This window comes from Ranitomeya imitator, chromosome 2 (assembly GCF_032444005.1).
Source record: "Ranitomeya imitator isolate aRanImi1 chromosome 2, aRanImi1.pri, whole genome shotgun sequence".
Lineage (NCBI taxonomy): Eukaryota > Metazoa > Chordata > Amphibia > Anura > Dendrobatidae > Ranitomeya > Ranitomeya imitator.
In genome coordinates, this window is record NC_091283.1 from 794,955,632 (window position 1) to 795,077,527 (window position 121,896).

The following is a 121,896-nucleotide window of genomic DNA, read 5'->3' on the forward strand; positions in this document are numbered from 1 at the left end:
CAACAGATGGAACCATAGGTGCCACGTATCTCCGCAACAACGACCTATGGAATACATTATGTATGGAAAAGGAGTCCGGGAGGGTCAGACGAAAGGACACAGGATTGAGAATCTCAGAAATCCTATACGGACCAATAAAACGAGGTTTAAATTTAGGAGAGGAAACCTTCATAGGAATATGACGAGAAGATAACCAAACCAGATCCCCAACACGAAGTCGGGGACCCACACGGCGTCTGCGATTAGCGAAAAGTTGAGCCTTCTCCTGGGACAAGGTCAAATTGTCCACTACCTGAGTCCAGATCTGCTGCAACCTGTCCACCACAGAATCCACACCAGGACAGTCCGAAGACTCAACCTGTCCTGAAGAGAAACGAGGATGGAACCCAGAATTGCAGAAAAATGGAGAGACCAAGGTAGCCGAGCTGGCCCGATTATTAAGGGCGAACTCAGCCAACGGCAAAAAGGACACCCAATCATCCTGGTCTGCAGAAACAAAACATCTCAGATATGTTTCCAAGGTCTGATTGGTTCGTTCGGTCTGGCCATTAGTCTGAGGATGGAAAGCCGAGGAAAAAGATAGGTCAATGCCCATCCTTCCACAAAAGGCTCGCCAGAACCTTGAAACAAACTGGGAACCTCTGTCAGAAACAATATTCTCAGGAATGCCATGCAAACGAACCACATGCTGGAAGAACAAAGGCACCAAATCAGAGGAGGAAGGCAATTTAACCAAGGGCACCAGATGGACCATTTTAGAAAAGCGATCACAGACCACCCAAATGACTGACATCTTTTGAGAAACGGGAAGGTCAGAAATGAAATCCATCGAAATATGTGTCCAAGGCCTCTTCGGGACCGGCAAGGGCAAAAGCAACCCACTGGCACATGAACAGCAGGGCTTAGCCCTAGCACAAATCCCACAGGACTGCACAAAAGTACGTACATCCCGTGACAGAGATGGCCACCAGAAGGATCTAGCCACTAACTCTCTGGTACCAAAGATTCCTGGATGACCAGCCAACACCGAACAATGAAGTTCAGAGATAACTTTACTAGTCCACCTATCAGGGACGAACAGTTTCTCGGCCGGACAACGATCAGGTTTATTAGCCTGAAATTTTTGCAACACTCGCCGCAAATCAGGGGAGATGGCAGACACAATGACTCCTTCCTTGAGGATACTCGCCGGCTCAGATAAACCCGGAGAGTCGGGCACAAAACTCCTAGACAGAGCATCCGCCTTCACATTTTTAGAGCCCGGAAGGTACGAAATCACAAAATCGAAGCGAGCAAAAAATAACGACCAACGGGCCTGTCTAGGATTCAAGCGCTTGGCAGACTCGAGATAAGTAAGGTTCTTATGATCAGTCAATACCACCACGCGATGCTTAGCTCCTTCAAGCCAATGACGCCACTCCTCGAATGCCCACTTCATGGCCAGCAACTCTCGGTTGCCCACATCATAATTACGCTCAGCAGCAGAAAACTTCCTGGAAAAGAACGCACATGGTTTCAACACTGAGCAACCAGAACCTCTCTGTGACAAAACCGCCCCTGCTCCAATCTCAGAAGCATCAACCTCGACCTGGAACGGAAGAGAAACATCTGGTTGACACAACACAGGGGCAGAACAAAAACGACGCTTCAATTCCTGAAAAGCTTCCACAGCAGCAGAAGACCAATTAACCAAATCAGCACCCTTCTTGGTCAAATCGGTCAATGGTTTGGCAATGCTAGAAAAATTACAGATGAAGCGACGATAAAAATTAGCAAAGCCCAGGAACTTTTGCAGACTTTTCAGAGATGTCGGCTGAGTCCAATCCTGGATGGCTTGGACCTTAACCGGATCCATCTCGATAGTAGAAGGGGAAAAGATGAACCCCAAAAATGAAACTTTCTGCACACCGAAGAGACACTTAGATCCCTTCACGAACAAAGAATTAGCACGCAGGACCTGGAAAACCATTCTGACCTGCTTCACATGAGACTCCCAATCATCTGAGAAGATCAAAATGTCATCCAAGTAAACAATCAGGAATTTATCCAGATACTCACGGAAGATGTCATGCATAAAAGACTGAAAAACAGATGGAGCATTGGCAAGTCCGAACGGCATCACTAGATACTCAAAATGACCCTCGGGCGTATTAAATGCCGTTTTCCATTCATCTCCTTGCCTGATTCTCACCAGATTATACGCACCACGAAGATCTATCTTAGTGAACCAACTAGCCCCCTTAATCCGAGCAAACAAGTCAGATAACAATGGCAAGGGATACTGAAACTTAACAGTGATCTTATTAAGAAGGCGGTAATCAATACACGGTCTCAGCGAACCATCCTTCTTGGCTACAAAAAAGAACCCTGCTCCCAGTGGTGATGACGATGGGCGAATATGTCCCTTCTCCAGGGATTCCTTCACATAACTGCGCATAGCGGTGTGTTCAGGCACGGATAAATTAAATAAACGACCTTTAGGGAATTTACTACCAGGAATCAAATTGATAGCACAATCACAATCCCTATGCGGAGGTAGGGCATCGGACTTGGGCTCTTCAAATACATCCTGATAATCAGACAAGAACTCTGGAACCTCAGAAGGAGTGGATGACGAAATAGACAAAAATGGAACATCACCATGTACCCCCTGACAACCCCAGCTGGATACCGACATAGAGTTCCAATCCAATACTGGATTATGGGTTTGTAGCCATGGCAACCCCAACACGACCACATCATGCAGATTATGTAGCACCAGAAAGCGAATAACTTCCTGATGTGCAGGAGCCATGCACATGGTCAGCTGGGCCCAGTACTGAGGTTTATTCTTGGCCAAAGGTGTAGCATCAATTCCTCTCAACGGAATAGGACACCGCAAAGGCTCCAAGAAAAACCCACAACGTTTAGCATAATCCAAATCCATCAGATTCAGGGCAGCGCCTGAATCCACAAACGCCATGACAGAATACGATGACAAAGAGCATAACAAGGTAATGGACAGAAGGAATTTGGATTGTACAGTACCAATGACGGCAGACCTATCGAACCGCTTAGTGCGCTTAGGACAATCAGAAATAGCATGAGTGGAATCACCACAGTAGAAACACAGACCATTCAGACGTCTGTGTTCTTGCCGTTCAACTCTGGTCATAGTCCTATCGCACTGCATAGGCTCAGGTTTAATCTCAGACAATACCGCCAGATGGTGCACAGATTTACGCTCGCGCAAGCGACGACCGATCTGAATGGCCAAAGACATAGACTCATTCAAACCAGCAGTCATAGGAAAACCCACCATGACATCCTTAAGAGCCTCAGAGAGACCCTTTCTGAACAAAGCTGCCAGCGCAGATTCATTCCACAGAGTGAGTACTGACCACTTCCTAAATTTCTGACAATATACTTCTATATCATCCTGACCCTGGCACAAAGCCAGCAAATTTTTCTCAGCCTGATCCACTGAATTAGGCTCATCGTACAGCAATCCGAGCGCCAGGAAAAACGCATGCAGGGTCTCCTGGCGCAAAAGAAAATGCCCAGTCCTGAGGGTCGCCGCGCAAAAAAGAAATAATAATCAAAACCTGTTGAACTGAATTACCAGAAGAATGAGGTTTCAAGGCCAGAAATAGCTTACAATTATTTTTGAAGCTCAGAAACTTAGTTCTATCACCAAAAAACAAATCAGGAATAGGAATTCTTGGTTCTAGCATAGATTTCTGATCAATTGTATCTTGAATCTTTTGTACATTTATAACGAGATTATCCATTGAAGAGCACAGAGCCTGAATATCCATGTCCACAGCTGTGTCCTGAAGCACCCTAATGTCTAGGGGAAAAAAAGACTGAACACAGAGCTGAGAAAAAAAAATGATGTCAGAACTTCTTTTTTCCTTCTATTGAGAATCATTAGTTTTGGCTCCTTGTACTGTTATGAAGGCAATCCAGTAACACCGTGTGCCAGTAATCAGAGCACATACAGTGATCTGACAAAAAACCCAAAACAATAGAACGAGCTCTGAGACGTGGAATCTCTGTAGACCGCAATACCTGAACCTATCCTACACACAACTAAAGGCGGCTGTGGATTGCGCCTGACACTACCTATGCAACTCGGCACAGCCTGAGGAACTGACTAGCCTGAAGATAGAAATACAAGCCTGACTTGCCTCAGAGAAATACCCCAAAGGAAAAGGCAGCCCCCCACATATAATGACTGTTAGCAAGATGAAAAGACAAAACGTAGGGATGAAATAGATTCAGCAAAGTGAGGCCCGATATTCTAGATAGAGCGAGGATAGCAAAGAGAACTTTGCAGTCTACAAAAAACCCTAAAGCAAAAAACCACACAAAGGGGGCAAAAAGACCCACCGTGCCGAACTAACGGCACGGCGGTACACCCTTTGCGTCTCAGAGCTTCCAGCAAAAATGAATAGACAAGCTGGACAGAAAAAACAGCAACAAAAGCAAAGAAGCACTTATCTAAGCAGAGCAGCAGGCCACAGGAAAGATCCAGAAGCTCAGATCCAACACTGGAACATTGACAAGGAGCAAGGAAGACAGAATCAGGTGGAGTTAAATAACAAGGCAGCCAACGAGCTCACCAGAACACCTGAGGGAGGAAGCCCAGAAGCTGCAGTACCACTTGTGACCACAGGAGTGAATTCAGCCACAGAATTCACAACAACTGACCTCACAGTCGCTCCGCAGCAGCGCGGCTCTGCCTCCAGGGTAAATGCTAGACTGTATGGGCTCCCTCCAGGTATGATGTCATTTTCGGGAGCCTGTCATACTGGGGGGCATGTTCTGACTTAGCAAAGGCAGAAAGAGAAGCTGCCATCTTCAGTAGTGAGCCTGCTAGACTGTATTGGCTGCAGTCAGGACATGGAAGGAGCCCATACAGTCTAGGCTCAACCAAAGATGGAGGGAGTAGAAGCTGCACAGCTGTCAAGGTAAGATGGCCGTGCTCAGCTCCGGGAAAGCTCCCGGGCCCAAGTGCGGACGTGTGCACCGTAGTGCTCACCACTTTGCTGCACGATGAACAGTAGCACATAAGTGGGACCCCGGACCTGTGGGCCCCTCTGTGTACTGCTGTTCACTGGGCCCCATACAGCAGTAAGGCCAGGATTCCCGATGGGATGCAATATCACTCAACATGGGACATCGGTCTTGATGTTACAAGGCTGCAAATGCAATGATTTATAAGTAGCCTGCGGACAATGCTGGATTGATGTAAATCCTTAGCTGTAATCTTGCAAATATTTGCTTACGGTACTTTTAGTAACTCAATGGCTGCACTATAATAACACCTGGTAGTTCAGGCATCTATTCATGGGACAGCAACTCAGTGCCTCAAAGCCGCAAACATGGTCAAAAGGTTCAGTAGTCGTTCAGACAAAACACAATAAAAGGTATGAAATGTGATCTCCATGAAATGACATGGTGGCAGACGGGTGGTTTTTAGCATCTCAGGAAAGGCTGACGTCCTAGGAATCTCATTCATAGCTAAGCTTACAGTGTGGTGTGCAAAATGTGTTATTCAACGGCTGCTATGTGGGTGTAAGATGCCACATTAACGATGGAAGTCAGATGAGAATTTCTCATGGTGATAAAACCATGTGTTACATGTGTGGAATACAGAAGAGCATCTTTTAACACACAGCACATCGGCCCATGAAGCGAATTGACTACAGCAGCAGAATTCCACACAAGTTCCTCTAAGATCAAAAAAAGGAGTGCTGTGCGCAGTTACACAAGACATTGAAAGGACAAAGAAAGACTTACAATCTGTCAAACTGTATGACTTATTACAGATTCACTGGGCACAGGTCTGTTGATGATTGAATGTTTATGTCAGCACAATCTGTCCGTAGGATCAACCCTCCTAAGCCGTCTATATGAACATGTAGGCCATAGAAAGTTGAATAAAATGATATCTCGATAGCTGCGATCCGATGTCTTAGTCCATAGATATCCACATTTTTCTTAATATGCAAATGAGATGTTAAGATCCATGGGCCGGACAACTGCCTCCAGAGCTTATTTTGAATGAAAAGGGGGCGTTACCAGTGTGAGACATGTAATGACTGACAGCCTGCTCTCCTGATCTACATGTCTCACACTAGTAACTCCTCTTTTCATCTAAAATGAGCTTTGGAGGCAGATTCTCTGGGAGATCTATATCCAGCCCATTCTTAACAGCTCATTTTACATATTAAGAAAACACGAGTTTCTCTGGACTTAGGCAAGGTTCACACTGCGTTACAGCAGCCCGTTCAACACATAAACTGGCTGCAGTAACGCAAGTGCCGACTTTGGTACATCACTAGGGCAGATAGAGCTCTATCTGCGCTAGCAGTGACGGACCCGGAAACGCTGCAGCCCGCGTCTCTGGGTCCGTCACTCAATGACGGCACATTCCTAGCGCACGCTGTGGGCGTGCGCTAGCGATGCGCCCAACATTGCAGTCAATGGCGGCCGTCTAACAGACTGCCTGGACGCAATGTGAACCCGGCCTAAAGGTAATATTGTTTTTCAGCTTCTTATGACCTACAATGGGGAAAATAAGTATTATTTGATACACTACCGATTTTGCAAGTTTTTCCACCTACAAAATGGAGAGGTCTGTAATTTTTATCATAGGAAGCTACACTTCAACTGTGAGACAGAATGTAAAACTAAAAAAAAAGAAAATCACATTGTGTATTTTTAAATGATTACATTGCATTGTATTGCGCAAAATAAGTATTTGTTCACCTATCAATCAGCAAGAATTCTGTCTCTCACAGACCTGTTAGTTTTTCTTTAATTAGCCCTCCTACTATGCAGTTGGAGCTTGCGATTGAGTAGATTAATCCCTGCACTGCTAGAAGAAACCTGCACCATTTAAGGCCAGTCTCACACGTCCAGATAATTCCGGTACTGGAATTATCCATGTCCGTGCGTTTATGTGTCACATCAGTGTGGCACACGTGCGGCATCCGTGTGCCGCCCGTGTGCCGACTGAGGACCACACACACCGTGCAGGAGACAGCACTAGAGATAAGCGCTGTCCCCTGCATCTGGTGCTGAAGCCGCCATTCATTTCTTCTCTCCAGCATCGTTCGCTGGAGAGAAGATATGAAAAATCTTCTTTTTTTTTTTTTTTGGGTGGTTTAAAAAAAAGATCCCAGTCCCCAACCCCCCTCTCCGCTCCCCACCCCCCGCTGTTAATAAAATACTTACCCGGCTCACTCGCTGCTTCCTGTCCTCGCCGCAGCTTCTCCTGTATGAGCGGTCACGTGGTGCCGCCTATTGCAGTGATGAATATGCGGCTCCACCTCCCATAGGGGACCGGTACGGTCCGTGTGTAATCTGTATTTTTCTCACCCCCATAGACTTTCATTAGCGTATTTTTGTAGGAATACGCTGATAATCGCAGCATGCTGAGATTTTCTCAGCCCGTAAAATACAGCCAAGAAATATACGGCTGATGGGAGCTGCTCCATAGAGAAACATTGCTCCGTGTGCAATACGTTGCTTTTGCGCCTCTCCCTCTTCCTTATTTCTAGTGTGACCCCGGCCTTACACTTACCCCCTCAAACCATCACCAGAGTATAAAACACATAAATGTGGTACAAGGCACTTAGGGCTACGTTCTCAAGTGTCATTTCCACTGTGGATCTTCTACAACAGAGATGTTGCATCAATATTAGCAATAATAAATTACAAAGGGTGGAATTTGCACCTTTATCCACAGCATAAATTGATGTACAGCAGATCTCAATCCAACAGATCCTGTCAATTTATTCTGTGGCTATATTTCACAGCATGGCATTCAGTTTCTCAACATCTCATGCACTACTTAGGCATGGTATAGGTATGTGCACACAGAGGGTTTTTTAGGGGTCCTTTGGAGTAAGTCTAAAAGAGTTCTGAAAAATTGCTCAAAGAATGCTTGAAAGACTCTTCCCATTAAAGGGACTCTGTCACCTGAATTTGGCAGGCTATGTAAATGCCCTGTGTCCGGTCTGATGGGCGGTGTTTCTACGATTTTCCTCCACCCCATCATTCCCCACTGTCTGCAATATTTTCCGGAATTGGAGTAGGTGTCCTCCATAGCTCGCGCGCATGCAGTGCAATCTTGTCTCGCGTACGCGCAGTATGCTTTGCCCATCTGCGGGCAAAGCCGAAAAGCATTACTGTGCGTGCACCGGCGCACTATGTCAGAATTATATCTCTGTGTTCCTGAACATATTACTACATTAGTAATGAGTAGTAATGCTTTTCGGCTTTGCCCGCAGATGGACAAAGAATACTGCGCGTGTGTGAGACAAGATTGCATTGCGCACGCGCAAACTATGGAGGACGCCTACTCCAATTCCGGAAAATATTGCGGGTTTTGAAGAAATGAAAGTACATGCCACTCTTTTAAAGCACCTCCTGATGAAAAATGAAGCAAACAAAACAGTGCAAAAAAAAAAAAAACACTCCGGGAAAAAAAAACTCTCAAAAAATAACTGAAAAACTCTTTAATTCCATCTCAGGAAATGAGAAATGCCTCCAAAAACTCCCCCCAAAAAGAGTGGTTTCCACTTGATAACTTGTTTTTTTTTTTTTTTTACTGCATCAAAACCCCTGTGTATAAACCCTAATACGGTTTTATGGAAAGAATAGACAGAGGAAAATCCGCTGCATTTTCTCTACTTGGTAATGTGGCCTAAGGCTGGTTTCACACTTCTTGATCGGCCATGTGTTCCGATGCCAGAATAATTCCTAAGCTACAGAGAAATAGCTAGGGGTACCTGCTTACTTGGTTTTTATACCTTTAGAAAATCGCCAGTCCGACATAGAAACGCGTTGGTAAAAGAGCAAAACGGTTTTGTAATCCCAAGGCTCTTCAATCGTGCAGCACAGCCCGCCTAAACGTGCCAGCTTCCATTTTTGCCATTCTACCTCTGGAAGAACCATTTCTCCGAGCCACAGGACAGCAGCAGCTGCTTTCCACGCCTTTATAGGAACCACGGCCCCGATCCTCTGTGTACCATACGTCTACACCAGAAGTCACTGCTAACACGAACGTCCTTGTTTATTGACCTGGTAGTCTCTCTTAGCTCTGGTCACGCATTCTGGTTATTATTTGTTTCTTCACTCGTGTCTGGTCCCTCAGTTCTTCACTCAGGTTTGGTCACTCAATATGGCGACCATAAGCCAACCTCTTGGCACCAAGCGTCTGTCCTGCTACAGTTTCAGATAACGACGCCTCCCCTTCACTGTTCTCCTGGACCTTTTAGGCTATGTGCACATATTGAGTATCTGATTGCAGAAATTTCTGCAACGTTTCTGCATGTCTAGGAATTTGTTGGCAGCAAAAACATGAGCATTTTTGTGCAGCAATTAATACATTTTGGAGTTAAAGATATTTGAAAAAAGGAAAAAAAAAGTTTGTGGTATAATTTCCTTGTTCAACACCTTCTTTTCCCTGCATATTTGCCCCGTCCCAGGCAAAAAATACCATCCCTCAGATGTCCCAGAAATGGCACTTAAAATTTTAAGCAACAATTCTGGCACTTAGCCCTTGATCTTCCCCATGGCCTGGTGCAGTGGCATCGGGAAAATGGGATTAGGGGTTATTGTCAGCAGCTGTCAGTAATCAAGAGGTGTCAGCTAGACACCCTCATTACTAAACCTGTAAGTAAAGAGCTAAATAAACACAAACACCGAGAATATAGAATAGTAGCATGCTGCGATTGTCCTCGTATCTCGGACGAGACTTGCTAATGCAAGTCAATGGGTGCAGGAAAAAAAAAGAAAAATTGCATGTTACTTGGACCATGCGAGGGCCGTCCGATTATTTTCACACTCATGTCCTTGAAAATCCGACATTTCTTCTGCTGCATACCGTAAAATCAAAGCATGACCTGACAAAATAGAATAGATAGAGAATAGATACACACAGAATAGATAGATATAAAGATGCCAGTGACATATGTAATTAGTACAGTGCTTGCACAGCTTACTGTACATGTATTTAATAAATTATTATTTTTCTGAAAAAAAAAATGGAGTAGACTCCCACATAATGTTCATAACCAGCAGAGGGAAAGCAGAAAGCTGGGGACAGATGTTTATAACCTGGGAAGGGGGTAATACCCATGGAGCTTCCCAGGCTATTAATATCAGCTCACAGCTGTATACTTAGCCTTTCTTGGTTATTAAAATGGTTGACCCCCCCCCAAAAATGAGGTAGGGTCCCCCTATATTAAATAAGCAGCAAAGGCTATCCAGACAGCTGCTGGCTGATATTAATAACCTAGGAAGGGGCCATGGATATTGGACCCATCCCTGACTAAATACATCAGCTCTAAGCCACACCAGAAAAGGCACATCCATAAGTTGTGCCAATTCTGGCAAATAGCCTCACTCTTCCCACTTGCCTTGGTGTTGTGGCAAGTGAGCTGATAGTTGGGGAGTTGATGTCACCTTTGTATTGTCATATGAAATCAAGCTCAGAGGATAGTAATGGATTGGCATCTATAAGATGCCCCCATTACTAACCCCATAGTGATATTATAAAAAAACACACACCAAGAATAAAGTCCTTTATTTGAAATAATGACACAGACTCCTTTATTGAATCTAAATTAAACCACACTTACGTCGTTGCCCAGTCCACTGAAGCCAACGTCTCCTGTAAATTAATTAAAACAATAAACAACAATATTCCTCACCTGTCCGAAGTAAAGAGATAATCCATAATGTCCCACAAAGATCCTGATGACTTTGAGAGCAGTCACTGATGTGACTACACTCAAGAATAGCTGGCTACACACTGACAGGAGCGTGTGATCACTCCTGCAGTGTGTGCTGAGCTGCAGTGAGAAAGTTCACCAGAGTTCATGAGCTGATGAGCCCCGGTGATCTCACGGCAGCTCTACTTCGTGAGAACTTTTTCACCGCATTAAACGCTCCTGTCAGTGTGTCGCTGGCTGCGGGGGTAGATCAGTCGCATCAGCTGATGTGACTGCTCTACAAGTGATCCAAGATATCGTGGGACATTATCGATTACGACGGATAGGTGAGGGATATGGTGGTTTATTATTTTTTCTCTTTTCCAGGTGACATGGGCATCAGGGATTAGATGTTAAGATGAGTATATAATGTTTTTGTATTTTTTTACAGGAGACAAAGGGCTTCAGGGATAGGCGTAAGGTGAGTATATACTATGTTTTTTACTTTTATGTCAATATTTATTTGTTTATTTTAAGTTTGTTTTTTACTTTGAACACAGGCTGTTGACTATGCCCATCAGCCACCGCCTGCTCCCGCTGTAATCCGTGACAGAAGGCGTTAAACGATGGGAGTAATTGTCTCTCATCAGCCGACGCTGGTGACATGTGGTACGCTTTTTACCGCAGGTCACAGTCACATCTATGGGGTCACGATGACATCTGATAGCATGACCCTGCAGTGTTCTGACCGTTGGTAATGATTTACCGGCGGTAACAATAATGTCGATCAGAACCGCTGAGCCGGTGTTTCTCACACTGTCACACAGATGACAGTGTGGGAAACACCATAGAAAGTCCGCAAAAACGCAAGCAAAAACTCAGCAAATCTGCAAACATTTTTATACCTGATTTTTGCTGCGTATTTGACTGATTCAATTGAAGTCAATGGGTGAAATATATTGCAAAAACTCACAAAGAATTGACATGCTGTGGATTTAAAAGCAGCACAAATCCAGAAAGGAAATGTCATGATCCAGTTCGGGGTTTGTTTTCTGCTATCATTTCCCTGGACTGGTCATGCGGGGGTTAATCCCCTCGGCCTCATTTTGGAGCTGGCTGGGCTTTTTAAGTCCTCTGCAGTCTGCTGGCCAGTGTCAGTGATAGATCATGCTTCCAGGCTAGAGCTGCTGACCCGTATACCATGGTGATCCTTCTGCCTCTGACTTCCCATATTTGTATTAGACCCGTTCTCTATCCCTGATTTAGCGTTCGTCTGGTTGTTTCCCTACAGTGTATGACTCGGCCTGATCTCTGAACCCCGCCTCTTGTTTTCCGTCTCTGATACCACGTTCCCCAACCGGCTTTGACTCTCTGGCTTGTAGACCGAATTCGTCCTACGTCTCACATTTTGGATACCGCTCTCCCATTTGGCTTTGACTTCTGGATTGTTTCTGACTACGTGCATGGTTGTTACTTCTGGTACTTCTGCTACTGACAGGTTCTGACTCAGCTCTTCTGACCACTCTTTCGTTACCTGTGAGTCTGTGACACCTGTGCAGCTGCTCAGTGTTACTGCGTGAGTGTGCGGTCCCTCTTCCCTTGCCAGCACCCAATGGTGGAGGTTGCGCTACACTGCACTGCAGTTGCATCACAGGAAAATGACTGATCATGTGCACAGCACTTCAGCATTCTCATTTACTTTGCTGGCATAAGGAATACCTAGCATTTTTGGGCCAATTCCATGCAGAAAAAAAGCCGCAAAAAACCCAGAGTGTACACACAGCCTTATAATTATAAACTGTCCCGCAGCTGTCACCTGACCTGATGTCTCCTGTAAACTCTTCTCCTCAGGAATCAGGCGCTTCCTTATGTAGTTACTGCTGATACAATCTTTCCCACTTTCTCTTGTCCTACAATCTTTGGCCAGCAGATGGCAGCCCTGACTTGCGGACATACTGTGTATATTAACTCTGGAAATTTCCCCTTTGTCCATCTCCTTACACAACAATGGAGGGTAACACACCCTAATCATACTGAGCATAGGAGAACTTCAGAAGATGACCTGCAACTAAAATTAAATCTATATACAAAAACCAAGGACGATATTACCGCTATACAGTGACATAGTGGAAGATACCAATCCTGCAGGACATACAAGTGGTTACAGTACACATATACATAGTGACTTACAGCTGACATTCTTTCTGACGAAGTCGTTCATTTTTCCTGTCTTTTCCATCTGGCTGAGACCTCCATGACGACTTTTTCCAGCCAGGACTCGGCTACAGAGAATACAACTAAGACACATTTCACTTCTCATATTCCAGGAATCACCATCTATCCCCAACCTGCACAAACTCCTCATCCTACTGGTACCCCAATACTGAGCCGCTGCTGGCGTATGTGTCCCTATTACTGCCCCTGATACCCCAATACTGAGCCACTGCTGCCGTATGTGTCCCTATTACTGCCCCCGATACCCCAATACTGAGCCGCTGCTGCCGTATGTGACCCTATTACTGCCCCTGATACCCCAATTCTGATCCACTGCTGCCGTATGTGTCCCTATTACTGCCCCTGATACCCCAATACTGAGCCGCTGCTGTATGTGTCCCTATTACTGCACCTGATACCCCAATACTGAGCCACTGCTGCCGTATGTGTCCCTATTACTGCCCCTGATACCCCAATACTGAGCCACTGCTGCCGTATGTGTCCCTATTACTGCACCTGATACCCCAATACTGAGCCGCTGCTGCCGTTTGTGTCCCTATTACTGCACCTGATACCCCAATACTGAGCCACTGCTGCCGTATGTGTCCCTATAACTACCCCTGATACCCCAATACTGAGCCGCTGCTTCCTTATGTGTCCCTATTACTGCCCCTGATACCCCAATACTGAGCCACTGCTGCCGTATGTGTCCCTATTACTGCCCCTGATACCCCAATACTGAGCCGCTGCAGCCGTATGTGTCCCTATTTCTGCCTCTGATACCCCAATACTGAGCCGCTGCTGCCGTATATGTCCCTATTACTACACCTGATACCCCAATACTGAGCCACTGCTGCCGTATGTGTCCCTATTACTGCCCCTGATACCCCAATACTGAGCCGCTGCTGCCGTATGTGTCCCTATTACTGCACCTGATACCCCAATACTGAGCCACTGCTGCCGTATGTGTCCCTATTACTGCACCTGATACCCCAATACTGAGCCACTGCTGCTGTATGTGACCCTATTACTGCCCCTGATACCCCAATACTGAGCCGCTGCTGCCATATGTGTCCCTATTACTGCACCTGATACCCCAATACTGAGCCACTGCTGCTGTATGTGTCCCTATTATTGCCCCTGATACTCCAATACTGAGCCACTGCTGCCGTATGTGTCCCTATTACTGCCCCTGATACTCCAATACTGAGCCACTGCTGCCGTATGTGTCCCTATTACTGCCCCTGATACTCCAATACTGAGCCGCTGCTGCCGTATGTGTCCCTATTACTGCACCTGATACCCCAATACTGAGCCGCTGCTGCCATATGTGACCCTATTGCTGCCCCTGATACCCCAATACTGAGCCGCTGCTGCAGTATGTGTCCCTATTACTGCACCTGATACCCCAATACTGAGCCGCTGCTGCCATATGTGACCCTATTGCTGCCCCTGATACCCCAATACTGAGCTGCTGCTGCCGTATGTGTCCCTATTACTGCCCCTGATGCCCCAATACTGAGGCACTGCTGCCGTATGTGTCCCTATTACTGCACCTGATACCCCAATACTGAGCCACTGCTGCCATATGTGTCCCTATTACTGCACCTGATACCCCAATACTGAGCCACTGCTGCCGTATGTGTCCCTATTACTGCCCCTGATGCCCCAATACTGAGCCGCTGCTGTATGTGTCCCTATTACTGCCCCTGATACACCAATACTGAGCCGCTGGTGCCGTATGTGTCCCTATTACTGCACCTGATACCCCAATACTGAGGCACTGCTGCCGTATGTGTCCCTATTACTGCCCCTGATGCCCCAATACTGAGCTGCTGCTGCCGTATGTGTCCCTATTACTGCACCTGATATGTGTCACGTAAACAAGGCTTCTCTTAGGGCACCGTCACACAGTGGCATTTTGATCGCTACGACGGCACGATCCGTGACGCTCCAGCATCGTAACAATATCGCTCCAGCGTCGTAGACTGCTGTCACACTTTGCAATGTACGACGCTGGAGCGATAATTTCATGACGTATGTGCGATGTAGAAGATGTTGGTTACTATGCGCACATCGTATACAATATCGTGCACACCTTTGTTACACCATGCGATCATGCCGCCACAGCGGGACACTAGACGACGAAAGAAAGTTTCAAACGATCTGCTACGACGTATGATTCTCAGCGGGGTCCCTGATCGCAGGAGCGTGTCAGACACAGCGAGATCGCTGGAACGTCACGGATATATCGCTGGAACGTCACAAATCGTGCCGTCGTAGCGATCAAAATTGCACTGTGTGACGGTACCCTTACTCTCCAATACAATAATACCCCCTACTGTGACCCTTAACACCGTAAAATGCCTCCCTGGTGTCCTCTACTTTCCCCTTAGAAAATAATAATGCCCTGTGGAAGTGTTATAGCAAACAGTGCCCACATTTTGCCCCTTAGAAAGTAATAATACCCCTTTCGAACCTTTGATGGTCACAAAACCCTGAGTGTCCCTATAACAATAATGATTTCTAAGTGCCCACTTAAAATGTATTAATGTCCTCGAAGTCCTTCCATTTACAGTAATAATGTCCCCTCAGTACTCTCATGTACAGCTCCCCTATACACATTAAGATATGCCATAGCTCCTTATATACAACATGATGGCCCCCAACAGCTCACAATATACAGTATAATAGCACCACAGCTCCCAATGTACACTATGATGGCCCTACATCTCCGTCTATACAGTATGATGCCTATCACAGCTCTTTATATACAGAATGATTCAGCCACAGCTCCCTATATACAGTATGATGTTCCCCACAGCTCCCTGTGTACAATATGATTTCCCCACAGTGTCACTTTATACAGTATGATTGCCCATACCTCCCTATATACAGTATGATGTCCCCATAGCTCCCCTTTATACGGTATCAGGTCCTACAGCTCTCTACAGTATGATGCCCCCACAACTCCCTATATACAGTATAATGCCCCTCGCACTGTATGATGCCCCACAAGTACTATTAAAATAAAAATAAACATCATATACCTACCTAACCTCGGAGACTGGTTAGTTTTCCGGCACATAGCAGCACAGCGTGAGTGAACCAACAGAGTAAAGTCATTGTGCTGGGGCATGCACAGGAAGTCATATCTCCCTCCATTACATTTCAGTTGAAATGTATCGGTGTGTCGTGCACAATTATGCAGTTAAAGAATGGTGGTCACTCCCGGTGGCCCTCCATATGAGGACGGCAACTCCCTCTGCCCCGCCAGTAGCTACACTACTTCTCAGATAGTTTCCCTAAGGCCAGGGTTCACACTTGAGAGTGTGATGCGCGAGTCTCACGCATCAAGTCCTGGCGCTGCCGCCGGCACTCGGGACCGGAGTGTGCGGCTGCATGTATTTTGCCTGGACTTGATGCGAGAGACTTGCATGAGTTTCTCGCATGACACTGGCAAGTGTGACCTCGGCCTTAGGAAATAGTCACACTGAGTTGTTTTGATGAGTTTTTTGAGCAAAAAACTATTGGAAACTTTCCAATTGTATGTGCACATGACGTCTCTCTCCGGCGAACTCCAAGTAGAAAAAAAGTGTCTAAAAAGTGCTGCAAAAAATAATAAAAATGTAAAAACGACCACAAAAACCCTGCCAGACCTGCTTCAGGAAAAAAGACGCCGGCTTGTTCTTGAAGTTGTTTTGTGAAAGAATACTCCGGTGGCTCCACCGTCAGATTAAAGAGAATGTATGCACATAGCACAAGGCAGTTAGGCTGCTTTCACACATCAGGTTTTTGCCGCCAGGCTGAATCCGGCAAATTTTGAAAAAATATATGAATGGCGGCTTCAGCACCACGTGGGGGGGGGGGAGGGACAGTGCTTATCTCTAACGCTGTCTCCTGCACGGTGCGTCTTGTACCCAGTCGGCACACGGGCGGCACATGTGTGCCGCACGTGTGCCACACTGATGTGCCACAGAAACGCATGGGCACACGGACACGGATAATTCCGGTACCGATTTTTCCGGTACCGGAATTATCTGGACGTGTGGGACTGCCCTTAGGTGTTATGAGCTAATGCAAAACTTCTATATCACTGTTGTTAACTTTAGCTGCTTATCTTAGCAAAAAATGATGATATAAAGCTAGTATATAATTAAGTCTACTTTTCTGCATCATTAAACGAGATATGTTCCGCTCACTATAGCCTGTATTTCTGGATAAGACCCAGGTATATCTGCAGGGCTATTTACCTAAGAGTTCTAGCCAAGGCCAAGAAAACACAAGCCAGGAGGGAAATGAAAAGGTTGTGTTATGTATTCTCCAAGGGTTCAAACTTCTCCTGCTTCATTTTAATTTGCTGAGCTGGCCCAATCATGGGGAGCAGGCTGCAGAGCGAGGGGTCAGGGACAGACTGCTATGTATAGTAGAGTGCAGAAACAGTAAACAATAGCAATAAGGGTATGTGCACACGTAGAATGATCCTCTGCGGATTTTTCTGCAGCGGATTTTAGAAATCCGCAGGGCAAAAACACCACATTTTTCCTGCGGATTTACCGCGGTTTTTGTGCGGATTCCGCTGCGGTTTTACACCTGCGGTTTTCTATAATGGAGCAGGTGTAAAACCGCTGCGGATTCCGCACAAACAATTGACATGCTGCGGAATGTAAACCGCTGCGTTTCCGTGCGTTTTTTTCCGCAGCATGGGCACAGCGTTTTCGGTTTCCCATAGGTTTACATTGCACTGTAAACTCATGGGAAACTGCTGCAGATCCGCAGCAAAATCCGCATCGTGTGCACATAGCCTAAGAGGACCTTGATGCTGAAGCACAGAGGCTTAGTGGCTGCAATGAGCGATGTGACTGGATGGAGTTTATATGTTCCCCCCATATTTGTGACGGTTATTTCCAGGCATTTAGATTTTGTCCTACCCTCTAAAATCACACTGAGGTTTATTGGCCACCTATAAATGCTTCCTAGTATATGTCTGATGTAATGAAATTAGATTGTGATGACGCTGCACGGCACTGTGGAATATGTCAGTGCTATATAGACAGGAGGAAATAATTATCTTTACTGTACTGAGGGATGTACATAGACATCATGGGAACAAAATTAAAAAGACTTATCTGATTCCCACACAGTATATGTTCCCCTAATTAAGTCGTTAGTGTTCTCACTCATCCACTACAATACCCCTTTCATGGCACCCATTGAGTATGTGGCACCCAAAATTGCCCCCACACAGTGTAATGACCCCAAAGCACCCCCAACACAGTATGCTGTCCCTACATTCCTCCACCCATGCACTTTTTGGTTGTCATTTCACCGTCTCCACAAATATGAATGGGAACACACAAGTGCCCAGCCAAGACTTACCGGGCCCGTCTAGGCTAGGGATGGGTTTAAATTTGGTGCTTTGCACTGATCTGCAACTATCATTGCACCCAACAAGGACATAGGCATTTATACAAAGGGATTTTAGAGTTCACTTGCTCTTCACACTCATATTTGAACATGGTATTTTCATGGTTGCAGTTTTTAACCTGTGAGTGTAATCTAAAATAGGTCCTAAAAATTGTAAATGTAAACTATTGATGTGTCCCCGTCTTGGAGTCAATGAAGTCTTTAGAGATAACATTTACTATCAGTAGAGTAATGTAAGTCGAAACACCCACCATGGGTGAAAGGCTACCTTCCCACTGAGTTCCGGAGTGCCCACTTGACATATGCCCTGTGAACATATGCAGCGTGTAACCATTCCAGCAGTGTCGGTACTCTCATTCCCAGGACTCAATTGAAGTTATGTCACTAGCGTCACTGTCCGCGCCTTCAGACAAGTCAGACATCAATAGGAAGTTCTGACTTCCTGTTGATGTTCAATATGTCCGAAGGCATCCGGAGGTGAGTCTGAAGGCATCTGGAGGTGAGTCTGAAGGCATCTGGAGATGAGTCTGAAAGCATCTGGAGGTGAGTCTGAAGGCATCTGGAGGTGAGTCTGAAGGCATCTGGAGGTGAGTCTGAAGGCATCTGGAGGTGAGTCTGAAGGCATCGGGAGGTGAGTCTGAAGGCATCTGGAGATGAGTCTGAAGGCATCGGGAGGTGAGTCTGAAGGCATCGGGAGGTGAGTCTGAAGGCATCGGGAGGTGAGTCTGAAGGCATCTGGAGGTGAGTCTGAAGGCATCTGGAGGTGAGTCTGAAGGCATCTGGAGGTGAGTCTGAAGGCATCTGGAGGTGAGTCATAAGGCATCTGGAGATGAGTCTGAAGGCATCGGGAGGTGAGTCTGAAGGCATCGGGAGGTGAGTCTGAAGGCATCGGGAGGTGAGTCCGAAGGCATTGGGAGGTGAGTCTGAAGGCATCCGGAGGTGAGTATAGGTGTTTTTAATTTAATGGGGCCAAGCTTGAGGAATGAGAAGTGGTTCTCAAAGAAGTGAGCATACCCTTTAAGACTGGTGTACATAGCGGCAGTCTAATCAGGTCCAATGGCTATTAAATTAAAAAAGGAAAAGGAAATTAGATGGTTTCTTTCTCACTTTATATTTGTTTGCTATCTTGGGTATTGTTATATAGTAACAAACATGCCAACAAGCAAATAAGGGTATGTGCAGACGTTCAGTAATTGGCAGCGCTTTGGATGCAGCACATGTCAATGCGGATTCACCGCGTCCAATACATGGTACGAGTGAAATTGATCTTGAGGAGACTTGCTTCTTCGCCAGATAAATAGACCTGCTGCGGTCTGGAAAGACGCCGCATGTCCGTCTCCGCAGGGAGCTGAAGGCGTCGGTGCACGCATAGTGGACATGGGATTCATCCACTATATGGGCGGCACGGTGGCGCAGTGGTTAGCACAGCAGCCTTGCAGCGCTGGAGTCCTGGGCTCGAACCCCACCTTGGACAACATCTGCAAAGAGTTTGTATGTTCTCTCCGTGTTTGCGTGGGTTTCCTCCGGGTTCTCCGGTTTCCTCCCACATTCTAAAGACATGCTGATAGGGAAATTAGATTGTGAGCCCCATCGGGGACAGTGATGATAATGTGTACAAAAAATGTAAAGCGCTGCGGAATATGTTAGCGCTATATAAAAATAAAGATTATTATTATTATTATACAGTAACATCTGGACGCTGCGCAAGTACGCAGCATTCAACCTGCGGCGTTTACTGCCCGTGTGCACATACCCTAATCCTAATCTGTGTCTAAAGTTGTATTAACACCTGTGTTAACGGCTCCATCACAGATCCTGTCAAATTTCCAGGAAACATGTTAGCTATTTTTCCTGGTAAAGTGACTAACCTTAGTCAAATATTTTGGTCAGTATTTCATCAGCGTTCATAATTTATAAGCTAACAAAAAGGAGCAGCTCCAAAACACAGTTTTTCTTTCTAGAGTTCCCTCGTTTTGCCTTATAAATACTGATGAAACGCTGGACAGGAAAATCTGATGTAATAATAATAATAATAATAATTTTTATTTATATAGCGCCAACATATTCTGCAGCACTTTACATTATAGAGGGGACTTGTACAGACAGACTGATGTGTGAATAAGGTCTGACAATGAGATAAGCCTCACGTTCTTATGTGGCGCTCATGGTTCGTTCAGATGCCATAACTAACATTACTATCAGAGCCGCGCAGAGATCACAAAGTACAGCACAGCATATTGGGTGGGGATGATACATTTCTACAGTGATCAAAGTATATTTCGGACAGATGTCCAGAGCCGCTGTAATGTGGTGTTGCTTTGAGATAAGAGACGAACAGGATGAGAAACAGGGATGGGTTTGATCACTTGTACGCATTTTTTTTTTTTCCAGAAAATTCAACATTTTTGATGAATAGTGGACATATCATGGCTATGTTTTGTACTGAGAGGTGATAGAACTGCCGTAGAGGTGCCTCAGCCATCTGCTGTACCTCTGTAGACCTCCAAATTTCATAATAAGGAATACAGAGGATTTTTTTCAATTAGATTTCATGCTGTTTTTGGTGAGAGCGGGATTTGGCTCCATTATTGTGGCATAATACTGTCTGCAGTACAGTTTATAAATTAGCTCTGCGATGAACCAATGAGAACTATGTTGTTGTCCATAAACACTCACGTAGGAGGTACGCTTCCTAACACTTTCTCTCTGTGCAAATTTCCTTTGCCACCAAAAACTTGCAGAAAAAAAACATAACTTCCAATACAATTCCTGTAGACTACATTTATGCTATATTTGTGGTTGTGTTACGGCCCTTAAAGGGGTTGTCCACTTCAGCAGTTAAGAAGGGGTTGTACAGAAGTAGAAAACTCCTTTAAATCAGGGTATCATGCACAGTGTGGGAAGACTAAGTGCAACACGAAGGGAAGAGGGGAAGGAAGCCCAGACACTAGGGAAGGGATGAGTGGAGACACCTAGGCAGATCTGATAACACCCTACCTGCCCTACCATCCCTAAATTGGTTCCTCACCAATCGCCGAGCAGGAACTTAAGCCATTATATTTCCCTAGAGCTAGGCCCTGGATAAGGAGGAGGAGGGGATGAGCAATGGTCAATCCCCACTGTAAACTAAAGACCAAAAAGTAGACAGACAAGGGGAATGAACTTAGTTCGAGCAGACTCAGAGAGGCAACACCAAATAGCTTCAGAGAGGAAGTTAGCCGACTGCTATAGCTCCAAGACTTCACAAGGGAAAAATGTGAATATCACCGGCAACACTCAGCAGTAGACTGAGGATATAAAAAACCCCAGGTCCAAGTGTGCCAACTAGAGCTGGAGGGAGGTTGCCGCTGGGTCCAAGAGTCAGAATGATTAAGGAGGCGCTTTGTAATGCCAAATGCAGAGACCTTCTGCAGCCAGATGCAGAGCGACAGTCTGTTGCATCTGACACTCCCGTGACACAGGGCTCGCCTCAAGATCTAATGACCCAAATTACAGACAATTTGTCACCAGGTTCTTTCTGCCTCATCTGAGAAGCAGCAGAGACACCAGTACCAGAGTTGGGTCACTTGTTGGGCTTATTGCTGTAATTTTGATAAATCGCTGTTTACCTGTAGTAGCTCTGCAAGTCTTCTCAATCATGGGCTCCTGCTATGTAGTGTTTGATATCCATAAGCTCTGGCTACCCCGACCCTTCAAATTGGCAGCTTTCTACCGATGCAGGGCGTGTACAGAAATCTATGTGGTGAAACAGAGCGCATCAGTGAGAAGACTAGCAGAGGGTGCAGCAGATAAAACAGATATATCAAAAGCGCAGCAAGAAGACCAATAAGTGACATACAGTGCCTTGCAAAAGTATTCGGCCCCCTTGAACTTTTCAACCTTTTCCCACATACCATGCTTCAAACATAAAGATACCAAATGTAAATTTTTGGTGAAGAATCAACAAGTGGAATACAATTGTGAAGCTGAACAAAAGTTATTGGTTATTTTAAATTTTTGTGGAAATTCAAAAACTGAATCAGAGCACCACATGAAGACCCCCACAGGCTGCCCCAGAGCACGAGCACCACATGAAGATCCCCACAGGCTGCCCCAGAGCACGAGCATATCATTAACTGAAAATGAAGATTACACAACAACCATAAGACAGATTTCATCACCAGGTATCATTGTAATCAGTATAACGGCGCCGACCTGACACTGTGTGTAGGTTACTGTGCACAATCCTGCTGGCAGGTTCTCTTTAACTTTTCACAATAACAGTAATTTTGACCAGGGGTGCCCAAACTTTTACATGCCACTGTATTTGAACCTAGAAGCAGAATACTAGGCATGGAGAACCAGTGAAGAAATTCTTCTGACAAAATTGGTGAGGAGACGCCGGCGCCACTAGAGCGACTGCGCAGCTGAATCAGGAAAACAACTGCCTGCGTTTTTGTGAATTGGAGTTGCCGTGGGAAAATTCAAAATCTGTAAAAGAGACGGCATGGCACATGGCCTTAACAAAATCAAGGCAAGAGTCATTTTGCTGAGTTTTTGGAGTGGAAGCTGAGCAGAAAACTTCCAAAATTCCTTCTCGCAAACTCTAGTTTCGGCTCAGTTTCCACTAGAAGAATTCAGCAAAAACGATCAGAACGAACATACCCAAAAGTTAATGTACATGCGGCATCTTTTTCAGATGGAATCCGCCTGCAACATGCCTGAAACAGCGCCAGAAAAACGATACATGCATGCTGCATTGTTTGTCTTTTTTCAACCATTTCAGGCAATTTTTTTTAATGATCTAAATAAGATATAACTTGCGAGTGGCCTCTTGGCAGAAGCTGCCTGAAGTATGACCATGCAACTTTTTTTTTTAGCCGATTCACGGTTTTCAAACCCTGAAGTGGTTAAAAGAAGTAAAAAAAACTTAAAGGGGTTATCCAGGACTTATTTTTATTTTCCCTATGGGGCTAAGCACCTATTGGCAGGTAGTTGTTAAATTTCTGCCCTGCAAACATCTTTCCCGTCTCGGAGTGGTCATGGACCGCTCCTGCCGGCGATTCTCCTGCTTCCTTTGACATCACGTCGACAGAGCAGCTCCTTCTCTTCCACTCTGCTCTGTCGATGAGACGCCATTATTGTATACGCTGGTAGATTGACAGCCGCCTCCCTGCTTCGATAGGATGAGCCGGCTGTCAATTAACGCCCCGTCGGCAGAGCAGATTGGAAGAGAAGGAGCTGCTCTGACACAAGAGGCAGGAGAATTGCTGGCAGGAGCGGTCGGTGATTGCTCCGCAGGGCAGCCCTGAGGTGGTTTTGCAATGCATTTCAGGAAGAATCCGCCTAAGGCCAGGTTCACATTGCATCAATGGCAATGCGCTGACGGCATCCGTTACACAGCGGCACTAACGCAATGTAACGGATGCTTCAGCGCACCCATTGATGGCCATTATGTAGTGCATCGCTAGCGCATATCATAAACGGCATGCGTTAGCGATGTGCCGTCATTCTGTGACGGACCTCGGACGTGGGCTGCAGCGTTTCCGGGTCCGTCACCGCTACGCAGATGCTATCGCATTAAGCGATCTTGGAAAAGGCACTAGCGTTGGCGCATGCGTTGAACGGACTGCACCAATGGACTGCGAACCCTGCCCAAGAGCTGTTGTATTGTGCGCACACACCCCAAGAGGTTTTGCAGCTTTTTCACGGGTGACATGCTCCGTCATTCCCACGGGGTGGATTTAATAACCTATTCAGGAATGAAAAAAAAGTTAAAAAAATTAATAAGAAGAGCTTTTGAAGCAGATTTGGAGGATTTTGTAGCAAATCCGCTCCAAAAATCTCCTCAAAACTCCGGTGTGAATAAGCCTGTGTTTGCTGTTCCGTGCACTTTTCTGGCTGCTTTATGTCACTGATGTGTCCTGCTGCTCCCTGCACCGAGGACTACACTGCAGTGTGACGTGTCTCGTGTCTTTCTCAGTTTTGCTTTCCCCGCTGGAGAGAGGGGGGCGGCTCCGGGGTTCGCGCCACTGACGTCTCCCGGTGACGCTCCCTATAGAAGGTGAAAGGCGCCTCACTGCGCCTCACTGCGAGTTGGAACTTTCTCTCCGCTCCCTAAGTACAGGGTGCAACGCATGCGCATTGTACTGGTAGCAGTTCGCTGCCTCTCTTGACAGGAAAGGAAGGAGGTGAGTGACGGGTACCGGGAGTCGGGCTGCGCGGGCACCGAGGAGCCGGGGTGTGGGGGGTATGAACCGGGTAATTAGTGGCGCTGACGTGTCCGTGTAAAGTCCGGAGCATCAGACATCTGGATGGTATACAGCGGCACACAAGGTATCCCCGCCTTATAGTGGATGGAGGTCTGCACACACAGTATACAGCACGGGTGTATACAGAGGAGGGCGCCTGTATATATATATAACACCAGTATACAGCACGGGTGTATACAGAGGAGGGTGCCTGTGTATATATATATAACACTAGTATACAGCACGGGTGTATACAGAGGAGGGCGCCTGTATATATATATATATATATATATAACACTAGTATACAGCACGGGTGTATACAGAGGAGGGCGCCTGTGTATATATATATAACACTAGTATACAGCACGGGTGTATACAGAGGAGGGTGCCTGTGTATATATATATATAACACTAGTATACAGCACGGGTGTATACAGAGGAGGGCGCCTGTGTATATATATATAACACTAGTATACAGCACGGGTGTATACAGAGGAGGGTGCCTGTGTATATATATATAACACTAGTATACAGCACGGGTGTATACAGAGGAGGGCGCCTGTATATATATATATATATATATATATATAACACTAGTATACAGCACGGGTGTATACAGAGGAGGGCGCCTGTGTATATATAACACCAGTGTATACAGAGGAGGGCGCCTGTGTATATATATAACACCAGTATATACAGAGGAGGGCACTAGTGTATACAGAGGAGGGCGCCTGTGTATATATAACACCAGTATGTACAGAGGGCACCAGTGTATACAGAGGAGGGCGCCTGTGTATATATAACACCAGTATGTACAGAGGGCACCAGTGTATACAGAGGAGGGCGCCTGTGTATATATAACACTAGTGTATACAGAGGAGGGCGCCTGTGTATATATAACACCAGTATGTACAGAGGGCACCAGTGTATACAGAGGAGGGCGCCTGTGTATATATAACACTAGTGTATACAGAGGAGGGCGCCTGTGTATATATAACACCAGTGTATACAGAAGAGGGCGCCTGTGTATATATAACACCAGTATGTACAGAGGGCACCAGTGTATACAGAGGAGGGCGCCTGTGTATATATAACACCAGTATGTACAGAGGGCACCAGTGTATACAGAGGAGGGCGCCTGTGTATATATAACACTAGTGTATACAGAGGAGGGCGCCTGTGTATATATAACACCAGTGTATACAGAGGAGGGCGCCTGTGTATATATAACACCAGTATGTACAGAGGGCACCAGTGTATACAGAGGAGGGCGCCTGTGTATATATAACATTAGTGTATACAGAGGAGGGCGCCTGTGTATATATAACACTAGTGTATACAGAGGAGGGCGCCTGTGTATATATAACACTAGTGTATACAGAGGAGGGCGCCTGTGTATATATAACACTAGTGTATACAGAGGAGGGCGCCTGTGTATATATAACACTAGTGTATACAGAGGAGGGCGCCTGTGTATATATAACACTAGTGTATACAGAGGAGGGCACCTGTGTATATATAACACCAGTATATACAGAGGAGGGCGCCTGTGTATATATAACACCAGTATATACAGAGGAGGGCACCAGTGTATACAGAGGAGGGCGCCTGTGTATATATAACACTAGTGTATACAGAGGAGGGCGCCTGTGTATATATAACACTAGTGTATACAGAGGAGGGCGCCTGTGTATATATAACACTAGTGTATACAGAGGAGGGCACCTGTGTATATATAACACCAGTATATACAGAGGAGGGCGCCTGTGTATATATAACACCAGTATATACAGAGGAGGGCACCAGTGTATACAGAGGAGGGCGCCTGTGTATATATAACACTAGTGTATACAGAGGAGGGCGCCTGTGTATATATAACACTAGTGTATACAGAGGAGGGCGCCTGTGTATATATAACACTAGTGTATACAGAGGAGGGCGCCTGTGTATATATAACACTAGTGTATACAGAGGAGGGCACCTGTGTATATATAACACCAGTATATACAGAGGAGGGCGCCTGTGTATATATAACACCAGTATATACAGAGGAGGGCACCAGTGTATACAGAGGAGGGCGCCTGTGTATATATAACACTAGTGTATACAGAGGAGGGCGCCTGTGTATATATAACACTAGTGTATACAGAGGAGGGCGCCTGTGTATATATAACACTAGTGTATACAGAGGAGGGCGCCTGTGTATATATAACACTAGTGTATACAGAGGAGGGCACCTGTGTATATATAACACCAGTATATACAGAGGAGGGCGCCTGTGTATATATAACACCAGTATATACAGAGGAGGGCACCAGTGTATACAGAGGAGGGCGCCTGTGTATATATAACACTAGTGTATACAGAGGAGGGCGCCTGTGTATATATAACACCAGTGTATACAGAGGAGGGCGCCTGTGTATATATAACACCAGTATGTACAGAGGGCACCAGTGTATACAGAGGGCGCCTGTGTATATATAACACTAGTGTATACAGAGGAGGGCGCCTGTGTATATATAACACTAGTGTATACAGAGGAGGGCACCTGTGTATATATAACACCAGTATATACAGAGGAGGGCACCAGTGTATACAGAGGAGGGCGCCTGTGTATATATAACACTAGTGTATACAGAGGAGGGTGCCTGTGTATATATAACACTAGTGTATACAGAGGAGGGCGCCTGTGTATATATAACACCAGTATATACAGAGGAGGGCACCAGTGTATACAGAGGAGGGCGCCTGTGTATATATAACACCAGTGTATACAGAGGAGGGCGCCTGTGTATATATAACACCAGAGTATACAGAGGAGGGCGCCTGTGTATATATAACACCAGTGTATACAGAGGAGGGCGCCTGTGTATATATAACACCAGTGTATACAGAGGAGGGCGCCTGTGTATATATAACACCAGTGTATACAGAGGAGGGCGCCTGTGTATATATAACACCAGAGTATACAGAGGAGGGCGCCTGTGTATATATAACACCAGAGTATACAGAGGAGGGCGCCTGTGTATATATAACACCAGTGTATACAGAGGAGGGCGCCTGTGTATATATAACACCAGTGTATATAGAGGAGGGCGCCTGTGTATATATAGCACCAGTATACAGTATATAGCATCAGTCCCGTGTATACAGAGGAGGGCACCAGTATATACACTGCTCAAAAAAATAAAGGGAACACTAAAATCCCACATCCTAGATAACACTGAGTGAAATATTCCAGTTGTATATCTTTATTCATTACATAGTGGAATGTGTTGAGAACAATAAAAACAAAAAATGATCAACGTAAATCGCAACTAATATCCCACGGAGGTCTGGAGTTGGAATGATGCTCAAAATCATAGTGGAAAATGAAGCTTCAGGCTAATCCAACTTCAGTGGAAATGCCTCAAGAAAAGAAAATGATGCTCAGTAATGTGTGTGGCCTCCATGTGCCTGTATGACCTCCCTACATCCTCTTGGCATGCTCCTGATGAGGCGGCGGATGGTCTCCTGAGGGATCTTTTCCCAGACCTGGACTAAAGCATCTGCCAACTCATGGACAGTCTGTGGTGCAACATGACGTTGATGGATGGTGCAAGACATGATGTCTCATGGGAACGGGTGGGCCAGTCCATAGCTTCAATGCCTTCATCTTGCAGGAACTGCTGACACACTCCAGCCACATGAGGTCTGGCATTGTCCTGCATTAGGAGGAACCCAGGGCCAACTGCACCAACATATGGTCTCACAAGGGGTCTCATCTTGGTACGTAATGGCAGTCAGGCTACCTCTGGCGAGGACATGGAGGGCTGTGCGGCCTTCCAAAGAATTGTCATCTCAGACCATTACTGACCCACTGCCAGACCGGTCATGCTGAAGGATGTTGCAGGCAGCAGATCGCTCTCTACGGCGTCTCCAGACTCTGTCACATGCTCAGTGTGAACTTTTTCATCTGTGAAGAGCACAGGGTGCCAGTGGCGAATTTGCCAATCCTGGTGTTCTGTGGAAAATGCCAAGCGTCCTGCACTGTTAGGCTGTGAGCACAACCCCCATCTGTGGACGTCGGGCACTCAGACCATCCTCATGGAGTCAGTTTCTAACCATTTGTGCAGACACATGCACATTTGTGGCCTGCTGGAGGTCATTTTGCAGGGATCTGGCAGTGCTCCTCCTGTTCCTCCTTGCGCAAAGGCTGAGGTACCGGTCCTGCTGCTTGGTTGTTGCCCTCCTGCGACCCCCTCCACCCTCCACGTCTCCTGGTGTACTGGCCTGTCTCCTGGTAGCGCCTCCAGCCTTTGGACACTATGCTGACAGACACAGCAAAACTTCTTACCACAGCTCGCATTGATGTGCCATCCTGCATGAGCTGCACTACCTGAGCCACTTGTGTGAGTTGTAGAGTCCGTCTCATGCTACCACGAGTGTGAAAGCACAACCAACATTCAAAAGTGACCAAAACATCAGCCAGAAAGCATTGGTACTGAGATGTGGTCTGTAGTCCCCACCTGCAGAACCACTCCTTTATTGAGTGTGTCTTGATAATTGCCAATCATTTCCATCTGTTGTCTATTCCATTTGCCCAACAGCATGTGAAATTGATTGTCAAACAGTGTTGCTTCCTAAGTGGACGGTTTGATTTCACAGAAGTTGGATTTACTTGGCGTTATATTGTGTTGTTTGTGTTCCCTTTATTTTTTTTGAGCAGTGTATATAACACCAGTGTATACAGAGGAGGGCGCCAGTATATACAGTGCCTTGCGACAGTATTCGGCCCCCTGGAACTTTTCAACCTTTTCCACCTTTTCCCACATATCATGCTTCAAACATAAAGATACCAAATGTAAATTTTTGGTGAAGAATCAACAACAAGTGGAACACAATTGTGAAGTTGAACAACATTTATTGGTTATTTTAAATGTTTGTGGAAATTCAAAGACTGAAAAGTGGGGCGTGCAATATTATTCGGCCCCTTTAGGGTTTGTGCACACTGCGGATTTTGCTACGGATCCGCAGCGGTTTTGACACTGCAGATTCGCAACTGTTTTCCATGAGTTTACAGTACCATGTAAACCTATGGAAAACAAAATCCGCAGTGCACATGCTGCGGAAAAAAAACCGCTCGGAAACGCTGCGTTGTTTATTCCGCAGCATGTCAATTCTTTGTGCGTTATCTGCTGCGGTTTACACCTACTCCATAATAGGAATCCGCAGGTGGAATGCGCACAAAAGCTGCAAAAAAATCACGGTAAATCCACTTTTATTCCGCAGGTAATCTGCAGTGTGGTTTACCTGCAGATTTACAAAAACAGGGGTGGAAAAATCCGCAGAGATCTCACCTACGTGTGCACATACCCTTACTTTCAGTGCAGCAAACTCACTCCAGAAGTTCATTGTGGATCTCTGAATGATCCAATGTTGTCCTAAATGCCTAATGATAAATATAATCCATTTGTGTGTAATCAAGTCTTCGTGTAAATGCACCTGCTCTGTGATAGTCTTAGAGTTCTGTTTGAAGCACAAGGAGCATCACTAATAATAATAATAATAATAATCTTTATTTATATAGCGCCAAAATATTTTGCAGCGCTTTACAGTTTTAACAGTTTCAAACACAACAGTCATAAGTAACAATACAGTAATACAGCAAAATAAGACGACCCTGGTCGTGAGAGCTTACAATCTACAATGAGGTGGGGAGATACAAAGCACAGGTGTTTAGTTACAATGATGTATTTACAATGATGGTCCAGCCATCTTCAGGGGGTGGGGGATAGATGGGGATAGTGAATGGGCTACACACACACACTGACTTTGATTAGTGTACGTGATAGGCCGCTCTGAACAAATGTGTTTTGAGCGAGCGCCTAAAACTATGCAAATTGTCGATGGTCCTAATATCTTGGGGTAGAGCATTCCAGAGGATTGGCGCAGCGCAGGAGAAGTCTTGGAGTCGGGAGTGGGAGGTACGGATTAGTGCAAACGTTAGTCGAAAGTCATTTGCAGAGCGCAGAGGTCGGTTAGGCCGATAGACAGAAATGAGGGAGGAGATGTATGGGGGTGCCGCACTGTGGAGAGCTTTGTGGGTGAGAACAAGTACTTTGAATTGTATCCTGTAATGAATGGGCAGCCAGTGCAATGACTGGCATAGAGTGGACGCGACCAAATACCGATTAGCCAGATGGACGACCCTGGCTGCTGCATTATGGATGGACTGGAGAGGGGAAAGTCGAGTGAGGGGGAGGCCAATTAATAGAGCGTTACAGTAGTCCAGGCGGGAGTGGATCAGGGCGACTGAGAGTTTTTGTTGTTTCCATGGTGAGAAAAGGGCGGATTCTAGAGATGTTGTTTAGGCGGCATGAGGGGGCAAGAGATTGTATATGGGAGGTGAAGGAGACATCGGAGTCAAACATAACACCCAGACAGAGCGCCTGCTGCCGGGGTGTTATTATGGTGCCTCACACAGAGAGGGAAATGTCAGATTTAGGGAGGTTAGTAGATGGCGGGAGCAGAAGAAGTTCAGTTTTGGAGAGGTTGAGTTTCAGACAGAGAGCGGACATGATGTTGGAGACTGCAGTCAGTGGCGTTCTGTAGTACAGCGGGGGTAAGGTCAGGGGAGGATGTGTATAGTTGTGTGTCATCAGCATAAAGATGGTACTGAAAGCCAAATCTGCTGATGGTCGGTCCAATTGGGGCCATGTAGAGGGGAAGAGAAGGGGGCCAAGAACTGAGCCCTGAGGTACCCCGACAGTGAGAGGAAGAGGAGATGAAGTGGAGCCAGAGAACAGAACACTGAAGGAGCGGTCAGAAAGATAGGAGGAGAACCGGGAGAGAACAGTGTCCTTAAGGCCTAGTGACTGGAGCCTAGAGAGTAGGAGAGGATGGTCAACAGTGTCGAAAGCTGCAGAAAGCAGTGGCGATAAAGACCAAGGAACACAACACGCAGGTCCGTGATACTGTTGTGGAGAAGTTTAACCCCTTCACGACCTTGCCCTTTTCCGTTTTTGCTTTCTCGTTTTTCACTCCCCTCCTTCCCAGAGCAATAACTTTTTTATTTTTCCATCAATATGGCCATGTGAGGGCTTGTTTTTTGTGAGACAAGTTGCCCTTTTCAAGGACATCATTGGTGTTTTTGAATATCCATATTGAATCAGGAGCCCCATATAATGCTCCATACAGTTCATGATGGCCCCATAAGACGCTCCATACAAAATACGCCCCATATAATGCCCCATACAGTTTATGATGGGCCCCATAAGATGCTACATACAGACATTTGCCCATATAAGGCTCCACAAATGCTGATTATGGCCCCATAAGATGCTCCATACAGACATTTACCCCATATGCTGTTGCTGCGATTAAAAAAAAAACAAAAAAAAAAACTCACCTCTCAGGACCCCGGCACTTGCTATATTCACCTGCTCCGCGTTCCACCAAGGATCGCCGCTGTGTCTTCCCTGTCCTCTGCACTGACTTTTCAGGTAGAGGGCGGCACGCACACTAATCACGTCACTTCGCCCTCTGACCTGAGCGTCACTGCAGACGACTGGGAAGATGCGGCGGCCGGTGGTGTAACGGGGAGCAGGTGAATATCGCGCACTGCGTTATACTCACCTGCTCCTGGCGCAGTGTCCCTGGTTCTCCGGCGCTGGCAGCTTCTTCCTGTAGTGAGCGGTCACATGGTACCGCTCATTACAGTAATGAATATGCAGCTCCACCCCTATGGGAGCGGAGTCGAGTCCATATTCATTACTGTGATGAGCGGTACCATGTGACCGCTCACTACAGGAAGAAGCGCTGGGACACCGCGCCAGGAGCAGGTGAGTATTATTACACATCTGCCGCTCCCCCTCCCCTGCCGACTCCTGGGTATGACTCAAGTATAAGCCGAGAGGGGCAATTTCCGCCATAAAAAAAAAATGGGCTGACATTCTCGGCTTATACTTGAGTATATACGGTAATTTTGATTTATATTGAACGTTTTTGTTTTTTTTTGTTCTCCACGCATTCCAAAATGTAATGAATAAAGATTTGCAACTGGAATATTTAATTAAGTGATATCTAGGATGTGATATTTTAGTGTTCCCTTTAAATTTTTCTGAGCAGTGTATAATATATTATCAATGTTATACACGGCTCCAAAAATACTTTTTTTGGGGTCTTTTTTTAGAATAGTGGAAAAATATACAGTATATCTATAGCCATTATTGCTATACCCTATTATTGTAGAATAGGGTATCTCAGACTACTGAACAAAATAAAAAGATTACTATGTCAAACCATACTATTGAAAAACAAAAAACAGACGGCACTAGTGTCATCTCATGTGGTCTCCTTTTTATCTGGTTTCACACTGCAGTTTGCAGAGAGCCCCGATTCAGCAAACAGTTTTTGTTGTAACACTGTTTTTATGCCACAAAAGAATGAATGTCTTTGTACTGTGTGGGTCATTGGATATAAAAATGTTGTCCTCATTGGTTGGTACCATCTTTTCAGTTAGCCATTAAAAGGAAGCAAATTGCAAGCTTTCAAGGCTACTCCGGTCACTTCATCAGGCAGAGAATAACAAAATCTGAAGTGACATTTATGCACAATAGAACACCGGAATAGCAGTAACGTCACTTGTCTTACGGTAATTACAATGTACAGACTCCTTGCAGATGTTGTCCTTGGTAGGATGTGAACCCAGGACCCCAGCACTGTAGAGTAGCAGTGCTAACCACTGAGCCACCTTGATGCCCATCTCTCACCTCCTGCTGCAGATATGAACAATACTGTAAGAAAACTGGATGACTCTGGCTTATAACTGCAATCACGCAGGTTTTCCAGAAACTGCTGAACACGAGTCGGTAAACTCGCCATCAGGGGCTTATCTACAGCATTCTGTAATGCTGTAGATAAGCCCCTGATGTAACCTGAAAGATAAGGAGAAACAACTTATATTATACTCACCCAGGGGCGGTCCAGTGTGGTCCTGTTCATCTCGGGTCTAGCACCTCCCATCTTCATGCGATTACATCCTCTTCCTTGCTTCCGGTGCAGGCGTACTGATTTGCCCTGTTGAGAGTAGAGCAAAGTACTGCAGTGCGCAGACGCTGAGCCTCTCTGACCTTTCCCGGTGCCTGCGCACTGCAGTACTTTACGCTGCTCTCAACAGAGCAAATCAGTACGCCTGTGCAGGAGCCGCGACAGAAGCTAGGAAGAGGATGTCATCGCATGAAGATGGGAGGCGCCTGACCTGCAACGCCCATCGGACCGCCCCTGGGTGAGTATAATATAACTTGTTTTTCTTATCTTTCAGATTACATGGGGGGGGGATCTACAGAATTACAGATGGCGGTGGCCACAGTTTATAGCGGCAAAATGAGGTGACAGATTCCCTTTAATGGCCATCTGAGACCCTCTGCTCCCCTGGTTACCGTACAGTGGTGTTGGTGATTGTTTTACACGGATGTTGACAGGATTGTGCTGATATCAGCACTCCGGAGAAATGAGCTAATTGCACTTGGTTCCGCCTTTCTCATTTTTATGCCCTATGTGACTCTCCTGCTGGGGTTTATGATGCCAGAATCCCCTGGTGAGATTAACTGTGCTAACCAGCCTCATACAGATGATGGTGGGGCTTGTCATTCCTTGTCTAGCACAATTTGGGGTTGGCATTGCCTTCTGCTCCAGGTGGATGACCCTCTTGATGTTTTCTATATGCCAGAAGGTGGGGAGGTCCGATGTTCCTGCTGTGGCCAGCTGATAACTGCAGGCAATTACATCCCTACATCAGTGTAATTACCGTACATGGTGATCGCTATCTCTGTGTTTTAATCCATTTCTGCTGTTAACTGTTTCGCATCCAGTTACTTCCCATATCTGAATACATTTGCCTTTATCATGCGTTGCTGCTCATATTAGCCATTTAGGGTGAGTTTTTGCTGCTTTTTTTTTTTTTTTTTTTTTACAGCAGCAAAACCTGATCTTCTTGGCAGGAAAGCTGCATCAAAAACGCAGGCTTAGGTGCGTATTTGCTGTGTTTTTTTGTTGCGTATTTGCTGCGGTTTTTTTTTTCTTTGTCCATGCTAACGTCCTCGCATTTTCAGCAGCAAAAAACGTAGCAAATGATACCTGTGTTTTTGCTGCGGTTTTTTTTCAACACCCATTCAAGTCAGTGAGTGAAGAAACGCAGCAAAAACGCTGAAAGTGACATGCTCTATGTCCAAAAAACGCACCAAAGCCCAAAATACTGATCAAACAAAAAAACCATTGTGTGTGCATGAGATTTCTGAAGTCTCATAGGCTTTGCTGGTACTGTAAAAAGCAGCTGAAAATTAGCATAAAAAACACAGCAAAAAAACGCCCAGTGTGAATTTACCCTTATTGTTCACTTTATATAATCCAATAATCTGGATGATCACCAGTTCAGGGCTGACACGTCTGGAGTAATAACCATTTTGTACTGGTTCTATTGCCCACTTTCTCCATGTAGCTACAGAAGTGCTTCAGCTAAGATTGCCATCCAGGGGTCTTTGGCCACCTTAAATTTCCCCCACATGACTGTAGTGACAGGCAAACACAGACAGGAGAAAACCTCCATTGTGTTTATCCCTCTAGAAGGAACGGCATTGCTGCACCTTATTGACCCATTGCATTTCTGCATTACATGAGAAAGGAAGAAAGACTTGAGGATCTACTGAAAGGAAACCTAATTTTTGTGCACAGTGGTATATACCGTATGTCTGTCAGTACTGGGAACCATTGATTTCATTCTTTGCAGAGCCCCAGGCCTGGCGGGTATCTGTAAGGTAATCATTACCTCATCACACTAAATGCTTGGACCTGACCTGACCTACCTGTGTTCAGGTGACAGGTCTACTCAGGTATGTAGGAGGATTTTATTATGCACAGATAAGATCTGCAGGAGGTGCGGCGTTGGCACCCTGACTCGGAAGGTGCATTCACTAACCTTAGAACAGCTGTCCTATATGAAACCATCCAACCTGTGACCCCCACTAATGAGGTCATGTGGGGAGGGAAGAGCAAAAATCCATTGCTAAGTCATGAGAACAACCTTCAGTCACCCGCATCAGTCATGCTTTGGCTTTAAGCTGTACCTATGTTGTCCCTTCTCTGTTTTCCTGCACAATCCTTGAATCTTGCATGCATCTTTCCATTCTCCATGGCTGAGTGGTCTGTTTAGCTGATTGTGCATGAAATAGTGAAGAGCTCTCTGCTGCAGTTTAAATGGACTCTGTCCTTATAGAATGACTGTCCAAACTAAGTCCCGCCGCTCATTGCACCCTTGGTGAGGCCAATCCTTTATATACACCTTCCCGCTTGCTTGTTTTCTCTCAATCAGCCCCCCATCATCTCTGACAGCTATGGCTTCATAAAGCCAGAAAAGGGCAGAGATGGATGGAAAAGCTGCAAGGGGGGGGGAAGATGTATTTAAATGAGTGACTATGCCACGGAACACCAAGCGCCTGTACTTGGTTTGAACAGTCTGACACTGTCCCTTTAAAGCTCCAGCATGTACTGCTTGTGAGCACAGCCTATAGACTAGGATTACACTGCATCACTAATGATCGGTCACAGGTCCAAAACCTTTCCTTCAACTACATTAGAGCTTTTGTCTGTGAGGTCACAGGTCGCATGACATTCACTTGTTCCATGTGGCAATACCCATCAGTATTAGTATAAGTATCACCATGACTCTCTTTTGATAATCATCAGATGCAATTTCGCAGTGTGACACTGTAATCTTCAGTATCTGTACTGATATGCAAATGAGGCTTTAGGCCCATGGTAGATCTGAAGCCTATGCCACACCAGCTCTACTCCCCGCTGCCTCCTGCAATATTTATTAGTATTTCAGCACCATCACATTACACCTATCAGGGATTTCTACAAGATTTTGGATGTGTCAGTAGTAATTTTTGTACCTATTCTGCCAAAAGAGCATTTGTGAGGTCAGACACAGATGTTGGATTTCTGGCCGCAGCTCACAGTCTGTTCTAATTCATCCCAAATGTGTTCAATGTCTGGGATGTGAGTCAGTACAGTGAATGGATCTGCTGTATTCCTCTTCATACCCAGTTCACATCCGGCCTCTCTTGGCGCTTGTAGCAGCCGATCGGGGGTAATACCAGGTGTCAGTCTCACAGATCCAACGACCTGTAAGAAATTAAATCCATCTTACTATGGATGGCATCTTGGGTGTGTTTGGCGAAGCGTGTTCTATTTTGTGGTATTTATGACCTATACCGAGGATAGGTTATCAATATGTTAAGGCCGAAAACCATTGTAAGTTTCTAATGGGTGATAATCTAAAAAAATAAATAAATAAATTAAAAAAAAAAAAAAAAAAAAAAAAAAAAAAAAAAAAATATATATATATATATATATATATATATATATATATATATATATATATATATATATATATATATATATTTTTTTTTAGATTATCACCCATTAGAAACTTACAATGGTTTTTTTTTATTTATACTTCCCAGTGACGTAGTATACAGCACGGAGCCACGTAGTATATTCCCCAGCCACGTAGTATATTGCACAGCGAAGTAGTATACAGCACAGAGCCACGTAGTATATTGCGTAGCCAGGTTTGTCACAGGTTAAAAAATAAACATATACTCACCTTTCCGAGGGCCCCAGGGTTGGTATCAGCGCAGGACCTGTGATGACGTCGGGGTCACATGACCGTGACGTCATGGCAGGTCTTTGTAGCGCAGGGTCTGTGATGACGTCGGGGTCACATGTCCGTGACGTCATGGCAGGTCTTTGTCGCGCAGGGCCTGTGGTGACGTCGCGGTCATGACCGTGACGTCATGGCAGGTCCTTCTGCCACCGGAACCTGCAACGGAGGATGGCGGCCGGCAACGGAGGGTGAGTATAGCAGGTTTTTTTTTTATTATTATTTTTAACATTACATTTTTTACTATTGATGCCACATAGGCAGCGTCAATAGTAAAAAGTTGGGGACACACAGGGTTAATAGCGGCGGTAATGGAGTGCGTTACCCGCGGCATAACGCGGTCCGTTAACGCCGGCATTAACGACATAACCTGTGTTAGCGGTGACCGGAGGGGAGTATGCGGGCGACAGGCACTGACTGTGGGGAGTAAGGAGCGGCCATTTTCTTCTGGACTGTGCCCGTCGCTGATTGGTCGCGGCAGCCATGACAGGCAGCTGCCGAGACCAATCAGTGAATGAATATCCATGACAGAAGGACAGAAAGATGGAAGTGACCCTTAGACAATTATATAGTGTGTGTGTGTATATGTATATGTATTTATCTATATATATATATATAATTGTCTAAGGGTTTTTCCGTCTGTCTGTCTTTCTGTCTGTCTGTCCTGGAAATCCCACGTCTCTGATTGGTCGAGGCCGCCAGGCACAGCGACGATGATGTCATAAAGGACGTAGAAATCCCACGTTTCTGATTCAGCCACGGGCACAGTATCTAGAATACCCGATGCGTTAGAATCGGGCCACAATCTAGTATATATATATAATTATATATAATTATTTTTTTTTTTTTTTTTTTTCTGTTATCTGCTTGTTTAATGCCACTCTGCAGGGGAGGAGATACTACGGATGACCTAAAGGCCCCTTCACATTAAGCGACGCTGCAGCGATACCGACAACGATCCGGATCGCTGCAGCGTCGCTGTTTGGTCGCTGGAGAGCTGTCACACAGACAGCTCTCCAGCGACCAACGATGCCGGTAACCAGGGTAAACATCGGGTAACTAAGCGCAGGAGCACAGCGCTGGAGGACAGACAGCGGTAGGTAAGTATGTAGTGTTTGTTTTTTTACTTTTAGGATGGTAACCAGGGTAAACATCGGGTTACTAAGCGCGGCCCTGCGCTTAGTTACGCGATGTTTACCCTGGTTACCAGTGAAGACATCGCTGGATCGGTGTCACACACGCCGATCCAGCGATGTCCACGGGAGATCCAGCGACGAAATAAAGTTCTGGACTTTCTTCAGCGACCAACGATCTCCCAGCAGGGGCCTGATCGTTGGTCGCTGTCACACATAACGATTTTATTAACGATATCGTTGCTACGTCACAAAAAGCAACGATATCGTTAACAATATCGTTATGTGTGAAGGTACCTTTAGACACTTCCGTGAAGATTGTACACCCATCAGACACTTAACAATTAATTAGCATCTGACAGATTAGACAATGTCTCAGGCCCTGCTGCTTGGATAAATGCAACAAACTTGGAGATGGTTGCATTTATTCCCCCTAAATGCTTTGTGATGTGTATCGGTATGTAATCTGGCAGTTTCCTTTAGTGGATTACTACGGAAAGTCCCAGAGTCTCCAAATCCACGTGTGTATTACCAGAAACATGAGCGGGGAAGAGAGCAGTTGTCAAAAAATATAATTCACCATATCTGAGGGTAGGAGTGTAATTGAGGGTCACGACAACTCTCCTATCGCCCAGAATCACACGGGAAAATGGCAAAAATGGCCAGTGCATCCCCATCCAATGTGATTGTGATCCCCATATTCCCCTTTATTTTCCCTATGAGAAGTGGCTGCTGTGATGTTGTGTAAGGACAGGCCGGGAATGTGATAGGTGACCTTCATTTGTTCTGATCCCATATGGCTTCATTCATCTATTCATGAATTGGCGGGGACGCAGCAGATTGTCTTTCTGCACCATGTGTATTTAAGAACAGACTTTTGCATTACCCTTTAACCCTAACTGCTCTTGGTAAATATGCAAACCTCCCCCTGAGTGATTACACATGTACGATTTGTAGAAAAGCTCTTTTTTATTTTTAAGCCTGAGCCTTTAATGGTCGCGATTCTGTCAATGAATTGCAGGGGCTGTTATCTGCGAGTGCTGCCGCACCAAAATATGGGTGAAGCTAAAAGGGAGCTAAGAATGGGATTAATACGCTTTACCATAAAACGTGCTTAAATTCTGTAACACGCTCATGCGGGGACCATAATGTGTTCTGGAGTGTGCTGTTTAGGTCACTTGTGTCCATCTGCCGGGTCTGCAAGCACTGTGCATCATACAGGCAGCTTCATTGGTGTATGCCACTGTCTATAAATCACCTTTTGCTGAATCTATATGATTTATAAATGATATTTTATGAGTCAAATACTATCTTCATGGTTGCTCTATTTGGTAACTTGACCTCTTTAATGCTGGGTTTTCATGTGACATTTGACTGGTAGTAGTAGTAGCAGGCCATCTGGGTGAGACTCGCTTTGTGGATTTGCACCAAGTAAAGGTGAAGCACATGCGTTTTATGTTCTTCTTTTAGATTTGCGGGGATTTTTTTTCTTGCATGGCACATTACTGCTCTGCCAGCGCACTTGAAAACCAAGCCTAAGGCCCAGGTTAGGTGACCATGTTTTCAGTCTATGTGCGCAACAGCTTAAAGGGAACCTGTCACCCCAAAAATCGCGGGTGAGGTAAGCCCACCGGCATCAGGGGCTTATTTGCAGCATTCTGTAATGCTGTAGATAAGCCCCCGATGTTACCTGAAAAAGGAGAAAAAGATGTTATATTATACTCACCCAGGGACGGTCCCGCTGCTGGTCAGGTCGGATGGGTGTCTCCGGTCCGCTGCGGCGCCTCCCATCTTCATTCCAAGACGTCCTCTTCTGATCTTCAGCTACGGCTCCGGTGCAGGCATACTTTGCTCTGCCCTCTTGAGGGCAGAGGATAGTACTGCAGTGCGCAGGCGCCGGAAAGGTCAGAGGCCCGGCGCCTGCGCACTGCAGTACTATCCTCTGCCCTCAACAGGGCAGAGCAAAGTACGCCTGCGCCGGAGCCGTGGCTGAAGATCAGAAGAGGACGTCTTGTAATGAAGATGGGAGGCGCCGGAGTGGACCAGAGACGCCCATCCGACCTGACCAGCAGCAGGACCGCCCCTGGGTGAGTATAATATAACGTCTTTTTCTCCTCTTTCAGGTAACATCGGGGCTTATCTACAGCATTCCAGAATGCTGCAGATAAGCCCTGATGCTGGTGGGCTTACCTCACCCGCGATTTTCGGGGTGACAGGTTCCCTTTAAAGACCAATGTTGGTCAATGTGCAAGGACAAATGATTTTCTACGCTCAGTCTTGAACAAAAAGAACTTACCGTAGATATTGCTTGTTTTATAGCTAGCACGAATGTGAACCAGCGCACAGAGCCACAGACATGACTGGGCTGAAAATGCCTATCGTATGGGCACATTTTTGCCTGTATTAAGACCTCAGGACTTGGCCCTACAGGTGTGATGTCCACAATTAAAAACATCACAACTACGATTCTGCTAGTTCGGGTCATTGGACTCGTAGTCCAAAAAAAGAAAAGTTCCAAAAACGCCACTAAGTGCTGAAAGGCCCTAACTGTTAATTTATATTGCAAAATTATTTTGTCACACACATCTTCTTCAGTGTTGTGATTTTCTATTTTTCGGATTCAGGTTTTCAAAAACGCCAGGTGTGTGTGTGGGTTGGGGGGGGGGGTCCATATACCGTAATTTATTTGAATAATTTCCTGATGGTAAATATTGCAAACTAGGCACTATGTGATCAAAACACTCCAAAAAAAAAAGCTTCAGGAAAAACTTTCAGAACAGTTCAAAAGGTCTTCAAAACTGATTCAGGAAGCGAAAAATTCCCCAAAGAAGGAATGTTTCCTGGAGCGCCTTCCACTATATCGCCTGAACTTTTTCACTTCCACAACTAAAACTCTATATGCTGCCCACCATGCCTTCTATTGATGTCCCACCTGAAGTGTGAAGTCATTGCTAGCTGGGCCAAAGGAGAAGAGACCATGACAAGGCCCTGCTGTAGCAATTCAGACGTAGCTATTGGGCCATGTTCACACGTTCAGTATGTGTAAGCCAAAATCAGGAGTGGGTGATAAATACAGAAGTGGTGACGTGTTCCTATTATACTTTTCCTCTGCGTGGTGGGAGCAATGCTATCAAGCAGTATGTCCTCCTATCTGGACACTGTGTTCATTTTCTGCACAAATCACTTTACCAAAGGGACCACTATGACCCCCATGAGCTAAGTGTCATGATCTGTCTATATGCAGTATAATAAGGGATTTATTCCTAATGAACATAAGCAGTCTGTGCTCCTGATGAGCCTCTATTGAGGGGAAATGCATTGACTATGCTATGTACATTAGTTTTCAGATTTTTGGCAACATACTGCATATACTTTTTGTGAGTTCCTGGTATCTAGTACTAATCTTTTTAATCCATTACATTGTCGTTAGTATGGGTTTAAATGGATTTTTTCCGCATTATGTTTAATGATTTAACACTTTCATGGCAATTTATTCTTTTGGCTGTAACTAACTTGTAGTAATATTGCTGACCATGTTCTTACACTGTTTGTCTGGGATCACTATCTGTGGCAAACTAGTACATTCCAATATAGTATGTTTTTCCTGTGCGCTGGTTTTGGATTTGGACAGTTTCTTCTGGCCCTAAGGTTCTTGTTAGGCTGTGTTCACACGTTGCGTTTTTGCTGCATTATTTTTTTTTTTATGCAAATTTTAAGCTGCGTTTTACAATACCAGCAAAGTCTGAGACTTCAGAAATCTCATGCACACACACTGGTTTATTTTCCTGACTGATTTGGAAAACTGCTGTTTTTGCAACCTGCAGCATGTCACTTCTTCTTGCAGTGTTTTTACACCCATAGAAAAGAGAGTAAGTGCAAAAATGCAGCAAAAAACACAGATAACAGATTTTGCTGATTTTTAATGCAAAAACCTAAGGAAGTTTAACCCCTTCCTGACCTGTGACACAGCGTATGCATCATGAAAGTCGGTGCCAATCCGACCTGTGACGCATATTCTGTGTCACAATGATCGCGCTCCTGCAGATCGGGTGAAAGGGTTAAACTCCCATTTCAGCCGACCTACAGGGACAGGGGGAGTGGTACTTCAGCCCAGGGGGGGTGGCTTCGCCCCCCCTCCCCCCATGGCTACGATTTCTGATTGGCTGTTGAAAGTGAAACGGTCAATCGGAGCAATCGTTATATTTCACCAGGGTGGATAAAAATCAATGTTTTTTAAAAAAAAAAAAAAAATCGGATTTTTTTAATTTAAATCGGATTTTTTTTTTATTTAAATCGGATTTTTTTCAATAAACTGCTTTTTGAGGAAAATATTTTACCATCCAAAGGTTCTTCCATCATGAGATAAAGCTGAGTTGTTTAACTCAGTGGAATAAAGGCTGTATATGTGTAACATTCACAATGCCATGCTCTTCCAGAGGTTTCTGTAGGATTAGTGGGCAGTTTCTCTCCTATATTATCACAGACGCTCGCTTTACTTATGCAGTTCTCAAAACTGAATTTGACTCCGCAGAGGTTCCAGCCTCTTCTTCACGGCAAAAATGTTACAACATGAACAGAGTTGAGAAAAAGACCTTAATCCTATTGTTCTACAAACCTATGAATACAGAATCAACCCCTTCAGTGCCAAGTCCAAGAAGTTAGACAATATGTTATTATGATATTATTATAATATGAGTCATCTTCATCACCGCACTTCTCATGATGTTGCCTCATTCGCGCCACCAGGCCTTGCATCTCTTTGTTGCATCGTTTGCATTTTGCACGCATGCCTGCCTTACCGATAGGCGAAGGAGCTTCATTAAAATATTCCCAAACTGGGCCTCTTTTACGGCCTGCTGCCATTATAAGGAAAGAATGTAATAAACCTCAGATCGTACACACAAACAGATCCAGACTTGTCTGTCTTTGGCTATGCTGCAGTATTGTGCTCAAAGTTTCACTTTCATTTTCTTGTCTGCTTGCCCTTCCTCCTCCTCACACTTAGATTCACATTCTTCTTGTGTTGTGCAGATCTATTCCACTCCAAACAATCAGAAACATATTGTCTAATTTCTTGGACTTGGCACTGAAGGGGTTGATTCTGTATTCATAGGTTTGTAGAACAATAGGATTAAGGTCTTTTTCTCAACTCTGTTCATGTTGTAACATTTTTGCCATGAAGAAGAGGCTGGGACCTCTGGGGAGTCAAATTCAGTTAGGTAGAAACTTTGATTTAAATCAAGCCTTACTGACTAGTGATTTAAATCGTGATTTAAATCAGTTAGATTTAAATCAAATCCACCCTGTATTTCACCAACGAAAATTGGTGAAATATTACAATCCAGCCATGGCCGATGCTGCAATATCATTGGCCATGGCTGGAGCCCACGATCGTCCCACCGCCACCGATCTCCTCCCCTCCATCCTGTCCTGTACTGTGCTCCGGTGTCCATCTGTCTTCTCCATGGGCGCTGCCATCTTCCAAAATGGCAGGCACATGCGCAGTGCGCCCGCCGAATCGGCCGGCAAATTCATTCCAGGTAGGTTTTATCACAGTGATCAAAATAAAAAAATAGTAAATTCACCCCCCCTTTATCACCCCCATAGGTAGCGACAATAATAAAAATAAAGAAAATATATCTACTTTTATTTTTCCACTAGGGTTAGGGTTAGAACTAGGGTTAGGGTTGCATTTAGGGTTAGAATGAGGGTTAGGGTTAGAATTAGGCTATGTGCACATGGTGCGGATTTGGCAGTGGATTGGTCGCTGCAGATTCGTAGCAGTTTTCCATCATGTTTACAGTACCATGTAAACCTATGGAAAACCAAATCCGCCGTGCACATGGTGCAGAAAATACCGCGTAGAAACGCTGCGTTGTATTCTCCGCAGCATGTCAATTCTTTGTGCGCATTCCACAACGTTTTACACCTATTCCTCAATAGGAATCCGCAGGTGAAATCTGCACAAAAAACACTGGAAATCCACGGTAAAATGCAGTGCCTTTTACCTGCGGATTTTTTTTTCTGCTGAAAAATCCTCACACGAATCTGCAATGTGTTCACATAGCCTTAGGGTTAGGGTTGGAATTAGTTAGGGTTGGAATTAGGGTTAAGATAAGTCTTGTGGTTAGGGTTATGGTTAGGTTTAGGGGTGTGTTGGGATTTGGGTTGGGGTGTGTTGGGGTTAGGGTTGTGATTAGGGTTATGGCTAGAGTTGGAATTAGGGTTAGGGGTGTGTTGGAGTTAGAATTGAGGGGTTTCCACTGTTTAGGCACATCAGGGGTCTCCAAACGCAACATGGGGCCACCATTGATTCCAGCCAATCTTGCGTTCAAAAAGTCAAATGGTGCTCCCTCCCTTCCGAGCCCCGACGTGCACCCAAACAGTGGTTTACCCAAACATATGGGGCATAAGCGTACTCAGGAAAAATTGCACAACAACTTTGGGGGTCTAATTTCTCATGTTACCCTTGAGTAAATAAAAAATGGGGGCTAAAAAATTATTTTTGTGAGGGGAAAAAATGAATTTTTATTTTCACAGCTCTGCGTTATAAAATTCTGTGAAACACTTGGGCGTTCAAAGTGCTCACCACACATCTAGATAAGTTCCTTGGGGGTCTAGTTTCCAAAATGGGGTCACTTGTGGGGGATCTCCAATGTTTAGGCTCACAGGGGCTCTCCAAACGCGACATGGTGTCCGCTAAAGATTGGAGCCAATTTTTCATTGAAAAAGTCAAATGGCGCTCCTTCCCTTCAGAGCCCTGTCGTGCGCCTAAACAGTGGTTCCCTCCCACATATGGGGTATCGGCGTACTCAGGACAAATTGTACAACAACTTTCGTGGTTCAGTTTCTCCTTTTACCATTGGGAAAATAAAAAAAATTGTTGCTAAAAGATCATTTTTGTGACTAAAAAGTTAAATGTTCATTTTTTCCTTTCATGTTGCTTCTGCTGCTGTGAAGCACCTGAGGGGTTAATAAACTTCTTGAATGTGTTTTTGAGTACCTTGAGGGGTGCAGTTTTTAGAATGGTGTCACTTTTGGGTATTTTGAGCCATATAGACCCCTCAAACTGACTTCAAATGTGAGGTGGTCCCTAAAAAAAAAAAAAAAGGTTTTGTAAATTTTGTTGTAAAAATGAGAAATCGCTGGTCAAATTTTAACCCTTATAACTTCCTAGCAAAGAAAAATTTGGTTTCCAAAATTGTGCAGATGTAAAGTATACATGTGGGAAATGTTATTTATTAACTATTTTGTGTCACATAACTCTCTGGTTTAACAGAATAAAAATTCAAAATTTGAAATTTTCAAAATTTTAGCCAAATTTCCATTTTTTTTCACAAACAAACGCAAAAATTATCGACCTAAATTTACCACTAACATGAAGCCCAATATGTCATCAAAAATCATTCTCAGAATCGCTATGATCCATTGAAGGGTTCCTGAGTTATTACCTCATAAAGAAACACTGGTCAGAATTGCAAAAAATGGTCAAGTCATTAAGGTCAAAATAGGCTTGGTCATGAAGGGTTAATTGTGCTTTTTTTTGGGGGGGCCCTAAACTTTATCAACAGGCACAAGAGACAACAATAATGCAGCAAAACCTGCTTTTTGTAAGCAGCTTCTTTACTACCCAGAGAGCAGGTTTTGCCTGTGGTGTTAAACAAAGCCAAAACACAATGTGTGAACATAGCCTTACTACAGTGTAGAGAAACCGTGTATTATTAACTGTATCAGGTTTTGGGTTGTGTTAATACTACAATAAGATAACTCGATAAGAGGTTTTGATCAATACCAATAAAGTCAAGTTTTAGGTATGTATATTCTGTGAATTCATATACTTTTGCTCTGATTATTACACTCCTGGTTTTGGCTTACAAATACTGATGTAAAATGCTGAACATATGAACGTGGTGTTAAAGGGTCACCAGGTTTGCCCCATATGAGCCCACAGCCAGCACCTTTCAGCTGTCATATACATAATACTAATATGCTGTGTATATGTCCCCAATCCAGCCTGCAACAAAAGGAAAACTCCTTTTATTTTACGAACCTGAGGGGGTGGTCGGGTCCGAGAGGTGTCTCTTATCCTGGTCGGGCGCCTCCTTTCTTTCGATGCCATCCGCCTTCTGTACTTCATGTGGATGGCGAGTGCTGCGTCATCCACACAGACTCCCCGGCATTGCGCTCCAGGGCTGACCAGGGCAGATAAAAGTACTGCAGTGCGTGTGCGCCGGGATAGGTCAAAGAGTCCTGGCGCATGCGCCCTGCTGTACTTTACTCTGCTCTAGGCATGGCAAGGCAGTACACCTGCGCAGGAGTGTATCGCCGGGGAAAATACGCAGCACTCGCCATCCACATGTAGCACAGAAGTTGGACGGCATCGAAAGAAGGGAGGCTCTTGACCAGGACCAGCAACACCCCTTGGACACCTGACAGCACCCCAGGGGTGCATAATAAAAGGTGTTTTTTGAATTGGGGACATACACACACAACAGTGAGGACTGAAAGGTGGTGGCCATATGTCGTATGGGGCAAACCTGGTGACAGGTTCCCTTTAAGAGGGGCACACAGCATTTTAAACTGGTCTCTAAAAGCTATGAGCCTTTATCGCATCCTAGCCATGATTTTAAAGTGAACCTATGACCAGTTTTTGCTATTATTTCATTCCTATTGCTGTCCTGAATGTCATGTCTTTTTTTTTCTGCGATATGTTTCCAGTTATGTTATTTATATATTTTATTTTCCTTACAAGTGGGCAGTGTTCACAGTATTCTCTGGGTGCTTGTCTTTAGACTGCTCTGAATAATTACCCTCTGAGCACTTCATCCTTGGTAAAGACTGTCAACACTTATTAGGCCATGTCTCTGAAACCGTATTGTGGAAATAAACAAAACTGAATACTTGGGAGCAGCAGGAATAAAATAAAAGCGTTATCTTTCCATTCTTCACTTGGTGACGGATCCTCTTTAATAACCACAACTTTGATGACAAGTTTCCTTTAAAACTCCCCCCCCCCCCCCAATGCTTCAGCTGTCTGAAACATCAGTCACCTGTTAACACAAGGGGAATGTAGCAGCTCTTTGGTTTCTGCCCTGTTAGGTATTCAGTTGCATTGCCCCCACATTAGACCATTGATGTAGTGATGAAGCTCGGCCCAACCGTACTATAGGCATTTGTTGCAGTGTGACTTCAGTTCAGCGCGTCTGCCAAACCTTCTGCTTTCCTCTAGTGATGGTGCTGGGGGTTATAGGTGCATTCAATAACGCCTACTGACTGCGTAATTAGTCAGTCTTCAGTATTAAATATACCGCTGACCGTGCTTTCATTCTGTAATGGATACCTGTTAATTAGTCTTGGCAGTGGCAAATGTCAAATCATTTATACTAATGAAATTTTGAGCAAGGGTAAAAGGGCAACCTGACTCGGTCGCTGGCAGTAAAATGTCTGTTTAACGCACTTCCTCCTGTCAACCAAGGAACACACTCGTCTTCTGGAGTGTGGGAGATATGTTACCATGGGGCAGTATTATGGCCATTATTATAGGGATGGTACCCACTGCTTTGTGGGATCCTCCAGCCATGGCTATAGTCACTTCTAGTTTTGTCTGGGTCAAAGATCAGTTCCGCCTGCTGTAAAGGTGAAGTGTGGATGGAGTTCTTCATGGAGGACTGACCAGGTTTGCATACAGCCTCTAGACATGAGATTATTATTATTTTTTATTTTTTTAACTGGTCAGTGGTATTCTCAGTCTGTTTTGACGGGGACACATGCCTCCAATTACAGCTTGTGACGCCAGCCTCCTCTTCTCAGATAAATTGCCAAATTTTAGTTTTTTCTTCTGAAATTGCATTGTAATGCAGTGTGAGAGCACAGTCCCACACTTTTTTGGTTCTAATTCATTCATTCATTTATTCAGCTTAATAACTGGACTAATGTGTGTGTTTTTTTTTTTTTTTTTTTCAAACAATATTCTTTTTATTTCTGGGATTTTAGCAATTTTTGGGAGGGAAACCTAGTTCTGAATACAGTGAGTAGTAGATACCGTCATCTGTATTTTTTGGGCAGTCAGAGCTATAGTAAACTAACCACCTTCTTCATAGTCTGCAGTGCTGTTGGGACTTATTATACAATTAGCCAATAAGTGGTGACCCAACGAGAAGTATAATATGATATAGCAGTTAGTGCCATATCACAGTTGGGACCTATTTGATTTTGGGACATCATTCCTTAAAGGCAAACATACACATGACCTTAATATTGGCCAATCTAATGTGTATTGAGGACTCCAAATTCTCCCCTGAAAGGTGATGTGGGGAAAAGGCTAAATTCAAGTATCTGTGAAACACGGTCAGAGTAAGAACTGTGATGACCGTACCAGACCCGTGTCAGGAAACATGAGGCCTTTCTGGATACCGCGCTCCATGTTCTGCCAAAAGAAAGATTGAGCATATTTGATTTCAACTCTATCCCTTTGTTCCCTAGAAATAAGTTTCCCCTTCGGCTTGTGCCACTCTCATCATTGAAAGCACATGTACTCTTAGCCGAACTATGAGTGCATTTGGAGAGGAGGAGGGGTAATCGCCGTTGGCCAAGCGAGCTTTTCAGCTGATGGCGATGGCTAACTAAGGTGTATGGGCACCTTCACACTGTTCTTCCTAAGTAACTAGTTAGTTGAAAAGAATTGGACACATCAGAGTGCTTTTCATTCACCATAATTTGTCCACCTTGCTTTCCCACATTGACCTTCTTTAAAGGGACTCTGTCACCTGAATTTGGCGGGCTATGTAAATGCCCTGTGTCCGGTCCAATGGGCGGTGTTTCCTCTTCTTTCATTCACCCCTTCCTTTCCCGCTGGCCGCAATATTTTCTTGAATGTCAGTAGGTTTCCTCCGTAGTTAACGCATGCGCAGTGCATGTTGCCTTGCGCACGCGTGAGCTACGGAGGAAACCTACTGACATTCAAGAAAATATTGCGGCCAGCGGGAAAGGAAGGGGTGAATGAAAGAAGAGGAACCACCGCTAATTGGATCGGACACAGGGCATTTACATAGCCCGCCAAATTCAGGTGACTGAGTCCCTTTAACCCCTTCCCGACCTTTGACGCATACGCTGCGTCATGAAAGTCGGTGCCATTCCGACCCATGACGCAGCATATGCGTCATGGAAAGATCGCGTCCCTGCAGATCGGGTGAAAGGGTTAACTCCCATTTCACCCGATCTGCAGGGACAGGGGGAGTGGTAGTTTAGCCCAGGGGGGGTGGCTTCACCCCCTCGTGGCTAAGATCGCTCTGATTGGCAGTTTCACTTTCAACAGCCAATCAGAGCGATTTGTAATATTTCACCTAAAAAAAAATGGTGAAATATTACAATCCAGCCATGGCCGATGCTGCAATATCATCGGCCATGGCTGGACACACTAATGTGCACCCACCCCACCCCACCCCACCGATCGCCCCCCGATCTGTGGTCCGCTCCCCTCGGTCCTGTGCTCCGCTCCCCCGTCCTCCTGCCCGCTCCCCCCGTGCTCCAATCACACCCCCCGCACTCCGATCCCCCCCCCGCACAGCGATTTTCCCCCCCCGTGCTCCGATCCACCCGCCCGCACAGCGATCCCATACTCCGTGCTCCAATCCACCCGCCCCCGTGTTCCGATCCACCCCCCCGTGCTCCGACGCCCCCCCCGTGCCCTGATCTCCCCCCCCCCCTTATACTTACCTGGCCTCCCGGGGACCGTCCGACTTCTTTCCTGGGCGCCGCCATCTTCCAAAATGGCGGGCGCATGTGCAGATTCGTTCCAGAGTGAATTTTGATCACTGAGATAGGTTATATCTCAGTGATCAAAATAAAAAAAAAAGTAAATGACCCCCCCCCCCCCCCCCCCCCTTTGTCACCCCCATAGGTAGGGACAAAAAAAAAAAAATATATATATATTTTTTTCCACTAAGGTTTGGGTAAGAACTAGGGTTAGGGTTAGGGGTAGGGTTAGGGTTTCGGTATGTGCACACGTATTCTGGTCCTCTGCGGATTTTTCCGCTGCGGATTTGATAAATCCGCAGTGCTAAACCGCTGCGGATTTATGGCGGATTTACCATGTTTTTTCTGCGCATTTCAATGCGGTTTTACAACAGCGATTTTCTATTTGAGCAGTTGTAAAACCGCTGCGGAATCCGCAGAAAGAAGTGACATGCTGCGGAATGTAAACCGCTGCGTTTCCGTGCAGTTTTTCTGCAGCATGTGTACAGCGATTTTTGTTTTCCATAGGTTTGCATTGAACTGTAAACTCATGGGAAACTGCTGCGGATCCGCAGCATTTTCCGCAGCGTGTGCACATACCTTTAGAATTAGGCTATGTGCACACGGTGCGGATTGGCTGCTGCGGATCCGCAGCAGTGTTCCATCAGGTTTACAGTACCATGTAAACATATGGAAAGCCAAATCCGCTGTGCCCATGGTGCAGAAAATACCGCACGGAAACGCTGCGTTGTATTTTCCGCAGCATGTCAATTCTTTGTGCGGATTCCGCAGCGTTTTACACCTGTTCCTCAATAGGAATCCGCAGGTGAAATCCGGACAAAAAACACTGGAAATCCGTGGTAAATCCGCAGGTAAAACGCAGTGCCTTTTACCCGCGGATTTTTCAAAAATGGTGCTGAAAAATCTCACACGAATCCGCAACGTGGGCACATAGCCTTAGGGTTAGGGTTGGAATTAGGGTTGTGGTTAGGGGTGTGTTGGGGTTACGGGTGTGTTGGGGTTAGGGTTGTGATTAGGGTTACGGCTACAGTTGGGATAAGGGTTAGGGGTGTGTTGGAGTTAGAATTGAGGGGTTTCCACTGTTTAGGCACATCAGGGGGTCTCCAAACGCAACATGGCGCCACCATTGATTCCAGCCAATCTTGTATTCAAAAAGTCAAATGGTGCTCCCTCACTTCCGAGCCCCGACGTGCACCCAAACAGTGGTTTACCCCCATATATAGGGTACCAGCATACTCAGGACAAACTGCGCAACAATTACTGGGGTCCAATTTCTCCTGTTACCCTTGTGAAAATAAAGAAATGCTTGCTAAAACATCATTTTTGAGGAAAGAAAAATGATTTTTTATTTTCACGGCTCTGTGTTGTAAACGTCTGTGAAGCACTTGGGGGTTCAAAGTGCTCACCACACATCTAGATAAGTTCCTTTCGGGGTCTAGTTTCCAAAATGGGGTCACTTGTGGGGGGTTTCTACTGTTTAGGCACATCAGGAGCTCTGCAAACGCAACGTGACGCCCGCAGAGCATTCCATCAAAGTCTGCATTTCAAAACGTCACTACTTCAATTCCGAGCCCCGGCATGTGCCCAAACAGTAGTTTACCCCCACATATGGGGTATCACCGTACTCAGGAGAAACTGGACAACAAATATTGGGGTCAAATTTCTCCTGTTACCCTTGGGAAAATTAAAAAATTCTGGGCTAAATAATTATTTTTGAGGAAAGAAAACGTATTTATTATTTTCACGGCTCTGCATTATAAACTTCTGTGAAGCACTTGGGGGTTCAAATTCTCACCACACATCTAGATAAGTTCCTTTCGGGGTCTAGTTTCCAAAATGGGGTCACTTGTGGGGGAGCTCCAATGCATAGGCACACAGGGGCTCTCCAAACGCGACATGGTGTCCGCTAACAATTGGAGCTAATTTTCCATTCAAAAAGTCAAATGGCGCTCCTTCCCTTCCTAGCCTTACCATGTGCCCAAACAGTGGTTTACCTCCACATATGAGGTATCGGCGTACTCAGGAGAAATTGCCCAACACATTTTAGGATCCATTTTATCCTGTTGCCCATGTGAAAATGAAAAAATTGAGGCTAAAAGAATTTTTTTGTGAAAAAAAAAGTACTTTTTCATTTTTACGGATCAATTTGTGAAGCACCTGGGGGTTCAAAGTGCTCACTATGCATCTAGATAAGTTCCTTGGGGCGTCTAGTTTCCAAAATGGGGTCACTTGTGGGGGAGCTCCAATTTTTAGGCACACGGGGGCTCTCCAAACGTGACATGGTGTCTGCTAAAGAGTGGAGCCAATTTTTGATTCAAAAAGTCAAATGGCGCTCCTTGCCTTCCAAGCCCTGCCGTGCGCCCAAACAGTAGTTTACCCCCACATATGAGGTATCAGCGTACTCAGGACAAATTGGACAACAACTTTCGTGGTTCAGTTTCTCCTTTTACCATTGGGAAAATAAAAAAATTGTTGCTAAAAGATAATTTTTGTGACTAAAAAGTTAAATGTTCATTTTTTCCTTCCATGTTGCTTCTGCTGCTGTGAAGCACCTGAAGGGTTAATAAACTTCTTGAATGTGGTTTTGAGTACCTTGAGGGGTGCAGTTTTTAGAATGGTGTCACTTTTGGGTATTTTCAGCCATATAGACCCCTCAAACTGACTTCAAATGTGAGGTGGTCCCTAAAAAAAAATGGTTTTGTAAATTTCGTTGTAAAAATGACAAATCGCTGGTCAAATTTTAACCCTTATAACTTCCTAACAAAAAAAAATTTTGTTTCCAAAATTGTGCTGATGTAAAGTAAACATGTGGGAAATGTTATTTATTAACTATTTTGTGTCACATAACTCTCTGGTTTAACAGAATAAAAATTCAAAATGTGAAAATTGCGAAATTTTCAAAATTTTCGCCAAATTTCCGTTTTTATCACAAATAACCGCAGAATTTATTGACCTAAATTTACCACTAACATGAAGCCCAATATCTCACGAAAAAACAATCTCAGAACCGCTAGGATCCGTTGAAGCGTTCCTGAGTTATTACCTCATAAAGGGACACTGGTCAGAATTGCAAAAAACGGCAAGGTCTTTAAGGTCAAAATAGGCTGGGTCATGAAGGGGTTAAAATAGATTTAGGCACCAGTCTGGACTATGACTTGGATGAACAGCAAATTGTCCAACAGCCAATGTGTACCGTAATTGTCTATTTCTGGACAATTAAACTGATTGATCCAGTGACCATGGAAGGGTCATAGCAGCCGCATCCTCTTCGATCAGTCCAAATAAACCCTTTTTCAAGTGACCCCCGTGTAATGACTGGTTCCTTTTAAAGTGGGGTGCTAAGGGTACTCTACATAGCAGTGCAGGATGGACGTGAATATGATGTGAAATATTACAAGTGATCGAAATGTGCTGTCATTCCTGCGGCGCCTGTGATTTAAGGACACCTATAGTCATGGACATTTAGAGGAATTTGCTTCCAGCAGATAACCTCAGCAATAAAGAGATTTGTGGTTTGTGGATGCAGAGTAACACAAAAGCTCTTAAACCTTACGCAAAGCTCCTGCCACAACATCAAGTTATTTTCTGAGGCTTAAGCAGAACAAGCTTATAACATTGGAGCGAATCCAGTGCTTGTGTGCACGGATGTGAAGCTACAGGGCACGATACATTGTATAGAAATACGCATCCCAAGGCTCTGCAACATATCTGATACTTTTCTGATCTGTTGACTGTGTGTATCATTGAAGTTTTGTATATTTGCATTTTTTTTTTTTTTTTTATAAACCTGCTTCATATTTGTGCCTGTAGAAGACAGCATGGCTGTCATTGGAATAATAACCTTCGGATACTGCATGGTTGATATGCACAATACATAGGAGTAGAAGCTCGATTATCTGCTTGTGTAATCATTTGAACGATTCGATCATAACCCACGAACAGCAAAACGATTACAGACAAGTGTTTATACAGAATGAGAATCGGATGTGAAATGGTTGAATAGCGAGCCTTACTTCGTGCGCTGTGTTCACAGATAATCGGAAGTGTTTTTGTGTTAAACATTCAGATCCCATAGGTGATACTACCATATTTTATACAAATACATGAAGTTATAAAGTATTATACAGACCTTTCCGTTGTCGGCGTACAAACAGAACGTAATTAAATTGGCAATTAGAATTTTCGATATAATTTCACATATTTTTTATAAACAGTAACATGCGCAATAATGATTAACAATATGACATGAATGTCTTTGTTGCAATGCTTCAACTGCTACTGAACAATCGCTTCGGAATGCGACCAACCGATCACCGACAGCCATACATATTTACGTCTTGAATTTCCACTCCAACTTTTTGCTGGTGTAGTCACTAAACACGGTCTCCATTTACATTATAGAATTCTTGAAAGATGCAGTATTTTTTTCCCCCCCTCATAAACTACCGTATATTTTTGCACAATGAATAATCATTTTTGTATACATTGTTCAACCACTCAACCCATTCATTATGAAAAGTGAAAAGATGGTTCATTAACATTAGAATATGAAGGATTATCGGCCAGTGCAAGTGCGCCTTAAAGAAGCACTCCTCCCATCAAAATTGTTACCCTATTAATATACTGCAATCACATTATATAGCACTGTGTACTTACAATTGCTCATTTTATCCTTCTACCCAGCTAATTCTTCTCTTTTCCATTAGGTCTATGACATCACGTGATTAAAACCTGACTAGCTGAATCCTTCTAAGCTCTATGCAGGAGGTCAATTTTCCTGCAAAAGACATTGGCGGGGTCAATAGTGAAGAGGGGAATTATAAATGCAGGGAAAAGAGACTTCCTGTTTCTATATGCAGCAGACAAGAGAAGAATTAGCTGTGTAGAAAGGCAAAATGAGCAATTTTAAGTACACAGTTCTATATGATATGATTGCAATGTATTAAGAGGATACAAACTTTGATGGGAATGCCTCTTTAAGGATATATCACTGCAGTAAGTGCACAGATTTGCTTTTCAGGTACGTTTTTTAATCAGCTAATTGCCACATGCTGTGCGACTAATGGTGGCTGCAGATAGTTGCTGCAACTGCAAAAAAAAAAAATTGGATTACTAACAGGATTTGCATCATCGTAGTGATTTAGGATAGAAAAGGTGTGACAAACACCCTATAGGGACCTATTCGGTATCTCATTTATAATAGCTATCAATCAGCTTGAGTTGAGAGCAGCAACAAAGGACACCTCTATCTGGAAAACGATCTCCTCTATAGGGATTGCCTATTGATTACAATGGGCACCATGTAATTCTTCCTTTACCCAGTGGGGGTGCTGTGGAAGAATTTATCACTTGTCGGACTCTCCTGCTGATTTCATCTGCTCTTTGGGAGTCCCAGCGGCAGGACCATCCCTGATCTTATACCCCAAATAAAAAAAGACAGCACTCGTCGTCCACATGAAGCACAATTGGCAAAACCCTTTTAAGCAACAATGACAGATTAACATTAAAAAAATATATATTTATTTAACAATTTTTGTCTTAAGCGTAATGTTTAAAAGAAAATATGAAACTTTTACATAGCATTTACCACTTGGTACACGGTCATGAAATGGTCAACCAATAAAGAATTTTCAAGTAGGGAAAGAATGTTACAAATCATCCTGGTAAGCAGAAAGATTAAAAACCTCACTAGAAGATTATTGATTTATACAATGCGTTTTATTGTGTTATAGCACAGGAATAATTACTTTGGTTGGAAATAAAGTTCCATTGTAAGTGTCATGTTTGGCGACACACAGGTCCCTAAATACGTGTAACGTATACTTTTATACTTACCACAATTTACGTAATGAGGCGCATGGTTTATTGAGGGGTGATAAGTGTAATTCTGGGCATTCAATTATGAAAGGAGTATTTCAGTCCTGGAAAGTGATGTCTAACGCTAATACCTGGCATCAGACCCAAACCTCACGACGGGATTGTCAGTAACGTAAATGAAGGCGACGTAGCTTCTGTGGTGCTTGTTATGCACAGCAGCTCTTCTGATCGTGTGCTGCGCTGCGTTATAGCTTTCTATTGTGAATTTCTGTAGTAGGAAACCCATAGAGGTGCATAGGGTGTTCCGTGCCTTCAATTTTATACAAAACTGTGTGTATATGTATGTATATCTGTGTATGCATGTATAAAAATACGTGTGTGTGTATATACATATTGTGACCTGTAGGATCACTACTTCCAACAGGTGGCGCTATAGAGTTCAAGTCCTCTTTTTCTCTGAAGAGGCAATTTGCATATTACATTTCCCAGAGGAGCATTGCACGGCGAATAAGCCTCCTTACCCTGACAAGCCAGAGATGGTATGTCACTCTCCATAAGGAGAAACGATACCCCTTAGACCCCAGTCCAGGGCCTCTCACCTAGCCAAATCCGTTCTCGTGCTTCGCACTGACGAGGGCCAACAGCCCGAAACACCGTGTCTGCGAATTGAGATACTGATTTAGCTTTTATCCTAAGTCCTATTGCACGACTCGTTAAAGGGTTGATTGTGACTTGTAGGATCGCTACTTCCAACAGGTGGCGCTATAGAGTTTGTCCTCTTTTTTTTCTCTTAAGAGGCAATTTGCATATGTATTTACATAATAAATTTATTCTGCCTCCTATGACTTATATGCTCATGTAGACAGCTTAGGCGGGCTGATCCTACTGACAGATTAAAAAAATAAAAATAAAATGTAAAATTGATATCTATTATTTACTTTAAAAAAAAACACATTTTTTTAGGAGATCTAGGCTCAACCCTCCTACTCCGTCTACATGGGCATATAGGTCATAGGAGGCTGAGTAACATGATGACTTGATGTCTGCGATCCTATGTCTTATTCCACAGAAAGACACATTTTTCTTTTGGGAAACTGTCAGATCCTCCATGCCATTTACCTGTTTATGAGCAAATTCCCTGCCTAACCTGCCCTGTACAACGTTATTGTGGGAAAACAAGGTATAAAAAAAAACATTTATAATGTCTTCATTTGCTATGCTAACAAGGGCTTTGATTAGTCGATGGAGTGTCAGTTGCCCCAGAGTAGTCGGCCCTCTTTCCGTGTTATCACGCCATCTTCTGGACATGCACAGTGCGCCTCTTGAAGGCGACATGCATACACCTGGCTTGAGAGATGCAGTGACGCTGTCAGAATGAGCGGTGCATGCGTGAGATTTGCATGAGTGGCGTTGACGCCGCTCTTGCAAATTATCATGCCCCCGGGGGCGTGATAACATGGAAGGAGAGCTGACTAGTCTGCGGCAACTAATGCCCCATCGACTAGTCAAAGCCTTTATTAGCATAGCAAACGGGGACATTATAAATGCTTTTTTTAATAGCTTGTTTTCACTCAGTAACGTTACACAGGGCTGGTTAGGCAGGGAATTTGCTTATACTTAGGTGAATGCTGCTAAGTTGGGGGGCATAGGGGACCGGACAGGTGCCATTTAATATGTAAATGAGTTAAGATACTTGGGCCGGACATGGATCTCCCTGAGAATCTGCCTCCAGAGCACATTATAATTGAAAGGGGGTGTTACCAGTGTGAGACATGTAATGACTGACAGTCTTCTGCTCTCCTGATCTACATGTCTCACTCTGGTAAATTCTCATTTCATTTAGAATAATCTCTGGAGGCAGATTCTCGGGGAGATCAATGTCCGGCCCATAGTGCTAAATAGCTCATTAATTGAGGAGAAAAAATATTGTAGAGAAATCAACAAAACAACGGATTGCAGATATCAAGGTATCATCATTTTATTCAGCTTCCTATGACCTACATGGCCATATAGACTGCTTAGGAGGGGGCGAGCCTACTGACTGATTCCCTTTTAAATTGATTGTTTTACAGTCTTAGACTTCATGCACACAGCAGTATCATGTGGAGGAGGCTGTACAGTGCGTTGTAGAGTTCTTTGCGGCTCCTTAGTAGAAAAGTCTTCATATGTAGCCAGAAGTTATTTATATAGTTCAATGGTTGTTTTATGGACGCCCAATTATTGAAGAATTAGAAACCGTGAATTCCTCCGTGTACACCATAGGGCATCATACGAAGGCCTTACAGTTTTGTTACTATGAAGCTGGAGGGGACTTCGTACTAACTTACAATCTCCTAATATACACAAATTATTTTTAAAGCACCATTGATGACAGGTAAAACGAGTTTACATACAAAATACATATATAATGCTCAAAAAAAATAAAAATAAAGGATCACTAAAGTACCACATCCTTGATATCACTGAATGAAATATCCCTGTTGTAAAACTTTATTAATTACATAGTGGAATGTGTTGAGAACAAAACGTAAAAATGATCAATGTAAATCAAACTTAATATCCCATGGAGGTCTGGATTTGGAATGATAATCAAAGTGGAAAATCAAATTACAGGTTAATCCAACTTCAGTGGAAATGCATCAAGACAAGAAAATGATGCTCAATAGTGTGTGTGGTCTCCATGTGCCTGTATGACCTCCCATGAGTTTTGGGCATGCTTCTGATAAGGTGACTGATGTTCTGAGGGATCTCCTCCCAGACCTGGATTAAAGCATCAGTCAACTCCTGGACAGTCTCTGGTGCAACATGACCTTGGTGGATGGAACAGAGACATGATATCCCAGATGTGCTCAATTGGATTCAGGTCTGGGGAATGGGCGGTCCAGTCCATAGCATCAATGCCTTCATCATGCAAGAAGTGCTGATACACTTCAGCTACATGAGGTCTAACATGTTCATGCATCAGAAGGAACCCAGGTCCCACTGTACCTGCATATGGCATCACAATCAGTCTGAGGATCTCATCCCATTACCTAATGGCAGTCAGGTTACCTCTGGCGAGCACATGGAGGGCTGTGCAACCCTCCAAAGGAATGTTTCCCCACACTATTACTAACCCACTGCCATACAAATCATGCTGGAGGATGTTGCAGGCATCAGAACATTCTCCATGATGTCTCCAGACTCTGTCACTTCTGTCACATGTGCTCAGTGTGAACCTGCTCTCACCCGTGAAGAGCACAGGGCACCAATGTTGAATCTGCTAATCTTGGTGGTCTCTGGCAAATGCCTATTGTCCTGAACGGTGTTGGCTGTAAGCACAACACCCACTTGTGGATGTTGGGCCTTCATACCACCCTTATGGAGTCGGTTTCTGACAATTTGAGCAGACACGTGGATGTTAGTAGCCTACTCGAGGTCATTTTGCAGGGCTCTGGCACTGCTCCTCCTGTTTCACCTTGCACAAAGGAGGTAGCTATCCTGCTGCAGGGTTGTTGCCCTCCTATGGATCCCTCTACGTCTCCTGGTATTACTGGCCTATCTCCTGGTATCTGCTGCATGCTCTGGACACACCTACCCTTCTTGCCACAGCTCACATTGATGTGCCATCCTGGATTAGCTACATGCTACTGTGCTATACCTCTAGGGGTTAGAGCAATGACAAAGTGCAAAAGTGACCAAAATATCCAAAAAGGATGAGAACGGAGAAATGGTCTGTGATCACCTCCTGCAGAACCACTCCTCCTTTATAGGAGGTGTCTTGCTAATTGCCTATTATTTCTACCTGTTGTCTGTTCCACTTGCACAACAGCAGGAGAAATTGATTCCCAATCGGCGATTCTTCATAGCTGGACAGGTTGGTTTCACAGAAGTGTGATTGACTTTGAGTTGCATTGTGCTGTTTGTGTTCCCTTTTTTTTTTTTTTTTTTTTTATTGAGCAGTATATAAGGTCAGGGCTACATGACAGACTAGACAAAGTGATCTCTGCAGAGCTGACGGTGGTGATGGCAGCGAATGTGAGTGATTTATGTACCGGTATGTTTGTCTTTAGAGCAGTCTTGGATGTATCTTGACTTTACAATATGCTGTCTATGGATACCTAGAAAAGTGCAAGTGCAATAAATCACTGGATGGGTAACATTTATGGGGAACCTTCAGGACTTCATTCAGTGTTTTGTTTACTAGTTAGTGTGGCATTTCATCTGTTATTCATAGTTTTTTCTTATAGTTGCTTAGGAAGGATTTATTCACACTCCTGTACTATGAGAAACATAATATTTAGATGCAGGATAGGAAACCAGCAGGATGAAGGAGCTATAACATTTGCAAAAGCTTTCAAAAAAGTTTTCCTGCTTTCCCAAACTTTTTGAATGAAAAATCTCCCTTGGTACAAGTGTAATAGAAGATAGGGACTTCTAATACTTGAAATACTGTACTTGCTGGAATCTGCAACAATGACAACCTGTGAGTTGTATAGATACAGTATATTACTCACAGATTTGTTGCAGCTTTATCTCCTGCTAATTCATATCACTGGGATTTTAGAAATCCATGTGTAAGCAAACTCCTTCAGAATTATGACTTTGGGTCTCCCCGCACTAATTCTGTTCATCAGCCTGCCTGTAATCTGTGCCCACCAGACGAGAAAAAATCTTCCTCTGCTGAGATAATCTTATAAATGTGCCCCTGCTGTGTACTGTGTAATGGCTGCGTCTGACCGTACAGGGACATGGTCTGATCATACCCCAGCTCCTGAGCAGGGGTGGGGAGGAAAAAGGTATTCAGATATTACCGCAGTGTTCCCGAACTCCGGTCCTCAAAAGCCACCAACAGGTCAAGTTTTCAGGAATACCTTAGTATTGCTCAGGTGATAATTGCATCACCTGCACAGGTAAGCTTTCCATCACCTGTGCAATACTAAGGAAATCCTGAAAACATGACCTGTTGGTGGCTCTTGAGGACCGGAGTTGGGGAACACTGTATTAGGCTACGTTCACATTTGCGTCTTTGGACGCAGCGTCGCCGCAACGCACGACGGATGTGAAACGCACGCAAAAACGCATTGTTTTGTGACGCATGCGTCCATTTTTGGCTTGATTTTGGATGCAAAAAAAATGTAACTTGCTGCGTCCTCTGCGCCCTAACGCTTGCGCCAAAAATGACGCATGCGTCACAAAACGCAAGACAACGCATGTCCATGCGCCCCCATGTTAAATATAGGGGCGCATGACGCATGCGTCGCTAGGCCTCGTCGAACCTGCGCCCGACGCAACGCAAATGTGAACGTAGCCTTACCGCATGGTATCGCAACCAATTCTTTTGTCAGGTAAAACATTTAATTGCCTGTTTTTTTTAAAGCAATGTTTTATCGCAAAGAAAGAATCGGCTGTAATCCCATGTCGTGCTATCTGTATACTCTCCATTGTGTCCTCCCCTGCCCAGGAGCTGTGGTATGATCAGACCATGTTCCTGCATGGTCAGACACAGACATTACACAGTACACAGCAGGGGCACATTTATAAGATTATCTCAGCACAAGGACATTTTTTTTTTTCTTAAACACCTCCAATTGTGTAAATTACAGAGCATGGCATTTGGGATATGTTCTGCATTTGTTAGACTGGTAGGTGCATCAGTGTCACTTTTACCTTTTAGTGTGGGGGATGAGGGCAGCAAGGCCATGCTTTCCTACAGGTTCTGAATATAAGGACAGGTACACTTTAAGAGGACGTTCTGAATTATTTCAGGAGGAAGAAAAGTATTTACTAAAATAGAGCTGTCAGGAAAGCTGACACGTCCTCGTTCAAGTACCTCTGTCTTGACTTTGCTTGACCTTTTCGCGTTGGAGAGGCAGTAATGAAGCCAAACAATAGGTGGCTTTTTTTTTTCCGAGACATTAACACGTCTTCTATTTTTAATGTAATATCGATATGGTTACTAAATGCTTCTATTTTAAATGCTCGGCGGGTCTCCCTGCCAGATCCCAATTTAAACGCCTCATTTTCAGCATTGGTGCCAGCGGGGGAATGACAGGTGTCCTTTATTTTCATAAATAGCCGGTAAGAAAGAGCCGCCACTCTCCTAACAACAACATTGCCACTTGGATTATCAAGATGATGAGACGCAGCTATTCAGTGAGTGTAAATCATCTCTGCGCTCGCCGTTCGGCCGGCCGTGTACTCTCTAGTTCTGCCGCACGCACGGATTTATTAGGGTTCATAGCAAAAATAGATTGTCAATGAGGGAAGAAGCTTCGTATTACAGCGCTCGCGGCCGTTCCCATTGACTGCTTGCCCAGTCGGGTAGGAAACGTCTGTGTTTATGATTTGTGCCGTTTCCATCACTTCAGGCTGTCACTTTAAGGCTGCCATCACACTAGCAGTATTTGGTCAGTATTTTACATCGGTATTTCTCAGCCAAAACCAGGAGTGGGTGATAAATACAGAAGTGGTGCATATGTTTCTATTATACTTTTCCTCTAATTGTTCCACTCCTGGTTTTGGCTACAAATACTGATGTAAAATACTGACCAAATACTGCTAGTGTGACGGCGGCCTAAGAGAGTAACTTTTTTTTTTCACTTTTTATAATTAGTTCTGTTTTTGATCAGTGCTATATTTCATTCATGAGTGATATTATGCCCATTTTACTGCTGCTAAAATGAGTAAACAAAATTTAGGATTGTGACATTTTTGTGTTTTTAAAGGGGTTTTTCACCAGCTTTTATTTCTTTTTAATTATTGCATAGTCACTGAGCTCAGTTGCCTCGTGCTATGTTCATTCTATGACCGCTGAGCCCAGTAACTGGCTGCCGTGGTCACGTGGAGTAGCCGCATATGTGCGTGTCCTAATAAACGTCTAGGAGAAATACATTATTATGTGGGTTACTCAGGCCTGTTGTGGTTAATGTTTTTGCAATCAAAATACGGTACTTGTTACTGTTTCCTTTTTAAAAGCTTCATCCCAATCACCATTGATTTTGCAGCTCCTCTGTGTCCCTCCTCCCCACTGCTCAGTTCTCACCCTGCTCAGTACAAGCTGCTGCTACCTGACTTGGACTCATTAATTCTCACACTCTGTAGCTATATTCTTAAACTGCTCATTTTAACGTCATACTTGTTTCCTTTAATAACTCTTGTGTAATCAACTTATAGGGATCCACAGATTTATAGGAGTTTTTCCCTTTTTGAACAGATCATCGGTCTAAGATCTGTGGGGTCTGGTACCAGTCACCTCCACTCCAATTGAAGAGAATAGTAGCTGATCTGCAGTAGCCGCTAAGCTGTCTGGAGCTGTGGTGTTCCTCTGTGTACACAGTTTGCATTCGGCTGCCACTGGAGCTGATGACGGCTGACCAGTGGGGATGCCGAGTGTCAGATCCCCACCAATCTTGTATTGATTTCCTATCCTAAGAATAGATTATTATTTTAAAAGTAGTAGACAATCCCTCTTTAGGACTCACAACAAAGCATTCCGCTGGTAAAAAAAAATTGAGGTGGACTTGGATTTGGGCTTTTATTTGTATGTAGAGATGTTCCATAACGCGGACACATGCCCTAATATGAGGCTTTCATATTGGGCTAACTTTAATGGAAAACCGCTCGACTGTAAGGCTGTGTTCCCACCATGAGCGTATCTGATTCTGCATATTTTGCTGCCTCTCAAAAACAGCATCTTCTTACAAAAAATCTCATGGCCACTTGTGTGTTTTTTTTTTTTTGTGTTAATTTTTATTTTAGAAACTTTACTCAGCGTAAACTGACCTGCAGTGTTTATTTCAGAACTGCAGCATGACAATTTCTTTTGCAGGTACGCAGAGTTTTTCCGTGCGGATTTTCTCATAGACTTGCGGAAAATCCACAAGTAAAAATCATACATGTGTTTTTAGTGCGGAACGATCTGGAGAAGATCTGTATGGAGGAGTGGGCCGAAATCCCTGCAGCAGTATGTGCAAAGTCGCTGGAGAGCTGTCACACAGACCGCTCTCCAGCGACCAACGATGCCGGTAACCAGGGTAAACATCGGGTAACTAAGCGCAGGGCCACGCTTAGTTACCCGATGTTTACCCTGGTTACCATCCTAAAAGTAAAAAAAACAAACGCTACATACTTACCTACAGCCGTCTGTCCTCCAGCGCTGTGCTCTGCACTCCTCCTGTACTGTCTGTGTGAGCACAGCGGCCGGAAAGCAGAGCGGTGACGTCACCGCTCTGCTTTCCGGCTGACCGACACTCACAGCCAGTACAGGAGGAGTGCAGAGCACGGCGCTGGAGGACAGACGGCTGTAGGTAAGTATGTACTGTTTCTTTTTTTTTTTTACTTTTAGGATGGTAACCAGGGTAAACATCGGGTTACTAAGCGCGGCCCTGCGCTTAGTTACCCGATGTTTACCCTGGTTACCAGTGAAGACATCGCTTGATCGGTGTCACACACGCCGATCCAGCGATGTCCGTGACGAAATAAAGTTCTGGACTTTATTCAGAGACCAACGATCTCCCAGCAGGGGCCTGATCGTTGGTCGCTGTCACACAGAACGATTTCATTAAAGATATCGTTGCTACGTCACAAAAAGCAACGATATCGTTAACAATATCGTTATGTGTGAAGGTACCTTTAGTCAAGAACTACAGGAAACGTCTGACCTCTGTAATTGCAAAGGGTTTTTGTACCATATATTAGGTTTTTTTTTTCTATTGAATCAAGTGCTTATTTCATGCATTGAATTGGAACTTAATTATGTAAAAATATACGGTACTTAATTTCCCCATTGAAGGTTGTGATTGAAGGAAACCCATAATCCGTAATGAGGGAAAATGTTGGGTTTCGTTTTGGCCTGCGGTTCAGACAGCGTGTGAATGTTAGGTTGCCTTTTAATGATCTTATCCACAGCATCATCTCATGACATGTCATAAAAATCAGGGTCTGATTGGGGTTTCTGGCCACTTCTCAAAGAATGGGGTTCACCACATCCTCAAAGTCAAAGTTCTAATTCAGCCAAACACATGGTATTACAGTATGATGTTTTACGATCAGCCTTATATTGATTGATGGTTTGGCTGAGTATAGCAGCAAAATATGCCAAGTAGAATGTCCGCCAGTAAGTGTTGGCTAAATGATATGTCCATGCTTGAAGTGATTAGAGCCTTATTATTACTATAGGATTACTTATTGTTACACATACAGGCGTTGCACGTGGTTCGTGGACTCACTGTGCCATGGACCTTGACCCACCCTGGAGGGGCATAACTAAGCAGCTACCTTGGTGTTCACTGGAGCCTCTAGTGGTGAGGTCAGGCTTGTGCAGCATGTAGCTGCCAGGTACCACTCCAGGTCGGCATCCTGCAGTAGCAGCTGACTGCAAGGGTCTAAGCCTTTAATCCAGACTCCTGGACAGGGCAGGACATCCTCTTGGGACAGATTCAGACTGTACAGACAGAATGGTCACTTGGGTCAGGTTCAGACACAAAGGTCTCGGGTGACAGTTTTAGTACAGCAGATGTGGCCATCTGGTACAGATACCGCGGATGTGGTTTCAGGATGTGAACAAGAAACAAGATCAACCTATACTGGACTAATGGGAGTGGTTAGGGTGCCTTTTCTGCAAGATGCCTCCCAACTATTGGCTGGGGGAGACGCCTTGCAGGTGATTACAGTAACAAAATGCCTCCCAACTGGAAGCATTTTACCATATGTGCTCTGCCACTTTAAGAACAGGGGATCGCACATATTAGACGCTCCGCTGGGAACTGCGACCCACAGACCAGGAAACAGGAGCACAACTGAGACCACGCCAGGGTTGTTAGTAAAGCTACTTTCACACTGGCGTTTTTTTTTAATACGTCGCAATGCGTCGTTTAGGGGAAAAAACGCATCCTGCAAAGTTGTTTGCAGGATGCGTTTTTGCCCCATAGAGTAACATTACCGACGCATTGCGACGTATTGACACGTCGCAACCGTCGTGCGACGGTTGCGCCATGTTGTGGCGGACCGCCGGGAGCAAAAAACGTTAAATGTAACGTTTTTTGCTGTCGACGGACCGCTTTTACCGGGCCCCCACCTCCCTGCATCTCACAATGGGGCAGCGGATGTGCCGGAGAAATGCATCCGCTGCACCCGTTGTGCAGCGCATCCAACGCTGGCGTCGAAATCTCGGCCCGACGCACTGCAACGGGCCGAATCCGACGCTAGTGTGAAAGTAGCCTAAGCCGGCGTCCCTGCATGGAGGTAGATGGGGACACCAGGCCGTAGCGCTGCACTTACGTTATTTCCATGGTATACATTTTGTGAATTATTTTTGAAAGCTTTCCACATAGTAAACTTTCCAGCATCAAAACATAACATTGTGAAAAAAAAAAAAAATATTATTGATTTTAGGACAATCATAGGTCTGGTAGTCAAGTAGGCTGAGGAGCAAATATTAATTTTACAATTGAGACCAATTTTACGGTTCGTTGATGTCGGAGTTTGTGAATGCTATTGCTTTGAAGGTGACATTTTAGGTATTGATCCTATTTGACAAAATTTACTAAAAGTTACTTTTTTGTGTATTTTGTTTCACAGTATCGAGGATCCGGCTTAAAAATGACAACCTCATGGAGCGATCGCTTGCAGAATGCGGCAGACCTTCCCGCCAACATGGATGGCCATGCAATGAAAAAATATCGCAGGGAAGCTTATCACAGGTGAGCTGGGGACTTTCGTGTCTTCACCGCCCCATCCGACTTTTTTTTTTTAAAGCACAAATACACTGAAGTGCCCTTTGGTGGAGAATTTGGTGACTTCAGTTGTCACAAATGTTTGCATTATCCAAATCTAACCAGCTTTTTCTAAATTTCGTGCTGAGGTGGGGCGCCTGCAGTTTGCATCCTCTGCAGCTAATCTTCGTTGTGGTGGGTGATTTCTTTCGGTAATGCTTAACCAAGGTTGACAACTTGATTATTTATTTTTATTTTTTCTGGGTAGCTTATCAAAAAACCACAGATGGACAACTTTTTTTTTTTTTTTGTGTGGACACAATGAAAACTGTAATAAATCATTAGAGGTTGTCCAGTACTTTTTCATTGATGACCTGTCCTTAGGATAGGTTGTCAATGTCTGATCGGTTGGGGGGCACACCCGCCCATCAGCTGTTCTCGTTGGCAGCGGCGGCCGACCGGAACTGCTCGATTGCGGAGCTACTCCATCTTCTGGTATTGGCCGCGTCAGGGTACTGCTCATCCGCTTCAAATCAATAGGAGGCGCACATGCAGTACTCGGACCGATTGGACACTGATGATCTGTCCTAAGATAATCCTGGACAATATCAGGAAACTATAGGAGTTTCTGGTTGTGTCTTTATCACACAGTCCCTCTGGATTAATGTTCTTACTCATTTCTTAGGCTCGAGCAATTCTGAAATTTACAAGTTGTCTCTACATGGACTTTAAAATTGGATTGAGCCTGGGGCTTAATTGATCAAGGTGTTAACCACCATCCTGGTACAGATGTGTTTTTATACGTTTGGTGCCTTTAATGTGCATTAAAACCTGCCCACACATGTACCAGGAAGCTGCAGAAGAAGCAGGCCACTTACTTTTGTAATTACTCATTATATTTGTGCAATTGACAGCTTCATAATAATGAAGCAGTAGAGTAATTAACCAATTCCTCATCTCAACAACATGGAGAAGCCACATACAGCAGCCTGTATTCTGATGTGTGGTTGCACACACAAGCTCCTGGTGACATGGACTTGGTTTTTCCATTCTATTGGAAAGACTGATTTCAGTAAGACGTAATTCAGCCCGACCGTGTGGGTCTGAAGAAGGAAGTTATTGTTTTTTTAGGCTGGAGATGCTGGGACCCTGATAGTTTCTACATGGGAAAAGTGATTAATGAGGTCCTCAGGAATTTTGCCTAAAAAACAAATTATATATATATATATATATTTTTTTTTTTTGTACTGTGGGATGGATAATGGTACGTTTTGGATTTTGATGTTATGCAAAATAATCAAAGATTCAAAGTAATGACAAGAATTGAGAAAAAAATAGACCTGATATTATTCATTGTTCTCCGGCACTGCACCGTCAATGTCTTTGGGCTTCTTTTTGTTTCTCAGCTCATTCTATATACCAGCTGCAGTACCAGACATGGCCCTTACAAACTGGGGCGCTGTTTCTGGAGAAATAAAATGCAGGGCAACTTCTTTAATTCACATTAGTTCCTGATGACATGGACTTGGCTTTCCCACCCATTGATCAGAACACATTTAAAAAGGCTGATTTTTAGGAAGGCCACATTCAGCCCACTATAGTTTTGGTCCATGTGCCGTTGTAGTCAGCAATTGACCCACAGTATTTGTATCTTTCCTCAGCATGCAAATGAATTGTGGTGATTGAGCGTTGGGTGTCCAGAATACTGTCATATGACATACACACAGGCAATGCTACAGAGAGGCATAATGCAGTGCAAGATGTCAGTTTTCACAGTATGTATGTTTGTTGTATGTTTCTGTGTATGCATGTGTAATATATATATATATATATATATATATATATATATATATATATATATATATATATATATATATATATATATATATATATATACATATACACACACACGCATATATACACACACACACACACACACACACACACACACACACACACACACACACACACACACACACACACGTATTACTATGAATTAACACATGTGGAATTATATACTTAACAAAAAAGTGTGAAACTACTGAAAATATGTCTTACATTCTGGGTTCTTCAAAGTAGCCACCTTTTGCTTTGATGACTGCTTTGCACTCTCTTGGCATTCTCTTGATGAGCTTCAAGAGGTAGTCACCGGGAATGGTCTTCCAACAATCTTGAAGGAGTTCCCAGAGATGCTTAGCACTTGTTGGCCCTTTTGCCTTCACTCTGCGGTCCAGCTCACCCCAAACCATCTCGATTGGGTTCATGTCTGGTGACTGTGGAGGCCAAGTCTTCTGCGGTAGCACCCCATCAGTCTCAAATAGTGGTCAAATAGCCCTTACTCAGCCTGGATGTGTGTTTGGCGTCATTGTCCTGTTGAAAATAAATGATGGTCCAACTAAACGCAAACCGGATGGAATAGCATGCCGCTGCAAGATGCTGTGGTAGCCATGCTGGTTCAGTATGCCTTCAATTTTGAATAAATCCCAACAGTGTCACCACCAAAGCACCCCCACACCATCACACCTCCTCCTCCATGCTTCACTGTGGGAACCAAGCATGTAGAGTCCATCCGTTCACCTTTTCTGCGTCGCACAAAGACACGGTGGTTGGAACCGAAGATCTCAAATTTGGACTCCTCAAACCAAAGCACAGATTTTCACTGGTCTAATGTCCATTCCTTGTGTTCTTTAGCCCATACAAGTTTCTTCTGCTTGTTGCCTGTCCTTAGCAGTGGTTTCCTAGCAGCTATTTTACCATGAAGGCCTGCTGCACAAAGTCTCCTCTTAACAGTTGTTGTAGAGATGTGTCTCCTGCTAGAACTCTGTGTGGCATTGACCTGGTCTCTAATCTGAGCTGCTGTTAACCTGCGATTTCTGAGGCTGGTGACTCGGTTAAACTTATCCTCAGAAGCAGAGGTGACTCTTGGTCTTCCTTTACTGGGGCGGTCCTCATGTGAGCCAGTTTCTTTGTAGCGCTTGATGGGTTTTGCCACTGCACTTGGGGACACTTTCAAAGTTTTCCCAATTTTTCGGACTGACTGACCTTCATTTCTTAAAGTAATGATGGCCACTCGTTTTTCTTCACTTAGAATTTGTATTATGGCAAGAAAAAAGCAGCTAACAGTCTATTCAGTAGGACTATCAGCTGTGTATCCACCAGACTTCTGCACAACACAACTGATGGTCCCAACCCCATTTATAAGGCAAGAAATCCCACTTCTTAAACCTGACAGGGCACACCTGTGAAGTGAAAACTATTCCCGGTGACTACCTCATGAAGCTCATCAAGAGAATGCCAAGAGTGTGCAAAGCAGTCATCAAAGCAAAAGGTGGCTACTTTGAAGAACCTAGAATATAAGACATACCGTATATACTCGAGTATAAGCCGACCCGAGTATAAGCTGCCCCCCCCCCCCCTAATTTTGCCACAGAAAACTGGGAAAACTTATTGACTCGAGTATAAGCCTAGGGTGGAAAATGCAGCAGCTACCGGTGAATTTCAAAAATAAAAATAGATGCTCCATACCGTTCATTATGTCCCCATAGATGCTCCACATAAAGCTGCCCCATATACAATGCTCTACACCGTTCAGTATGGCCCCATAGATGCTCCACATAAAGCTGTGCCATATATAATGCTCTGCACCGTTCATTATGGCCCCATAGATGCTCCACATAAAGCTGTGCCATATATAATGCTCTGCACCGTTCATTATGGCCCCATAGATGCTCCACATAAAGCTGTGCCATATATAATGCTCTGCACCGTTCATTATGGCCCCATAGATGCTCCACATAAAGCTGTGCCATATATAATGCTCTGCACCGTTCATTATGGCCCCATAGATGCTCCACATAAAGCTGCCCCATATACAATGCTCTACACCATTCATTATGGCCCCATAGATGCTCCACATAAAGCTGCCCCATATACAATGCTCTGCACCGTTCATTATGGCCCCATAGATGCTCCACATAAAGCTGGGCCATATATAATGCTCTGCACCGTTCATTATGGCCCCATAGATGCTCCACATAAAGCTGCCCCATATACAATGCTCTGCACCGTTCATTATGGCCCCATAGATGCTCCACATAAAGCTGCCCCATATAGAATGCTCTGCACCGTTCATTATTGCCCCATAGATGCTCCATATAAAACTGTGCCATATAGAATGCTCTGCACCATTCTTTATGGCCCCATATAAATCTGTGCAATATATAATGCTGCTGCAATAAAAAAAAAAAAAACACATACTCACCTCTCTTGCTTGCAGCTCCTCAGCGTCCCGTCTCGGCGTCTCTCTGCACTGACTGTTCAGGCAGAGGGCGGCGCGCACACTAGTACGTCATCGCTCCCTCTGACCTGAACAGTCAGAGCAAGAGGACGTGGAAGACGGCGCGGCGCCCGGCGTGTGGAACACGGACAGGTAACTATGAGATACTTACCTGCTCCCAGCGTCCCTGGCTCCTTCCCCCGGACAGCTGGTCTCCGGGTGCCGCAGCCTCTTCCTCTGTCAGCGGTCACCGTTACCGCTCATTAGAGAAATGAATATGCGGCTCCACCCCTATGGGAGTGGAGTCCATATTTGTAACTTTAATGAGCGATGCCACGTGACCGCTGAACAGGGGAAGAGCTGCGGCACCGAAGACCGTGGGACGGCAGGGGGAGCCGCCGGGACTAGGTGAGTATGCGACACGCTCTCTCCCCCTCACCTGCCGACCCCACCGCCGACCGTGACTCGAGTATAAGCCGAGAGGGGCACTTTCAGCCCAAAAATTTGGGCTGAAAATCTCCGCTTATACTCGAGTATATACGGTAATTTGAGTAGTTTCACACTTGTTTAAGTTTGTAATTCCACATGTGTTAATTCATAGTTTTGATGCCTTTAGTGTGAAAATACAGAAAAATCTTTAAATGAGAAGGTGTGTCCAAACGTTTGGTGTGTGTGTGTATGCATATATGTGTATATATATATATATATATATATATATATATATATATATATATATATATATATATTATAAAATTTATATTACACTTTGATTACGTTTTATTAGAGCAAATATATGTATGTGTTGCGACTTCCTGTAAATGAAACACTTGGTCATAGAACACCCAGGATTATTATTATTTTTATTTATTTTATTTTTTTTACAGCTAATTTGCTGTACTATAGATGTCACTGTGGCAATCCCGATGATATTTGTTTTTGGAAATTGCTATTTCGGCAGGTTCCTAGTACAATGGCGGCTGCATTTCATACAGTGCATTTAGTTATTCACCGTTCAGAGTAGCCGTTTCTCTAATTACCTGGTAATGTAGCTTTCAGCGTCGGGTAGATTCTCGTGCCCTTATGTCACTCAATAAAAAACCTTGTTATCCACGGAGAGTGTGCCGGGAGTGACCTAAACAACAACACACACGTTTCGTGAGTAATACTGACGTTTTATTAATAGGAGGCTGAATCGCTCCGCCCGCATTTTGGCCTGTAAAAGGTATTGTTTGTCCGTCATGTGTATCAGTCATAACTGTATGGAAGACGTTCACTTAGGGATTTGTTCTGTTTGATGTACAAGTGGCATTAATCTAGCTAAGGAGACAGGACAATAACTGAGTCTTTCCAACCAATTGGATAGAGTCCAATATGGAGCTGTTCCGGCCGCCCTCCATGTACGTGGACTGCGGGGATCTAGATGCAGCTCACAGGTATCGTGTCCTAAAATTCTATTTTACTAGCACACCTAGAACCTGATCTGTCAATAAGATGGGACTAATTTATACTAATGATTAATGGTCTATATGCACCAAATGTTTGACTCCCGATCCTTCCACATAGGTTCTTGGTGTTTAGTCTGATTTTCGTGCCCATGAGGTCCCTGTATTGTATGACTCCTGGCCCGAGTCTCGTGTAATAACATGACTGGCGTTATTGACTTCCTCTTATGATTGTTATCTTCTTGTTTAACCCCTTAATGACCGCCAATACGTCTTTTAACTGACCTGAGATATAAGAGAATATCCTCCCCATACAGATGACAATCCAGCATCTGTTGGTTGTACACTATAGCTGACAACTTGCTGTACCAGCCACGATCAGTGTTTGCACCATCTAAATCTGTTTAACCCCTTAGATGCTGCTGTCAATAGTGACTACATCATTATAAATGGTTAACAGAGTGTGGGGGCTTCTTCTTTGTCCCAATTGGTGCCCTCAGATCATGATTTTGTTGTCCTGATGTTTGCCATGGCAATTCATGACCAAATAGCGGCCTTAGAGTCTGACGGCTGTAGTAATCTGTTTAGAAGTTAGCAACATTTAGGTGGTAAAAATACACATTTTCATTTCTGTCATACCACTTTGCATTAATTCCTGTAAAGCACCTGAAGGGTTAATAAACTACCTGACAGCAGTTTTCAATATGTTTAGGGGTGCTGTTTTTAAAATGGTATCACGTTTGGGGGTTTCCCAATATATGGGACCCCTAAAGTCACTTCAAACATGGGTAAGTCCCTAAAAAAATAAATTTTGTAAATTTCTTTGAAAAAATGAAAAATTGCTGCTACATTTTTAAACCTCCTAAAATGCTAGCAAAATAAAATAACATTTTACAAATTGTCCTGATGTAAAGCAGACATGTGGGAAATGTTATTTATTAATGGTTTGCTGTTGTATGACTATCTGGTTTAAAGGGATAATCATTCAAATTTAGAAAATTGCTAATTTTTTAACATTTTTCTCAAATTTTTGATATTTTTTATAAATAAACACAAAAAATGTTGAACTAAATGTACCATTATCATAAAGTATAATGTGTCACGAAAAAACAATCTCAAAATCACTGGGATTTGTTGAAGCGTTGCAGAGTTATTACCACATAAAGTGACACTGGTCAGATTTCAAAAATTTGGCTCGGTCACTAAGGGGTTAAGTGAAAAAGTGAAAATATTTTTTCAGAACTTATTTTTCGTGCTTTTATATTCCGAAAAGTTTTTTCTAGCTATGACTCCCTTTTCCCAAACACTAGATACTGCCAATTTTAATGAAAAAACAGAAACGCCGTTCTGTAGAATTGATTGATTTGTGATCTGCCTTTCTGGTAGTTTTTTGCTTGAGATGATTTGTTTCTTTGTGGTTTTAGCTGCCAGCAAATCTAGAAATATTTGGCCCCAGTCAGACTGACAACATATTACATTATTTCTTTGGTGTTGGTCTGTGCTACACTTACATGTGAAAAAGGAATCTTGCTGATTATGTATGGTGTGTTTTTTTTTTTTTTTTTTTCTTTTTTTTAGGGGTCTCATTACTTACTTAAAATAAAGTGTTTTTCTCATGTTAGTCACTCATCCCCCTATGATTTATCGATCACTGGCTTTCCAATTGCAGAGACCCCAGGCGATCCCTAGAAATTGATCTGGCCTCAACAGAGCCCCATCCTGAATGGCAGGGAAGTCTGCATGCTCCATTCCACTATGGGACTGCTGGTTTAGCACTGTACTCTGCCTTCTCCGTCAGTCCTATGGACCATTAATGGAGCCAAGGTCCCCATTGAGATAGTACTTTGCAGAACCCTCTTACCAAGTTGAAGAGCCCTGTTCTTGGGATCGATAAGGGGGCCTGGCAGTTGGACCCCCAGCCATCCAGGGACTTATACTATGGGCAGAAGATAATCAAATATCCCCTTCCCTCTATGTCCAGCCAAATAGAACATTCATGTTTATGGCGGTGTCTGGGATAAACTCTTTGGTTGTAAGGCCATCAACCACCTTTCCATCTTTTGTAATTTTGGGCAACCTCTTTAATACCTCGTTTGCCGTGTTTCTAGCACTGTGTTGCCATGCCAACTGAAGCATCATACATCTCTTGATCCAGTTCCAAACTCTAAAGACTCATACGAGAAGGAAATCGTACATGCACGAGACTGGACCGACAGGTTCTTAGAAAATAAGAATTCTTAAAACCCTGACCTAAAGAATACCGAGAAGCCGATTCACAGGGTGTTGCCATACTATAGAAATAACCCCATATGTTTAAATGGCTCGTGCTTGTAATTACCATGTGCTGGAATGCCCGTGTGTTGTGACTGATGTCGGAAATCTTTTGTGCAGGAACATTTCTTACTTGACAATCAAGAATGTGTTTTTCAAAACAGATCTAGGTGACACCTATGGTGAATCATGTCTTTTCCATCATTCATTATTCCGATCATCGAGGTTCGTTATTACTTGATCCTACTGAATTTCAGACTGTGGGTGCAGCTACTGCAGCTGGAGCGATGCGGCCATTTACTGCCGTTACACAGCGCCCTCCTTGTTCCCATGGCTGTATCTGGTAGTGCAAGTTGGCCCCATTTAAAAGCTGCAGTACCATACATAGCTGAGAGGGGTACAGCATTGAATGTTGAAAAACTTAAAATTATTTTCAACTGAAACTTTAGGTTATTCCCTATCCACAGGATATGTGATGACTTGCTGATCGCTGGGGATTAGTGATGAGCGAGTACACTCGTTGCTCGGGTTTTCCAGAGCACGCTCGAGTGGTCTCCCAGTATTTGTGACTGCTCGGAGATTTAGTTTTCCTTGCCTCAGCTGCATGATTTACAGCTGATAGCCAGCTTGATTACATGTGGGGATTCCCTAGCAACCAGGCAACCCCCACATGTAGTCAGGCTGGCTAGTAGCTGTAAATTATGCAGCTGTGTCAACAAAAACTAAATCTCTGAGCAGTCACAAATACTTGGAGATCACACTCGCTCATCACTACTGGGGATATGTCTTCTGCAACCATTGTGATCCTGAGATCAAGGCTCTGTAAACCAAGAAATTTGCTTTCCTGGGCCACCATCTTCTATGGATTGGCGGCGCACATGCTTGATCTGCACTCTATTCATTTGCTATGGGACTGGTACAAATGACCAAGCACTGAATAAATTATACCTTTTTAATATTTTGGGACTATCACTTTTTCCTGCTTTATGAATTGGTTTAGCATGCTGCATCATCAATCTCATGGTTGAAGAGTTAAGCCCTAGGAGGCAATGCTCCCTTAAGACGGGTTATCTAGTGGACGGGAAATTTCAGCCATTTTTGGTTTGTCGAGATGGAACAAGGAATTTCAGATTAAAGTGGGTAAATGTTAAAATTAGAGCTGTGGGGTGGACATAAGTATCACTTTGTCATAAATTATTTTATTTATTTTTTTTTATAACCAGTCTAAGCTTTTTGAATTTGACTCAAAACCAAACTATTGACACGTGACTATAGGGAACCCCAACATCTTTCTCTCCCCAATGTCTTAGCTGTGCCTGAGAAGCTAAGATCTAGTGGTTGTTTTCGTTCAGTCCTCGCGTGGTTCAGCTGGTTGAGGTGTGCCTGCCTGTATCATGGAAGGTGAAAAGTGGTTTTATTGAGTCTGCAGGATCTTATTAGTCATACAGTTGTGGCCAAAAGTATTGACACCCCTGCAATTCTGTCAGATAATGCTCAGTTTCTTCCTGAAAATGATTGCAATCACAAATTCTTTGGTATTATTATCTTCATTTAATTTGTCTTAAATGAAAAAACACAAAAGAGAATGAAGCAAAAAGCAAAAAACATTGATCATTTCACGCAAAACTCCAAAAATGGGCCAGGCAAAAGTATTGGCACCCTCAGCCTAATACTTGGTTGCACAAACTTTTCGCTAATTACAAGTTTGGTTTTCTACCGACCTAAACTAGTTTTAAAGGATCCTGTCGCGTTGTATATGCAGTCCAATCTGGAGAACCCGGTACAGCGCAGGAGGAGCCGAGCAGAATGATACACAATATTCTGGGTAAAGATTCTTCAGTAGATAAATTGTATTTTGCTCATTTTAGGATTAGGAGTCCAGTGGGTGGTCCTATTTAAATTGTTACTGACTAGAACCGCCTACTGGACTCCTACCCAGGGATTTACATGAATAAGATGCAATATTCTATTTCTTCTTAAATGCAACTTGTCAGTTGCTATAGCGATGACTTCATGAAATGTGTAAATGGTCCACTCCTGCATACGTCACGCTGTCGTGTGTACTGACGGTCCCTGGGTTGCTGTATAACCGCTCGGTGACATAAGTAATATTGTGCTCACAAATACCCATTAGATTTAGCATATTCTGTGTTTCTGTAAAGTACAAAGCTGAAATAAATTTGTGCCCATTTTTAAGTCTGTTATTTGCAAACATGAACCAATCATGAAGTCGTGATTTTATAGCATTTCTTGTGGAAGGCTTTTCTTTGGGTCGATCCCTCCGAGTTTTGGTTACTGGGGGATGTAGGACTCCAGGGCATCGCTATTTACTGTACATTCCTCAATACTTATTAAAGGAGCCACGTCACTTTAAGGGGTTGTCCACTTTAGAAAATCATTTTTCATGTACCCTATTGGGGAATTGAGTAAAGAAAATGGGGTGCTCTGTTCAGGATTATCTCTAGGTTGTGAGTAGTTAAAAAATCATCTCCTGCTCTGAAGGACTGTCCTATCCTGTATTAAGCAGACAACCCGTGATATGGATGGACCTTATGTAATTTTTTTTTACCTTGTGGAAGTGCTACCGAGAAATTGAATGCCCGACCAATATCTGAAATTTAAAGGGCAGATGTGCTGAGTTTAATCTCATGAGTGAGTACAGTGTTGTATGTATCCGTATACTGCCCACCGCGCGCTTCTTAGAGAAACTCTGCACTATTGCCATTTGGTTTGAATGATTAGTGAGGGTCTCAAGCCGCACTCTACTAAACGGTTGCTTTACATTGTTTAAAGAGTTTAGTTATTCTCTAACCTGCTCTGAATGCTGCTTTTTTAATAATTTGTTTAAAAAGCAATCAGACCCTTATGAAGTTGATTTCAAAAGTATTCCCCTTCCTAGGCATTTTTCACGTTTTGCTGCCTCACAACCTGTAATTTCACTTTTTATTTTTGAGGATTTGCATCAGTTCATGTAAAGATACTAAAGGACTATGAACATTTGTTGCTTGCTTCACAATAAAAAGAAAACCAAATAGGACAAAATAACTGAAAACTTCAGTGTGCATAACTATTCACCGCCCTAACAGTACTTTGTACTGTTGCTGCAAGTTGCTTTGGATAAGTCTCTGTGCGTTTTCCACATCTTGCCACTAGGATTTTTGCCCATTCCTCAATGCAAAACTGCTGCAGTTCCTTCCAGGTGGATGGTTTCCTGTGGTGAACAGCAATCTTCAAGTCTGACCACATATTCTCAATTGGATTAAGGTCTGGGCTTTAACTAGAACACTGCAGAACATTTACATGTTTCCCCTTAAACCACTCGAGTGTTTCTACAGTAGTATGCTTTGGGTCATTGGGATGGAGGTTCACCTTCTAACAAAACAATCTCAGATCACTGATGAACTGAAACAGATTTTGCTCAAGAATATTCCTGAATTTTGCAAGATCCATCTTCCCCTCAACTTAAACCATTTTCCCTATCCGTGCTGCCGAAAAACATTGCCACAGCATGATGCTGCCACCACCATATTTCACTGTGGGCATGGTGTTCTTGGGGTGATGAGCTGTGTTGGTTTGGTGTCAGGCATAGCGTTTACTTAGGTGGCCAAAAAGTTCAATTTTGATCTCCTCTGACCACAGCACCTTCCTTCACACATTTGGGAATCTCCCACATGACTTAATGGCAAACTCAAAACGAGCCTTACAATTCTTGTGCATAAGCAAGAGTTTTGGATTTGGTGGTGACCTGGGGGATCATCAGAGATTGGGTTTATTTTTATTTTTTTAATAACCGAACTCTGACTTGTACTTCTCAACAGCTTTCTCCCTGACTTGTTTGGAGATCTCCTTGGTCTTCATGATGTTGTTTGGGGTTAGTGGTGTGTGTGTATATATATATATCTATATTATACATACACACACACACACACACACACACACACACACACACACACACACACACACACACACACACGTTTTCTGAAAGGCCACAGAGGCTGCAACACCATTAAGCTAGAGGCACCACTAACCCCAAACAACATTATGAAGGAGATCTCCAAACAAGTCAGGGAGAAAGCTGTTGAGAAGTACAAGTCAGAGTTCGGTTATTAAAAAAAATTAAAATAAACCCAATCTCTGATGATCCCCCAGGTTCACATATATATGTATATATGTATATATGTGTATGTGTATATATATATATATATATATATATATATATGTGTGTATATATATATATATATATATATGTGTGTGTGTATATATATATATATATATATATATATATATATATATATATATATATATATATATATATATATATACACATACATATATATATATATATATATATATATATATATATATATATATATATATATATATATATATATATATATATATATATATATTACACACACTATGTGACGCTTAGATTTACACACAGGTGGACTTCCTTTCACTAAGCATCTGATTTATGAATATAATTGTTTGCACCAGAAATTAGGAGCTTTATGGCAAGAGGTGAAGACATATACATATGTAAATTTTTAGTAATTTTATCCCATAAATTTCATTTATACCTATATTCTTCTCACTTCACTTTACCAATGTAGACGATTTAGTGCTGATGCATCACACACAAATTGGATTAAAAAAATATTTAAACACAGGTAGTAATGTAACACAAAAGCTAAAAAGCCAATGGGGAGGAGGTGGAATACTTTGCACTTTGCAAGCCACTGTATGTACCCCAGTATACAACTAATCTTTTACATGGCTTCACTGATTGGGGGGGGGAGTGTGGGGGGGGGGAACACAGTCGAGGTATAAGAAAAAAATGTATATTTGTTATCGCTGTAATCGTGCAGAGCTGGTCGTTTTTACATTACATTGAATAACAAAACAAAGCAAAATGCAGAATTGTATTGCTTTTTTACCCTCCTTTTTTACCCTCTTTTTTTTTTTTTTTTTTTTAATGCAGTAAAATGAATGGTCAAAATTTCAACGCGTCACTCAACAGACAAGCCCTTACATGACTTTGTTGATGGGGTTAAAACAAAAATAAAAGCTAACTCTTGGAGGAAAAAAAAAATAAAGCCCAAAAAGTAAAAGGCCCTCTAATACTGGTTGTTCACCTGACTTGTGAATTTCCCCTACAACTGCCCTGTCGCCTTTCCCCTTCCTCCTTAGAAAAAGTCTGCAGTGTTTCCTGGGAATAAAATGAAGGGCACTGTCGTTCTTGCATCATGTCGCACCTATTTACTCCGTGTGCCAAGCATTCTTCTCATATCTATTACAAAGCAAGTGGCTGCTCTCATGGAAAGATGCTGCATTCCCTGAGGTCATTAAAGCCATTCTGATCTAATCATAAATCCTCTTCTGTGTCCTCGTGAGGATGAAATATTTCTCTATATGTTTTGTTTTTGTTTTTTTTTTTTTCTCTTCAAAACCAAAGCTTTTCTTTCTCTTTTTTTATCGGTTTAATTGAAAGCTTTTATGTATCTTCTTATTGACAGGTGAGGAATATTGTGGTTTATTTTATTTTTGTTGCAGGAGACATTGGCGTCAGTGGATTAGGCGTTCGGTGAGTATGGTTTAATTACGATTCAATAAAGGAGTTTGTGTCATTATTTCATATAAAGGACTTTATTCTGGGTGCCTGTGTTTTTATACAATATCACTATGGGGTTACTAATGGACAGGTGTCTTATAGACGCCACTACATTACTAACCTGTGGGCTTGATGTCACCTGACAACACAAAGGTGACATGAACCCCACAAATATGAACCCCACTTGCCACCGCTACAGGGCAAGTGGGAAGAGCGAGGCTAAGCGCCAGATTTGGCACATCTTATAGATGTGCCTTTTCTGGGACGGGTGAGAGCTGATGGTTTTTAGTCTGGGAAAGGCCAATATCCATGCAGCTGTCTGCCTAGCCCAGGGGTCCCCATCCTGTAGCTCGGGAGCCACATGTGGCTCGCGGTCCCATGAATTGTGGCTCGCGGCTGTCTGTCAGCTTAGTGCATTATCTCCAGGTCTAGCAAAGAGGTATGAAGAGCACATCTGAAAATGGTGAATTTTGTGAGCCTCTCTGCACAGAAGAGCAGATCTGGATACACATATACTGGTCTTAGGGATTTTGAGATAATTTAAGTATGGTACGCTGGAGACGAGATGACAAAACCTGAGGTTTTTGAAGTTGGATGTGACAGTCTTGGGAGTGCTTTATAGTAGAATACTGAATGGGGGGTATTGGTGGAACCCCTGGATCTTAATATAGTGCTTTGGGGTGATTTTTGTGGAAAAGCTTTGGTTACCATTATGTCTGTAATGGGGGCTTTGGTTGCCACTATTGTGAGGGGGCTCTGAGCTGAATGTGGCTCGTGACCCTCTCTCAATGCTGGATGTGGCTCGTGACCCTCTCTGAGTTGAATGTGGCTCTCAAGATCAGAAACGTTGGGGACCTCTGGCCTAGCCTATACTGCAGCTGTCTGCCTAGCATTTGCTGGTTAGATTTTATTAGGGGACACTGTCAATTTTTTTTTCTGGGGTCCCCCTGTAAACTAGCCAGTAAAGGCAAAGCAAACAGCTGTGAACTGATATAGCCTGAGAACCTTTATGGCTATTGGCTTCTTCCCAGAATATTAACATCAGCTTTCCCTCTGCTGGTTATTAAAATGTATGCAGGAGCCCACACAATTTTTTTTTTTTCTTTAAAAATCAACAGTTGCTGTTTGGCTACAGCCTATGTACGTTTGTTCTGTTAACGCACCTACATAGGCTGGTGACTGTATGTGTGTGTTTGTTTGTGCTTACTTATTGGCTTAGTAATGAGGGTGTTGGGTTGACAGCTTTTCATCACTAGGGCTAGGTGTCAATGATAGCTGCTGACACCAAGCCTTAATCCCATTACCCTGACGCCACTGCATCAGCATATGAAAGGTGGTGTTGAACCAAAAAATTACACACAAATCTTTTTTTTTTCTTCTTTATTTAGCTAAAAAAAAAATTCATTGCTGTACAAAAACGCATGCAAAAAATGCATACAAAGATGCACCAAAAATGCGTTTTTTTGCTGCATCGGTTTTCCTGCCTTGAGATGCAGAAATCTTGCAGACATTTCTGCTAGCAAGTACTCAACTTGCGCACATAGCCTAATAATGTAGTTGCCCGCTTTTGAACTGACTCTAACTTCTGAATATCCATTTTAAAATGTGGAGCCCAAAACGTGATCCCATATTGTAGATGTGGCCTCACCAGTGATTTATAAAAGTGTAACCATACGTTAGGGTCTTGAGATTTTATCCTTTTATACATCCTAAAATCTTGTTTGCTTTTGCGACTGCTGCCTGACATTGAGTACTGCTGCTCAGCTTACTTGTAACCAGAATACCCAAGTACTTTTCCTGTTCTGTAGTCCCGAGTATGCTCCCATTTAATGTATATGCAGCTATAGGATTACTGTCCTAGGTGCATTACTCCACACTTATCTACAATGAATCTCATTTGCCACGTGTTTGTCCATTCAGTCATCTTATTCAGATCGTTTTTCAATATTGTAATGTCAAGGTCGGATTTTAATATCCCACATAGTTTGGTATCGTCAAGCAAAGACTGACACTTTACTCTCAATCCCATCCACAAGGTCATTTAATAAAGAGGTTAAAAAGAATCGGTCCTGGCACAGATCCCTGTAGTACCCTACTGCTGACTATATCCCATTTAGAAAATGTACCATTTACAACAATTCTTAGTTTCCGGTCTTCCTGCCTTTTAGCCAGTTCCTTACCCATCTACATATAGTTTCTCCCCAATTCCTGCTTCTAGAGCTTCTGTATAAGCTGGTTTATACTCGAGTATATACGGTAGTTATATAAGGTGGCAAACTGTGAGTTTTGCCTTGTTGAAAGATCCCTGGAGCAGTCAGTCAGTTGGTGAACATGGGTAAAAAGTGCTTGTTTAATATCTCAGCCTTTTCTTTGTCCTCTATAATTACGGTATCTTGTTTTTATCATCTTATGGGGCCGATACCATCTTTTTTTTTTTTTTTTTCTTTTTTGGGATTTATGTTAATGTCGCTGGCAGTTTGTATTTCAGTAGCTAACTTTTTTGCTAGCTTGATTTTTATTTTTTTTATATTATTTATTGAGATCTTTATACTCCTGAAATGCTAGTCCTATATTCCCTGCCTTTCAGATTTTGAATATCTGGAGATCACAATGTTTTCTTCTCTAGTTTCAAATGAGTACATTTGCATGTATAAAGACTTCAGTTTAGGGTCCTAAAGATAGGTTGGGTTTAATTCAGGTATGATTTATTGTATCTTAAAAATTCATCATAAAACTATAACCGTGAACTGATATAATCTAGTTTGTACTCTGTGTAGTGTTTTTATAATTTAGAGATTTAAGTCAGTCTATAGCTTACACAGATTTTGTTACTTTCCTGTCTTGAAATCAAATGAATTGTAGCAAATTCTGAAGATCTTTTTCCTATGACTTCATGTGCTGCATAAGTTTCATTGCCAGCTTAGTTCATTTTGTGATCATTTGTGGACACTTTTTTTTTTTTTTTTTCTTCCCTTGAGCATTCTTTTTAATTCTCCGCTGCAGTTCTGCACTAAATCTGCATCTCCTGGCAGAATCTGCAGGTGCGTTTTTGATGCGTTTTTTAAGCACAAATCTGCACAAAAAACGCATCAAAAACGCATCAAAAACGCACCTGCAGATTTCTATTATGGAGGGGTGCAGAAACGCTGCAGAACTGCACAAAAGAAGTGACAGGCACTTCTTTGAAATCTGCAGCGTTTCTGCGCAGATTTTTCTGCACCATGTGCACAGCTTTTTTTTTTTCACATTGATTTACATTGTACTGTGATCACAGTGCAGTTCTGCAGCGTTTCTGCTGCAGAAAAATCTGCTGCAGTTCTGCACTAAATCTGCATCGTGTGCACATACCCTAATTGTCTTCTAAAGTGATGGTATATCACAAGGATGGGTCCAACACAAGCTCTCCTTTATTAACGTGATCTAGGGGGGAAAAACAGAGGGTAGGAAGTTGGACCCCCGTCAATCAAAATGTCATGGCATATCGGCGTTTGTAAGATGTCCAAAAAAAATTTGAAGAGCAATTTTTATTAAATGCAATACATTTATGCAGTTATGTTTTACTTAAATAGCTAGTTCCTAATGGACTAGTAGACTCTGTTATATCTCAGAATTTACATAAATCTTGGCTATATTTAAGATTTTATGCAGATAACACTACAAAAAGATAATGCTCTGGGGACTAATGGGTTAAAATGACAATTAGCCATTTCACCCATAACCACCTTTTTAAAGTGGTTGTCCATTACCTTAACATTAACCTATCCTTGATGTTTGATCAGTGGGTATGCAACAATCGTCACTTTTTCCGCGCGGACGGAAGTGCTCCGTTAACAGTGCTGCTCACTCTGCTGATGGTGGCCGCTGCCCGGTATGGCACATCCACCCACTATTAAGATCAGTAGGAAGGTGGATAGGCAGTAGGCTGAGCACCCTTAACAGTGAGGGTGACAGGCAGGGCCGACATCAGTACCCGGGCAAGTGATGAGAGGGGAGTATTTCATTTTTTTTAATGTTTGGAGCAATATATGGGGCCAATTAGATATGGAGCATCTTATGGGGCCAGTTATATATGGAGCATCTAATGGGGCACATTCTGTTTGGAGAATATGTGGGGCCCATCATATACTGTATGGAGCATTATATGGGGCTCATTATACTGTATGGGACAGTATCAGTATATGGGGCTCATTATACTGTATGGGACAGTATATGGGGCCCATTTTTCTTTATGGGACAGTATATGGGGCCCATTATTTTGTATTGAGCACTATGTGGTGCCCATTATACTGTATGGGGCAATATATGGGGCTCATTATTCTGTATAGGGCTCATTATTCTGTATGGAGCATTATATGGGGTCCATAATACTGTATTGAGCAATATATGGGGCTCATTATTCTGTATGGAGCACTATGTGGTGCACGTAATACTGTATGGAGGACTATACTGTCTGGTTTCTGAGTAATTGGTATCACTCATGTAATGCAAGAAGTAAGTGAAATCTTTGGCATTGTACTATAGCTATATTTCTCTGCTGAATCTGTGCATCATGAATTGTCGTATGTGTTAATGGGGCCCACTGAGACTTTTTCACTGGGGCCCATGAAAACCTGGAGCTGGCCCCGGACCAGGATTCGCACCTCCACCGATCAGAAATTAATGACGTGAACTAAAGATAGGTCATCAATGTTAAAGTAGTGGACAACCTCTTTAACCTTTTGCTCTTACCATTGCTGAGCACTAGAGGACTCTGCTCTGCCGTATGCTTCAAGGTTACCCATTTCAAGGGAAAGAGAGACACTGACAATCCTGCTGCGTTTTAGTGTTTATTTCACTCCATTGCTGGATTTACAGCTACACTGCTCAGTATTCTGCAGTACTGTGTGCTACAAGAGACAGGAGAGCAGAAGTCCTTCTTGACTGTTTGTGCTGTGTATAGGACACATTTTAGCAGCAAGTCTCCACCTACTAGCTCAGAGACAACTGAACAGTCAATTGAAATGACAGTTGAGCTCAAGATTATTAATCGTGGTCTTTTTAGACAACTCTCCATAGGTTGATCCCACTATGTGATGATGTGCCTACAGAACATTGGTGTCTCTGCAGAAAAACTAAGCTTGTATCATTCGGCACAGAGCCTTCTTCCTACGAGTTTGTTTCCCTGGCAATATTTGAGGTCATATCGCTGTCCCCAATCATCTCTTATGTGTAATTTTCTTTTCTTGTCCTCCAGGGTCTTTGTGAACAGAAGTCTAGCCATGGAAAAGATCAAGTGCTTTGGATTTGATATGGATTATACACTTGCTGGTGAGCATGGAAAGAATTCGTAGGCATTATAAAGCTGCTATTTATAACTTTTCCCTTTACTCCCTACATGTCACCATTTCTTAGAACTGTTTTTTTTTTTTTAGATGATTATTTAGGTCAGCTAAGCCTGGGAAATCATCTTCAAGGGTGACTTGCAGAGGTGGAGAAGTGCACTTTACTAAATTGTATGGTCCTTTTGTGCTTTAAATTAAATACGGGTCCGAAAACTCGAAGACTGACTTATATCAATTTCCCATAGGTCAAATGAAATCTGATAACTGTGGGGAAAATAAGTATTTGATACACTGCCAATTTTGTACCTATGATAAAAAATTACAGACCCTTCTATTCTTTGTAAGTGGGGAAAACTTGCAAAATTGTCAGTGTTTCAAATACTTATTTTCCCCTCTGTATAAGTTGGCTGTTAGGTAGTCATGAAGTCGTCTGAGTGCACAAATATAGCTCCAATCATTATGAATATATCGGTATATTTTATAGTTAAAAGGTCACGCTATATAGGTGCTAAAATACTCAGCAGTTTTCCTTCTTGAGGAGTGCTAATTGCAAACATGTCTTGGGTAAGACTTTCTACACCAGCTGGATCTTTACAAAAAGAAACCGTTTTCCCCCGGATTTAAGACCTTTCAGCCATTCGACCAGAACCAAACCATGTACTGGTGATTAACAAATGTGCCATCTACAAATTGTTGTCGTTTTTTTTAACTTGGCCCATATCCTTTCATATGTCACAGCTTCATAATGGGCCATGCACTGACTTACAAACTGGCTACTTATAGGCGGCCAAGGCTGGAAGAGTTAATTTTTTGAGTTGAGCAGGCAGATTTGTAGGAACATTATCCTCTGGCCACTTTTAGTTTGTGGCTGCCGTACTAGAGCCAACCTCCACCTTCCTGCCAGCCTCCTCGGCCTTTCTTCTGCTTGACGTCCTGCTTCCACCACAACGATGATCTTGGTCTGGGCCCTGCTAATCAGGGGAGGACCCGGGTAAGTCCAGTTCCAGAACCCAACGCTCCTCCTACTTACATGGCTGGGCAAATGTGAATTATATGTTTATTTAGAGTTCTCTTGAACAGAATCCACACCTTATAGAGGTTCTGGACTTGTTCTTCACACTCTGGGGGTATTGATCAGAGATGGCCAGTAGCGGACAACCCTGTTAAGCCCTAAGCTAGAAATTGTTTCAAATTTTGGTTCAGAGCTGCAAGTGTATATTTAATACATTTGGTTCATTTCTAAAATTAATTTAAACTTAAAATATTACGGCAGAATTGTCTGGAAATGTTGCTTATAGGAATTGCTTTGATGAAAATAAGCCAAGTTGCCATATACTTATCTATACGGCTTCTCTGCATTTTCCGAGGTGTCAGTGAGGACATTTTTTCCTCTCGGCAAGTGACAAGCTTTGGGCTCCAGGGACGACTCTATTTCGATACTTGTGGATGAAGTTACTCGGATCCACTTAATCTTTTCTAGGTTCACGCCTCTCCAGCATTCAGTACATTAGAGAGATAGTACAGTGGTTGCGTTTACATCAGGGGGATTGAATGGCCGTTCTTGGAAACTTTAGAGTCCCAGGACTGAAAACGAGCTGTCAATCAGATGTGTTTACTTGTAAACAATGCCGGCTGCCCTCATGACCGTCAACAGCTCAAGCGAACCCATGACCTCTGATTCAGTGCACAGCACGGACGCACAATGTTTTCACATTCTATTTAATCTCACTGAATAGAAGTTTTGTTAACCAGCAGTTTCATTATCTTTTTTGTTGTTGTTGTTTTTCATTTTAATTTGTGCAGCTCTTGTTACTAGTGCTGGGTCAGGTGAGGATCAGAGCAGAGCGCCTTTGTTATTCTTCTTTACCTGCTGTTTACATTTTTTGCAAGGGTTTCCCCACCTTATATTAATTTCATTGTTGCAGCAGTGCGGGCCAATTTGAGGTGCAGTTTAGTATATTTTACGGCTGCGTTTCTTGCCCAAATTTTGTATTACCCCATCTGCCCATCTTCCAGAATGGAATATTTGTAAAGGAAAAGTGCAGGTGATTAGATATTCATGCAGAGTTCCGGTGTACCCCATCAGCTGCGGTGTACCCCATCAGCTGCTTTCCTAGCGACTCTATGTGGGTCCTGCTTTTTGTGTCTCCGCACTATAAGACCCATACTTACTGTGAAGGAGGTGCAGACCACCCATGCTTCTTGGTAGCCCCTGTGCCTACATGGCACTAGAGACTAAGTGGCCAGAAGAAGCATTAATATTTAATCCCCCATATATAGTATGATGGCCCCCAAGTGTAATCCCCCATGTATAGCATGATGGCCCCACACAGTACTGACTGATATATAGGTATATAACAAAAACAATCCTCACCTCTCTTCCTTTCTTCATTCCCTGCGGCTGCAGTCGGTCTGCGGCGTTACTAGGGCCACGGGGTGGTAGAGCAGTGTGCATGCTCTCCGCCGACATACAGCGCTGACACATTACCGTGTCAGCGCGTTCCCGGCTCCATCCACACGTTAATAGCAACCTTCAGATGATGAACGTTGCGTGCATACGCACGCCCCGTCCCGGTGATGATGAACAACCAGGGCAGGCTCCATTGGATTGTTACGGCAGTCAAAAAATCATCTTTGACTGCCGCACTGTCCTGCAAGAATATGGGACGTACTGCTGAAAACGTTCATTATGTGTGGTGTCAGAGCAACCATATTATGGAAAAAAAACCTTACTGAACAAGTTGAGAAATGTGTCCAGACCAAGTTGGCTTGTAAGCTTTCGGTTCCTTGGTGTTCTAGTGGTTGGGTCTCTATGTAAGCTCTGCGGGGTGACTCTGGTGGATTTGTTTTTATCCGCTTCACATTGTCCTGAGTTGGTTTTTGTCCCGACTGCCCCCTTTTATTCGTAACGGTTCCTGTTTTCCGCCATCGAGTACATCCCGTGCTGTAGCAGCAGCTGAAGAATTTGACTCTATGAAATCGGGGCCAACTAAAATAATACATCTCTGTGTTCAGTGGACTTCTGCCAGACTTTATGCAGCATTTAACTAGGTTGAATCTGAGCGAAGTATGTAATGTATTTCACAACGGCAGACGGCACATGAATCCTGCTACACCCATCGTGGGACTTCATGACTTGCTAAGATCATAGTCATTACCCAGCCATTAATCAAGTGCTCCTAAAACTTCATCCACTCCACGATGTCTGACGGCTTATCCGGGAGTGACTTATTCAAAGCGTGGCAGGATGGAGCACTTAGACTTTTTGAGTATTGGCCAATGTATTGTCTCATTTGGCATATTACACACCGAGGCGGAAACTACTTGGGTAACGCTTTGTAGAAGGAAGTCAGAAACTCTTTCCTCTATCCTTTTAGCATTAAAAAAAAACCAAACCGCTTTTATTACTCTGAAAATTGTGTTCTTACCCTGTGTCACAAGTAGGAGTTCTTTATGAATAAACCTACATTACAGGGTTTGCTGCCCCCAAAACACAGTTACATAGATGCTAATACTGGAAAAAAAGACACCGGTCTGACCCGTAGCCCAATCGTGATGATCCAGAGGAAGTCCAGAACCAAATAAGGGTGCGTTCAGATGCTGCATTTTTGCAGCATTTTTTTTTTAAGGCAAATTTAACAGCTGCTTTTTACAGTACCAGTAAAAGCTACAAGATTTCTGAAATCCTATCGAAATTGGAAAACCTCAAGTTTAAGTCTACGGCATGTGAATCTTTTCAGCGTTTTGCACCATTTTTACAGCATTTTTTTTCACCCATGGAAAGCAAAATGAAAAAATAAAAATGCAAGTGTTTTTAAAGTGTTTTTTTCTGAGTAAAACTTTATTAAACATCTACTGTAGTCAAAGGACATATAATCCGCACCAAAAAATGCATTAAAAAAGCTTAAAAAGGGCGTTTTGTGCTTAGCAGTTTTTTTTACTGCTAAAAGAACATGTTTTGGCTACAGAAAAAAAAACCTGCAGCAAAAATGCTGCATGAGAGCACAGCCTAAACCAGGTCCAAATGCCCAGTATATGGGAAACTTTCCGTCCAAATGTGGCAATCAGATAAAATCCTTGGATAAACATCCCATCTCTGGAACTCTAAAAATATATTATCAGAAATTCTGGGTACTAAAGAAAGGTATCCAGGATTTTCTTGAACATGAGCAACGAATCAACCCATTTAATAAATGTGTCAGACAATCTCATAGTTTTACTACTCTTACAGTAAAGAATCTTTGTCTATGGCAATGAACCCTTTTCATGGGTAACGTCCTAGGTGTAAAAAGTTAATTGGAAAGCTCTTTTGTTCTGACCATTCATATATTTTTACAGTTTTCCAAACTAAATAAGTGAGTTTCATAACCTAACATCATCAGAGGAGTTCAGGATGCGGAGATCGATAATGTGGTTTTACAGGGGCTGCTTTTGCTGTCACCTTATTTGCTATAGCGTCAAACCTACATTATTGTTTTTGAGCGGACAAATCACTGGTGATTATCTTATTATGCTCATGTTGAAGAGGTTGCCTCCCGTTTACTCTTTAGGAGCGCACTGCTCCCCAGTCTCCCTGCGTTTTGCCTGCAGGGGCGGTGTGCTCCTGATGACTGGAAGCTTGGACCAGAGGCATGGTGAGCCGCTGCTCCAATCTATATGGTCTCCCAAAACGGAGGAGCATTGAGAAGCTGAAGCTGGCCTGGAGCGAGTGATCCATCCAGCTTCAGAGCGGAGCTTACAAGCTCTATAGCAAAGAGCTTGTGAGCACTGTGCTCTCTGCAAGACACAACTGTTTGACTACAGAGGTGGACGGTAACTTAGGCAACGAGCAATACACAATTCGATTAATAATTCCTCTTTTCTTGAGAATGGATCAGATTTTTTTTATTAAGGATTAAATTGCAAGGTTGCAGCCTTCCCGATGCTCGCAACGCTCCCGGCAGCTCCCGTTCCCAGTGATGCCTTGCGAGACAATGACCTGTGATGATGTAGCAGTCTCGCGAGACCGTTATGTCATCGGGTTATTTTCGCAAGGCATCACTGGGAACGGGAGCTGCCGGGAGCATCGGGAAGGCTGCAGGGGACACCGGAAGGTAAGAATATCATGATTTTTTTTTTATATTATTATTATTTTTAACATATCATTTTTACTATTGATGCTGCATAGGCAGCGTCAATAGTGAAAAGAGAGAGCGAGAGAGAATTTCCCTGACTGAAAATTCTTCCACGCATGCTCAGTTTCAAAAGACTGCATCCGTCGCTGGATTCCTGCTTTTGACGGTCAGCGACGGATCCTGCGTCCATAGGCTTCCATTATAGCCAACGACGGACAGCGCAGGATCTGTCGCTGACCTATTTTCCGACGTGCAGAAAAAACGTTCCTCTGTGCGTTGTCTCCGCCCGACGGACAGCAATTTTACGACAGATCCAGCGCACGACGGAAGAAAGGTGAGGCCATCCGTCACAATCCGTCGCTAATACAAGTCTATGGGAAAAAAACGGATCCAGCAGAAATATTTGCTGGATCCGTTTTTTTCACAAAACGACAGATTTTAATGGAAACAATAAGATGGAGGTGTGAAAGAGGCCTAAACTGCAGCTGGAAGAACCCGTCCGAAATGTCGCTGAAATCTCTTATTTTTGTCTTCTCAGTATACAAGTCTCCAGAGTATGAATCTCTCGGCTTCGACCTTACTGTGGAAAGACTGGTGTCTATCGGCTATCCACAGGAGCTGCTGAGCTTTGTGTATGACCCAACATTTCCTACCAGGTGAGAATCTCGCTGTCTCTCTCCCTCCCTCTCGTGAATATTAAGTCTCCACACCCTTGTCTGAAATGCCTGTTTTTTTGTCATGTAAAAAGAATCTCCATCATTAATAATGCTGCCCATAATCTGTACAGTTGCATTGAAAACTAAATCAAAATCTTTTCAGGTGGAAAAATAAAGTACTAAAGTAATGTGGTTGCATAAATATGCACACCCTTAAACTAATACTTTATTGAAGTACACTTTGAATTTATAATAGCAATCAGTCCTTGGTTAGGAGTTTATCAGCATGGCACATGGATTGCCAATCTTTGCCCACTCTTCCTTACAGTACTGTAGCTCCAAATGTCAGATTGTGAGGGCATCTCCTGTGTACACAGCCCTCTTCAGGTCAACCCACAAATACTCAATTAGATTCTTGTCTGAGTGTTGGCTGTGTGTTTTCTTCTGGCTAAGCCATTCTTTTGATAATTTGGAGTATACTTGGGGTCCTTGTGGTGCTGAAATGTGAAAATCAGCTTTTTAACAAAGGCCTGATTTTGTTGCAAAATGAACTGATATATTTGGAACTATTCATAGCTCCTTCTGCCTTGACAATAGTTCCAGCTGCCAAAAACCAGCCCATAGCATTATGCTGCCCCCACAATGCTTTACTGTGTGTATGGTGTTCTTTTGGGCTATGTGCCAAACACACGAAATGTGCCGACTACACCCCTTTCCAATGCTATTTTGCACCTTCCAGGAAGAGTTATCTGAGCGTCTCTTTTGCATGCAGAGGATGACCAATACCATGCAATGTGCACACTGTGCTACAGGCCTGTGTAGATCTCTGTTCCCCTGACAGCGTCCGTGTCTGTTTCTTTCTTGCACTTTTTTTTTCTCTCCTTTTCTCTCCCCCCCTCACATTATTTATAACTGTATATTGTGCACATATATTGCCTGCTTGTATCTTCTTGAAGCTGAGGTTTCTATTTTGTAAATCTTTGCATTTATCTCCCCAGGGGTTTGGTGTTTGATACAATGTATGGAAATCTCCTGAAAGTGGATGCCTACGGCAATATTCTTGTCTGTGCTCATGGCTTTAATTTCATGAGGGTGTAAGTACAGACCTGCTATCACGTATTTATGATATTATACTGCATCGCTCCATCCCGTTCAACTTCATCATACTTCATTGTTCTCAATTATCCATTGTCTGTTTAAGGGGTGTAGAAATCAGGGAGACGGCATAATGGTGCTGATTCACCCCGGAAAGTGACGGTTACTGATTTCTTCACATTGCATTACTCATCTGACTAAGCTATGTAGGTAGAAACCATACTGGAATTTGAGGTCTGTGTAGGAGGCGCTCGGCATCCCTGGTGTAACCATCTGAGGACTGTACAATACGATGTGACTGCGTAAGATGCTCTGACTATTTTGTTTCATATGTTCCTCGTGAACCTTCCCCACCAGAGAGAAGGCTGCTTCATATGATCTGCAGCAGCGCTGGTAAAGCAGTGGTAGGGGTTATGTTATGAAGACAACCAGCTACTGAAATCGCCGCAATCAGAAGCGCAGACACAAAGTCCTTTGTGTGAATGGAGTGTAATGAGCATGTGTGACCACCAGTTCTGTAGACAGGGAATGCCGCAGTGGTCGCACATGCTCATTTCCGATCCATAGTGATTGCCATCCTAATGCTCTAAGGGGTCCAGCAGCTGCACCCCAGTGGTCATACATTTATCATCTAAACTCTGGATAGGTGATCTTTGTGAGTTTTTGGGATCGCCACTTTTTAAGACCTGCTGAGGTCAGCTACATGTCAGGCAAACTTCAAATAAATGAAATGTGTCATCAGAAAACTGCCGATTTGTGTAAACAAATTTTTAATGCTGAGAATATTTTTCCATTCCAGTGATGTCCGCGTTGGGTCTCCCGCGGCTCATGTGACATTGTTTTGCCATGTGACCACTGCGGCCAATAATGGGCTGCTGCTCCTGCACTTCCTTTCCATGTCCAAGGTTTGTCTGAAGAACGTGTGATCAAAGCAGTTCACTAGCGACCACTGGCAGCGGTGTGCACATGGCCCAACAATCTCGTGTGCCGACATTACTGGAACGGCTCTGGTGGAGATGGTGACTATTCTTATGTACACTGGGGAGAGGGTAGTGCTTAATAAGGGTTTGGCCAAGTAGTGGACAACCCCTTTAAACCACTTAGCAGCCACGTAATCTGCAGTTTGAGTCAGAAACATTTACTGCCCCAAACCATTAATATGATTATGTAGCAGCAGTCTCCCTTGCCTGATTTGACGGTTGTTTGCTCTGGTACACGGCCACTGACCTGTCCATCAGCAGGGGATGGTAGAAGTGCATAGCCACGCCCCAGTGCACTTCCAGACCCAACCTCAAAGTGTGATTTCTTGCTCCTGGAGCAGGGCTACGGGGTCATAAAGGATCAGCAGGCTGCTCTTTCAGAGGGCTATAAACCTACTAATTGTTTGAGAATAAAAGTTTTAAGTTGAGTAAAGCACGGCCCCCTATTCAGCTGCTGTTCCCTGACCTCGGGCGTCGCAGGACACAAGCCCGGGTCACTAGTTGAGCACCAGTAATCTAGTTTCAGCCTCGAGGAGCTCTGCAGTGATCACATCTTGTTTTTTACATGCCAATGCCACTAAACCTGTTCTATCCATCATTTCTTTCTATCATCCTGTCACACCTAATGTGCTGCGCGGATCGTCTCGGGCAGTTCTCTCACCATCTGCATCATTGCTAGCTGTGGATCTCGATGAATAACCCTCACCTAGCGCCATAGCTGACATTTAGCATCACAGTTTTTCTTTATGGAAATTCTGTAAAATTAGATTTCTATATAAATTCCACCTCAAGCAACCAGTGATGAGCCCCCCGCTGGCACTGAGGCTATCTGCAGGCGGCTCTGGGCTAGTGACTGCAGCATACGCCTTCCTGCAGCCTTTGTATTGGTATAGAGATTGTGATAGAAGCGCTGCTCAGTCTATGCTGACCTTGGTAATGTTGCTTGTGCCGTTTATACGTTGCAACCATACAGGACACCAGTATAAGCTATGCAAATTAGCTCCCATCCAGAAGAAATCCGCCAGCCTCGCTAGCGCCACCTGGTGGAGGAAGCTGCCCTGTAGGCAAATGTTTAATGTTTGAGAGCCTGGCCTGCAGTTTCTTTGGGAGTTTTGCCCCTTATCGGTCATGGCTGGGTGATGCAGATGCAGAGGGGCATTATTTCCTTTTGCTCTTTAAAGGGTTTGGACACTAACTAGTAGGATAGCTACTTCCAATAGTAAAGACTCCTGAAGTAGAGCTCATTTTCATAACCTTTTATTTCCCAGGGAGCCTTTCCTGACCAGCTGGCGGTCTCCACAAGAGAAACATTAGACCTAGAGATATTGCACTTTTTAGAAAGGTTGATCAGCAATGTCCACACTCGCTACAATGAACCAAACAGATGTTCCCTTTGATGTGACCGCCAGTAAAGTGGTGCTTTGTCTGCAGGCGGCGCCCGCTCTACCTGCTGCGTCCATTGTTTGCTTTCTGCATCTGATCCCAGATGTGGCCCCGTCGGCATCGCTGCGAGGCGTATGTTCTGACATGACACTAAGCAGTACACGGGGGCAATCCTACCATCATTGCATCCTTTATTACTCCGTATACAGATACTCGCAGCAGTGAGCGGGCAGCTGCCACATAGGAAGCACAATGCGGCATTGTACAGTTACCTTGTGAAATCTCCGGCTGTTATTTTGTAATCCTCCCCCATTACCAGGCCGGATCCTGTTACAGGGAGCTGTGCCAGACTCTCTTTGGCTCTGGACCCATACTTGAAAATCAATAATTGTATTCCGGTTTTTGATTTATTTAATAAAGTATGTCACCACAGTTTCATTATCCGGGGAAATCCGATTAGACTCGTCTCATTTTAGATGGGGAATCGAAGCTGTTCTTCACCTAAATGTTTATACAAAAGTCTGTTTCTGAGCGGCACTGTAATGTTTCCCTCTCGGAGGCAGCCATACTTTAGGAGATTCTGAACATTTGTCTGAAATATATGATCTCCATCATTGACGATTGCAGAAGAATGTGGCCCTCCTCAGAAAATCACGATTATGCAAGATTTATTTGGTGTTGATTTTCCTCCCAGTGGGTTTTTCGGATTGAGCTAAATTCTGCATTCACTTGGTGAATCCTGACAGTGTGCGTTATGTGTGTGTAATGCACCGTGTCAGGAATCGCCAATCTCCAGGCACATAAAGTGGTTGTAGAAATTTAGGTTGAGCTCAGAAATCCCCTTTAATTCTCAATGCCATTATCTATATTCGGAGAAAAAAATCATTAAAAAATGCTTATTTTTTTGCACTGATGTCTCTCAACAAGCAGTAGAAATCACTTTATAATTGAGGGTTGTGGGGTCCAGTTACTGCAATTTATTAAAGCTGGGGGTAGAGAACATAGTATCCGCCGTTGGTGACGGACACAGCTCGCCTCCTCCCCCTCCCTGCACAATGGACATTGAGCGTGTTCACAGCACTCTTCTATAGATGTTATTGCACGGTCTGCATGCTGCCGGCGTGTGTGCTCCTACCTCACGAGCTGTATTAGTCTGTTTGTCATGGGGGCTGAGTCTCCTGTAATACTGAATATCCCATTTAAAGTGTATTTTGGGGTCTCTTTAAGTTCAGGTGCCTACAACACCTTTTTATCTTTGTTTAAGCAAATATATAATATATTTTTATTTATGAAAAAAACCCTAAAATCTTCGTTTTCCCTCTGGCCATGAAGCCTCGTATTAGTCTGACACTTCGTGTTCTGTAGGGGTCGCTTCTCAGCAGTCATGTCATTATCATTAAAGACGGCATTACCCTGAAATGTATTTGCATATAGGTAACACAGGGAGATTTATCACAAGGTTTTTGCTGTTTAGTCGACAGCAGCGTTATGAATAGTCAGAGACACTGATTCTAGTGATGTCACTTACCAGGCTACTTGCTGTAGTTTTGATAAAATCACTGCTTTATTAGCAGCAGATTATCATTGGAGGATGAATAATCCTGCTGCCATGCAGTCCTCCATGTCCATAATCTCTGTATATCCCCGCAACCACCACTGATTGGCAGCTTCCTGTGTACACCGTGCATAGGCAGATAGCTGCCAATCAGTGGTGTGGGTGGGGTTATACAGAGCTCCGTATTCAGAGCACTGCTAAATCTGCAAGACAGTGATTTTATCAAAACTGCAGCAATCAAGATAGTAAGTGATACATCGCTGGAATCGGGGTCTCTGCTCTTACTGCTGCTCTCAGATGGGGTAGCAAAAACCATGCTGACCGATTCGCTTTAACAATAACTAACAGCTACAGCTGATCACCATCTCCTCTCTGCACAGTGACCTGTGCGCACATCACAGCATGTGTAGGAAACTCTCCCTTAGAAGTTATTATTATTTATTATTATAGCGCCATTTATTCCATGGCGCTTTACATGTGAGGAGAGAGGACGCTGCCCGCGAGGGCTCACAATCTACAAGGGATGGGTGAGGATACAGTAGGTGAGGGTAGAGCTGGTCGTGCAGCGGTTTGGTCAATCAGTGGTTACTGCAGGTTGTAGGCTTGTCGGAAGAGGTAGGTCTTCAGGTTCTTTTTGAAGGTTTCGATGGTAGGATGTGTTGTGGTAGAGGGTTCCAGAGTAGGGGGGGATGCGCGGGAGAAATCTTGTATACGATTGTGGGAAGAGGAGATAAGGGGGGAGTAGAGAAGGAGATCTTGTGAGGATCGGAGGTTGCGTGCAGGAAAGTACCGGGAGACGAGGTCACAGATGTATGGAGGAGACAGGTTGTGGATGGCTTTGTATGTCATGGTTAGGGTTTTGTACTGGAGTCTCTGGGTAATGGGGAGCCAGTGAAGGGATTGACAGAGGGGAGAGGACGGGGAATAGCGGGGGGACGGGTGGATTAGTCTCACGGCAGAGTTTAGGATAGATTGGAGGGGCGCGAGAGTGTTAGAGGGGAGGCCACAGAGCAGCAGGTTACAGTAGTCAAGGTGGGAGATGATGAGGGCATACACTAGGGTTTTTGCATATCCTTGGTTTAGGAATGTACGGATCCGTGAAATATTTTAGAGTTGAAGGCGGCAGGAAGTGGAAAGGGCTTGGATATGCGGTTTGAAGGAGAGATCAGTGTCAAGGATTACCCCGAGGCAGCGAGCTTGTGGGAGTGAGCAGCCGTTTACTGTAATGGATAGGTTCGTTGGGAGGGGGGGTGGGGGTCGCGTGAGATGGACAAAACCAGAATTCATCATCTTTCTCCCCATGTTAAGTTTTAGAAATCTAGTGGAGAAGGATGAAATAGCAGACAGACATTGAGGGATTCTGGTTAGTAGGGAGGTGATATCTGGTCCAGAGATGTAGATCTGTGTGTCGTCAGCATAGAGGTGATACTGAGAACCATCAGATTCTATGAGCTGTCCCAGGCCAAAGGGTGTAGATGGAGAAGAGCAGCGGCCCTAGGACTGAACCTTGTGGGACTCCGACAGATAGGGGGTGAGGTGAGGAGGTGGTGTGTGAGTGGGAGACGCTGAATGTCCGGTCTGTTAGGTATGATGAGATCCAGGATAGGGCCAAGTCTGTGATGCCAAGGGATGAGAGGGTCTGTAGTAATAGGGAATGGTCCACTGTGTCAAAGGCAGAGGACAGGTACAGGATGGGAGGATAGAGTTGATGAAACTCAATGCAATGGTTTGCAGCGCTTCATGTAAAACAAGACTCGAAATGCGGGGGGCTGCTCAGGCAAGATGGCAGTCCAAATAATCATGTACAGATAATGGGATAAAAAATTCTGCAATGAGAAAGTAAAAGCTTTTTAGAGAAACAAATTCACTATCTGGATTAAAAAAACAAAATAATTAAAAATAATAAAGGCGATGCATTCCATGTTTGAAAACTAAGTTCTGGCTTCTTCTCCAACAGGCCTGAAACAAGGGAGCAGTACCCAAATAAATTCATCCAGAGAGATGACACGGATCGGTTCTACATCCTCAACACCTTGTTTAATCTGCCAGGTACATCTGATGGCTTGTATCACCGTAACAGAAAGAAAGGAGTCGGAGATCACTGTTCTGTGCTCCGCGGCAGCAATAACCATATGTTAGGGGTCTTTTACACCTCTAGTTGGTCCTCAAGCCAAAAACAAATGGGACTTTCACTGATGCCATAAGCTACTAATGACGTGTCTGAATGTTCGTAAAGCTGCTGGGGTGGATTAAAAATTTAAAAAACAAAAAAACAAAAACGGTGACTTGCAGAATGATTTGGGATCATGTAAGGGGCAGGAATAGCTGAAGAATTGGGAATAGTTTGTTCTGTTCAGTATCCAGGATCCTCTTGATGGACTGATAAATTTGAGAATTTGGATTTTTTTTAGTTTTTCAGTATAGATGTAACAAGGTCTTAGTTGTGAAATCTGTTTCGGCTTCTGTGTCTGTGAAAGCGGTTATGTAATGGAGAGCGTCTGACCCAGATACAGCACCTCCTTCACTGTGTTATGGAAGCAAGGGTCGTCCGAAACCACAGCCACCTGCTGAGCACAGTGCTGGGAGTTCCTCTATTCAGGGGCAGCAGTGGGGATTCATTTTAGGGCTGGTGAGGGTCTCTGAGGTCGTGAGCCCACTAAGCATAATACTAGGATATGTCAATACTTTCTGGTATCATCTACTGAGATGAGCATATCTGTGAGTCCCCAAAACATTGTTTGGATGGCTATTTGCTGTACCTGGCATCCAACTGAAATGGACATTTGGGAGGAGTTATGACTGTACACTGCTCTCAGCCAGATTTAGGTGAGAACATTTCTCACAACACTGATTGGCTCAGGGAAGCTGTCGGCAGCTTAGTCTACTCCTCCACAATTAGGACTCTGGATCTTGAAGAAGGCCTGTCACTTTCTCCAAAAAACAATTCTGTTTGAATATGTTGTAAAAATATTCAGATTTGTTTCTTCTGGAGCACAATATGTGAAATCTCTGCTTGTGGATCAGTTTGATGTTTCTTCAGAGTCCTCTCCAGGGGAGCCTGCACTTTAATCCCTCCCTCCAAGACGTTGCCAATCACAATTATAGAAACTTGATTTCAGCTCACCCAGTTGATCTATTCTCATCCTCCTGGGGCTCAGACACCGGCCTCGCTCTGGCCTCACATCTAGGAAAATAGAAAAAAATTGGAGTCTGGCTCAACAGGACTGGATTTTCGTTTTATTTTTCATGAGTAAGACTGCCTAGTGCAGTCGAAAAGCATCGACTGGGTCATGTCGACCATGTAAATTTTTCTTTTGTATGCACCATATTTTCTTTTGAAAAAGAAAAGGAAAATCCAGTCCTGTTGCCAATCACAGCTCGGCATCATGCAGAGTTTGCTAGAACAGCGCACAGCTGTGATTAGCAGCATCTTTGAGGCGGTGTGAAAGCGCACCCCCACAGAGGGGACTGAAGAAAAGCCAAGTTGATCTCCAGGCAGAGATTTCACATACTACACTCCAGAAGAAACAAATCTGAATATTTCTGCAATACAGTGACGCAGCGCAAAGCGGAAAACAGCGACCGAATCAGGGGGCGCTCAAGGATGTTTACAAAGTATTTAACTCCATTTCATCGTGAGGTTTTTAAAGATGATTTATGGCTTATCCTGTAACACTTTAACAAAATACGTCAAGGAATTATTTTAAGTGACGTCACTTTTCACTTGGGCACATACAATAATGTTTTCCTGCATTGCTATGTGAAAAGTAACTCTAGTATAATTCTTCCACCCAGAAACCTACCTGCTCGCTTGTCTGGTTGACTTCTTCACAAACTGTGACCGATACACGAGGTGAGTCCTCCTTTTATATGATATTTGTGTTACTTGCCTTTTTGAACGAGCATAGCTCTATTCCGAGTCTTCTTTTTCCTTGGGACTGAGCTTAGAGTGTCGCGGAGTCATCAGCAGGTTGCAACAGAGAACCGATAAGGGTCACAGAAAGGCAGAGAAGAGGACATCTCTTGGCCACGTCCCTCACTGATGATCGCGTCATTGTGACCAGTTTCTTTTGGAATCTGATAATAATTCCACACACCTCTAGGCACATTTAAGAGAGGCTGTCACGTCACGTCCTTTCACGTCAGACCATACAAAACCGTTCACATCAGCGTGGTCTGAGAGCTAGATGACCTGCAGGGGTATCTGACCACACCACCATCGTCTTGCATGGGTCAGGTAGCATTTACGCTACACCAGTGGGCCTCAGTGCTGTTTACTGATGAAAGTCTATTTACACTAAGCAGAAATGATGGCCGCCAACAATGTTGGAGATATCGAGGAGAGCACTATGTATCAGTCACTGTGGTCACCAGACGAGCCTTTGGTGGTGTTGGTGAGTGCAGGTGTATCTAGCCAGTACAGGACTGCTCTACACTTTGTGAATGGTACAGTGACAAGCCCCTACTACTTGAATAACCTCATTAATCCAGTCATTGTGCCTCCGCACAGGCCTAATTTCATCTTCATGGACGACAATGCTCCAGCTCATAGAGGTCACATCATTAGGGAACGGTTGCTGGAGACTGGGGTACCTCAAATGAGGTGGCCTGCACTTTCTCCTGGCCTGAATCCCATATAACACCTAAGGGATCAGCTGAGCGGCCATGTAGAGGCTCGTAACTCTGTACCCCACAACCTCGATGACCTGAGAGCTGTGCCTGAGGACAGTGGGACGCCATATCTCAGCAGACAATTACTGGACTTCTGAACCACACGAGACGTCGTTGTCAAGCTGTAATTGATGCTCAAGGCCACAGAACAAGTTATTGAGACACTGACATTTTTTGTTGGGGTATACCCACCAATGTTATCGACTTTTGTTTCAATAAATTGTTTGATATGAGGGAATCGCCATTGCTGCTTCTACTTAATGTCCGACTGTCGTGATAAAATATCACTGTAGCGTGACCTTTTAACATTTTCCATAATTTTTTCCCCGAAAGTCAAATATCCCTAATTTTTTACAAGCAGTATATATACTCACCTATTATTATCTTGTCCATTTTTCATACCGCAGTTGTGAAAAGGGCTTTAAGGATGGAGATCTCTTCATGTCGTTCCGCAGCATGTTCCAGGATGTCAGAGATGCCGTGGATTGGGTTCATTACAAGGTAGAGCCCGATCTGTGGCCCCATCCGCCCACTATTATCTGCTTTATGTGTCTGCAATTACTTGTATTCCCCATGAGATCGCAATAACTGAGCAACGTCTGTTCTTAGAGCCATACTTTGTGCAGTTCCTCAGTTGTTACTCTTGGAAATTGATGAATCTGACAGCTTTGTGTTACTATTTGCAATGGGTTGTGACACAGTTTGGATTTGTAGGCAAACGCATTTTTGGCAGATGACGTACAGTTGATTTTCTTAATTTTGGGTTATGATCATGTTAGCATTTACAATCCCTTCGTCAAGTTTTCCGTTACTTTTGGGGGCAAAAATGATGCAGCATTATTCTTGCTGTCAAGACACCACCCCCAGAAACTTTAAGTATCCTCATAGTCCCTGATAGAGCATATGATGGACTAGCACCCAGCTATATATTATTTTCCTAGCAGATTTTAATCTGAATCTGGCTGTACACATTAGCTGTCTCGCATATACTCTTTGACAAATGCATACTCCCATCTTGGCCGAGCGTGCACGCGTCATCAATGGAGGAAAAAGGAGTAAGCTGCTGCCATTCACCTTCATCTGCTTATCTAACCTGAGAACAGAAGGATGGGGCATGTTGAAATCGAACTGCCTGACCTTTCTCTTCCCCAAGAAGCCCCCATACACATGAGATGGCCTCTCCAAAATCAGCGGGCAGTAATCTCATTTGTATGATGGGTTGCTTAATTCTGCATTTGTTTATCAGCTCTGAAATTGTGAAGTACAGGCATTAATCATTTGCAGTGACTGTCCGGCCGGCAGGAGACTTGATTTATACGTCTTGTTTTCCCAGGGATCACTTAAGGAGAAGACGGTGGAGAATTTTCCAAAGTATGTTGTGAAAGATGTAAGTGCATATTTTCCCTTGGCCTTAAAAATAGGCAATTCTTGGTGAAAGGAAAGACATGGAATGAGGCTGTGACATGGAAGACAAGGTCACCTGATTTCATTTCCCGTTTTTTTGTTGTTGTTGTTGAATTTAGCTTGAAAAAATAAAGGTAATAAATTATTATTTTACATATTTTTAGTTTTTTTATTTATTTATTTTTCTTTTACTTGATTATTATTAGCCTTTACCATTTCTTCTCTTCTGTTTCCAGCCTAAGCTGCCTCTCCTCCTGAGCCGCATGAATGAAGTGGGAAAGGTTTTTCTAGTTACAAACAGTGACTATAAATATACCCACGTAAGTGCTAATTAAACATTCTCATCACTTTACGTTGCCAGGGTACCGGGAAGGGAGCGCGCTCCTCGCTGTTAGAGATGAATGCAGCGCATTAAAGGGCCAGGATGAAGCACACGATTGATAATGGCTTTAGTTATATTGCAATGATGGGAGCTAGAAATCTTTTTTTGCCCTGCGAGAGGTCATAAAGAGGACATGAAAACAGTGCGAAACACTTACTTTTGTCCACATGGTGTATATTGGGGTATCAGGACACGTCGTAATTAGTGATGAACTAACGTGCTCGGATAAGGTGTTATCTGAGCATGATTGGGTGCTAACCGAGTGCTCAAAAAATACATCCGTCCGCCGGGTGTTGTGGGGGCCCCCTTGCATCAGTCTTGGAGATATGTAGATATTTATCATTCCTTATTAAGTTTGATTTCACTTTTTATACTCCTACAATCATGGCCAAAAGTATTGACACCCCTGCAATTCTGTCAGATAATACTCAGTTTCTTCCTGAAAATGATTGCAAACACAAATTATTTGGTATTATTATCTTCATTTCATTTGTCTTAAATGAAAAAAGAATTGTCCTAAAGCCAAATTGGATATAACTCCACACCAAACATAAAAAGGGGGTGGACAAAAGTATTGGCACTGTTCGAAAAATCATGTGATGCTTCTCTAATTTGTGTAATAAACAGCACCTGTAACTTACCTGTGGCACCTAACAGGTGTTGGCAATAACTAAATCACACTTGCAGCCAGTTGACATGGATTAAAGTTCACTCAACCGCTGTCCTGTGTCCTTGTGTGTACCACATTGAGCATGGAGAAAAGAAAGAAGACCAAAGAACTCTCTGAGGACTTGAGAAACCAAATTGTGAGGAAGCATGAGCAATCTCAAGACTACAAGTCCATCTCCAAAGACCTGAATGTTCCTGTGTCTACCGTGCGCAGTGTCATCAAGAAGTTTAAAGCCCATGGCACTGTGGATAACCTCCCTAGATGTGGACGGAAAAGAAAAATTGACAAGAGATTTCAACGCAAGATTGTGCAGATGTTGGATATAAACAGAATATACGGCAAAAGCCAGCTCACCGATCATTGCAAGAAGCCCGGAACTTCGTCCTGACAAGACGCAGTAGGATTCCATAAATGAAAAGAGAATGGTTCCAGCTTCAATAAAATCATGAAAATTTATTCCAATTTTTAAAATGGAGAAACAACTCCTGGGACAGCACCATAGCACATGCGAGGTAGGCTACGCGTTTCGACCGACACAGCGGTCTTTATCACAGTGATAAAGACCGCTGTGTCGGTCGAAACGCGTAGCCTACCTCGCATGTGCTATGGTGCTGTCCCAGGAGTTGTTTCTCCATTTTAAAAATTGGAATAAATTTTCATGATTTTATTGAAGCTGGAACCATTCTCTTTTCATTTACAGATGTTGGATAAACAACCCCAACTAACATCCAAACAAGTTCAAGCTGCCCTGCAGTCCGAGGGTACAACAGTGTCAACCCGTACTATCTGTCGGCATCTGAATGAAAAGGGACTGTATGGTAGGAGACCCAGGAAGACCCCACTTCTTACCCCAAGACATAAAAAAGCCAGGCTGGAGTTTGCCAAAACTTACCTGAAAAAGCCTAAAACGTTTTGGAAGAATGTTCTCTGGTCAGATGAGACAAAAGTAGAGCTTTTTGGGCAAAGGCATCAACATAGAGTTTACAGGAGAAAAAAATAGGCATTCTGGTTCCCTGATGTTTTGGGGTTGCTTTGCTGCCTCTGGCACTGGACTGCTTGACCGTGAGCATGGCATTATGAAGTCTGAAGACTACCAACAAATTTTGCAGCATAATGTAGGGCCCAGTGTGAGAAAGCTGGGTCTCCCTCAGAGGTCATGGGTCTTCCAGCAGGACAATGAGCCAAAACACACTTCAAAAAGCACTAGAAAATGGTTTGAGAGAAAGCACTGGAGACTTCTAAGGTGGCCAGCAATGAGTCCAGACCTGAATCCATAGAACACCTGTGGAGAGATCTAAAAATGGCAGATTGGAGAAGGCACCCTTCAAATATCAGGGACCTGGAGCAGTTTGCCAAAGAAGAATGGTCTAAAATTCCAGCAGAACATTGTAAGAAACTCATTGATGGTTACCGAAAGCGGTTGGTCGCAGTTATTTTGGCTAAAGGTTGTGCAACCATGTATTAGGCCAAGGGTGCCAATACTTTTGTCTGGCCCATTTTTGGAGTTTTGTGTGAAATGATCAATGTTTTGCTTTTTGCTTCATTCTCTTTTGTGTTTTTTCATTTAAGACAAATTAAATGAAGATAATAATACCAAATAATTTGTGTTTGCAATCATTTTCAGGAAGAAACTGAGTATTATCTGACAGAATTGCAGGAGTGTCAATACTTTTGGCCATGACTGTATGTAGGAGGCTTACTTGGATATAACACTTATCGTTTGCCTTAGTTCCTATTACATTTGGCTATATTTCGCTTTATTAGTTTTGTGTTACATCTAGATATACTAGCTTGTGACTTACATATATGATGGCAAGATCCCTGCTATGGATTAGTATCTGCTTTGCAGGTGTCTCCCGTTTCGACTTTTACTGATGGAGTCTCATTTTCACTAGATGTTTAATATTCTCTGTGTGTATATATTAAATAAGAATTAATTTATGATTTTACTGGCTTGCATTTTTCCATTTACTGGTGTTATTTCTTATCTATGCATTTAAGCCTCATTGCACGGATTGTAAATGTAGGTGTTTATAACATTGTTGGTGGCCAAATAAAACGCCTAAAAATCTCTTACCTTTATCGGCCAATCACAGAAATTGTTACTGGATCCTGACAAAAAATTTTACCAAAAAACTTTGTGGTCACGGTGAGCTCAAGGGGATTGATGCAATACGTGCATAGCAGGAGTCTATAATATTAATCTATATAGTAATATATCCCTTTTATTTTTCCCTAGAAAATTATGACCTATTTGTTTGACTTCCAACATGGACCCAAGGTAAGTGATCACTGTGCAGTCCTAGTGTATCCTCTATGTGTGCGTGTCATACACCGGATCTGTTGTACATTATGAGCCTTTGTTTGACTTTTTATGTGACTAGCGGGCCGGCTCGTGTATCCTGGCCATAGATCTGATCGAGTGCAGTACCAGCTGTTTAATTCATATGCAGTTAGCGCCCCCTAGAGGCTGCATAGGCCATTGTTTTAACTATTCGTGGGAAGGACGGGCATTCGTACTATGATTTTTTTTTTTTTCCTTTCCTTAAAAATAATTAAGCTACTGAACATTTTATAGCTAAATTAATATTTTTTTTTTTTTTTACAATAAACAGTTGTCCCCAACTTTAACACTTTTATTATTGGCATAACCATAACACTATGTAGTGCGGGTGCCAACAGAGTACAGGGTCTCACTGCCCCCATATGCATGTTTGATGTGGCCGTCAGCTGTTGCATTCTCCAATAAAACCAATGCAGAGGTGCCTACGTTCTCCATTGAAGTCTATGGGAGCCAATAAAAGAGCTGAGCTGTCAGTTCAGAATAGGATTCACATGGACCATTACAGATGTGGCTTTATTACAGAGTGTTTATAGCATGAAATATTGTGGATAATTGTTCTTTTTTTGTACAGGGCCGTATTTCTGTGATGCAGCCATGACAGGCGTAGCACATAGAAGTTCATTGTTAGGAGTCTGTCAAGTAACTATTAGTGATTTCTGTCTCTGGCTTTCTCCCACGCAGCCCGGGAGCCAACATCGGCCTTGGCAGTCATACTTTGACTTAATTTTAGTAGATGCAAGAAAGCCTTTATTTTTTGGGGAAGGAACCGTGCTGAGACAAGTAGATACGGTAAGTGCTTCTCGTGTCGTTTTTCTTCTTTGTGCTTCCTGTTACTTACACCAGATATGCTTATCTCTGTAAATCAACCCTCATATTTGAGCATCTGCCACCCAAAAGAGGAATTTGTAGTGTCTCGTCAGTAGCTCTTAGGAGCGTTGGAAAGGGTTTCCTAGAAAAGCAGCGATTATCAAGAAGACTACCAGGGTACGGGATAATCCCACCACTACGGGTACATTCCCGCAGAATATACTCGCCATGGATTTTCTACAGTGCATTTGTTTGCATAAAATCCTGCGTTTTCTTGGTATCCCAGCCACCGGGTGCATAAGGATTTCTCCCATTGCCAATGCAAAATGAAAATTGTGTCGCAAATCCACAGCATTGTGCTACTTAAATTGCATCAGTATTTTCACTGTGAAGGTCCACAGAGCCCACTCCATATGAGGTGGATTTGGTGCCCATCACTTAATACTATGAAAAAACATTCATACATTAATTTTTGACATATAATGAATTTTTGAATCGTATATGACCTGCACATATAACATTAACCCCAAAATTTAGGATGTAATGGTGATCGTGCACATGATTTATTTTGACTTACGATCAGGCCCCCAGCCAGACCCTGCAGCATTTTTAGATTTTTGGTAAATTGAGGAGCACAGATGTAGCAAAAAACAAACTACACTGCCAACGTACGGTGCTGCGATAATTGTGCCTCAGTCGCGGCCTGCTGCGTTTACAGGGTAGCATCCTTTTCCACATCTGTATCTGTGTTTTGTGTCCATGTTGGACTTTTTGAAACCATCATCCTTGCACATCCGATAAGAGCATCTTTATGCTTCGCCTCCTTTCTGTGGGTTATGTCTTAAAGAAAGTGGTTTGAGATGTTGAAATCTGCTTTTCATCCGCAGAACACTGGCAAGCTGAAGATTGGCACTTACACAGGACCATTACAACATGGCATTGTCTACTCTGGAGGTATGATCCACATCAGCCAGACCCCGTTGTCTTCCGGCTTAGATCAGCAGCATATAAATACTTGCACAGGAAGCTATAACAATACTTGGGTGCCCACTCCAAAACGTTGTATTAAAAAGCAGTTCCCATTTTGTATCCCTCAGATGTCCCATCTCTTGTTATTCTGTAGAGTTGAGTGAATATCTTCGGTTCCCCGCTTATTCCACAAGCAATATCGCTTGCCGAATAAGCTGCAGAGGGAATCCGGATACATGGATCGCACCAGCTGATCGGCGCCGCAGCTGTATGTGTCACGGCCATGTCAATGTTACATCATATGCATCGAGAGCCCAACACACAGGCTCTCCGTACATGTGCTGTGACAGTGACACTACCGCGACACATACAGCTGCGGCGCCGATCAGCGGTTCAGCCGCAGCGATCCAGGAAGCCAAGTTCCTTCTGCAGCTTATTCGGCTGACTAGTGTCATTTGGGTTCTTTTACTTCTTTACAACATTGGTTTCTTCTTTTGTTTAAATCTTTAGCTAGAATTGATGAAAATTGATTTGCGGTCCCTCGACCACGTTAGGAATCATAATGCTCATGATTTCTTTCTCTTTAGGTTCTTCTGATATCGTGTGTGACCTGTTGGGAGCAAAAGGGAAAGACATTCTGTATATTGGTGATCACATTTTTGGAGACATTCTGAAGTCCAAGAAGCGTCAGGGCTGGAGAACATTTCTAGTCATTCCCGAGCTGGCCCAGGAGCTCCACGTCTGGACCGATAAAAGCTGTAAGGGACCTGAAGCCACAGTAACGTAGTCATGGAGTAATACGTCCTCAGCCGGCTGTACTACTCTACAACATAAGCTGCAGAGCTTTCTAATAATTTTAAGCATCATTTAACTCCAGTTAATTTAGCAACTAATGCATCTGTAATGTAATCCAAGTGACTGTAGGACAGGGGCCATATGACAGCATTATATAGCCGGCAGTGGGGGTGGCGGTGTTTAGTTAACCCTATGTGTTTCTAGGAAAGCAAAGAATCGTAGCGTTAACATTCACAGTTATATGTGTATTCCTGCATTTATTTGAGCATTTGTTGGGAAGGGATAAAGCGTAGACAGAACAGCATGCTGTCTTTTATTACTTGCTCAGATATAGAGTAATATCTTGTTACGGGGAAACCTATGAATTTGATACAGGCTTTTATGGGAAGTGAGCGGCCTTCTGATCTTGTCTCTGCGTGCTGACTCCATATGTAGGGTAAGACGCAAGTCTCATATGATGGAGGGGAGAAAGCTTATGGAAAGACAGTTAGTTTTCAGGTATTATTGCTACATATGCCACCTTTTAGGCTTCCTTGTATTATGGCATACAATGGCACATGCCACCATCTTTTTCTGATGGATTCCAAACATATCCTCCTTGTTTCACTCAATAAAATCCTCCAAACTGTCTGTGGGCCATATTGCAGGTCTACAGAACTCTGATCTATGATATGGCAGTGTGGGGGTCTTATATGTGGATTGGTCTCAATGTCTTGTACTGGCTGGGGTCATTAAATCAACCCAAAGCATCACAAACTTCCTGCTAAAAATAAGGTAGAGTATGTGTAAGGTAGTGTATGTGTATATACATACATATTTGGGCCACCATCTAATATATATATATATATATATATATATATATATATATATATATATATATATATATATATATATATATATATATATATATATATATATATATATATATATATATATATATATATATATATATATACACACACTAGATGGGGGCCCGATTCTAACGCATCGGGTATTCTAGAATATTCATAACCACGTAGTATATTGCCCAGCCACGTAGTATATTGCCCAGCCACGTAGTATATTGCCCAGTGTGGTAGTATATTGGCCAGTCACATATGTAACAGGTTAAAAAATAAAAAAGAAACATACTCACCATCCGAAGAGCCCGTTGTAGTTCCGTCGCTTGTGTGCGGTGTCCGGTCCCAGGATTGGTATGAGCGCAGGACCTTCCATGACGTCGCGGTCACATGACCGTGACGTCGCGGTCATATGACCGTGATGTCATGGAAGGTCCTTCTCCCATAGCATCTTTGGAAGCGGAACCTGCCGCTTGCAGTGACGACGCGACGGCGGAAGGTGAGAATAAGGGTTTTTTTTTATTATTATTATTATTATTTTTAACATTAGATCATTTTACTGTTGATGCTGCATACGCAGCATCAATAGTAAAAAGTTGGGGACACACAGAGTTAATGGCGGTAATGGAGTGTGTTACCCGCGGCATAACGCGGTCCGTTACCGCCGGCATTAACCCTGTGTTAGCGGTGGCTGGAAGGGAGTATGCGGGCGACGGGCACGGACTGCAGGGAATAAGGAGCCGCCATTTTCTTCCGGACTGTGTCCGTCACTGATTGGTCGCAGCTGCCATGACAGGCAGCTGCCGAGACCAATCAGCGAATGAATAACCGTGACAGACAGAAGGACAGACAGACTGAAGTAAACCTTAGACAATTATATAGTAGATAGATATATATAAATATATCTATCTATCTACGGTAATTATAAAATTCCCCATTGCCCAGTCTTCAGTATGGTAAATACCGTACTAATGGGGTTGGCCAATAGAGGGTGGTCCTCTGTTCGAGACGACCCCTTATGACTACTGCCATGTAATACTAGAGTTCCCTGCAGCGGTGGGTGAGATGCTGCTCAGAGGAATATGTCGGGGGAGTTAGAGAAGCCTGACCAGTGGCGATTAGTAGCAGCTTAGCTTCATTTTAAAGGGTTGTCCTAATGTAAATAAGAACACATTAAGAATTTGCACATAGAAGAGGGGTCCTCAGTTTGCCCATCTAATCCATAATGTGACAATATACAATATAGTGTCTTCATGCAGAAACAACATGGAGTTTTCCTGCTTGGGGTGTGTTCACACGTAGCAGCATAGCTTTGCAGCAAAACTGTAAGATAATCCATGACTGCAAATCTGTAGCAACTCTTGTGGATTTTGGTGCAGATTTGCTCTTTTATTTGCCTCCCCTGGCACTCCCGTGGTAATGGCGGCCTGGTTCCCCGGTGGTTTTTGTGCTCCGGCAGACCAGACGATGGCACAGGCCATGCTACTCTCACCATGAGAGGTCCAGGGGAGTATACACAACCTCTGACCATTCCACAACATAAATGATCACCCTGTGGATTTGTTATTTGCAGCGTTTCTGCTAGGTGTGAATGCAGCCGTACAGATGACGCACTCCTCCCCGTAAAGCGTGTATCGTTAGCATGAGTCTATAGCGTTCTCCTTTCTGTATACATATTGTGAGGAGGGGCAGGCAGTGACATAGTGAATATATCTCTGCATATTGGTTACCGTCAGAAGATGAGCCCTGCTGGACAAGTGCAGGGTGAGGGTTAAAATCTTTATATTGTGCAGGACATGTTTTCATGTCACCCAGAGGAACTTTAACCCTACATAGGATTGCAGCATCACTTGTGCATGAGGTGCCTCGTCAAGAGTCCACCACCTTTTTTGCTGAATGCCAAAAGTAAGATTTAATTTTTTCCCCCCTTAATCCTACTCGAGTGCTGCTTTAAATAAAATGTATCTTTTACCAGTATATATTTAAATACGCACATGTACGGTGTCTTTTCTTCTCGCTCTTTGGTTCTCGTCTCCACTTTTCTATGGTTTCTCACCCTGCTTCGTTTCCTCCCCATCGTGGCTGTTCCCCGACGTGTCCTCAGTCCTCACATCAGTTTCGCCTGACACGGCTTCATGTGCTCCCTGACGGGCGGCATGTCCAGTCCAGCTTGTCATCCCTCCTTGGCCGCCAGAGGGAGCTGCTGCCTGAGCAGTAGACCCTGTGGTAGCTGATCGGGATCGATCCAGACTGTGCTTGTGCTGAATCGGGCAGTTTGTCTCCCCTCATAGTGTCTCACGTTTGGGTGTCTCTAGCGTTTCTATCTTTCTTGGCGCTTAGGTGTTTTTATTACTTTCCGCCGCCTTTTTTTTGTGTTTGCTTGTAATAGACACCATTTTTTGTTTAGTTTCCATTGACTACTTATGTCGTGTGTTTCATATGCTCCTGTTATTTTATTTGATTTAGCCCTTTTTGAAGAGCTCCAGAGCTTGGACATCTTTCTAGCAGAACTGTATAAGTAAGTAAGAAGGGATGGAAATGGATGTGTCATCAGTTATTGCCAATATTGGTGTTTCCAACAATCAAGATATTGTACCTTCATCTGAATAATGTGAACACGGCATTAATATTTAGTACTTTTACTTTATACTTCAGAGGATCTGCACTTTTATGGCTCCATAGAGACTTGTCTGGATCTCATCAGTCTCTTCTCATTAGCTTTAGGTGGACTGTCTTTAGTCTTGGAGAGGAGCAGCGCTCAGCACCAAGAACTTCTGCTCCCAGAACTTCTGTTCTTCTGCCCTTCGGCTCCTCTTCTGCCCTTCTGCTCCACTTCTGCCCTTCTTCTGCCCTTCTTCGGCCTTTCTTCGGCCCTTCTTCGGCTCCTCTTCTGCCCTTCTGTTCCTCTTCTGCCCTTCTTGTGCCACTCTTCTGCTCCTCTTCTGCCCTTCGGCTCCTCTTCTGCCCTTCTGCTCCTCTTCTGCCCTTCTTCAGCTCTTCTTTGGCTCCCCTTCTGCCCTTCTTCTGCTCCTCTCCTGCCCTGCTTCTGCTCCTCTTCTGTCCTTCTTCTGCTCCTCTTCTGCCCTGATTCTGCTCCTCTTCTGCCCTTCTTCTGCTCCTCTTCTGCCCTTCTTCTGCTCCTCTTCTGCCCTGCTTCTGCTCCTCTTCTGCCCCTCTTCTGCCCCTCTTCTGCCCCTCTTCTGCTCCCCTTCTGCTCCCCTTCTGCCCTTCTTCTGCCCTTCTCTTCTTCAGCTCTTCTTCTGCCCCTCTTCTGTCCTTCTTCGGCTCCTCTTCTGCCCTTCTCTTCTTCTGCCCTTCATCTGCCCCTCTTCAGCTCTTCTTCTGCCCCTCTGCTGCCCTTCTTCTGCTACTCTTCTCTGTATTTTAGTGATCATTAGGAATCTCTGCCTCCTCGGATCAAAACTTCACACATCTCTAGGGTTTTTTCACTACAAAAAGTGATGGCATATTAATAGAAAAGGCTATCCTCTGCCAATTATTTAGGGTCCAAATGTTGGAACCCCCTCCCCCCCCCCCCCATTATCCTCAAACTCAAGGTTCTGCTTTACTGGTGGTTTTCTTGAACGGATAACCTCCCGTTCACCCAGTGTGCAAGGAAATTCTGCACAGTGAAATGGCCAAAGAGAAAATCTGCCTGTGTCACAAATTAGGAGAAGTAGTTGAATTTATGGGTCCGTTCAGAGCCTCCGTCACAAATTCAGACAAAAAAATGTGTAGAATAGAGCAGCATGCTTTGACCATGCCAGACAGGCCCACTCTCTCTTTGGATCTGGAACTGCTGTCATATACACTCTTTTACTCCTGTGATAATGGAAGTGTCAGTGTAAACAGAGCCATGGAGAAGATGTAATGTTTGGGTTCAGCATTTTCCATTAATTCACTCTGAATCGAAGGGACAGAACTGAGTGATGCACTGTGACCGGCTCCCCCTGTATAAGAACGTCTGCAGCTACCCGTCCTTTCCAAAGAGACGATCCCGAGCGAAGGATTGGGGGAGGTCACAGCATCTGAACCCCATGAATAAAAACCTGTGTTTGGTCACGATCACTTGTCAAAACATGTTATCAAAGGGCAATAACTCATAAAATCCTGCCCCTGACCAGACTCTGCAGGCTCTGCAATGCTCCTGGAGGGTGTGTATGTTTCCGATGTATACTTCTTCTTTGACATTTCACACTTTTCGTTCTATAGGAACGCTCCACTAATGTTTCACACTTTACTTACAGGCACCTGGACAGTAGCAGCAATGAGAGGCCTGACATCAGCTCCATCCAGAGGAGAATTAAGGTATCTCACTGTGACAGTCGGTGATCTCTGCTCCCGGCACCTGCCTTATTCCCGCTGATCTGTCATGACTGGTCCACTATCTAGGGGCTCATCTTACCGTACACAGCGTGAGGCTTATTTCCTCTTATCATAAAGGACACTAGTGCGTTACATAGGTTGAAAAAATAGACTTGGGTCCATAAAGTGCAACCTTTTCACCAGTTATACATTCTCTATCGCTAGATTATTTTTAACCCACAATGCCATTTGTTGTGAGGAAATCCTCCAGCCCTTTTTTAAAGCTGTTATGCTGTCTTCCATTCCTACCTCTTGTGGTCGGCATTCCACATTCTGACTGCTGGAACTGTAAAGAACCCTTTCCTATTTAGCTGCTGGAATCGCCTTTCTTCCACCCATAATGAATGTCCCCTGGTCCTTGGTTGCTCTTAGGAAGGAATAAACTGTGGGCCAGTCCTTTGTATTGACCACACATATATTTTATAAATGAGATCTCCTCTGAGGCGTCTTTTTTTTTTTTTTTTCTAAGCTAAACAAGCCAACCTCTCATCACACGAGAGGTCTTCCATCTTGTGTAATAATCCAGTTGCCCAACTTTGAAATGTCTCCACTTTTCAATATCCTTTTTAAAATGTGGAGCCCAAAACTGGATCCCATAATCAAAATTTGGCCTCACCAGTGATTTATAGAGGGGTAACTATACGTTGGGATTTCAAGAATCTTTTTTTTTTTCCCCTTCTATACACCCTAATGCCTTGTTTGCTTTTGCGGCTGCTGCTTGACATTGAGTGCTGCTGCTCAGCTTACTTGTAACCAGAATACCCAAGTATATGCAGCAATGGGAATATTCCATCCCAGTGGCTTTATTCTACATTTATCAGCATTAAATCTCATTTGCCAAGTGTTTGCCCGCTCGGACATCTTATCCAGATCGCTTTGCAGTATTGCACTGTCATGGTCAGGTTTTAGTATCCTACATAGTTTGGCGTCGTCAGCAAAGACTGACACTTTACTCTCAATTCCATCCACAAGGTCATTAATGAAGAGTTAAAAAGATTTGGTCCTAGTGTACAATTTTGGGCTTTTATCAGAGCCTCGTCCTGCAGTAACTGCACAGAGAGTTAGATTAAAGTGGCCACCTTATGACGAGAACCCTGCCGTACCGTGCAAAGGATCGCGCCAACATTTCTGAGCTGAAGGTGACTTTTTTTCCAAAAGTTGCTATGTCTTTAGATACAAAAAAAATTGTAGATCTCTGATGAGTTATATCTGGGTCACACTGCCATCGTCTGCAGAAGTGATTAACTCACAAAATGTTGTCCCCTTGTGTTTTACGCAGAAAGTCACCCACGACATGGACATGTGCTATGGGATGATGGGAAGTCTTTTCCGTAGCGGTTCGCGCCAGACTCTGTTTGCAAGTCAAGTGATGCGCTACGCAGACCTCTATGCCGCGTCCTTCATCAATCTCCTGTATTATCCCTTCAGCTACCTCTTCAGAGCCGCTCATGTTTTGGTGAGTTCAGCCATCTCTACCGGTATCCAATTCATGAACCGGTTTCTTATAAATCGTCTTTCTGGAAGGGTTTGGTGGGGAACAAAGGTAATCTTTAAAATGGCTCCGACTGCTAAAAGAAACAGTAGTAATACCGTATATACTCGAGTATAAGCCGAGATTTTCAGCCCATGTTTTTGGGCTGAAAGTCCCCCTCTCGGCTTATACTCGAGTCATATACCCGGGTGTCAGCAGGGGAGGGGGAGCGGGGGCTGTGTAATCATACTTACCTGCTGCGGCGTGGTCCCTGCAGTCCCTGGCTTCTCCGGCGCTGCAGATTCTTCCTGCACTGAGTGGTCACATGGCACCGCTCATTACAGAAATGAATAGGCAGCTCCACCCCCATAGGGGAGGAGCCGCATATTCATTGCTGTAAATGATCGGTGCCATGTGACCGCTCAATTACAGGAAGAAGCTGCAGCGCCGGAGAAGCCAGGGACTGCAGGGACCGCGCCAGGAGCAGGTAAGGGGAGCGCAGCGCTATAATTACCTGCTCCTCGCTCCGGCTCCGTCTGCAGCGTCCTCTAGCAATGACGCTCAGGTTAGAGGGCGCTGTGACGTAGTCAGTGCGCGCCCTCTGCTGAGCGTCAGTGCTGGAGACGGAGCCGCAGAGGAGCAGGTAAATATTGAAAGCGCCGGCGTCCTGAGAAGAGAGGTGAGTATGTGATTTTTTTTTTTTTTTTATGGCAGCACCAGCAGCATTCGAAGGAGCACCTATGGGGCCATAAAGGTGCAGAGCATATAAGGGGCACAGCATTATAAGGAGCACCTATGGGGCCATAAAGGTGCAGAGCATATATGGGGCACAGCATTCTAAGGAGCACCTATGGGGCCATAAAGGTGCAGAGCATATATGGCACAGCATTATAAGGAGCACCTATGGGGCCATAAAGGTGCAGAGCATATATGGGGCACAGCATTATAAGGAGCACCTATGGGGCCATAAAGGTGCAGAGCATATAAGGGGCACAGCATTATAAGGAGCACCTATGGGGCCATAAAGGTGCAGAGCATATAAGGGGCACAGCATTATAAGGAGCACCTATGGGGCCATAAAGGTGCAGAGCATATAAGGGGCACAGCATTATAAGGAGCACCTATGGGGCCATAAAGGTGCAGAGCATATAAGGGGCACAGCATTATAAGGAGCACCTATGGGGCCATAAAGGTGCAGAGCATATAAGGGGCACAGCATTATAAGGAGCACCTATGGGGCCATAAAGGTGCAGAGCATATAAGGGGCACAGCATTATAAGGAGCACCTATGGGGCCATAAAGGTGCAGAGCATATATGGGGCACAGCATTCTAAGGAGCACCTATGGGGCCATAAAGGTGCAGAGCATATATGGGGCACAGCATTCTAAGGAGCATCTATGGGGCCATAAAGGTGCAGAGCATATATGGGGCACAGCATTATAAGGAGCATCTATGGGGCCATAATCAACGGTGCAGAGCATTCTATATAGCACAGTTGTATATGGAGCATCTATGGGGCAATAATGAACGGTATGGAGCATCTATTTTTATTTTTGAAATTCACCGGTAAATGCTGCATTTTCTACCCTAGGCTTATACTCGAGTCAATAAGTTTTCCCAGTTTTTTGTGGCAAAATTAGGGGGGTCGGCTTATACTCGAGTATATACGGTAATTGTCCTGATCATTAACCCGCTCCCGTCTGATCTTCACTTTCTGGTCCTGTATTCACACAACGGAAATGAACATTCAGCCAATCTCTGGCTGTGGCAAGTCACAGCTGTGGCCCATAATTGTCTAGCCGGTATTTTCAGCCATTTTCATTGTGTCAAGAATGGTGCAGGATTATAGCGCAGCCAGGAGCGGATACGTGTCACCATGAGAGCTGCGGGGGAATCGGTGAGGATGTTAAGATGTTTTTAATTTATTTTGGAGCCCTTTAAAATAATTTTTAATCCCTGGACATCTTCCAATGGCTGTCAATGGCTGGTCTAAAACCTCCAACAATATGGAGTATATTACTTTTGCTGATACATTTCATATTACTGACCAAATACATTTTCTAAATTCTCCACTTGTCATGACCTGGGTTCCGTTCACCATATATGTCTGACATATGTATAGACTTCACCAGCCAAAAGGTTCCCTAACCCTGCTGTTGTCTTCAGTCGAAAACGACCGACTTTGAACTTCAATATTCTTTAAAATATTCAAGATGCGGCTCTGAAATCCGTGGCCGACCGACCCATCCTCATTTAAGTCAATCAACCACAAGTTTCAGAACCGCATCTTGAACACCCCAAAAATACCAAAGTTCAAAATCGGGCTCCCCAGACCGAAGACAACAGCAGGGTTAATGGGAGTCTGCGGCATACGCTAATGCATATCAAAATGCAGACCCCTGCAGATAAAATGTGAATGGAAAATGAATGTTTTTGTATGTGTGAACACGGCCGATATTGTGAGCAGATGCTGAGATGAGCCTCGTATAATGATGTCGTTATTGATTTTTCCCTGTCCTTTTTCATTTCCATTTGTCTAGATGCCCCATGAATCCACCGTGGAGCATATTCATGTAGATATTAACGAGTCCGAGTCCCCGATGGCCACACGGAACCGCTCTTCATTGGACTTCAAAGATTCCGACTTCAAGCGGCACCATCTGACCCGCTCCGTCAGCGAAATTAAACCCCCCAACCTGTTTCCCCAAGCTCCACAAGAAATCACGCACTGCCATGATGAGGATGACGATGAAGAGGAGGAGGAGGAGGAAGAAGAATAAGTGCTATCCCGAGGAGCTCGCTGTAATATTGTACAAGGAAACTTCTGTTCTTTAGGAACAAATTTCCATAAACACAGCAGAATATATATTTTTTTTTTTCTCCCAATTTTTGTTAATCCCGTCCTAAAGTGATGAATGCATAACAGGCGATTGCTGGCGATTACTGCAGGTCACACATTTCTGTCAGAGACGACTGATGCTGATCAGACAAGTCACAGAATTTACCAGCTCATGTTTGGGATTGTATTTTTTTTTTTTTTTTAAGCAGTTTGCAAAATGTCTAAACAATCAGGTAACCCCACCTTCTCCGCCAAGAGCACAGGTCCTGAATGCACAACTGCAGCATCGTCGTATCTACTCGAAGGCTGAGCGACAGATCCCTCCCTTGTAGATTCCTGCACGGCGTAAGTCTGATCCACCGGCTAAACTGAGACCTGCAGCTTGTGAATAGGGCTGACAGACCCTGACAATGAAGACGTCATGTGGCATCACTTCTAGAATGTCCCTAATGAAGCAGGGGGCTTTCTGTCCCCTTTAGTGGTTACATTTGGTGCATCTTGCGCCATTTTACAAATCCTATGGAATGTGAATGCAAATTTCACCCCATTATACATTTATAACATCACAAGCTCCCAAGTAATTTCTAGCTTGTAGATGTGGCCAACGCCACTCATTTCATAGCTCCGTCTTCTCGTCGTTGTACACCGCTCCGCCACTGACAGAGGTGTCCGTTCCATATTGTAGAGCTAAGGTTTTTTTTTTAAAAGCTGTGATTTTTGCTTTACTGTATAAAAAGTGACTATTTTTATTAGCTCAGAAAAGCTTCTTCTGTTCCCTTTTCTGCTAGAATTACTGCAAGGTTTTATGTTCCAGCGCATAATGTCTTGTTGTTTTACAGTACTTCTTACAGGAGCAGCTCATTACAAGGCAGCATCCGACCATATATACATGGATACCAGGCCCGATGGTGCCCAGCATCAGATGAGCTTTGGTTTCCCCATGGCAATTTTTGGTCACCTTGATCAATGGAGAACACAATAGAGTGAATGGCCAACTTTTGAACATCATTTTCATTCTTCCTTTTCCTTTTTTTTTTTTTTTAATTCAAATATTTGTGTTCAATAATGTTTTCATATACCTTCATAGGAGTCCCCAATCCCCAGCATAAATCAAGAACTCAAAATATATAATTATGGCTTCCCACATCCACCACTAGAGGGAGCTTACTGCATACAGTGCCATTATTGAGCTCTATGTACAAACAGAATGCAGTTAGCTCCCCCTAGTGGAGACTGTAGGCAACTAGGCTTTTTTTTTTTGTTAAGGGGGTTTTCAGCTAAATATATTTATCACCACATTGTAAGTGACAAATGTATGATCGTTGCATTTGGCTGCTTAGCCCCTACTACATTTCCACAGAGAATTTTGGGACCCCTATTCCCAGGATTGGAGGGAGTCCCAGCTCTCAGACCATCAGATATCATTCATATATTACCTATTTTCTGGATTGGTTATAAATGTGTTTTAACGTTGTTTGAGTGATTACAAAGGAAATGGAATCCCGAACCCTAGGAATATTAATATCTTTATGGAACTACGTGTACAGATCTGATCAGATGTTCTCCTTAATGTTACCCGAGATTAAAAAAAAGAATCCCAAAGGAGTCATTTGCCCTGGGGAAGGATTGGGGGAGACAATTGTGAAGCAAAAGGCATTTAAACATTGTTTTTCCACTATTGATCAGGGGCCAAATGTGTGCCCAGCCATGGGGGACGGTTTATAAAAATAATTACCCATCCATTAATGGTCGGATATCAAAAGTCGTGACTACAGGAACCAATCAGGGTTATGATTGTGGACGACCATACAATTGGGGAGATGTCATAAGATTTCCCAAAACATCTCGAAAAAACACTACTCTGCTCATCATCCTGCCATTAAGATGACTCGTCACGACCTGCTGTCCTTGTATTAATGTACATATACCACTATTTTTTATTTTTTTTTAAGGTTTTGTTTGTTTAATGATTGCAGGTATTTGCTCTGCCCATAGACCTTTTCCTTCCAGGGCAATTTATGACATGTTAATCCGGTTTGTTGAATTATTTTGTTTACTGAAAGTGACCAATATAATATAGTATATTACTTCATGAGGGCAATGCTCTGCAGCCTGAAGACCTTCAGCAATTGTAGAACTACAGCGCCCAGCATGGCCTGACCCATCAGCTGGAGGGCCGCAGGCAGCAGACCTCTGGTTTAGAGCTAGGACTCTATGGCAAATCTCACACTTATTCCCATATTATATTTTATAATAAGATTACTCACATTAAGGTGGTATAAGAAACCTTGTAGTGTTTTGGTTCTGTAAATAGTATTATTCTTCACCTGCCAGGCATGCTGGGAGTTGTAGTCTAACAACTACTAGAGAGCTGCTTTCCCGTAAAAAGTTCACTTCTGCCTCTGGCCCATTACCTTGCACGATCTAATGATGACCTACACTGCTACTGTATTTTGTCCCATGCAGATACAGAGGAATTTATCTTCTGTTGTGCTATCTCTGGACCTTTAAAGTGAATGACAATGCTGGAACGTAATTTTAGGTTTTTTGTTTTTTTTTCTTAGTCTAAATAAATAATTTCTTAATACACTTTTTTATAGTGGTCAACTTTTTTTTTTTTTTAATTCCAAGCTCCAAATTCTCTGCATAAATATAGATTTACGAGAAAGTTCACGCATCCACCACTAGAGGGAGCTGCTGCATACGAAGGAGTTGGCTCCTAAGCTCCCTCTAGTGGTGACTACATGCAGTCAGGATATTAAATTTGAACCTGTATGTCTCTGCAGAGGATTTAGAGCTCGGTAATGAAAATAAAATCTCTGACCACCATAAAAAAACAAAAACAAATTGAGAAATGTAATCCGTAAAGACCTATGGATCTTTTTAAAAAAAATGTATCCGAAGTGTTTTTTTTTTTTTTTTTTTTTTTTTAATGGCATGTCAGTCATATTCCACAAATAGGGTTGTGTTAAGATGAATGAAACAAACAGATATCTCCATATTTGCTTTATGGTGCATGACCCACATGCATGGGGATGAGGCCTTGATCACTTGCTCGCTGTGTGTGAGGAGTCTACACGGTGTCCCCTCCACATTCTGTCACACTTGTAGCTTGGAGACAGAGTTTTGCAGGATTATGTCTGATTCCACAGCGCTGTCCGTTCTCAGCGGTGATCTATAAAGCACAAGTTTGTGAACCCTGCACAACAGAACTGCTTTTCTATGTTCTGACATTCTGGGATGAAGGAACGTGCGCCCGGTGTAATGTGACATGCTGGAGCCGCGTTCTCTCTCTGCTGCACCCACTGGCATGCGTCTGGTTTAGAACACCGATAATGTTTGTTTTTTTCTCGTTTGATATTTTAACCTGGAATTGATTTATTTTCTTTACTGGTTTGTAAATCGCATTATACTGTATAATCAATAAATTTTAAGAAATTGATCTTTTTCGTGGTTTTGCCTTCTGTCTGGTATCTGTACTTTTTTTTTTTTTTTTTAACTTTAATCTGTATCATATTGGATAAACAGGAAATAAACTCACTCAGGCCACATTCACACAGTCAGTATTTTACATCAGTATTTGTAAGCCAAAATCAGAAGGGGAACAATTAGAGGAAAAGTATAATAGAAACATATGCACCACTTCTGCATTTATCACCCACTCCTGGTTTTGGCTTACAAATACTGATGTAAAATACTGACCAAATACTGCTGTGTTCTTGAGCAGAAACTCCTTTTTATTATTATTTTTTGTTTGTTTTTTTGCGTTTTCAGTTTTTGAGGAGGATTTGCACAATTTCCACGCAGTTTCTGCTTAAAAAATGTAGTGAAAATAAATCTTAATAGCAGCATGTGCACACAGCGGCTTTTAAACTAGGGCGAACCTATCGAGCTCTTACAGCAGAAGATGTTTCAGGAAACTCCAGGTGGGTTTTTTTTCACCTTTTTTGT

The 121,896-nt window shown here is 43.6% G+C and overlaps 1 protein-coding gene across 3 annotated transcripts; it reads left to right on the forward strand.

Annotated features, from left to right (window-relative positions):
• Nucleotides 1-24,475: 24,475 nt before the first annotated feature.
• NT5C2 (5'-nucleotidase, cytosolic II) lies at nucleotides 24,476-121,387 on the forward strand. 3 transcript variants are annotated; one of them, XM_069753707.1, is made up of 18 exons: nucleotides 24,476-24,520; nucleotides 66,551-66,672; nucleotides 85,518-85,591; nucleotides 91,258-91,375; nucleotides 92,374-92,469; nucleotides 98,346-98,437; nucleotides 100,184-100,241; nucleotides 101,467-101,560; nucleotides 102,393-102,446; nucleotides 102,700-102,783; nucleotides 105,755-105,796; nucleotides 106,541-106,648; nucleotides 107,554-107,620; nucleotides 108,223-108,393; nucleotides 111,736-111,787; nucleotides 113,517-113,577; nucleotides 114,914-115,090; nucleotides 117,647-121,387. In XM_069753707.1, the coding sequence occupies exons 2-18, from the start codon at nucleotides 66,572-66,574 to the stop codon at nucleotides 117,884-117,886; spliced, it is 1,689 nt and encodes a 562-aa protein (XP_069609808.1). In that variant the 5' UTR covers nucleotides 24,476-24,520; nucleotides 66,551-66,571; the 3' UTR covers nucleotides 117,887-121,387. The 3 variants fall into 3 exon arrangements, with proteins under 3 accessions (XP_069609808.1, XP_069609806.1, XP_069609807.1); XM_069753705.1 differs by lacking the exon at nucleotides 24,476-24,520 and adding an exon at nucleotides 24,552-24,665 and having other exon boundaries at nucleotides 117,647-118,019; XM_069753706.1 differs by lacking the exons at nucleotides 24,476-24,520; nucleotides 66,551-66,672 and adding an exon at nucleotides 72,247-72,393 and having other exon boundaries at nucleotides 117,647-118,019.
• Nucleotides 121,388-121,896: the final 509 nt, after the last annotated feature.

Bases quoted from the DNA above. Each gene is read 5' to 3' on its own strand.
- NT5C2 (XM_069753707.1), top strand. From the start codon at position 66,572: ATGACAACCTCATGGAGCGATCGCTTGCAGAATGCGGCAGACCTTCCC. The intron at 92,470-98,345 runs GTAAGTACAGAC...CTTCTCCAACAG, and splicing joins GGCTTTAATTTCATGAGGGT to GCCTGAAACAAGGGAGCAGT. The intron at 98,438-100,183 runs GTACATCTGATG...TCTTCCACCCAG, and splicing joins CACCTTGTTTAATCTGCCAG to AAACCTACCTGCTCGCTTGT.